Source organism: Channa argus, chromosome 14, assembly GCF_033026475.1.
Source record: "Channa argus isolate prfri chromosome 14, Channa argus male v1.0, whole genome shotgun sequence".
NCBI classification, from domain to species: Eukaryota; Metazoa; Chordata; class Actinopteri; order Anabantiformes; family Channidae; genus Channa; species Channa argus.
Window position 1 is genome coordinate 16,210,327 of NC_090210.1, and position 144,179 is coordinate 16,354,505.

The following is a 144,179-nucleotide window of genomic DNA, read 5'->3' on the forward strand; positions in this document are numbered from 1 at the left end:
GCCTGAGAGACAGAACAAATCTGGTCAAATCAACAGAACTTGAATGAAGTACTACTTTGCAGATTATGGTCCGTCAGCTGATCATTTCACAATACTAACAGTCTACAAGGTACTATCATAGCCCAAAATATTTTAAAGACAAATCATCAACACTCACCCATGCCTGGGAAGCCCTCAAAGGGGTTATAATATAAGGGCATGGGCCACTGATATTGCAGAATATGTGGTGGAGGTGGTGGTGCATGGACATAGAAATAAGGACGGCCAGGGCCAGTCCGTGGCAGATGGGATGAAGGTCCTGGCTCTTGACTGGTGCTGTGGAGTCCTGGATCCTGCTGCCCAGAGTTCAGTCCACCATTGTTAGCGTGTAGGTTTCCTCCGTTTGATAGTGGATGATTCATGTTAAACCTGCACACAGGTGGAGGAAAGGGCCACTGTTAGTTGTCCTCCTTGCTGTGGATGCAAAAACACTGAGAACACTGCACATTACTGTTCCACACATAGTAAAGAGAGCAGGAGACAGCATTTACAATTTAACTACAGAAATTACTGCAAAACTCTGATGAATGAACAGTGTGACAATCATAATTTCACATTTTGGAACCAAGCACATTTGATATCTAGGTTTGTGGGCGGGCCCCCCCATACTAGGAAACAGAAACAGCACTGTCGCTGTGTGTTTTCGTAGTTCTTGGACAATAGTCTTCCTCAATGAGTGAGGGCTAAGATTTCTCAGGTTTTTATGGAAAATTCCATGTTGAATTGGACCTAAAGTTGATTTATATTGAAGATCGGATTGCCAGACAGCTTTGAGTCAGCTCAGCCACGTGAGTCACTAAGGTATAAATAATTAACAATTTAAAAAATATATACTTGGTGATATAAAAGCTTAACATTTCTTCAGAAAAATAACAGCAAAAAAAAAAAAAAAACAGATCAAAGACTGAGCAAAATAATTCAAATTAATTACTTTGAATTTAAGAAAGTTCAGAGTTACTGCTACAGCCCAATAACCACACTTCCAATTGCTTTATGTGCAGTTTCCATGTGGTCTTTTGTAAAGTCTAGAAAAAAAAACACTATTTTTACCTTGTTGGGGGGAGGATGTGAAAACTACAGAGAAACTGGTAAAGAAATGAAAGCTGAACAACAGAAACACCTGAGTTAAAGTAGCTGCTGATCTGACTCACCTGTGCAACATCAGCTGATGTGAAGCCAATCAGCATCTGTGAGGCCTCCTGCAGCCCTGAATGTCACTGAGTCCTCACAACAGTAGATGGAGCCAAATTTCTGTTAGACAACAAGGAGCTCAGCTGCTGCTTGTCACAGCCGCTTCACTGTGGCTTTCAGTCACCTGTCATTTGTCTGCAGAGTTTTTCAGGACTAGAGCTTCACCTTTATTCAGTAAAACCATCTATTCCACAAACTCTCATTTTGTTGCATTGTACTTGTACATCTGACAATAAATAACAATAAAGTCAAATCTAACTTCATCTAAAAACTCTCCTGCCTCCTCCTGTTTGAACGTGCGCACACATTTATGTAACAAACCTCAGTAGCAAACTCGGCTATGGGACAAACTTACAGGAAAATATTAGGGAATTGTGTGCTTTGTTTGGAGTGTTATCTATTAATAAACAGATAATTTTTTAAATCAGAAATTGATTATTTATATTTATTTTGTGTGTTTTACATAAAAAATGTGTTTGCTATGATTCTTATTTTATAATTCTCTCATATTTGTTCTCTTGATTTACTTTTCACAAATCTTCAATGCAGACTACAAACTCTAGGTTGACAATCTTTCACGAATACTTGAAACTGATAGGATCATTAAGGTTAACCTGGACTAGATGGACTTAGATCATCAGCCTTTGGGTCTTATTCTTTGACATTCTTGACGCTGAAATTGCTAATTGCTAATTTTTATTATTTCATCCAACACAAAATAAAGCTAGAGAAAAAGATCAGATCAAATTTTATAACAGCTATATTCAGGAAACCAGGAAATTTCAAACATTGCTATTACCTTTTTTGTTTTTTTGCTACTACATGTTTAGTTCAGTCTTCTCGTGTTAAGTATACTGTACTCGTAAGTCCTGTTCTCTTCTACACTGGTTCCAAAATGTGGTTAAAGTGTTGTTTGACGTGTTCACCTGTCTACTACAGGATTGTATTAGCTGTCTTCAGGCCCCCTGGGTAACAATATTTTCCATAGTCATGATAAATCAAAAGTGAGTGAAATCAAATAATAAAAAATTATGCTTATCAAGTTTCACATGAAATTCACAGTCTACTGAAATCATCTTCTGATTTGATGCATATGTCTCATCAAAGGCCTAAGCAGGTTAATAAAAAGTTAAAAATCTTACACCCACATACAGCTTAACAAGGACAGTAGATACATAATGGATCAGCCCTTGCGTTCTCATATTTCATACTTTAAAAATTGATATGCTTGACTTTCACAGAAGCAAAACGAATTGTGACAGTAATTGGGTGCAAATGACTGCACTGTGTACAGTTCTGAGGAAATTTAACAGCTCAGTAGATGTGTGACCCACAAAATCCCAGACAATATTGCAAGGTTATGATAGTTTATTGCAACAAAAACAATGGCTGGATGCACAAAAGATGAGGTAGTGGAGAGGGGAACCAGGAATGGCAGGGAACAGCTCTAATGACTGAGGCACTACTATTAACTGATAAAGAAGGGTTAGGGGCAGCCACACTAGAGAAAGGATAAATAGGCAGGTGGGTTCAATACATGATATGTTCAAAAGGCACAGGGACAAAGGGCATGGACCATGAGGACAGTGTAGTATCAGTCCAAACAAAGCTTCCATTATCAGACGGTTACAAAATCCACAATCTAAACTCCTTGTCCAAGCAATAATCATATCTTTATCTACCAGTCCACAAACCAAGATCCAGAATCCAAGAACAGTCTCGAACCAGCTTAACAAGCTGGAGAGGCATTAGAAGAACTGTAGACAGGCAGATTAAATAGAGCCTAATACAGGTGATGCTGGACTGTGACCCCATGAGTGCAGCATCACTGTATCCTGTACCCTCAAATCATTCAATGAGATTAATGTTCCCTCTGTAGTCTTCCCTAAAAAACTTTTTTTTATGTTTTTAATAAGCTACCTCATAGCAAGCACAGGTCGAAGTGGAGAAGAGGCAACAATCTTCCATTTAGGCTTAATAATTAACCCTAGACCTAAACATACAAATCATTTGAGAGCCTCAATTTTAGCCTCTCACATCCAAACTGGCAAACTCATAAACCACAGCTATTTTGTTCCTTTTCCCTCTACCTCGACTTACTACAGATAAAGTCATCATAGCGGGTGACTTAAACATTCATGTAGATGCTGACAGTAACTGCCTCAACACTGCATTCACCACATTATTAGATGCAATGGTTTTGTCTGGGGCAGCACAGTGGTGGAGTGGTTAGCGCGGCCGCCTCACAGCGAAAAGGTTGCAGGTTTGCATCGCTGTCTGACCATAGCCTTTCTGCGTGGAGTTCTCTGCATGGGTTTCCTCTGAGTACTTCAGTTTCCTCCAACAGTCCAAAGATATGCATGCTAGCTTAATGGGTGACTCTGAACGGTTGTCTGTCTGTGTGTCTCTCTGTAACAGGATAAGTGGTTACAGTTAATGAATGGATGACATTTTATGATAAGCTATTCAATCTCTTTTAGACAATGAAGATCTTTAATTTTAGGCTACATTATTATTCTGTCACCGTTCTGTCTGTACAGAAATGATGAGACCAAATACGTTATATGTACTGTACATGCAAACCAGAAAACTTCCTGTTTGACACCGATTCACAGGTGTTAGATCAAGGTTTGGTACATCTGAAGATGAGATTTCTGTTTACAAATCAACACATCACCCAGACTAGCCTGCAGACTGGACCAATGCAAAGCTGTCACCACCCCCTTATATCTATATTTTATCATATGAACATGCAGTTACTATGGTTACTGTTGTCATTTAGCTATGAAGAGAGTGGTATTGTATGTTACTATGGAGAGGGGGAAGGGTGGATGTGGTGTAAGGGAGAGGAAGCTAGTGAGGGCGTCCTTCTGTTACATAATATTTGGAGTTAACACAGAGGATTAGTCATGCATCCATCGCTCAAAGCAGAACAGAATGTGTAGAGCAGCAGATTAACAAAAATGATATTTATAATCACAACACAAGCTCCATATTCCTAAATTCCAAAGCATCTTCACTGAGACTTGATTCTCCCTCTGCTCCCTCTGTCTGTGTCTTCCTCTCGAAAAACAGTGGCCTAGTGTGTGAAGCAGAGAGCCCATTCAGATTCAACAAAGCCCTTTTCATATCCTGACAGTACACATGAATAAACACACAAACACACACACACACACACACACAGAGTAAACCTCTCTAATGTGCCTTTGAAGTGGACATAGCATTGTTATTTTGCAGCTTTCCAGTGCTCCTGCCAATTCTCATTTATATCCCTTCCAAATTTCATCAGTCATCAAAGGACAGGGACATGAGAGGCAAGGACAGAGGCTAGATCATAAACAGTATTATTTTTTCTCTTTTGCTTAAATACTTATTTCCATATTTTAAACCTGCTACATTTTGTCTCAATTCCTTATATGCGTTTGATGAAACTGGGATCCATTTGATCTTCATCACCACCTCTTCAGCCCAGCAGATGTCTTTCTTGCAGATGTGTTCACACTTTTTCGTGGGTTTCACATCACTTTTCAGAGCACTTAACGCAGCGTTTTTAGGTAATCAAAAGAAAGCAAAACACCTACTGACAGCTCATAGAAAATTATGACCTTCTGATGCACCTCTGTAGAAAACCCACTGCACAACATTCTTCAGTGAGTAATCTGTCCTTCTATAAAAGATGCTGCTCCGTGTTGCTGTTTGTTAGCGTGCAAGAAAAGACTTCAAGAAGATGATCAAATGTATCCAAGTTTTATTAAATGTATTTATCAAGAGAAACTGTAAAAGGGAAATTTAGAGTATTTTAAATTTTCGTTGTGTTTCTTAAATATTTTCACCACATAAGTTGTTTTGTTGTTTACTTGGGATTGTTGGTAGGTTTTTTTTTTTTTTTTTGTTTATTTACAGTGTTCGGTGTTTGCAACGAGTTCTCATCTGACAGCATAAGACAATGACACTTCCCAAGATGTCAGATATTGCAGCTTATTATTTCTTTCGTGTCACATTTGCACATGCCAGGAGCACCACTATTTGACACCCCGGGAACAGTGGTACCTACATATTAGACCTCCCATCATGACCATCTCATCAGCTCTGTCACAGTTTTGGTTTAACACAACTGGGTTGGGATTAGGCACAAAAACTTAAACTATATTATACATGCAGTCAAAACATTATGCAGTACATATACTTCCCTGCTGTGATAAAAGTAATGGAATTATTATCATTAAAGCATTAGTGTGATTGTCTCAGACTGGAGTTGATCCCCACGGTCCTTGTACCATCTAACCACTCTCCAGCCAAGTGGACTTATTTATCACACCCTTGCTTTAGACATAAAATATTGACAACCTAGGGTTTCTATTCTACTTGACTGACAGCCCCATGCCTCTGATATGTCTCTCATCACACAAAGGGTCACTGTACCTTTAGTGTCAACATGTGCATCCATTTTTTATGCCTTTGAAACGAGAACAGGCTGTTTTTTTTCTGAGTTTAAACACCATGGAAAAAAACAAGAAACAACAGTTTCTGACTTGATGGCTTTGTTTTTTTTTATGACAAAAAGAACATGGTGCAAACACTGTGCAAAATAGAATGTCCAAACCTGTCTAGTCTAGATGCTCACTGCAGGTGTTGAATGTCAGTGATAGTTAAAGATGTTTTTTTGGGTTGAGTTGTTTGGCTGAAATATTTGTTTAGCTGTTTTTTTTTTGCAAATAAAAAATGACGCATTTTTGGCCAGTGATCTTCTGTTTCGGCTTGTAGATTAGCTGTTTTGAAAATGTGATGTTGACGACAAAAGTCTGTAAGAAAAAAAAAAATCTGGTGAGGGCCCATGAGGATGATCACATATACCCCCCTTGAAAACAAATAACATAAGTAAGGTTTCATAGAAATACAATAGCATAGCTAAGAAAAAGTAAGTTATTGACAGGTGTTATTTTATTGACAGGTGTTAGTTTAATGACAGGTGTTAGTTTATTGACAGGTGTTAGTTTAATGATTTATTTTTCATGGCAGTGGTGTCTGTGAATAAGAGAAACTTTAAATTATTCATCCAAGCTGAATCAATTACTTAGTTTGCTTATTTTTTAAATATGGTCTGCACTAATATAGATTTTATTTTTTACCTGTTGGTGCTCAAAGTGATTTACACTGTTTCTTATTTCGGTGTCTTTGACATGTGACCCGAGGAGCCGGGGATTCAAAACTCAGCGCTGGCTTCCCTGAGTTATTTACATATTAGAAATCGAATTTAAAAAATGTTTATTATAAAATTAAGTGAGTACTGAAACAACTGATGGCTTAAACAACAGAAAACATCTCACTCTTATTGGAACTGCAGAGGCTTCTGATTTATGAAAGTCTGCTCAATGGTCAGAACCCCGTCTCAATTTACACACTGTTCTACAATACGTTACAAATAAAATAAAGTTTTCACACAGAACTGCGTTCTGATTCTACAGCACTTCAGCTGTGTGCTGTTGTAGACTGGACCACAATGCCCACAACAGAGTTGGAGCGTGAAATAAAATTGTAATTAAATCTACATTCTCAACAAAAATGAAACAAAAATGTATTGTTTGAAATCCAGTTAAAACTAATTGAAATAGAACAGTAATAGTAATAGAAATGAAACATTAAAAAGAACACACACACACACACACACACACACACACACACACACACACACACACACACAAAAGTAATCTGGAGGGCAGGACCGCACATTTAAGTTAAATCATAGTTGAAGTTTAATGGATGATTTTTTAGTTTGACTTTTACTGCTTGTGTCTTCTACAGAATGTGTACTGATGCACTGAGTTGAGTCTGTGTGTCTATGTCCGATAACAGCTCTGAGTAAAGTAGTTCTGAGAAATTATCACTTCTCCGTGGCTCCATTTTCTGGCTATAGATTGATAACAGACAGCAGGCCTCACTGCGCAGGCACTCCCTTATAATCACACACACATATTGTACAAGTAGACAGATAACAAACAGGCTATTAATGGGATATTTTACCAGCATGGTGGCTCCAATAAGCGTGAAAGTCCTGGCCTCTGATAGTCACCACAACAATATACTGAGACATAAAACTACTCTATCTCAAATATGAGCTGTTTCAATTGGTTAAGCAGGTATAAAAAAAAACTTGGTTATGTTACAGCTGAGCAAGTGAATTTTTACAAAGTTTGTGAAATAGGTTCAGTCAAAAGTCAAAACTGAAGTCACAGAAACTAAATTTTGACAGTAAATTTTCTAAAATAAAATCAGTCTCTGTTGAAATTGTAACTCTTTTGATGGCAGATCACACCTCTCACAATGAATATAAGACAGTGGCTGGTGGTTGAACTTTTGTTCTTATTTCTTGCTCCAAACTGTCATATGCTTAACTACAACTGTGCAAACATGGCGGTTGGGTTGGGTTCAGGCCCAAACACATTATGCTTAGATTTAGGTAAAAAAATAAATAGTTAAAAATCTGGGCTTCACCACCTTTATCTTGTGACTGGTTGTAATAAGCAACTGAAAGATGTTCCGGACTGGACTGTAACTCCTTCCCCCTCGGGAAAGGTTGTTGATCATCACTCCGACACTAACCTCTTTACACATGTTCACTAAATCTGCTACACTTCACCCAACAGTTTGAACAGTGTTTTGAAGGAAAGTTCGGATCTTTGCTGAGAGAATTTTATAAATAACTTGGCTCAGTTTGCCTAGTCATCTCATCTACAACTGCAGCTGAGTCAGAGAGACAGTTGGAGACAGTGGTTGTTTACACCGTCCAGCTAATGGTGTGTGATGAGGAGGATTCTAACAAAGGAGAATTGGTAGAGACACCAACAAACAGCAAAACAGTGTTACATAAGGCCATCAGTGGTCAACTTCACATCCCCTACCAAATTCAGCAGCACTGTTTTACAATGCTTTTGTAATACAATTTGCATTTTCATTCAGTTTATGTGAAAGTCTGTGTCCCATCCTCCCTCATTTAAAGTTTGTAGACAATGTTTGGTTGGAGACAATGAAAACAGTTTTTTAGCGGCTCTGTAAATCTTTGAGTTTAATCCGATGATGGGTCTAGATGGAAAGCACCAAAGTAAACACAATGCATCCTCTGGGAATCAGGGCAATCCATCCACCAGTTTTTGAGCCATTCAGTCAAAAGCACACAACTCATTGCTACAAAGAGTTGGAAGATAACCCTTATTAGATGGATTCTTTGACTCCTAGCTATGAATCTGTGACTAATGAATGCTTGTGCGACATTCCATTGTATAGGTTTTAATATTAGACCAGCTGAGAGGGTATGGACCTGAAAAGTGAGCAAGTGAGCACTTTATGAAACTATGTTTGTTTGTATCACATTTCATGGAAAGACAACAAATATCAACGACAAATATCCAGCTCATAGTTGCACCAGTAAGTAGAACTGATGAGAACTGATCCATTAATTAAACTCCAGTGGGTTGTAAGAAAAAGGAAAATGAGACATCTGTAAATTGCTTCAAAACGTGTTTTATTGATACAATTATTTTCTGTGTTTAATATGACAGAAGTATTTTTCTGTAATGTAACAGAAGATTGAAGTTTTTATAGCATTTCTATAACATCAGAAGAAAGTAATATTGCTCTAGTCTCTTATCATTGTCACTAATCTGTTAGATACTACTGTATATCGACACCATATCTTATGTTAATATATAGTTTAAAAAATGATCCATTATATTCCTTCAAGAAACAGCTCTGTCTCTTACACTCTTAGACAATGAGGTTAAAAGACAATGTTTAATGCACTGTGGTAACAGGTAGTTCAGTTGTCATAGCTCTTGGAAAAAATCAACTGGCACTTGTCTTGTAAGGATTCTGATAAAACGTGCCAGCGGAAGCCGAGTCCAAACAATGTTCTATGATGTGAAAGCTCCACATAGAAAGATGCTCATCACACAGAGATAACCAAGTTATCATTTCTCTACATGCATCCATTTGGACGTGGCACTGAGCTGTTCCATCAATTACACCCTTCGCAACATATTGCAGCATTCCAGAGCTTGATTATCACAAGGTGATCATTGACTAAAAATCTATTTGCATTGAAACCTTAGCAGGTGGTGGTCACAGTGCACAGCTGCATATTCATTGCTGACAAATGTTATGTCCAAAATCAGTCCGTTCATGTCTTTGCTGGTTGATATGATCACTTTGTGATGAGTCCTTAATAAAACTTTAGCTTTAACAATATGAGCAGTTGCCTGCAGCAAAATTCACAACACAATCAAATGCATAGAAAGAGCTTTAGGAAGCTGATAAAGACCTAGTCTGAAGCTTAACAGTTAAGTTCATTTTAAATGGAGGAATTGATTTTGTTAGGCACTGGGCAAGGTGTACTTTTCATCTGTAGCATATGTGTGCGCACATGCATCCATATTATAGAGCTGCCTATGCATTGTCTTCTTTTATTGCATTGATACAAAATAAATATATGCATATATTGTTTGAGTGTTATTTTCTGGCAAGTCCTTATAAATATTTTAATTAACTTTAATACCACAAACAGAACTACTACTTATAGAATATTTGGATGGATTTCTATTTATCTACCTACATTTTGATGAAGACTGTCTTGTCACACATCAGCGTTATACTACAAATAGATTTTTGTAGGTTATTAGTTGTAGTGAAAATACGATGAACAAAATGAGAATTTCAAGGACCAATTCTTATCCAATCAAAGTCTCTTAGCACCAGATAAAAACTCATTAGCAAAGTTTCTCTGCAAAGTTCTCGTTCTACTTTCCACATTAATTTCATCAGGGCTAAATAAGAGAGAGGAAGAGGAGAGAAGACAAGAGAAGAAAAGAGAGGGGAGGAGCATAGAAATAACGACTGCACGTTGAGAGCAATGGGAGTAAGAAGACATGTTAAGTAAAGGGGTGAGGAAGTTTTAAATCAGGGCCTATTTGAAGGAGGCACGGACCTGACGACCCTTCAGAAGCTGAGGAGGCCGATAATTGTCGACCATGTTGCATGAATCTTCTTCTTCTGCAGAGAAGAGGAGGCAGCGGAACTTGCTCATCTAATGAGAATGGAGAGACAAGAAGGACAATGAAAGGAGAAAGTTAGTTAAGGTTTAAACTGCCAACACCAGTGGCTCTGTGACAGGTTCAGTACCTCAGCATTTGTCCGTGTCTGCACCTTCACTAACAGAAAGACAGGTCCCTGTCCATCATTCTTTCTAATAACAAAAAAGGTTTTTACCAGAAACTTGCAAGACATTTCTGGACTGTTCTTGCTAGCTCAGATCCTGTTTTTAAAAGAAATACATTATGTGGGTAACATAATTGCAATGTAGAAATAAAAGTAGCTGTGATTCCTACACACGTTATCTAATGTTTAGACTGTCAGAAAGATACAGTTGTTCTGAAACCAGAGCTAAACAAGCAAAGGTCATGTTCACTAGCAGGATGTTGGGTTTCATTATGACAATGACCTAACTCTAATTAGGACAAGTAAATGCAACCACTTTATCCTGCACCTTGATTCTCTACAATTTAAAGGCACAATTCATATCTGAATTTGGATCAGTCACTTGAGAGCAAGACAGCTCTCAAGTGACTGTGCTCTTCTAGATTGTTTGTTAAGGGCTTAAACAGTTGCAGTTCTATACAGTATAGCCTGTGTATAACAATTTCGAAATTAACAGTATACATTTAATAAGAAATTCATTGATTAATTGCAATTATTCAAAAATTATAAATAAATTCCTAATTTATCCAGCTAGAGTAGTTTTTATGATTGAAAACTTACATTATGACATAATGTGCATTTTAGTACAGTGTGTGTATATGTGTGCACATAGTTGTAACCCTGCTGATCATTGAAAATATTATACCTGTTTATCAGCTCTGAATATTTTCATAAGTTATTAGTATTGCAGGTGGGTTCTTAGCAGCTATGTGTGAGAAGTACACCCTGGGCCTACTATCAGCCATTACTATCATGCATTTCTCCAATCTAAAGTCACATTTTTAAAACTGTTCACGCCATCAGCAAAACAGAAGTGCATGTGGACAAAACACTATATTCTATTGACATTTGCTGCAAACCTTTTAAATGCAAACGTACTGTTGTCAAAACTCTCGAAACTGAATGATGGCAAATCATGTGCATTTCTGCATTAAATTAAATATTAAAATATCTAGGGAACCATGGCAGAATGTTTACAATAATGGGAAATAATAATCACACAAACTTTAACATTAGCTAAAAGCCTGCTCGAAGTCTTTTTTGTTTTTTAAAAGCGTATGTATTCAGTATAATTTGTAAAAAAAAAAATAGAGTGGTTTAATTCCTGGCTCCATCTGTCACATGTCGACGTGTCCTTGAGCAAGACACTGAACCCCAACTTAGTTGCCCCTGGTGAATGTAAGCTAGCTGCATAGCAGCTCCCCCATAGGTGCGATTGTGAGTGTGAATGGGTTAATAAGAAGCAGCCTAAAGCGCTTTGGTTACCAAATGCAGGAGACGGGGAGGAGCTGTAGATACAGTAAGAGTGATTATACCTTACATGATTTTTTTGCAGTATGAGCCCTGTAAGTCTTTGCATCCCTGAAATTTCATGAATTTGACATGTTGTTTCAACATTTTGTAACGATATAGAAATAAGTATATTAATGCAAATTGCTGACTTTCTAATTTATTCTTGTTACATGTACCATCAACAAAGTGGAAATGTGTTAATTTTATTCTACAATTACAACTACTTTATGTGGAAAATGATCAAAGCTGCAAAGATAAAAGTTCTTTTAGGTCAGTATAGTAGGAATGTCAAAGTAAGCTTACCGAGTTAGAACTGTTGCTATGTGGTGGTTTGAATAAGTTTTGGTGGTGAGATTAGCGGTTTGGCCAAAGTGCATGTTGGTAATGCAGTCTGCATCATAACCACATATTAAAAAGTGGCTTCATAATTTAAACATGCTTCTTAGCAACGGAAAACAGCTGTGCCAGAAAGAATCTGTGATTATCTACAGTGCAACATGTGCAGTTTAGCCAATTAAGAGTTAGAACTTCATCCTATACCTGCAAGCCAATCAGAAGCAAAAATTTCCTGTGGATGCAGAATCATTTCTCTGATGCAAATTGGAGACAAAATGTGTGTGGCATAAAAACAAATGATTAACCGTTCCCTTAGGATTCATATTCTTAATTGAAAAGAGGCCTAAAGAAAACAGTCTACTGGAATCAACCCAAGTACATGACCGTCGGAATAGTGTGTGTGTTAGTGTGTGTGTGTGTGTGAGAAGTAACTAAAGCAACGTCTCTTCTGGGAGCCATGTAGCCTTTAACAAGCTTGTAAGCTTGAATAATTTCCCTTAGCAGGCTCAGTCAGCAATGTTTGCAGTTCTCTGTCATGGCAAAGTAGATGTACTGCGAAATGAAAATATGTCTCTACAGAGCTTCTTTTTATTGTATGTCCAAGTTTTATCGTGGGAGCATTAAAACTTGTCCATTAAAACTATATGAAGTTTGTAGAGTACCATATATGTATGTAAGGATAGAATCAACCTGCCCCCTGAAGATAGAGGCACTCAGTTTAATCTCAGTGAAACACAAGGCTCAGACCCACCCTGCCAAAAAGTATGAAAAAGGTTCTTAAACTCTTGATAGTGCTTGAACCCTGAAAACTAACTCTGAGGGTTTTCTTTATAATTTATGACAGGTATATTATAATAAAATGTATTTCATTTGGTATGTGATACTCTCAACACCATTTGTCAGTTTTGTTGGGAGTTCCAAATATTCATTTACATGAATAGTCTTGTTCAACGGGGATCTGCAGTGTACGTGGTGCAGACCATAGAATGAATGAATAATTTACTCTGAACAAACACTCATGTCCTCCCAGTTATCTCATTGATTATTAGCAGCAGAAAGCTGGAAGCTCATCTTTGTGACTAAACACCATCTCAGATCTGTCCACAAGGGGTTTGCCTGGTTTTAAATTGATGCACAAAACATTGGATGATGGTTTTCCGAGCTCAGCTACTGGTACCTTCACTACCACAACATTCGACCAAGGCCATTCTCTACTTTGGTGGGATCAACCTTTTGGATAAAGATGATCTTTGTGCATTAGCGTCAGGGATGATTACATTAACCATTAGTGAAAAATATCTATAGATCATTTGTACGCAGCACTCTCTGAACATTTTCACGGGAAAAGAAAGAATCTGGGAGCCTTTGGAAAGTCACGCATTAGAGCGTGATCTTTTTCTGCATATATTCAACTAACATTTTGAAAGATTGGGGTTGTATAGTGAAAACTACTTTACATTATATGCTCCAAAACATATTATATTTGGCCCCGAGTTAGACTGGAGACCTGTCCAGAGTGTACCCGGTCTGTCGCCCTGTGATAGCTGCAATAGGCTGCAGCCCCCCCACAACCCTACACAGGATCAGCAGTTACAGATAATGGATGGATGGATGATTTCCTGAAGGGCTGTGCAAAGTGTAGTGGAGCATAAAGAGCGAAGGAGGGATTTTTAACAACAGGAAGAGGGAAGGTCTCAGCTGAGCAAGGTGGATTGATTTCAAGTTACATGCTACCACTGAGTAAGTTCCATATTGTAGCTTTGAGGTACAACTAAAATGACTTATTAGGACGTCTCTAATGTATTAAAATACAAAAAAGTATTTTTAGTGCTCTCTACAATGAACATAAAAAAAAGCATTTTCTACAAACACTGTAGTACATGAACTGCGGCAGCAGTGGCTCTAGTGACCAGACGTCTGGCAGTTCTGAGAAGAAGAGACATGTAAAGTGTCCACAGAAATACATATCAGGATGATCTCTCTCCTTTCTGAAAGCTCCAGTATTAGCTGAAACAACTACAAGAAACCTGTCACAAATATGTAGGACAACAAAATTATGGCTATTAAAACAAATATTTTTAGTTTTTTCAAATTAATCACTTTATGGGGGTTTTTTTTGTGTGGGATGGTTTGTTCATTTTATATGTGGTAATAATCACTTTGACTAGGCGAGTATTTGCGTTCAAAAAAGCAGATTCCAGATATCATTTGGTGAGAAGCGAGGGAACACCCTGGCTCACGGGTCTCACAGTGCTACACACAGAGGCAGACACACTTTCACACTCGCATTCACACCTACAGGCAATAGAGTCACAAATGAACCTAACATGTGAGGTTGGCAGTGATAACCACTCCCCCACTGTGCTGCCGAAAAATATTTGATGTGTTTATTTTTATTTACTACTTTAAATATAATTGAAACAGCTAATATACAGAAACATGAGAGACCAATAAAAACTGACTGATTTAACATTGATCTTGAGCTGAGATTTCACTGTTTTCAACACATTGAGACGAAGTTATGATTCTACCATCCATTATATTTTGGACTTAGATGTACCTATTACAGCCTAATGCTTAATGCCAGCATTAAGGCCAATGCAGTTTCTATGCAGTTGAGCACAGTTTTTTTTTTTGGACAAGAGCATGTGTCAGCTGAGCAACAGCATTAGTATTAAAGGGTAAGTTATTTTTTTCTGTCCCCTCTTTTTTCTGGTCTGTGGTGGTGGAATAGCAATGCTCACAACAGTGAGTGATAATCAGTAATGATCATATTATTAATAAAAAGTATGTAAGTAAAAAGTAAAATATAAGGAATTGAGCATTTTGTCAGATATGTGATTTGTTCCAAATGACTGCTTACAAAAACAGTTTCAGACTAAGGTTCCGCAGTAAAATAGTTGGATTGTAGTTGAAGTTATTGAAATGTTGTGTTATCACAAAAGTCCCCATGAACATCTTTAAAAATCCATTGAATTATCTAAAATGATCGCTGCTTCTCACTATGAAGCTGCAGAACCTCTGTTTTCTGTACATTAGGTGTTGACTCAGTTTTTTTCCGTTCTCATTATGATCTGATATAGAGGGAGTAAACAAGTATGTGAAGCAAGTTCATTACTTGTGAAGAGCTGACACTGATTGGCTCCTTGAGGACTATCCAGGTGACACTCTCGAACAGAGGGGGGGTGGTCAGGGAGCCCTCATAGGTCCAGTAATCCAGAGAGCCAGGAAGAAGAGTCTTTGGGTCAAAGTTGGAGAAGGTGGTCTGCTTTCCCTGCAAGTATCAGGGAAGGAAGAACAGTTGTCACTTTCACAGTTTGAGCACGATTATATTCAGCAATGCTGGATTCATAAATTGTAGGGCAGCTGTATCTTACCTTTGTTTTAATAGCATCCAGGTTATCCAGAACTTTTTGAAGTCGGGGGTTGGCCGCACCAATCTGGAGCACAACACACACACACGCTTGAATTTTAAAATTCAATTTTCAAATACATTGTTTTCTATTACAAACCATTCCACCCCGAGTCTGCGGTTTGTCGGTGATAAATCACTGATCACTCACCTTGAGAAAGACCCCAATCACAGCAAGTCCATCAGGCTGGGAGACTGCATCTCCAAAGCTGGGGTACTTGGTGTTCCAGTGCACCAGGTGAAGCTAGAACAGAACAAAGAGTCGAAGTATGTTTGAATTTAATGATCCTTTCAGTGACTTTCTTCAAATTTTCCCTGCAGAAGTTTCATCATAGAATATATAGTTTTTACATGCAGGCCTCTCGCCAAACACAGTATAATGCAGATGGGTCTAGTAATTGTCTTTCATGTAACTCTCGAAGCTCCTGTAGCTTGAGTACCTCACAGGGGAACTTGACTCCGTTGACAGTGTGCTCAGAGCCACAGTCATCACCGGCGCCCCAGTGGAAATGAAACTGCTTCAGACGGTACTTTCCAGAAACAGGGCCTCCAGCCAAGACTTGTTAAAATGGAAAAACTAAATCATTAGAAATGCATTAAGGAAAAGATTTATCTTAAATAAAAGATTTGATATGATCTACAAATCCCTCGTCAATTCTTTCATCTGTTTCATTTCTTTTCTGTTTTTGTAAAAATGGCGTCAGACATGTTCAAATCATAACATGATGTTGCTGATAAATTAAGAACGAGTGCTTAGCCTCATTTAACCATCAGAGTAAAACCATATTTGTCAGATTCAACTACTTCAACTTCAAGTAATATTGAGAGCAAAGTGAATTATTGAAGTGACCTTCACCCCTCGGAGGGGAGCAGAAGGGTTAATGACACAATATGTGGTGAAACTCTAACAAAATGTAATTTAGCACCATGTCCATGGTTCTGCTTGATACTATTCGATATGTCATAACTGTAATTTGTGTTAGTGTCAGCTTCAGGCTTGTCTGTACATTGGTCTTTACATCTCTATTTCAATTAACATTTGTGAATTAAAAAAAAAAATCTTGGATTCTTGAATATTAATTATTTTTACTGGTTTAAATTGTTCTCTTGCTGCACTGAGTGCTGAACAGAAACGCACATGTTCTTTTTAAATAAACTAGTCACTAAATGCATTACTTATAACTTCATAGTAACCTTGGAATAACCTTCTGTTTCTTGTTGGTTCCCAACATGATGGTAACACAGTGATGAATGTGATATACTGTTATATCTGTGCAGTTGGATTTTCACTGTTCATGCTGCTCCTCCCACTCCTTACAATAGTAAGGTGTGCATAGCATTTTGTTCTATAAGTAATATCAGAGCCTACATTTTAAACATTTGCATTGCTTCATAAATAATAATTCATTAGTTATTAATTAAGTGCTATTGCTATGTATTGGTGATTTGTACTGCTTAGTGAATGCTGAATGTGTGGGGTGCAGCAGGGTGGGGTGGTGCAGATGTACTGTTAACCTCCAGATAATGACACAAGTTTGAACAGGGTAAACTGAGCTCTGATGTCGTCACATGATCACAGCAAAGGTGGTTGCATAAACACACGAAGAGGAAATATAATGACACATGGAATATAATAAGGATGGAAATCTTTGGCAAACTCACTAATGGCCATGTCTGTTTCATGTTTCTGTCTGTTAACATGTTTCTCCATTGTGGAGAAACATGTAACATTACATCAGCAGTGGAGACCAGTGTCTTTGCTGCTCATTTGTCAGTGACAGAGTCTGCTAACATTTGCTAACACCACCACCATGCAAAAATAATTATCAAGCCACTTAAATGCTCGCAAGTTAGTTAGCTCTGAAGGTGAAAAGGATCTCAGCTAAGCAAAGCATGTGCTTGTTGTATGTTGACTATGATGTATGTCAGAAGCTGAACAGTGCTTACTGGAACTGTCTGTGTCGTCCACATAGTCCACCTGGAAGGAGTGTCCATTGTTGAGAATGCCCTTGGCGTTGGAGGGGTCATACCTGACTTTGAGAGGCTTCAGAGAGGGGTCATACTTAGCCTCCTTGGGCACAATGTTGATGGGAGACTGCCTGGGCCCATTAGCTACAGGAAACTCCTCTGCCCATTTGTCAGGTCCTATACATATATAAATTCAAAAAATAAATGTGAATTTGTTCATACCAAAACCAGAATTTTCTGCCCACTTATTTGTCACTAAAATGTCATCTAGACCATTCTGCTGCTTTAAGATCCTTTCAGATCCTTTAAATTCAGTGGGGTCCCACTTTTTACCTAGCAAAGCAAAACTATTACTACTAATTGAAAGTAAGTAGAAGTATTATTGGTTAAAGTATCTGAAATGTACAATGATTGTATTCAAGTGAAGCATTTGTACCTCCTAAAATATGGTAATTGTTTTTTAAGTGGTTTAAATAATACATGTAATGGTTTTTACGTATAAATGTGTTGTAGCCTTTGCTTTATTGCTATTTCCAGATCCATTATCCTTTTATTGAATAATTTGAATCGATAATAATGTTCCACATACAAAAACGTCCTTCTTTTACTTAGCACAGCCAATATTGAAGGATCACAGCTTCAGTGCTTATTTCAAAGATCTGTAGGCTCATCAATAGTCCGCTTTTTTAAGTATATCATGTATTTAAAGCTGCTAAAACACATTTTAAAAAGTTTTTAAAATCTATATTTCCCTGTCTAAGGGAAATGGTTCAGTTATACTCTTCTATAAAGTTGTAATTAAATTACTAAAGTAATGAAATAGTTAAGGTGAGATGAGTGATTCCAGTATAGGCTGAAGTTTGAACTAATGACAGCTGAGTGCGGTAGCATGTTCTTAACCTGTTAGACAAAACCCTAAACCCGTGCTGAAAGCCCTGGGATCCTCACCGTTAGCTGGTCCGTATCCCCATCCATGAGACATGGCTGCTCCTTTTGTGTGTTATCCGAAAGAGGGATCAAACCAAGTCGGCTTGCAGGTCGCAGAAGGGACGTGCGATGATGATTTGGTGACAACACCTACTGACCCACCGCTGCCGGGCTCTTTATAGCCTCCGTCAGCCCTCACACCGGTGGGTTTGGTCTGCCGGTGTTGTAATCAGCAGAACGCAGCCATAGAAAGATGCGATGGTGGCGCCCTTCATGCCTGGACCGCTCCTATGCTCAGCTCTTCATATTTCAGCCAGACTGTTGGAAAAACGCAATTGATATTTTATCCCTGAGGTGGTTGCGATGCGCGCACATCAGCCGCTCGCATCCATCATCCTGACACCGCGCGCTGCTCTTCCTCTGGTTATGGGATCAGTGTGTGGAGCAGCGCTGTGTGCGGCCCAACGGATTTGTAGTATCTCAGAGTCAACATTTCTGTGTAAACCTTGGCAGCCTTCGTCAGTATAGTGAGTTGCTTTACATGGTATATGTTCCATGGAATATGCACGTCTGAACCTCCTTATTTCCTTACTGGTATTATTCACTTTTCCCTTCAAAAATGTGACAAGCGGGCACAATAGTGTATCACTTGTCTTCACTCTCCTTTTACCAACGTGGAGTTCGAAGTCAAAGTGGCCAAGCGGCAGGAGCCATAAATCCTACACATTAAATGGCCTTAGGGCATTTGCAAATCAAGATGAAGGATGTTGCTGCTAAGAAAAGGATTGCAATCACTCTTCCACAGTAAGACATATAGAATGCAATAAGATTCATAAAATGTAATAAAATCGTAAAGAAAAAAGATTTGATTGTACTTGTAACTCTTACCTTTTTATTAGAAACATCTAAATTAAAATCATGTCTTTAGTATTCAGTGATCCATATGTTTGGATCCGTGGTAAAATAACAGGAAGGACACACGGCTGTGACATTGGTGTTGCCAACAGATTAGGTTTATTTGACATTAAACATACAGCTATCCAGTCGTGCCACACTGTTACATAAGCTGTGGAAGATAAAAAACACATTGTGGTCCTCTCAAGGGTGAAGGAAGAGAGAGAGAGATGATGAATGGTCTACATTTATATATCACTGCTCCCCCATTTCCTCACCCAGAGCACTTTGCTTCTCATTCACACTTCCACACACAAACAGAGAAGAGAGCTTCTACATAGCTGACCTGACCCACAAGGAGCAACTAAGTTGGGATCCAGTGTCTTACTCAAGGACACTTTAACATGTGACAGGAGAAACCAGAAGGCAAACTGTCCCAGAGACATTTAGCAGGGTATGAAAAAGTGAAAGGGACAAAGATTGTACTTGCATGAAGCAAAAAAAGCCTCCAAAAGTCACTAAATCTATCCGTCATTATCTGTAACCACTTATCCTGTTTAGGGTTGTTTAAGGCTGGAGCCTATTCCATCTGTCATTGGGCAGGATTTGAAGTACATCATGGACAGGTCTCTAGTCTGTCTCAGGGCCAACACAGAGAGACATACACAGACAGACAGCCATTCACACCTACAGTCAATTTAGAGTCACCAATTGACCGAACATGCACGTGTTTGGACTGTAGGAGGGAACCAGAGTACCCAGAGGAAACTCCACACAAACTGCTGCCGCCGGTCAGGGATTCAAAGTGGGGACCTCCTAGCTGTGAGGAAGCAGTGCCAACCGCTCGACCACTGTGCTGCCCCTAAATCTATAAAACTACAATTTATTTAATCATCTACTAATACGATATTTAACAGTATTGCATGACTTTGTTCAGAGGCCTGTGGTGGTTGTGCAGCTCAGAGCAGTCTCTGTTTGCTTTAGTCTGGCTGTAGCTGTGTTACTCCGACAGAAAATAAAGGCCCTTAACAAACTGTGAACATTTCTTGGTCACTTCCCAAGGTGGCAGAGAGCATATAGAGGACATCCCAAAGCCACTTAGTGGCAGCCTCTGAATGTGAAGAGCTCAGTCCTTCAGTGCCATTAACTCAGCAAGCTTATAGTTTATAGACCTGACTGTTTCTCTTGTCTGTACAACACAGGTGGAGACAGTTAGGCATCTTTGAATTCACAAATTCACACAAATCAAACGTAGAGAAGCAGTTTTTATTTTTTATGCATTACATACAAGAAGAAAACGGAAACCTGCAGGTTGTCTCAGGCTCTGCTGACGTCCATGCACCAGTTATGTGCTGCCATCTTGTGGCTCAATAAGAGATAGCTGTGACACTCACAGCTCCTTCTTTTCCTTTCAGCTGTTCCCTCTCAGGAGTCGCCACAGCGAGTCATGTTCCTCCATCGAACCCTGTCCTCTGCATCTTCTTCTCTTACACCAACTAAATTCATCAACTCTCTCACTACATTTTGTATTATTTATATTCACTTTGTTCAAAAAACAGTTAGTGGTAGTTTTAGCACTGTGAACAGGTGCTAAGTCCCACTGGAAAAAGAAAGCATGACGTTCTCTGGTTGTGTTGACTTCAGTTGTGATAAAACACAGTGAATCAAAACCAGCAGATGTCCTAACACCCCAAAGCTATCAATGAGTCTGGAAACTTTACACTAGACTTAAGCAACTTGGATTCTGAGCCTCTTCACTCTTCATTCAGAATCTGGGATGTTGATTTTCAAATGAAATGCAATACTTTCACGTGAACAAATGACTTTGGGCCACTCGTGTCACTTCATGTGTAACGAATCTTGAATGAGTTTCACTGAATTAAAAAGTTAGTTAGTTGCTTCCAGTGAGCTGCATGGCAGCTCCCCCACCGTTGTGTGTGTGTATGATTAGGAGTGTAAATCCTCACTTCAAGCACTTTGATGAGGGTGTGAGTATGCATTTGTCTTAATTAAAGTGCATTTCTTAAATGTGATTTGAGATTTTTTGCCCATTCCAACATTGATCACAACAATTAGGACTCAAGACCTCAAATAATAAGTGCTACAATATTATGGATGGATACGGACCAGTTTTTCTCACAGAAAGATAGAGTTCAGAAGTTAACTTGTATGTCATCACAGAGAACACACGCAAACAGAAAGGCCACAGCCCAGAACCTTGCTGCTGTAAGCCGATCATGCTAACCCCTGTGGCACTGTGGGTATTTTCCAAAGATTCTTTATTCTTTTTTTGTTTAAATGAACGTTTTATCTCCTCATGCCACAGAGTTTTAACTCCTCCAGTGACTCCTCATGCCTGCCAGCTCATGCTCTCTCATGGTGAAAGAAAAAAAGAAAAGATTTTCACCCACATTCATTTCTCCCAGATGGTGTAAGGCTTATGCAGCAAATACGGCAAATCTCGGTAAAACTCATTTGATGCCTTGCTGGATGAGTGTAATTCCGAGCATGATGTGAAAATGTTTTACAAGCACAAAACATTGACAAGCTAAATGCATGCATGTTTGTACAGGTGAACATTCATATGCATGCGCTTTGCTATGACGTGCTGCCAAGTGACGAAGTGACATTTATATTGGAGAATGAGCAATGTAAAAATACAGGGACTCCCAATGTAAATGAACACACAGTACTATTTAAATGATGTTAATACTTGAATAAAATTTAAATATAAACTCATTAAATGCTATTTTATCCTCCATTCTTTCACGAAAGCAAAACTAACTGCTGGTTGTTTATATTTCATTCCATCACACGTAACACTGTGTTTGGTAAAAATGATTGAATTAAAGTGACAATTTGACAAATCATTGAAGAATTGACTTGTGAAATAGATCATTCACAGAAAGAATGGCTCAATAAATAGTTTTAGAATATATATGTCGGATTTTGTTTTCTTTTTTTAACTATATATTTAACTCATTCTTGTCTTGGTTATTTCATTTGAAATCATTCAAGTTGCTTTTTGTAACTCTGCTTGTGCTACTGTTGAGTTAGTAAAACCAAAATAGCCTATGAGCAGTTTATGAAATGGTGTCATGTCAGAAAGTGAAATCTAAACGACCTCATCCACCACGAAATACAGATTTAAAATGTAATAGTTTTGTGAAATAAAGTGTAGACAAAGTCTACAACTCAAGTCTGTGCTGTCTGATTGGAGTTGTATGTGCTGTATGTTAGCACATTTTTAGAACAGAATTCATTGTTTGTCTATAACGTTAGGGGGGAGCTGAAGATGGTAATGTAAGAAGAAGTGGTATTTCTACCTGCCATGAAGAAAATTATAAACTGGCGACTTTGTGGGGCTCAGTCATCTCATTTGGTGAGGGGGGTACAGGTTTAGTCTCGTCTCCAGCCCCTGTGAAGCTCTAAGTCCTAATCTGAGAGCCCTCTCCCACTTTATTGTAGCACGTCTGCAGTTCTAGAGCCTTCACAGTCTTAGATCAGGTTATTCCTGCAGCTGCTTTACATAATGAAAGGTTGATTAGTATGTTAACGGTTTAATCATTTGCACTTGCAGCTCTAAATACACCCCCACATCTTCCAACTGTGCTGTCATCGTAGGACAGACACTATCTGCTTTCGGTGTGAATGTACCATAACTGCAAAGTGGAATTAGATAAGGGAATGCTGTGTGTTTAGGAAAGTGTTGGGGATTTGTAGGTTTTTGGGTTTTTTTTGTAAAAAATGAAGTCAAATGGAAGTTTGAGGCCTAAGCCACACACAAAGCACAGACTTAAGAAACGCACAAATGACAAACTGTAGCACACCATCCACACATAGGTGAAAGGAAATAAACATATTGAAGAGGAAAAAGACCAGGAAGCCACTCCTGGCACATGAAGATCCAACTCCAAACATGTGCAGTGAAGCTGTAGCAGAAGAGAGAGAGAGGCCCCAGGAATTCAGGTAGTCACAAGTATTTAAGGTTAATGGACCGATGTGTTGAGTGGTTACTGCAGTTGCACTAATGTTAAAGAGACAAGCTGATGCAGCTTCACATTTGATAGGAATAAGACGGGATCTGACCTAACTGATGGGTGTAACAGATCAGAAAGCACTATCTCACAGGGTGGAATCAAGTCAGGTGTGTGACCACTTCAGTGAGTAGGCCCATGTGCAAACCTAAAACCTTTGCTGAAAGGATCAGAAGACTTATTTACATGAATAAGGAATAAAGAAGACACCTAAAATTAAAACGTAATCTAAATCTTAATATAAATTCTCAAAATTGTGAGTAAAGGTCACTGTAGTGCTCAAGCAACTTGGTGTGGAAAGAGATTTTTACTGTACAGTTACTAACACATGATGTTTTTTTTGCTCCTTTCGGCTTATTCAGTGACTTCAGGGTCGCCACAGCGGATCATTGTCTGCATTTTGATTTGGCACAGTTTTTATGCCGGACGCAACCCTCCCAAATTTCTATCGGGCTTGGACCGGCACTGCACAGCTGGTGATGGGAATGGGCGGTTGGGGGTTCAGTGTCTTGCCCAGAGACACCTCGACATATAGCCGGGACCGGGGATCGAACCAATGACCATGTGGTCCGTGGGCGACTGCCTTACCAACTTAAAATTAATTTATAAATATAAATAAGTCAAAATAGGCTCTTGAGATTTTGGAAAGATCACATCTGATTTTGTCTGAAGACAGAGGTGCCTGAACACAACGTTTTTTGCACCATTTCTTGGAATAAGGATGAAAAAAAAAAAAAGGATAACGTTGCCCCTGGATATCTCAATGTCTGTTGTCTGTAGAAAATACTAATTTGGGAAATGAAAACAAATTTATGCAAACAAACAGTAGCATCAAACAAACAAATGGTTGTGGTTATTTAGCCAACGTTTGTGATGAAATTAACCTAATAAAGACAATGTCCTTATTAGGATTTCCTACATGAATACATGAATTGAAATGCAATTCCATTTCTGGTCTATGGTGCGTTCAAGAAACGTTCCTTCTTTCTCCCTTGGTTATAGACATCAGCCGGAGTTAAGTGCTCTGCAATAACAGAATTGTATTTCCGTTTTGCTTCAAAATAAAGTCTTCATTCCCTAATAACGCATTGTGCACAAGTGTTGGAAACGACTGTGATTTGGACACAGATTCCCTTTCTCAAAAATAAATAACACAACAAACCTGGAGCAGGAAATTTTATTGTACACAATACAGTGAGATCTAATGAATGCTCTGTAGGTTGGGTAAGGTTTAGTAAAAATGATGATAAGTACTCAGAGTTTGCACGCTTTCAATGTCTTCTCTCTGCTTTGTTTCCACCAGTCTATTTTAGCCCCAAGTACACACCTCACATGACTCACTTAGCACTGAAACGTTTTTCCAAAGCTTTTATTCACACATTAGGAGGAACTTACCAACTACACGACAGCAGCGCCGAATTTAATGTGATATCATACTCTCACAGGGGGGATTTAGGATAAGTGTATTTCTTTTATGCATGAACTGAGTCAACGTTTGTCTTCAGACCAAGAAACCCCTCTGTGCTCTTACTTTTAGCAGCACCATCGTCTGTTTTCCGGTGTCGTACTGACTAACTGCGGCTAACTTGCTGCAGGTCACGGACCGCAGGCTTGCGCTACTTGATGCCCCCACATTCGTTCACGCACACACACACATTCCAGCAGTAACTGTCTGTAGTCATCGTGGCGCTCTCCGAAACGGACCTGCTTTTGGATTTAGCTCACGGTGCCTTCGTTCAGCGATGGTGTGAAGAGACGCTCCAGGTAAGCCGGGCTTCAAACCGGGGACTCATTGCATTCAGGTTCGAGCGCGACACAGGTAAAGGGATTCAACAGTATCTAATGCGACCGCTGCCTGTTGACGAAAGACTCACGGCGGTAAGAAGGACCCCCCCTCACCACCACCACCGTCAGTGATGAAAAATGCGAGGAAGCGCCGGGTTTTGTGACATCCACCCATGTAGCTCTCAGCTGCATTGGCGTGAATGGAAGCTGCCACAGCAGCTCGGAGACGTGCCGTCCTCGCGCGTGGGGAGATTCACGCTGCTGTCGCATTTCAAATTTTCAGTTGCAATTACCCTGCTAATTTTCCAGATGTAACGCAACTTACTGCCTCGTGAAAAAAAAAGTGATTTGCCAGAAAACTGTCAAAGATTCGGCTGTTAACGTTACACAACGCGCCAATAATTTGAATACAAGCCAAAGTTTCTGCATTGATTGAGGCTGTGACAGCTTGCTACAGACAAGCTAACAGTTAGCAAACGTTTTACAAGGTTGAGTGGGGTTGTGTGTGACAAAACTGAGAGTTTTTTCTCTCTCTCCAATAATCACCCACTATACATGCTTTGTTCCACAAAAGCCACGGCGTAAATGGTCGCAAATGTGATGTATGACATTGGCTCCATGTCACCCAGAGAGCAAACAGGGATTTCCTACACATGCTGTAATACCCCCTCGATGCTGTCAGCTTGAATGTGCATATGCAGACGGCAGTAGCACACCTGGATGGAGGGTTGCTATGGAGGAAGGTTGCTAGTGTGGCCCATACTTTGCCTAGTCTGTGATGCTGTGCCAAGTGGAGTGTGGTGCAGTCATTGTCGCTGATCTTGTGTACGCTGCATCTTCAGCGTCAGTGAGAAGTTGTGAGCTCAGAGGAACTAGCGTCAGTTGTCGCCTCCAGCTGAGACTAGGAGGACGAGCAGATCCTGCATGTTTCTAATTCAAGAAGACCAACTGGTAACAGTGTGGGCAGAGTGTCAGCTCTAAAAGGATGCGTTTTTTTTAGTATTCTATTCCCACTCAACATAGAGAGCTGAACATCACTTCAACAGTTTTTTTTCTTGTAGGTTGGTCTTTATGTATTTAAGATAATGGCTAATAATAGTTAGCAATACCTTTTTTAAAATATTAATGCATTTTCTATTAGAATCCAAATCTGTTAAGTGTCTATTGGTGTTTGCTTTCCAAATACAACATAAAAGATCAAGAATAAAACAGAGTGAATATTTAAAAATAATATTTATAGAGAAGCAATAAGAATAAGAAAACTAATTTCCTGTATTGTTAAATCATCTGATAAACTATCAATCATCTGATAACTGATAAAACCACTCTGATAAAGCCTCACTTCATGAAGGTTACTATATGTGCTGAATCACCTGTATGATCATCTTGGAGGGTGTAGTGTTTGATGCTGTTGAGTTGTGTTCTACTAACAGCGGTTTCTGGGCAACTGTGGCGCAGGAAGGTAGAGCGGTTTTCCACCAATCTCACAGTTGTTGGTTCAATCGCCGGCTCCTCTGATCACATGTCGAAATGTCCTTGAGCAAGACACTGAACCCCAACTTAGTTGCTCCCGGTGAGTGTTGGCCAGCTGCATAGCAGCTCCCCCACGGGTGTATGAGTGTGTGTGTTTGATTGTGAGTGTGAATGGGTGAATAAGAAGCAGTGTAACGCGCTTTGAGTGCCAATAGATAGAAAAGCGCTATATAAGTGCAGAGCATATTATTTATATTACCGTGTTTGTATCAAGTGAAACTAATACAGTATCATCTCTCTGTATATCTTCTACATGGATCTTACAGCACCTGAATCGACTATTTTAAAACAGTACTGTTTCACTATATACTTAATATCTACATTCAAAATAAACCTGACATTAATCACTGTGTCAAGTTTAAAAAGAAAATATAGAAATCAGTTACTATCGCTGATCCTCTGTCCTCCTGTGTCATGTGACTCTGCTGAGCAGGCAGTCTACTTCTGACAGAGGAAGGGGAAGGTTTGGGAGCGTTGGCTGCTGTCAAACAGAAAGTCCTGCTCAGTTTTAAGATGTGTAGTAAACTGGCCTAAATAATTACACTACAGTAGCCTACCTATAGTCACATTCATAGTAATTAAAGTCTTGTCCAGTAGGTTTGAACCCATGATATTGACCCTAAGTTGAGATTGACCAATCTGCCACTTTCAGGGGACTTTGATGGAAAGCAACAGGCTTGCATCTCTTTATTTGATGACGTAGTGTCGATTCACTTTATTAAGGCTGCGTGAAGTTTAAAAATAGGAACAGGATGACGTAACAAAAAAACAAAACTTAATTGTTAATAAAGCGTGGGATCAGGTAAATACACCTAGACCTCACTGTATTGGGTCAGAATTATCTCTTTTTATGAAATCATTTTGTACATTTTGTAAATTGTCATAAATAAATAGTTTATACCATCCTAAAAAAAGTTAACTCAAAAGATCTGGTCCAGTTGCTTTTTCCTCAGATCCACTCACAAACAAAACAATCCAGGAAAAAAAAAAGTCAAACCCACAGCATCTATTATCACTTCAGTATATTTACATGTATTTATGTTTACATCTTACTCTTAGTGCACCTTAAAAACATTAATGGAGAAGGGTCAGCGTGGCCATTCTGAGCAGTCTGCAGCTACACAGCCCCATACACAGCAAAATGTGATACACTGTGCACAAACTCAGTACTTAAGTAAAACTACTCATTGTACACCAAAGAAAAGAAAACAATTCTAATTCTCTTCTACATGATATTTATGAATCCTTCTGCTAATAGATTATTCCAAATTTTACACAATGCACTTTTAAATAGGCTAAATGACTGATTACTTGATTAAAGACATGTGATGCTAATTATGGGACAGTTATAAACAAAATAAACAAACAAACAAAAAACTGTACACTCTAATTACAATCTAATTATCTATGACCTTTCTAACAAGTCTGCCTGGGCCAATTTTATTTTTTTGTTTCTGTTAAATCAAATCATAGTCAGATTTTTTCTAAATTTCTTCAAGTGTACAATATTTTTCACCTGTCTTTTAAATGGAAATATTTTCCAACACTTACCCTAATGTGGAGAGGCACATTGGAAGCCACTGGTGACAAAGACTCGCTCAACAGCACTGGTCCTATTAAAGAGATTCCCATCTCGTGTTTAGAGTAACGCCCGGCCTTGTCAGTTTCAAGTTGTTTCAGAAACAATTGTGAGTTTGTTCAACAACAATTTTGTCAGGGAAGCTAGCAGGGGTTTCCCTACCTTTTTTAAAACGTTTATGCTGTACGTCTTATGCCAAATGAATGTACAATATAAGGAACAGAGCAAGATTTAAGCAAAAACAATGAAGAGATTTTTATGTGCTGTCAAAAAATAAAAACAAGGGGCTTAATGTCAAGCAGAAAGGTAGGAGGGCAAAAGGAATTACCTGACAAGGGGCAATAACAAGTGTAAAAAAAAAAACAAAACAGCAACAGTGTGTGAGGCGTTTAGGGACACTATAACGTGTGAATCATAAGTAAATGTGAAAAAAGTTTTAAAATAAAACAAACGGTAACTACGTGTCTGTACAATTCCCAAACATCTCCTGTCATGTAACACCCTCAGTCCTCTCCCTTGAGTTTTGTGATGTAACAACACTTGCTCCACTGTTAGTCTTCAGTCTGAATGATCTGTGCAACGAGTGAGGGGTGAATTTATTATAGCGCTCACACTGGATAGTAATCTTGAAGTAAAGGTGCAATGTTAAAAATAAAAAGTGATCTCAGACTGTGTAAAAAAATTAATAATAAAAAAAAATTAAAGTGCGTGAGTTTTGGTTTTGCACCCACTGTCTGGGTAAACAATTTCTTTTTGAGAGGTGGTGTGCAAACAGTGCAGGTTGCTGCAGTTACAATATTTTTTTTTTTTGTGAGTATGCATGAACCACCTAGTTGCACCTGTGGTGTTATTTAAAGAAAAGCTCCATGTTTGTTCCAAAAATTGGTATCCAAATATTACATGCTAGAATTAAAATTTTACAGTTTTTAATGATTCTTTTGAACTTTGTAGTTGATTCAGGGGTCGCCTGTTGCCCCACGGGACACGTTTTATCAAGTAGAGAGACTGTAGACTGTTTGGCTGCTTTTTGCTGCTTGTTGAGTGCAGTTGAGAGAACAGTTTGTCTCAGATGTCCTTTCAACTTTTTCTGTACATGAGCTAGTTGATGAGTCACTCATGGTGTCAGAGAGAATTCCTATTGGTGCTTTCACAACTTTTGGTTTTGATGTGCTGCTCAGACAACACATCTTCTGTGAACAAGAGTGGCTTGACACTTAAAATATAATGTGACAAATTCTGGTTACCCCTCCGCTGTTGGTTAGTGTGTGAATATCATGCACTCAGTGAATAATTTTGTGATGGAATATTTGTTTCTGGCTTGATATTTCTATTACCATCTCTGTAGGAGCCATTTGCATAACATCAGTGTTGATTATGTGTGGGTCACCATTAGGTCCAGTGAGTGTCACTACTTGTGCCTGGCTTCAGTCATAGTGTACAGTAGGTAGGAATCTGCAGCTAGGATTGTTACCACAACCAGGAAGTCTGATTATATTACACAAATCCTTGCATAACTCAATTGCCTTCATATACAGGTTAGATCTGATTTTAAGGTTCTTCTAATAACCTACAAATTTTTAGATGGCATGGCACCAGCATATCTGCCATGTCATTGAATCCCAATGTTCCATCTAGACTTCTCCGCTCTCAGTCATCAGGACTATAATGATTTCCAAGGACAAGAAAAGATCAGCTAGTGGAAGGGTCTTTTTTACCAGGTTTTATTGCCTCAGTGGGCATTGTTTTTTTTGTTTGCAGCACTTGACGCTTGTGCATGAAAATGGCTGAAGAAATAAAGCTTCTTCTTGATCTTCTTCTTCTTCAGGCAGCAGGTGTTATCAGATGGAGTAAGCATGCAGCAATGAGAATTACACTATGCTGGACTATGCTTTGGCCTGCCATGTCATGCTGTGTTTGTTTGTATAGTTTTTAAATATGTATATAAGATAATGTATTGCTGTTTTGGAATCTTGCATGAGAAAAAACTGCCAGTAACTGAAGGGGCCCTGTTTATTAAAAGATGAGGCTCAAATGATGTTTTCCTTATATTTGATATTTAAAGCTATATTTATATGAACCTAGTGTACAATACCTATTAGATAATAGATAGAAGATGCTTCTTCCCTCCTTTTTTTTCTGTGACATGTCTCTTAGTAGAGTGACATTGCAGGGAGAGAAAAGGCAAAGCTGCACAATGCAAACTGTCTGAATTTAAATAAATGCAGCAGAAAGCAACATATTTAGACTTCGGCAGGAGACTTTGTGTTGAGTCAGGCTTTGGGCAGACTTTGATTCTAAAAACAAGGAACTAACTAACATATTGTGGTGTCTCATTGACCGTTTGCCCTTTCTGTGGACATTTATCATTTTGTAAAAACAAGATTAAAATCCAAGTTATGCAGATGGGTGTTGTGTAGACGAGATGTAGTGTACATGGCGACATAAGTTGTGGAGAACTTGTAACTGATGGGGCTCCATGCAGAGAGGGGAGGGTGTTGTGGTGTGTTACGAGAAGTGTGAGAGAGGAGAGGGCGGCAATGGAATGCATGAAAGTATGAAAATTTAATTTGTTGAATGTGTTCATGTCGCAGCACAATGACAGTGCAGGAACTGAGAAAGTAAAAAAAGGGAGACATATATGTGATCCACAACAGGAACTGTCTGAATTTTAAAAATCTACGTGGGAGTGTGATTCCTTTAGACATCCACCAGGCACTTTGTGTTATAGTTTTGGTCTGACTTTAGCCGGACTTTGTTTTAAAAATGAGGCAGCATCTTCTCATTAATCAAATCTCCTTTCATTGATGCTTTAACTCAGATGATTGTTCCCATCTGCAGACTTTTATTATACACATGCACAGTTGGAGAAAACTAATTAGAAGCCAGGTTAGGAATATACATAGCAAAGGAACTCCATTAGAAATCTACAGTACCTTGGGAAACAGGGTTTCCCTAATCCCCTAACCCGATTTTTGGAAACCAGCTTTCTCAAGAAAGCAGACTGTGACCCGGTTACTTAAGTCCATGTAAACGCACTCAGTGTAGCCAACACTTTTAAAACGTAAGACTCGTTTATCGACTTAAAAAAATTAGATTAAGAAAAAGTTAAATTTCAAAGAATTACATTTTTGTAAGGTTAGGGTTAATTAAATACTGGTTATCGTTAAAGCGCGACTTCACCAAATTTAGGGTGTAAATGTACATTAATGCTTTAAAACCTCCCTCTGACTTCCCTATATTAAAATATTTCTCCAATCCTAGCTGGAAACACTACTCTAGATGACATCACCCAAAGGAGTTTTTCATCAATAGGAGTTCAGATGATGTCATCTGGGGAGCTCTGGAAAAGCAGGCTGACCATGATTAGAAACTCCATAGTGTGAGCAACAAGATGACATAAATGAACTGAAGGTTCCTCCGAGTGATGTCATCTTTAGGCATCATCTAAAAGTAGAGAGATATTTTGATATAGGGATGTCAATGGGAAGTTTAATGGCATTTATGTAGATGTAAAACCCAGACAAGAACCTTAGGAAGCACGTTCAAAATCAGTAAAGGTTAAGGAAAAACCCCAAAAAAGTAAGTCAATGAAAAGTCCCCACACGGTAATTTAAAAAGTGTGTGTGTGTGTGTGTGTGTGTGAGGGAAAGAGAAATAGTAATGAAGATAATTAGTATTGAAACTCAGATATTTAGGGTCAACAAGAGTAGTTACAAATAATGCATTCATAGTTATTTGTTTTAATATGATCTTTTTATGTACTCTACCACTCTGTTTCCAACCCTGTGGAAGTATAACAAAACAAGTATTATTCAGGTCATGTTCCCATTGACTGGGGTTGAATGTAGAAGCCACACTTCCAGAAAATCAGAGTTGAGGCTTATAAATAGCACAGATATTACGTTAATACCATCTGAATTAGTCTTCTTCAGATTAATCTGAATCCAAATAATTTATTAATGGCCACATAAAAAGTTGATGGAATTTTTCTTTCGGTACAGCGTGTCAAAGCTCACATCGACTGTGTCAGGGAAACAAACAAAGCCACAAGAAATATCACATACAAACAATTCAGGCAATAAGACATTCAGGCACAGACACATATACAAAGTACATACAAACATAGTTAATGGCAGGTTGTTTTCAGTTCATGAACCAGTTTATTGTCCTTATTGCAGAGGGAATGAAACTATTCTTGAGACTTATATCTTGTGTGACCTGTAGCGCCTACCGGGGGCATCGGTGTGAACAGATGATGAGCAGAATGGGAGAGGGGTCAAAGGTGATTTTTATTGCCCGTTGTGCTATGTCTCTGAAGTATAGTGTTTCTATATGGGAGTGTGTGACTAGTGATTTTAGATGATTTGTCTAATATGCGCTGTAGTTTTTTTATGTGAATGAGAGTCTAAATTACCGTACCAGATGGTTTTTAAAAAGGTGAGTATACTTTAAATTATGGCTGTGTAAATTTATTTAGGAGAATATTATGTTTAACTTTTAATTTTTTGAGTTGTCCAAGAAAAAGCTTTTATTGGCTTTTTTTGTAGATCAGCGTGCAATTTCCATTTGAGATTATTAGTGATGTGTGTGCCTAAGAATTTAAATGAGTCTGTGAAAGTCACTGGTTCAGAGAAAATGTATAAGGGAGGTTTGTAAGTAGGATGGCAGGAGAAGTCAATGGGAAGTTCCTGTCTTTTTGATGTGTCAAGGTGTAGGTTGTTGTTGTGGCACCAAGTAACTGCCTGCCTGTGGTAGTGTAGTACATTATTGTCATTGATGAGTCCAATTATTGTAGTGTCATCTGCGCACTTGAGGATGGAGACTGATGTGTGAGATGCGAGGTTCTTATTGTATAGTGAGGAGAGCCAGGGAGAAAGAAAACATCCCTGGGGGGCACCTGTGAGCATCAGCGGACATGATGAGAGGTTCCCCATCCTGATTCTCTGTTGTCTCTCCGTCAGGAGGCTCCAGATCCAGTAGCAGAGGGAGATGTCAATGTCCATGTCCATAAGTCTGTTGAAAAGGTTTACAGAGTTAAGTGTTGGCAAAACTGAAATCAATAAACAGTATCTGGGCCCAGGTGATCAAGAATTCCAGATACTGTAAGATGTTGTGATGGGCCAGATTTTTAGCATCCTCCACCAATCTATTGGTTCGGTATGCAAACTGGTGACTGTCCATTAGAGAGGTGGCCAGTTTTTTCAGGTGAAGGAGAATGATACGCTCAAAAGATTTAATGAGTACAGATCAGTACTGTAATCATTAACGTAGGAACATTTATTTGTTTTTGGAACAGGTGTCCTTGAAGTATTTATGTACTAAGCACTGAGTTAGAGACCTGTTCAAAATGTAGGTAAAAATTGAGCTATTTGAGCTGCACATAGTTTGAGAATAGCTGGGTTGACCCTGTCCAGCTGCTTTCCTCTATTTGTTGTTCAGAAGGATGTAAAATTCAGGTGCCTGAGGGGGTATAAAGGTGAAAAAGAAGCAGGGAGCTGCTCAAACCTAGTATAGAAATTAGTGATGATTTTTAGTTTTTCACAAATAAATTTACTGTCATTAGACGCTGTTCTGTTCTGTTGCTTTAACTTTTTTGCATATGCTGATTTAGCTTTCCTGATCGCTGACCTTCGTATTTGGCCACGCTATACTGTTCCATGTTGTCCTTGATAAAAGCAGTTTTTTTTTCTTACGTAGAAGTTGAATTTTTTTGGTCAACCATGGCTTGTTATTGCAGTGTGTTTTCACTGTTTTGATGGGAATGCAAATGTATACACAAACGGTGACATATGAAGTCACGTTATCAGTCAGCTCGTCCAGACTGCCTGCAACATCACTGAGGATCCCCAACCTATACATTCGAAGGAACCCTTCACAGTGTCATTGTCTGCGCTTGGCCAACACTTGGTTTTCATTTGGTCTTCAAGCTGGTGGATTTTGGTTTCTGTCTGTATTTTGGAATGGGCAACAACACGGCATGGTCCGTCAGACCCACCCAGCGGGGCTATTGGGAAAGACTGCTTGGGCAGATAACTAGCTGGGTTTAGTTGGGGAGGTCCGCAAACGGTTAAAAGGGTTAGGGTCTTTAAAATGGAAGGAGACTATTGGAAATGGGCAACATTTCATTTCACATATGCAGCTTGGTGTAGCTGTCAATAATTAAAATAGAGTTTTGGTTGTTTAGTCATTAAAGGGCTACAGCCATCCTCTGCGGCCACAAGGTTTACACTACACACACAATTTACATGTTGGAATAATATGCTTATCAACTTTTTTCCTGTTAAAATCTAAATAATGGGAATATTTCCAGCCATTGATTGTGGGCAGTTTCATCTTTCATCTTCTGCTACTGGTGCAATCGTGATGACTAGGAATAATAATGTCAGATATCAATTTTTGATGTGATGAAAACAAAAGTAACATTGTAATTTTTTTACTGGGAGAAATTGCAATATCATTACAGCGATCAATACTAGGAAAAGTAATGTCATTACAGTAATGTGTTACCGTGTGAGTTCATGGTCTGTTATAAATTAAATATCTTATTACATTAATAAAGTTATACAGTTAAGAGAAACAATTCCTAAATGTGTTTGTAATTGGAGTTAAAAAAGTCAGACTCAGTATCTGTATGTGTGTTAATGTGTGTCCATTAGTCTGAGATTTATTGCTCTTTTCTCCACACATACCTGGCGAAATAGCGCTGTTTTCCTCATTCAAGTAAAGCTCTCGTAGAGGAAACATCCCACATCACTTTCATACTAATCTCAAATTCAGTTTTAAGAGAACATCTTTGCAGTATTCTGAGTAAGTTAAACCGAAGTTTTGCCGAGTATGGTGACGAGTGTGTGTTGGTGGATTTCCCACTCAGTAGTGTACAGAGATTCGTGCCCACGTTGAGTGCAGCTATCATTTCACTGTGATTTCAACTTTTTATGTATATGATTTGATATACTTTTTACTGTGTTGGCAGTATGTTTTGTGCTCTTTAGTAAAGTTTAATGAGCATTTTTGGCGTTAAATGGCATTTAATTGAAAGAAGTAACTTTAAATTGTAACGCTCTCAAATGTAGCATATCTTGTTGTGACTAAAATAGAACATTTGTTCTCCTAATACTCCTGTAAATGTATGCTCTTGTCAATTGTTATTGTTTTGAAAATTATTTCGAGTAAAGCTCTCATAGAGGAAACATCCCACGTCACACTCGTGATTATTTCTCCCCATTTTTAGGGGTGTAACATTTTGAAGTCACTGCTTGGATTGCTGATTTACAGAGTCCATAGCCTGGTTAATGAAATCTGAGCCAGCTAAATCCCCCGATTACAACCCAGGCAGCCTGTGGTAAGGGGCGTGTTCGTGTTTAATGAAAACTGGAGGCTGATGGTTAAGTACTTCACCTGAGGCCAAGCAGAGATCATCAAGAAAAGTAAAACCAAGCGCTTAAAAGTATACACTGAATAAAGACGATTTACTGGAAATCTAGGATTTTTTTTCCCATCATATCAGGAGCTGATGTTAATAGGAAATTCCGCATGTCAACAATATCCAGCTGCAAAGGCGGATATAAATACATTCTCATTATTGTACTTTGAAAGAGAACAGGTGGCAGAGTTGGAACATGAGGGCATGTCAGAATGGTTGCTACTGAGAGATAAAATTGCAGTTAATGCCAGTGGTATTGATAATGGGACACACCGTGAGCTGTAGTAAAAAAGAAAGACGTGTGGACTAAGAACTGAATATGAAAAAGAAGTGAGGATTGAGCAATTCCTCTGAACCCCTACGTCGACCCCACACTACTATTGGACCTGAAATAGGCACACGGGCAACACCCAACATGCAGCTAGAGCAGCCAAGCCCATATTGGTGCAAAGATTTTGAAATCTCTGGTCAAATAGGTGAACCAGGCCAAAATAAATTGACATTTTCTTGCCTTTCTCACCCGATTGAAAATAGACTATGTAGGGGTTATCTTGAAGTAGAAATTGTGGATGCTGTCGTCAGAGCTACAGTATCTCTCCAGTTACATAGCTTCTTAGGGGGAAACCACAACTAATCCTCCCCACGCTCAGACACTACTGCACTCACTTCCAAGAAAAGAGCACCACAGAATTTTACCAACGGCTTGCTTCAGAAGCACAGCATAGCAACGAGACTCCTCAAAGCCTTCTAATGTGGGTCCTGGATTAAAGACAGAAAGTGTTGTTTTCTTCCCAGGAATCATAATCAGAATAAAGTACAACCCAGCTTGTGTCCATCGCATGTGTCTTCACACAATACTGACTGGTCTGCAGAATGACAGCATCAGAATTGACATGCAGCCTTTCCTGTTAGCCCTTAATACTTCAGATGAGCTTTTGTTTGAGAAGTTAAATATTGCATGTGATTTCACAGCCCTTTGAACTTATATGCACCGATTTCCTCCATCTTGACCGACGCAAAGGTGGATACGAATACATTCTGGTTATTGCTGACTATTTCACGTGTTTTGCTCAAGCATATGCCACCATATCCAAGTCAGGGAAAATGGCTACAAACCTCATGTTCAATGAAGCATTGAATTTTGGGTTCCCCAACTGCATCCACCATGATCAAGGGGGGTAATTTAAAAACTGCTGTTTACTCAAAAAACTTAGTGGAGTTCAGTACTACAGACAGTTAAGCGGGTCCTGATCAAAAACCTGGCACCAAGAGGGAGGGTCAGGTAAACTTTGCAACTATTGGGAAAACACAATTCACGGGCTTGACCTTCTATTTTATGAAGACCAGAAAATGGTAGGATACGCTCCAGAGTACTACACAGAAACTTGCTAATGTCATCTGAATGCTTAGCTTTTGAAACACAACCAGGAACAACTAGATATGTTAAAAACAAAGAAAGAAATTGCCTGTAACACAGCCTAGAGAGTCTTATGAGGATGGTGGGGATAAATATAACCTTTATTATGAGCCACCTATGCCCCCCCACATTGCTAGAAGTAAGTAATAAACAGGCTGCATTAGAGATGGAGTTTGAGAACAGGGAAACATTTCAGGGAGTTGAAACCTCAACATGGGTGGCACCACCAACACAACCTTCTAGTGGAGATGAGTGAGAGGATCTCAACACACCTACTGAAAATCTGACCGATGAAGACATAGAAGAATTTGTTGTTGGACAGCGTGAACAGTCACCTCCTGCCTCTCCTTAAATTGCTGCTGCTGAACCTGAGGAGCAACTTTATAAGCTGCCACAAAGAGAAAGGCATCCACCCAGACGCATGACCTATGATGAGCTAGGGTTTCTTCCTGCTACAGCATCCAGCCAGCACCCCAGCTTTTGCCTGTCTGCCCTACACTGGGAATGACCCCATGGATTCCAGCCCTACAGTGTACCTATCGTCAGACCCCTTTATGTATGGACCTAAAAAAGAGACCGTTTTCAAGGACCAGTTGTAGACTGTTTTTTTTTTTTTTACAGAATGTTCCCATGGACAAGTTGTAAACCACAGTTTCAGATCATTGGATTGTAAAATAACTTATTCCAAAGATATAAAATGCATTTTGATGTCAGGATGACATTTATTTCCTAGTGGAGAGTGTGACGAGTTAAAGACAATCTTCATAGTCTCTTAAAAATTATAAATGCATTGTGGCTTCATAGTCTGTCAATTTAGTCTGTCAAGTTTAAGATCATACAGTTAAAAGACACTTCATAAATATGTTTGTAATTGGGGTTAAAAAAGTCAGACTCAGTATCTGTACGTATGAATGCTAAAGTGCCTTATTTTTAAATTATTAATTTTGCTCTTTATGGTTTAGCTGAAGTTGTGATGAGCGTTTTTCAGATATTTGCAAAGTAGTCTTAATCCGTTAGTCTGGGATTGATTGCTCTTGTCTCTGCACATACCTGAGGCAGTGCATTCAACTAAAGCTCTCGTAGAGGGAACATCCCGCATCACTCTCGTGAGTATTTCTCCCCATTTTCAGGGCCGTGGCATTACAAGTAATGCAGCCCTAAGAATAAACTAAGTTTATATGTACAACCATATAATGCCAGCTGCAATAAATACTGTAGTTTAGAAGGAAAATTTAAGGATTTCATTTCTGTTAGTAATTATTGTTTATACATTCATGGAATTAGAAGTGGTGGATATTTTAGGCATATGTAAAGAGTACCAATGTGTCATGTTTGGGGTTAAATGAGTTCCACTGCACCCGAGTGAAGAGAATTGGAATCTGTTGGTCTCACAAACTGAGCCAGAAGCATAAATCTCACCTTGCGGTTGTCTGTGAGTCTCCAACCTGGATTAAGCTGTTCATCTGTCCTTGGTTGTTATCCACAAACCATTAAGTAGAGCTGTCCTGTTACAAATACACTTTATTTAGACATTGACCCAAGTTACGCTTTATCTTGCTGTATACTGTGATCCTAACTCAATGGAACACAGAAGGGGTGTTAAGTAGGGATGAACAATTCATTAGTTTCCAGTCAGTACCACAATTTAACAGAGCACAGTTGCACACTTGCAAAAGCTGCAATTTAAAAGTTTTTTTTTTTTAAACTGTTTTTGGAAATGCTTTCAATTTAAAAGACCTGAAGCATCTTCACAGACTTAATGTGCAGACACTCCACCCTCCCCCACCTGCAGTGTACTGTATAAGAGTGTAGGAAGAATGTTCAAGACACAAACAAGTTTACCTGTGACGTTGCTTATCGTAATGAAAATTGCCTCAGCTGATCCCAACATTGACGAGTAAAAAGTTGCATAGTGTCAAAGTGAAACAGGTCCTTGGTTGTTTGGATCTGTTTTATTGTTAAAGGAGGATACAAACAGGTGTTGGTGGTGTGCTCAATATGTCTGGCTAAAGCAGCAACCAGCATTTAAAAGAGCATCACTTCGCTATGTGTGGTGATTAAATAATTTAAAATGTGTGTATTAAATCAACCACCAGCACTGCTTGAATCAGCTAGGCCAGGTACTCTATCAGCTGACAGGCATCACTTCATATGACGCTGGGTCAAAACACTGAGTTAATTTACTTGATTCATGATCTAGGCTCGCAGCATGTGCTCTGGAGAACATTGCTGTCAGGGGGAAACAGGAGCTAGTCATGTGGGACGTAGATGATGGTTATTGTCTTGCTGTTGATGCATTTTTATGTGTGTGTGCGATTAAGTGAGAGTTGCAGGTGAAGTGCGACAACCAGAGTAATGAGAGGAACACTGATGCAGAGTGCTACTTTTACTTTGCAACTTTAAGGATACAAAGAACAGAAAATTAAAGGATTTATATTTTAATAAATAAAAATGATGAATTGAAAAGGGGAACCATTACCTACGTTGGAAAAATGATCTATAAACACAGCAGTCACTGGGCAAGGGGCAAATCAAAACATGGACAGTGTCTGTCTTCAATCTGTCGAGACATGAACTGAAATATTGGGAATTTTGGTAGACTTTGTCTGCTGTGTGGACATGATCCATTTTGCCTCTGATGAAGATCCCATGTAGGTGTAGGTGTGTTATCTATATATTTAGGCATCTAACCTTCTGAAAAATATACAATGATCTTTCTGATCAATAACACACATAAATGTCCATGTGTGTGCCACGTATGACAATAATCACAGCTACAATAGCATGATACAGTTTGTATTACTACAGGCTCCATATAGTCTGTGTTTAACATATTAGAATTGTATATATTAGGATGTTTTGGGGTTTGAACAGGAAAGAAATGTTTATTTCAGCCCTAACATTTAATATGATTTCACCTCTAACCATCAATCCTATATATATGTACACATGTAGTCTCATCAGAATTTCATATCTAAAGTTAGACATGAGCAGCATATAAACGCTAATGAATCAACTTTGCATTCAGACAACACAGACTCTGACTTGTGCTCAGATGCTGTGTAGTCAGAACTTCGGTCTGTCTATCTTAAAGCAAGACAGAGTAATAGTAGCCAGAAAAACTGTCTTCGTGCTCACTGACAGCACAAATGTACTGGACAGATATAGTTCTCGTGGAGGCTCAGCAGAATAAACAATGCTCAAGTGAATGCTTCAGAACATATCTACACATGCTTATTTTGTGAATGGCCTGAAAGCCTTTAGGATATCAGTTTGGGCTAGGGACCAGTACCACTATTATCCAGCCTTAGTAGCACTACATACTTGTATTTGTGTATTTGCCAATACTTGGTATGCATGTTATTCAGTAATCGTGCAATATTTCTAATATTACAACATCTACATATGCAGAGATTGTTATTTAATCAAACCAATGACAAAAATGGGTCAATGTCTCTTACAATAAATGGGCTGTGCATCATCCTCTCCTCTGTTCCTTCTGAGAATATCCTCTGCTAGATAACCTCTGTCAGTCTCAGTTTCAGAGTTGACAACAATCTAACTAATTTTCCTATAAACAGCTCAATAGACTTAACTGTTACATAAAAGTAGCATTTGTTTTCTTCTCGATCCCAACTATTCCCAACATTTAGCATAGACAGTACTGTGTGGGTTTAGTGGATGAAAAGAAGACCAGGCAAATTAATCGCAGGGAAATTGAAAACCTCATGTGCATGTTTACTATCTGCTTCTTCAATGTGTGTTTGGTTATTAACTCATACTCGCTTCAGAGATACTGTTCTTGAGAAAATTACACAATCTTGACCATGAACTTGTCTCTGCTGCTTATCATGAGTGTATCTTTGTAAATGCCCCTCCATCTTTTTCCTCTCTCTCTCTTATACAGAGAGCAAGGATGCAGAGCTTTGCAGTCACATTTTGTTACTGTGATTTATCTTAAAATGTCTCCAAACCACCTTGTGTGAGTGAGTTTCTCCTCACATCCACTACCAGTTTACAAGGTTTTGGTAATTTTGCAGTATAAGTGGTACTGGTGGGCTGCATTCGGCAACTTTGACAAATATTAGTGGAGTATATAAGGGCAGCATTGACATTTCAGTGTATACTGTCTGAAGATGCTCAGTCTTTCAGGTTATTGGCTATTCCAAAGGTGCTGTTCAGTGGCAACAAGACTTCAAGAGTTGTTGAAGACATTTCATCTTTTATCTGAAAGGCTTCTCGGTTCTCACCAACTGCCTCAGAAAGGGCAGGCCTATGAACTCTTTGGAGTTGTTAAGTTGTTGTCATTTTGATGGTCATCTAGGGGTTTGCACAAGCTGCCAAACATGGTGCTACCCTCTGCCTTCAGTATTATCCAGTGTTCCGAGTTGGGACTTAAAACTCAAATCTCTAAATTATGTAAAAAAGCTAAGTTCTTTGTACTTTCTTTTAGGCATTGTGGAATCAAAAAGAGGCATAACAACCAAAATGTATAAGCACATTGTGGTGTCGAAATCCTTTCAAGTAAATACTGTCACACTTTTACACACCTTTAGGCATTTAACCTGTGATTAAGGTTTCTGCAGGTTAGTCGACATTGGAGCAAGTTAGCACTCTACTAAGAAGATCAGTGCATAGCCCTAATTTAAATGGAATCATCAGTGCAAAATTGTGTACAAAAGTCAAAGCAGTGGGACTGTAACTAACTATACGTGCAGACTGTTGTACCCCAAAATGGCTACAACAAACTACTGTGTGTTATATTCACTGTATGCAGTATTATGTTTGTCTTTCAGCCAGGAATTTATAATTCCTGCATAAGCTACAGGATACTGTAAGTCATTCTCATGCTGTGCTGTGCAGCCTTCAATTGTCTACTCAGTGATGACCTCTTCAAAGTTAAAGTACTCCTTTGGGGTTTACTGTGTCTCAGTGGGTTGATGTTTTTTTGGGCATTTCTGTGATTATGTTTTGGTCAAGGACAGGGATTAAAATTCTTTAATGGATTATCATGTTAAACCATTAAGATGCTTACCTCCCTAAAGTGCAGCAGCCCCCTACCCCCTTATATTGTAAATAACACAACCCCCCTGTTCACTGACTCCTGTGCAATACACAATAAATATACCTCAAACACCTAACTGTATCTGGTGCCAAGATGACAGCAAGTCTGACACTGAGAACTTTTGAAGAGCACTAGGGATTGGACAATGTGGTTTTGTGTTGATACATTGTATGATGTTCATGATTTGATGCAATAATATATATAATTAAAAGTTCAATGAGTAGTCTTAAACATGGAAATTTCAAAAAATAACTGAGTAAAATACTAGAATAATGTGTAGAATAAAGTAATTAAAATAAATTCAACTGAACAAATTAAGTTGAAGACATCTGAATGTGGAAATAGAACAGAAACCTAAAATGACAAATAGTCTAAACCGTATCTTAGAACACAGCTGGCAGTTGTAAACCGATCCAATGTGCTAAACACTTGAGCAGTCATTTACATAAAAAAGGTTGAGGGTGTGGGAGTGTGACTCAACATATCTGCTCAATTAAGATTTCCAAATCTATGAAATTAAATAGTCTGCGCTTATATTACGCTTTTTGTATCTATTGGTACTGAAAGTTTTTCTCATTCACCCATTCACACTCACAGACACACTCACAAACTGATGAGGGAGCTGCTATGCAGCTGACCAATGTTTCCCAGGAGCAACTAAGCTGGGGTTCAGTGTCTTGCTCGAGGACACTTCGACATGTGACCAAAGGAGCTAGGGTTTGAACCAGCAATCTGGGGGATTGGTGGACAAACGCTCTACCTTCTGCACCACAATCACCCCATAAATTAAGGGTTGTTTCATCTGTAGTTTTACTGTTAGGTTATTAAACAGTTCATCAGTGATGTCAGCAGTTTCAGGGTAGCACAGCATACTAGCGTTTATTGCTATATAAATTTAAAAACTAAACGTCAGCACTTAATTTAGCTTAACAATGCCCAGTAGCACTACTGCGACCTTATTATAAAATTATCACCTTTCTGATAGATTTAACCTAAAAACCGACTTCATGTCTGAGCCACTGTATTGAAATGCATTCAATTGCTCAGGTGTACTTATTGTTGTGGCTGATCAGTGTAAATACTCCACTCATTCGCAAGTTCAACACGGAGGTTCCCTAGTAGATTTTGTTTGGAGAACACTGATTTCTTTGCTGATTTCTCTGACCAGGCTTCTTTTTGGCAGAGCAAGCAGCAGACTAAAGGGCTAAATGAAGATATCACAGTGCGATGCTACCTCATTTTTCATCAGCTTAACCTGTTGCCTGCCTGATGGATCTCCTTAAATAAACCAGTGACATCTTTGATAGCACAAAATAGTTGCTAAACAAAGGTGCGTTAGTCAGACACTAACATTGCACCATCTTCCTTATAATAAAGGTTGAAAAATGCATCCAGATGACATCACATGAGGACCCTTCGGTTGAGATTATTTCATCTCGTTGCTCACACCTCCTTTTCCCCAGCTACCCCAGATGATATATCTGAACTCCTAATGATGCAAAACTTCTCATTTCGTCTGGAGCCATTTTTCAGAATATTTCTAAACCGAATATTTCTTAAAAAAATAAACAATTCTACCTTTTGTTTTTTAATCCATCTGCAAGACATTTTCTCTGTAGTGTTGTGGAGTGTCAAAGTGCTCTTCGACAAACTTCGGGAATGCTGCAACTTTTCTGTGGTTAGTAATAGAGTACACAGTCCACTCACATGAAATGATCCGTGTATGAATTGTGTGTCAACTTAAGGTGTCCTGAAAGATGGCTGTCTTTGTACTGCCTACAGTGGAAGAATCACAAGGGGACATGCTTCTTGTTACAAATGTAGTCATTTTTGTTGATTTAAGCGCCTTAATAGTGTCCTGTGCATCTGATATATGCCAGGCATAAATTGTGTTGATGAGATCAATGGTGGAAAGTAAAATACAAGTAATTCATTAATGCACTTAAGTACATTTTCATGTATCTGTCCTTTACTCAAGTAGATATAATTCTGGGTCATTTGACTCAACGCTATCTAAGAGCAAATATCTATTCCTCATTACAGTTCTAATCAAAATTGGGTTACACGTTACACTCACATTACTTACAACATTACATAATATGCCAGTATTTTTTTAAATTATTTTTTTTTTTTATGAAAAGTAATTGCTTTACTAAACCAGGCACAGGCAGGTATAGCAATAGCCCCATCTTCCATGGCCTTAAATAAAAGATTTATTTTACAAATTAGCAGTGCTCAAGGTGGGCTGGTGCACAGTAATTGTATTCTTTATCATACTGTCATTTCTCACACGATGCCAGTGTTGTGCTGATTTAGCCTGCCTGCTGAGATTTGCATTCACTACGCAGGAGCACACACAGCGGAAGCCCTGGACTAATTTTCTATTTTCAGACAAAAGGCATACTGATTTCATGGAAAAATGTCGCTTTAAATGGGGGATCACTAAAATAACTCAAATCAAAGCCAAATCAAAGTGGATCAAACAATATAACAACTAGTGCTTGAAGCGTTTTCTGAACACCGCTTCTTTTTGTGCCATGCACGCAGAGAGAATGAGAGTTGATAATAAGCCCTCCCTTTGCAGCGCAAAGGTTCTTAGTGTTACTGCACCGAAACTCAGGCAACGTTGCTACTCTATAGTCATGTTTTCTACTTATTCTGAGATTTGTGTGGCTCATTAATTTTGTGTTTCCTGACCTATTTGCCAGCTTGCTTGCTTTTATCAGTGATTTGTATTTTATTCTTTAAATTACATAGCATATACTGCCGTAGGCTGTTACTTCACTATGGGATGTTACAACATGAGGAGTGTGAAATAAAACTGAGATAGCATCAGATCATATAGCAAATACAGCCTCAACCCTTCATTTATTTCTTTTATGTCATAAGAGCAAACATTTGCAAGTCATGTATTGCCTCAAGCACACCTAATGCAACTAATCACCAGCTGTGGTAGTTGCACGAGGAGCGCTTTAGAGAGAACACGCCAAATACCTGAATTGGCTAGGCGATTGTTGAGTGTCATGCATCACATGTTAGTCAAACAGTAGTCAAGTTCATGTGAACTAAGATAAATAATGTCATATTTTGAATTTTACCAAAACTTAAGTATTTAAACCCCTTGGTTATGTTAGCATTTTAATTATTATGCACAAATAAAAGTAGTTTTGCTTCTCTGCAATGTAAAAATATACATCTAATCATGCTTAATAATTAACAGTGTGTTATCCTTTACCTGCAGAAGCCTGCTGCTACAGTGTTTAACAGAATTTAATTTACTAAACATGACAGTTTAATGAACAGCTTACCTGAGAATAACAAAAAGTCAGTATTGAACAAAAATAACAGTGGTACAGATGCATCAGGGTTACACTCAACCAGAATTAGAATGGTTAACTAAAGACTGTCTGTTCTATTAGCCTGCAGTGTAAACACATGCTCAGAAAACTTAGAGTTTCAGCATCATGATACTTTAAAACAGACATCACATATACTTGGTCTAGAATCGAGTACATAATTAGGATCAACTTTTACTACTATGAAAATTTTAAGAGTATTGCAAAGAAATAAGTTATTTAAGGTAAAAAGTTCCACTGTGGTAAATTTAGATGGACAAAATGCTCCATGAGACATGCTATTAGCTACAACTTTCTGTAGATTTAGCCTTTGCCTTAATACATGAAATAAATTTCACCAGGGATTAGTCACTGTTAATTTTGGTTTAATTCTGCTTTGTGCATGCTAATGATCGACATCGTCAGCTACTGATCGACATCATCAGCTACTGATCGACATCATCAGCTCCACGCAGACGTGTCCCATACACTCTGCCTGGTGACAGTACAGGGCTGTATGAAAGGTGCACGTTATGAGGGGGAATTATGATTCCAAGCGAAAAGCCAGGTCAGCAAACCTAGGATAGATGTCGCTCCCCCAGGTTTTGAACGGCCTTTAATGGAATAGTGGCCCATCAGTAATACCTGTCATTAAACTTTTTTATTAGATTGTAATTAAATACTTTATATTTAGCATGAGATTTTATAGGGAAAATATATAATCTCTTTTCTGATCTTTATACTTGTGTGAGCCTAGTTAGACAGGGTTTTAACTATGTGAGAGAAACTGGATGCAGCTCACAGGATTTACTCAGAAGTGTGTGTGTGTGTGTGTGTGTGTGTGTCTTCCTAGACTTCTTCCAGTTAATGTGAGGCCAGTTATATGGAGATGTCAATTCCTTCCAGTTAGCGACAACTTCAGAGCGATGGGGATCTAGAAGAGGTAAGTGAGCATGGACCTTTTCTCACTAAGGTTGTGTCTACACAGAAGGCATGTGAGCTGTGTTTTTCAGTCTCATTCAACACATACAATACTATTTTAATCGGTCCAGCTGTCTACACATCCTGCATATTAGCTCTTGTTATACTTGTCTAACTGCAGCCTAAAGCATATTATTACACTTAAATCTATTTTCCTATGTTCCTGTGCACTTAACTATAGTGGTTTTGGATTAGAGTTTGAGCACTTCCAAGATGCTGTTGACCTATACTTTCCATTGTGCAGGGACAGAAGTATTTCCCATACATTGCTAATGTACTGCTCATGCTACACTTTCTGTGTAGACTTTGCTAGATTTAATTTAGCCTCCACTAATGTTTTAGTTAATGCACAGAAAAAAACACTTGGAAAAAAACCCATGTTTTACTGTGTGCGTCATTGTAACTCCTACAACAAGTTGTTTTGGTGAATGGATCAATGCCACAGCGATGCAGCCTTAACCCTCAAGCCTAATAGAAAAGTGGCTCTTGTTAAGAAAACAGGTAGCAGTAGCTTTCAGAGCTGATAACTTCCCTGGGCAAAGGCAGTAACAGTAGCTACAATCTAATGTTATTTCATTCACAAAGACATGCACCTGTCAAATGATGCAAGCTCTGGAACAATAAGTCAAAAGCTTTTCAACGAAAATGCATCTTAGCACTGTATGATAAGGTGGCACAGTAGGTTGACACATTACACCATTGTAGAAGGGAGACTTTGGTTGTTTGAGATATTTTGTTTTTGCTGGTTTAAATAAACTCAGAAGTGGTTTTAACTTCGATCTTCGAGTTCGATCTTATATTTAAGTAGAGGTATCATTACCACAGTGTGGATGTACTCTGTTACAAGTGAAAAACCCACAGTGGAAACTTTACTTAAGGAAAAGTACAAAAGTATTAGCATCCAAATATACTTGCAGTACTTCAAAAGCACTCCATGTTACGTGTTACTGTCGAATAGTTCATTTCAGAATGTAAATGAAAGAATATTTCATTATTGGAATATAATTCTTTCTGCATTAATGTGTAAAGAACATTATTCCAGCTGGTAAATGTAGAGCGAATTTTCTTCACATACTGCTAAATCATTCATCTAATTGAGTTTGTATTTTGTATTAAAAAACTGGATTTCATACAAACCAAACTGCCATTTAAATGTAGTGGAGATGAACATATACTATTTTTCTCTGAACTGTAGTTGGAGGAAATACAAATACTAATAGTATTTTAAAAGATGGAGTACTTGATTAATTGTTTAACATATTTTGCATTCTAAAATAAGTGCTAAATTAAAATTGAACTTTGGTGAATTAAATTAAATCAATCTGCATTATACTTTCATACTATTTTGTTGCAAATTTTGTTTTTGTTGTTTTAGTTTTACCATCTTTTCCCCCAAATATATAAAAGGCACCTCATAGTAGCACCAGTAATAAAACATCTGTTTGTTGTACTAAACTTAAATGCTGTATATACAATAGTTGCATAGATATGTGTTTTAATATAGTTTTATTACTGGTACTACTGCTGGTACTATATTTTTCATGTCTTTAGACTTCATTCACACTCCTAGCCCAGACTCCAGGCTTTATTTAGGCTTGCATTTTGTGACTCACGATGATCCCTGTGAGGCTGTAACATCATAATCTGTTAACATGCAAAAAGTAGACTATTTGGGAGGTCACTGTTAACTTGATAAACTATTGATGGCCAAAGTCAGGCAATGCTGGCTAATCAACTCATATTCATACACTAAATCTGATTTAGGGCTGAAGCACCATTCAAAACCATGATAGCAGCCAAACACCCATTTGCATGTTGGGTACATTCAATGTTCTTTTCAGTGATCTTTGTTAGCTATTTTGCATTCTTTGTTTTGACAATCTGTTACCACAAAGACCACAGTCAGCTTGTAGTTGGTTCTCAATAATTCAGTCATTGGTTAACTCCTTAATTTATTCCAGAAATATAACTTACAGTAGTAGTGTGAATTATCTATTGATGTAGAAACTCTGTAAAAATAAACTATGCAGTTTAAAGTAATAAGTGAAATATGACAGGAGAAGATAGGTGTTAAGGACATGATTCACACTTCTTTCACAGTCAGCTGGTCGTTTTGGTCCCCACCTCCTTCACACATCCCACTACTGAGCTGTTCCCTTCTAACTGTCTGTCTATTGTAGGCTTCATAGGTATGCATAAACCTAGGATTTCATTTCTGAGTAAAAGAGAGCCGCTCAGTGCAGGGAATCAGGTACTGTGATAGAAAGAGACACAGGGAGAAGCAGGTTTAGCCCACGCTCTTCTCTTCTCAACCCTGCTCTAAAGGCTGAGTTGAATCATAACAGTCAGTGGGCGAAAAAGAAAGACGAAAAATCATTTCAAACAGGTTCTGACGTACATCTCTAGTCAATTAGGGGTCAAACTGATGGGATGATGGGAGAACAGGCAAGAGAGAGAAGGACAGAAAGGCAGATTGTTGACAGCAGTTCTAAGGCTGGATGAAATTCTCACAACTTTAATTTAGTACTCAAGTCAGAAATACTTACATTAATTAAATGAACTATTCCAGCATAGTTCTGCCGTTAGATTTGACAATAAAATTTTACTAGGGTGGAACTGTGAAATTATCGAACCAGAAGCAACTTTATTGTTGTTCCCCTATGACCATGTAGCTCATAAATGCTGATCTGGAGCAGTTAGTTGACAGTTAATCATAACAACATGTAACTTAAGTGTGAAAATTGATTACACATCATAAGCACAGGAGTCTTTCCCATCACCACCATCCCATCCCATTTGACATGAACACGTGTATCACCCAAAAAAGATCAAGGTATTTTACAGATATCAGTAAAAACCAGAAGCAGTTGTTTTTGCCAATTTTGATTTTCATATGGGTGGCCACACGCCCAGACCATTAAAACAAGTCAGTTTCTTGTCTTTTTGGTAGCACATAATTAATGCATAATACATAAAGCTACCTAGGGTCTACATGAAAAGCACACCTTTCCTGTCTCAAACACAGTATTTTAAAACTGACAATAACTTAACATTAAAGAATTAAAAAAATATTTATTTATTTATCATTTCTTTGTTTGTCCTTTCGACTTATATCTTGAGTTCAGGGTTGCCACAGCGGATCATTTATCTGCATGTTGATTTGGCACAGTTTTTATGCCGTATGGCCTTCCTGACGCAACCCTCCCCAATTTCTACCTGGCTTGGGACCGGCACTGCATGGCTGCGGATGGGGATTGGCTGTAGGGGGATCAGTGTCTTGCCCAGTGTCTTGCTCCCCCATCGGTGTCGGATTCTGAGTGCGATGTATGAATTAGAAGCAGTGTAAAGCACTTTGAGTACCAATTGGTAGAAAAGCGCTATATAAATGCAGACCACCTCTAAATTAAAAAAGTGTTGTTTTTTTTTTACCTCTGCTTCTTTGGCCTGTTTTCTTTTGGGTTTGCTTTCAATGTGTCATAACTCCTGGGATATAAGACCACAATGAATGCATTTACATGCACATAAGTAACTTTCATACTGGAATCCATGTATACATGCGGTAATGTGATTTCACCTCCACCTGGGATTTACAGCCCATTTACAACGTTTTCAGAAGCCCTTCACTGTTTTCAATTTTGTTATGTTGCAGCCTGATAATACAGTTGTTTAAATTATACATTTCTATCTAATCTACATTCCATAATGAGAGAGTGCAAACAGAATTTGAGAAATGTTGCAAACAAAAATCTGACCCTTTGCTCAGTACTTTGTTGAAGAATCTTTGGGAGCAATTACAGCCTTGAGTCTTTTTGGCTATTATACAGCAATCTTTGCACACCTGCCATTTATGATTGCAAATCCATTAAGTCAGGTTGGATGGGGACCATCTGTCTGACATTATTATTAGACTTATTCAGTCTCTCCAGAGATGTTCTATAGGGTTCAATTCAGGGCTTTGGTTGGGCCACTAGGACATTCACAGAGTTGTCCTAAGCCACTCCTGTGTTGTCTTGTCTAGGGTGTTTGCTTAAGGTTGATGTCATGTTGAAGGTGACTCTTTGGCCCAGTCTGGGTCGTGAGCTCTGTGGAACAGTTTTTCCTTGAGGAAATCTTTGTACTTTTTTTCTGTTCAGCTTTCCCTCAACCCTGACCAGTCTCCCAGTCCCTGCTGCTAAAAAACACCACCACAGCATGATACTGCCTCCACCAAGCTGCACTGTAGGGATGGTATTGGGCAGGTGATGAGTGGTGCCTGATTTCCTCCAGTCATAACATTTAGAATTGATGCCAAACAGTTCAGTCTTGGTTTCATTAGACCAGAGAGTACTTCAGGTGCTTTTTTGCAAATTCTAAGCAGGCTTTCATGTGTCATATGTGACTGAGGGGAGACTTCTTTCTAATATGAGATAAGATAAACCTTTATTCATCCCGCAGCGGGGAAACTTTCATATTACAACAGCAAAATGTGCAAATGCGAGACAAAAATTTTGTGCAGAATGGGGGGAAAAAAGGTCTATATAAATAAACAAAAATAGATCACAATACAACAAAATATTTAGTCATAAAAAAATAATTGCTCTAGGGTTCATGTTATTGCACTGTTTTACAATCAGTAGTAGCAATGTGAATTTTGGTGAGTATTGGTTCACTGGGAGCAGCTCTGGTTGTAATGTCTGACAGCAGCAGGGGGAAGGGAAAAGACCTATGATATTGCTCCTTCAGGCACTTAGGATGTAACAGTCTGTCACTGAACGAGTTAGTCAGAGATGTCACTGTGTCATACGGGGGGTGGGAGTTGTTCTCCAGCAGGGATGATAGCTTGTCTACCATCCTCCTTTTTCCCACCTCCTGTACTATGTCCAATGGCATCTCCAGGACTGATCTGGCCTTCCTGATTTACTTAGTCTGCCATAGAGGCGCTGCTGCAACAGCAGACCACTCCATATAAGATGGCTGAGGCCAGTAAGTCCAATAAGGTCTTCAGTAGTGCTTCCTCCACTCCAAAAGACGTTAATCTCCTCAGCAGAAACAGTCTGCTCTGGCCTTTCACTGATGGTAAAATGAGTAGCCTTTATTGTTTTCATTTTGTTTGTACTCACCTGCTGCAGCTGCCATTACTCCAGCTTGTTGACTAGCAAAGCCAGGACATTTGTTGGGTTCTCCAAGGAAATGGTGATGGATGACATTACTGTCATGACTCTAGAGAGCTGCTGGTGCTGCCTTTTAAGTGAGAGGAGAGGAAGTGCTAATCTTAATTTTATGATTTTTAGGCATTTTTTGCATCTGTCAAAAACAAGAAAATGAATGAATTTGGTGTATTGCAGAGCCCCACAACACATTAGCTTATTTCATTCAACTGGACCCCCTAATTAATTTTCCTTCCTTTCTCCTTTGAATCTTTAATTTAATAATTCTGAAAATAACATCCTTTTAAAACGGATCCTGAAGACAGGATTTACTACATAGGTAAACTATTGTTTACTACTTAAGTAACGTTACATTTCCATCAATCCATTCTATTGTGTTTAGGGTTGTGGGGTGCTGGAGCCTATACCAGGTGCCATTGGGCAAGAGGCACGGTCCACCCTGGACAGGTCTCCACCATATCTTAGTGCCAACCCAGAGAGTCATACACAGATAAACAACCATTCACACTCACATTCACATCTACAGGCAGGTAAGATTCACAATATAACCTAACATCTATGTCTTTGGAATCTGGGAGGAAACCTGCATAAGCACAGGGGGAACATGCAAACTCCACACAGAAAGGCCGCAGAGACTTTTTTTTGATTTGTTTTGTTAGCACAAATAGAAACTCTTAATGCAGAAACACTTATACAGCACTTTTCTACCTATTGGTACTCAAATCACTTTACACTGCTTCTCATTTACCCATTCACACAATCACATACACACACTCACACACCAATGGGGGAGCTGCTATGCAGCTGGCCCACACTCACCTGGAGCAACTAAGTTGGGGTTCAGTGTCTTGCTCAAGGACACTTCAACATCGGAACGGAAGAGCTGGGGATCAAACCAACAATTGTGGGGTTCTTGGACAATCGCTCTACCTCCTGCACCACAGTAAAAATAATAAAAATGGAATATTTAAATAGTTTGACAAAAACAAATTTAATCATTGATTAGTTGAGTCTAGCTATGCTGCTGGGTGAGAGCATCACAGAAACACATCAAAATATTTGAAAACTTTCAATAGCAGTAGGCAAACAAAAACAGAATCTAGAGAAGTATTACCATCTCTCTCTCTCTCTCTCTCTCTCTCTCTCTCTCTCTCTCTCTCTCTCTCTATATATATATATATATATATATATATATATATATATATATATATATATATATATATATATATATATATATATATATATATATATATATATATATATATATATATATATATAAAAAATGCCTTCAATAGAAGTACTTATAGAAAATGCCAAGTAATAGCTATATGTTATAAATTTTCATGTGATTGTATTACAGAAAAAAAAAATGCAAATTAGCATAATTTATGTTATAGGGAAATGATTATTAAAATAACCTTTAGTTATAGCCCTATTAGAAAAGGGTACATTTGTATACTGCATTTTGCTATACAGTATTATTAGTGTGCAGTATGTAAAGACAGTAATATGTATTTGATCTAATAGTTGTATAACATAAGAAAAGAATTTGCATCGCTAAAAAAGGTTATATTTAAATTGCATCTGAAAAGCAGTATTGTTGGCAGTGGTAAACGCTACACACTGAAAATATACACTATAACAGGTAAATTCTGAAGGGCCACAAATTCAGTACTTGTGGGTCCATGTGGGTGTGACTGAAGGGATTGTGCTTAATGATAATAACACAAAGTACAGTATATTGAGTGTTATCCATTTCAAATGCTGTTCAATTCAACTTTTTTTTATATCGTCCCAATTCACATCAAAGTCATCTTAAGGCACTTTACATAATAAAGTCTATAAAAATATATAGAGAAAACAACAATTCCCCCTTGACCAAGCCTTAGGCAACAGTGGAGAGGAAAAACTCCCCCTAACGGAAACCTCCAGCAGAACCAGGCTCAGGGTGGGCAGCCATCTGCCTTGACCGGTTGGGTTGAGTGGATAGTGGAGAAAGAGAGAAAAGAACAACCGAAAGCAACAAAACATTGGGCAGGTTGGCAGGAAGGAACTGCACTCTGGAAAATACACAGCTCCAAATTGAGGGACACCTGCAGAAAGGGACAGAGAGAGGGAGACAGAGAGGGAGAAAGACGACTACGGGAAAAAATACACAAAGTTAATGTAATACGGGGGGGACAAATAAATCTGAGGAGAAAGGAGAAAGAGAGAAGAGGGGAGGAAAGTAGATCATTGTATCGAGGGGTTGGTTTATACATACATACATACATACATACATACATACATACATACATACATGCAAAAAAAGGGGCTTGGTTGTTAATAGGTAGAGCAATGGGTTGGGATGCAGAATCCCACCCCACCAGACGTGAGGCCCCGCCCAGCTACCAAGGGCCTCCTTAGTGCTGGTCCTTAGCCCGGACAAAATGGGAGGGATACGGCCTAAAGGTCATCCAGCGTAAAACCCATGCCAAATCAACGTGTGGAACATGTTCCGAAAAGCCGTTGATTGATTGATATAACTATATATATTTTCTTTTCACATCAAATGTAATTCTCTTCACAAGTATCCATAGTGCTTCCTGATTGGACCTAGTTTAGAGAGCTACACACATAGAGAGTAACACACATCAGGACATAACCAAGACCAAGCATTATGTTCATGTTTGTTTGGTAGAAGAAATTGGTATTTTTTTCCTTTGCAAAGTAAAAGCAGTAAATTGTAAAAAAGAGTGAAGGGCATTAGACTGGTCAAACACAAACAAAGGAGTGTGTCCCAGAGAAAAACTTTCATTGTGTGCCATATGTGCTCAATGACAATAAAGGTTGTTGTTCTTCAAACACAAAACTAACAACAAAAAAAAGCACATCAACAAAGAAATCCAGTGATGAGTGTTAAATGAAATGGTTGAGATTAGAGAGAAATAGTAAACTTGCCTCCCAAAACTAGTGGGTATGGTGAAAATTTGGAATTGTTGGTGAATGCCAATTGCATTAAAAGCATTGGGCTAGCAGTAAATGAAGCATGTCCAAAAAGGGTGCACATCTTGTCTGTTGTGCTGCTGAAGAGGGGCCTGCTCTGGTAGGTCAGATAGACACTTCGACTGAGTTGTGTGGACTGAAGGTTTGGATTAATGACATTTTACAGATTAAGACAAGACCAATTATTGGACAGTTCATTTTAACATAAATATTTATAAGACCAGACATGCAATAAAGATATGGTTAAATAATAACATTCGTATGAAAACAGTAACTACAGGAAATATCATTCCTGAGCTCCTATACAATATTCTTTCAAGGTTACATGTAAAATTAAATTAATAGTTCCAAAAATATATGCCATGTAATTTAATTTGAATCATTATGCATGTCTACTTATGCTTTTACATTGGACAGAGACAGAAAGGAATGCAGCTGTTTATCTGCAAGAGGGATCGGGGCAAGTTGTGAGTGTACTGGTCGTAAGTGCAAAGGTCCATTGCGGACACTCGACCATGTTATGACTAAATAATAGTCTGTAGTTTGACTCCATGTGGGCTTATTTTCATTGGTTTCAGGTTTGATAATTGAAAGAAAGATTCCATGTTATTTCTAAAGAGTGGTGTGAGGATAAGGTCATGCAAGCATCAGCAGGATGGTGCTTATTCCAGCTTTGTTTTTTTAAAATATGTCTATGTCCAAGCTCTGTGGCATCAAAAAAAGCCTTTTGGGTACTCTTCTCATCTCACTCCAGTTGAAACATGTGGTAAAAAAAAAAGTGATCGTGAGAAGTTTTAGAATTGGAACAGTTCTTTAGCAATTAGTTTATGAAAAGAACTGATACATTTGAATTAAGGCGGTAGACAAGGATGTATGTAGGAAAAGTCTAGGGAGTGTGTACAGTTTGCTAAACTTCGGTGTGGGATGAGGCATAGCCAGCATGGCACACAAAAGGCCAGAAACTTGTTTTCTGAAATTTAATGATCTCAATTGAGTTAAAGGTTGTTCTTTTGTCTTCATTGGTAACTTCAGCCTGAGTTAGCTCACATTTTGTAATGCATTAGGGGAACTTAAGTTTCTAAGTTTGAGCTTGAAAATATGTTCATTGTAGATACAGCCAGCTAAACATCAGTAGCAATAAAATTTGTTTTTTTTGTTTTTCACAGACATGATTTGGAAAGTACTGTCATTCAGTAGGCATCATCAATTATAATTACTCCTGTAGCTATGTCTAAGTAGGTGCATATTGTCAGTACTTTCTGTGTGTCACTCTTCACAATGTCCTCCCAGCGAAGCTTATAGCTCTAGCTCCTTCCTTTTAGATGGCAACATGCCAGAGTGCACATCTATCTGCTGCAGCATCACATTATTGGTGCCGTCACACTTTCATCTTAAATACCACAGCTTCCAGGCAGTGTCTTACTGTCTGACAAACAAGTTGTAGCTCCTCTACCTTTACTTCTATCTGTGGAAGTCACAAAGCAGCGAGGTGAATATCTGCGTCTCCACAAATAGAAAGGTGCGTTGCACAATTACCGATTGGCACAGCAGCCTTAGCTTTTTATAAGTCTATGGTAGATTTCTTCTTTTCTGCACAGCAAACAGATAATCTGGGATTAGTCCAACAGCATTAAAACTGTTTCATTTTTATTTTCAGCAAAATTAAAATATTGTTTACTCTGTATAATTTGTGTAATTGTTTTTTTACCTCGTAAATTGGTTCACTTTTCAGTTTTGTCTTAACAAATGCAATCATGTGCAGTACTGACATTGCTGCAAGCACAGACCTGAACTACAAAGACTGTTGTTTGAAATTCACTGTTTAGTTCAAAACTTTTGCAGCTTATTTGGCATCATTCTTATTTATTTGAGATGAAGTGCAGGGTGTTTAATTTGCAGTCACATTATCACCAAATAAATCAGATGAAATGGATAGTTAGGTTTAATTTTAAGTATATGAGATATAAGATCTCAGCAATTATGAAGGAAAGACAAGTTCAAATTTGCATTCTTCAATATTCACACGAAGGTGGCCCTTGGTGGCTGGGCGGGGCCACAGCTGGTGGGTTGGGATGCTCTACACATTGAGCCACCAGCCCCCCTTGCTTTGCTCATAAAACTAAAAAGTTTAATAAAACCAAAGAATATAACCTAGTCTAAAGCTACTCTGAACAATTAAAGTTGTTTCAGCTAATTAGTTATTTTTAATTTCCAATTAGATTTTGTACAGTCGCTCCAAAACTTATGTCAGAGTGAATACTGACTATTGCAGTGGTCTAGGATCTGCACTAAACCTCTGCAGTATTTTTAATGTGTAAGGGAAATTGTTAAATAACGATTATTTTTACATCTGTGAGAAAGTATAAATACAAAAGTTGAACTTTTTTATTTCTAGTAGTTGGATATGCAGATGTGATGATTTTATTCCATCTACAAAATGAGCTGTACAATAACAAACCTGACAGAAATACTCTATTGTATGCAAGAATATTTATCTTGTGATGTGATTTTGTGAGGAGGTCTGTTTTTAATTGACTGTAGCTGTAAATTAACTAGACTGTATTGCCTGATTTCTCAAATCAGCACATGGAAATTAATCTGATAAGCTGGGGTGCTTGATTTTGTTTTTTTCAACTAATCCATTAACTATAAGCCTCGACCAGAAAATTTAAAGAGGGGGCTAGTGGCAATTTTTCTGTTAGTCAAAACAGACAGTCTGCACGTGTATTGTTGGTTTTTTGCTTGTTTGTTTTTTTTTTTCCAAATCAACCAGATGTATTTTTTCTTTCCACTTTGTTATTTGATTCTGTTTTGATACAGAAAAGTCTGAGCTCTTAATGGAGGTGTATAGCTCCCGCAGACTTAATAATTAATAAATACATAGTAAGCACAATCAAAATGAATACTTTACTAAATAGTTTTAGATTTGATATATAGGTGCATCCCTTGTTCCAGTATGGAAATACATGCCCATCAGGCTATATCCTGTCTGCATTGCTGATATCCACCCTCAGAGGGTGACTCAAAGGCTTTTTGTTCTCCAGCTTCTATTTAGCCCAAAATAACTCGATCTCAGCCCTATTTTCATTTCTCCTTCCGCCTACACACACAGCATCAACCCAGCCTGCCTGGCACATATGACTCTTTGAAAAATGCAGCAGGAGGTGGTGGTAAAAGATTGATGGGGGTTCAACTGTCAATCTCTCCTCTGTTTTTTATCCTTTTTAAATAATCGTGCAGTTTGTTTCCATCCTTTCCTTTACCTCATTTCTCACATAACTCCTCTTTTCTTGCATTATTTCCTAGAAATCATGTGTCAGATGGATACATAGCTAATCTGAAGAGAAGGATGTGTTCTTGTTTCTGGTGTAGCTTGATTATAGGTAACCATATGGAGAGCTCTCTATGTAATCAATAGAATAATAATCAGGTTTTGATGACACCACTTCTTATTAGTGGCTCTGGTTGTCTTCTCTCTGCAGGTTTTTGGTTTATCTTTAGGTTGGTCTTTAAAACATTGCTCTCCACCTGCCCTCTCTGATACGTATGCTAATAATTAAACATGGGTTTCTTTGGACAACCCCGTGATGTTTTTTTTTTTTTTTTTTTTTTAAATACAAATCTTTATTGGAAGTGGAAAAAAAATAGCTGGAGTTCGGATTTGTATATGTGGGTTTATTGAAACAGTTAGGTTCGTAAATATTAGAACGGCGTTAAGTTGTTTGGCGTTTGGCCTCTTTAAAGCACCGCATCGAATTCAAAGTGAAACACTCAAGATGGGAGTGAAGCCAACATGTTCAGCTTTAGTTCAAGGGCGGTTGGCAAACGTGTGGCATTAACCATCAAGGTTTTACAAACATCAGCAATTTGAGAAAATACATGCAAATAGACAAAAACACAACCAAATATTCAAAAACAACTTCACCGATTTGACAACACAGGTGCAGCTATGCTTGCCTATCTTAATTCAAGAGCATAATTGAGAGCATACTTAAATGATTTTTATGTTCTGATTTTTTGCCCTCGCACTCAAAATGCCCGGACAAAAATGGGAGGGTCCCAGCACATGGCCAAACTGTGTGCTCTCGGATTTCCTGTGCTTCACCTCAAACCCTGCTCCTCGTACTCAGCTGATGCTATGTGCTTACGGAACTTATGCTCTTGAAATTCTGCGCTCGCACTTGAATTTTTGTTGTTGACAAACTGTGACAACACTATCAAAATGTGTGTGTGTGTGTGTGTATATATATATATATATATATATATATATATATATATATATATATATATATATATATATATATATATATATATATATATATATATAAAAAATTTGTCTGTGGGCAGTGTTGGAATCGACAGTGCTACTATGCTACTACATATTTTAAATAGAATATTGTTACATCCAGCCAATGTATGATGAAAATATAACTTACCTAATTTTGTTTAACTAATTTTTAATATAGGGGTTAAAAAAAAGAAAAACTAATGCAACCAATGACAGTCAAATGTTTTTGTCATTTATTTAAAAAAATGTTTGACCTACCATGTTTACTATGGTTTTAGAGTGAAATCACAGATTGCAGACTACACCTATGGGTGTCGGTATGTTGAAATACAGTTTGTGTTGATTCATTTGCACTCTCAGAACTACACTCAGATGGCAGATACATGTAGTTAATGCATTCAAATCAGTTCTGCAGCAAATATTTCCCCTTGAAGGTGATCATTTACAGATTTTCAAACATCTAAATGTCCGTCGCTTTTTAGTTTGCTCCAGACACATTGCTGTGACAGTTGTCTACAATGGTTCTGGGGGACTCTAAAGAATGATTGATATTTTGATTTGTAAATATATTTTAGTTGCTCTGTTGAGTTGTGGCTTTTGCAGCGTTTTTCTCAATTTGGTTGTGTTGGGGCTTTTGCAGCACATTTCTTAATGCTGCGCCTGTGTTATCAAATCAGTGAAGTTGTTTTTGTGTATTTTCTCAAATTGCAGTGCTTTTAGCTTTCAGGGCCACTGTATAAACCACTTGAATTAAAGCTGAAAGACTTGACTTGAGTCTTCAATTAATGGTTGTTCATTTCAATGTCAGTGTGGTGGTGTACAGAGTCCATATCCGAAAAAAACTATTATTGTTGAAATATTTATAAAACTAGTATTTATGTAGTCAGAAGATAAAGAAATCATAGATTGAGATGAATGCAATTATTTGACTTATGGTCACTTTACTCCCCAAATCCCTGAGTATTTAAGCTTTGTGATATTAGATCAGCATTAAGAGTGGGATGAATCTAGAAAACACTAAGGAAGTGTAGTGCTGCCACTCTAAGAAAAATAAAATCCTCTTTCCCTATTGTAATAACCATTAGCTGCGTACTGGAAAACACACAGCTCCAAAGTTGGGGACACCTGCAGAAAGGGACAGAGAGAGGGAGACAGAAGGAGAAAGACAACTACAAGAGAAAGAGACACGACATTAATGTCATACAGTGGTGAAAAATAATTGCGGGCTGAGAAGAGAGGGAAAACGGGAGGAAAGGAGCTCTACATCAGGGGGGTGGGTCCTCCAGCAGTCTAAGACTATAGCAGCATGACTATAACTAAGTATAAGCTTTATCAAAGAGGAAGGTTTTAAGCCTTAGACTTAAAAGTAGAGAGGGTAGAGAGGGTTTCTGCTTCCTGAATCTGAACTGGGAGCTGGTTCTACTGGAGAGGAGCTTGATAACTAAAGGCTCTGTCTCCCATTCTACCTTTGGAATTTCTGGGAACCACAAGTAGGCCTGCATTCTGAGATCAAAGTGGTCTATTGGGATGATATGGTGCTATGAGGTCTTCTATATATGATGGAGCTTAACCGTTTTTGGAGCTTTATATGTAAGAAGCAGGGTTTTAAACTCTATTCTAGATTTTATGGGAAGCCAATGGAGAGAAGCTAGTGAAGGTGAAATATGATTTCTCTTGCTAATCCCAAATTCCACCTTCTGAATAACCCCTGGGGATTGTGGAAAATCCAAATCCAAAAAAAAGGAAATGAATTGAAAGTAGAAAAAAAATGCTCCAGTCCTATAAGTTGTGGTTGTAGCTCAGATCTTTCTTAAATTTTAAGTAGGTAAGGTTTAGTGCTCAGTAAAAAATTTTAGTATTTGCTCCATTTGTTTTTTTTCTGATGTAACCAGATATTTATTACATTACATTTCTAGCAGAAAAAGTGGGTAAATCTGGCTTTTTAAGCCCCTGTTATTTGGGTTCTTATACAGTAATGTCTTTCTTTGCAAACGCATCATTTGAAGTGAATCACTTCCTCTCTGGATATAGTGGAGTTTTATTTTTAGACACAGTGTTGTGACTACATTGTCTTTCTACTGATTAATTCAAGACTTCCCACCCCTAATTATCCATAAAGCAGACACCCAGTGTTCAGTGCGGAGTATTTTCAAAACTAAGAACAGTGAGGATAAACTACTGACTGTTAATTTACACTGTTCATAGCTTAAGTCTGGTGAAAGAGAGATATCTATTGGCCAATTTCTTCTGTACGTATTGTATATACATGTTATACTCATTTAATTCAATGACAGCAGAAAATAATTGTGCATGTGTTTAAACACTATAAGTGATGATGACAATAGGAAAACCTGCTTTTCAAACCAACAGATTAGGTGTGACAGCACAGAGATTAGTAGTGGTAAAGCATGCTTGCAGCGTTATTTAATATTTACAAAGTAATTAACCTCGTCACCAGACAAGAATGTGAACATACCAGAATTAAACAAAACCATTATAAACAATTTTATCTACATGTTTTATATGGGTGGAATGTCAATGAGGAGTTAGAAACCTCATCCACCAATTGACGGATTGATTCTCCCTCCTGTCTATATGTCATTGTCCTTGCGCAAGACCGTAAACCCCAAGTTGTTCTTGGTCAGGTGAGCACGTTGCAGCTGCCATTATTGGTGTGTGAGAATAACCGAGCAAAAAGCAACTCAAAAAGCACTTTCTAATAACTGCAGAACATGTACCGGTTTTCTACTGATCGCTGTGTTTGCAAGTGTGTGTGGCTTATCCAAGTTCACTGGGAGTTACTCTAGCTTGTTAGCAGCCCTTCCACCAGTGGAGCTGTCAGGTTGTGTTATACAGTTTTGTCACGGGCCAAGTAGGACCGAGGAAAATCACACACACACACACACACACACACACACACACACACACACACACACACACACACACACACACGACTCAAACACTGCAAGCGCACACAGCCATGCATGCAGCCTATACGCCAACATTCTAACCCTGCATGGCTGTACAACTGTAATGAAACTGTCTTGCAAGCAGTCTGATCTTTTTCTTATAGCCTTCTTAGATGTGAACTCGTGGTTATATAAGGTCAGAAACAAGGGATTTATTTATTTATTTTTTACACTTCTGTTACCTGCACTAATAACTTTTGTCTAAATGGACGTTTTTGCCAAGTCAGTGAGTAGAAACAAAAGAGACAGCTCTTGAACTGGATAAAGTACTTTCACTTTGAATCCCATTCTGAAAGACAACAGAGTAGATTATTTGTACCGACTGCCAAAATCGACCAAAATATACTTATTGCAATTTGGTGACATCTAGTGGCTGTAAGACCGTAACATGGTGTTTACACACTAAAAACTTTGTCCGGAGAAGGTAGGGATGTTGCACGGGTCACAAAACACAGGTCTGGTAGAAAAGTGCTACAAAAGTGTAGACCATTTACCATTTACTTTTACAGAGACCACAGTTTGAATCAAGTGTGAAACAATGTTGCCACCAGTCTCATGATGTTCGTCCTGTGACAAGTGGCATGCTTTTGAGGAAGTACGGATTTTTAAGGCAAACTGGACTTTTTAATAAGCCTCTAGTAAATTAGTACATTACGTAAATTACTGCCTGACCCAAACCTACACCTGATGTTTTTGTGCCTAACCCTAACTAAACCACTCTGTTCTTACATTTTAAATTCTGGGATTTGGAACGTTTGGGGCAATAAAGAAAATGAAACTGGCCACCATTTTCTATCCATTGTAAGCAACAGTATCTGCCCTTTTTGTTGACTTGGGGCCATAATAGGCACCTACCTCTTTCTACATTGTGGTACTATTTCAACAACCAAAAAATCTGTTTGGATGGAAGAGCTTAAACTTTCAACTTTAGCACAAATGTACAACAGATCTTATGGATAACCTGATTACATTTTGGAGGTCAAAGGTCACAGTTACCTCACATTGTTCCCTTGGATATTACATGTGGCATAAGCGTCCACTTGGACTTGTGGATAAACTGCTTTAAATCTGATTCTAGAAAGATATTTAAAGTGCAAGTATGCTGCTTTGCAATTATGTACACTGCACTGTGATAATTCCAGTTTTACTTTGCTTCATCTGAATACAATTATTAAATAAATACCTAAATCTCCCCTAGTGTATAACAAACTTAATGATAAATATTTTTTTCTGTAGCAATATCATCATCATCATCATGATCTTCCTGGCTGTCAATTTACTCAGAGGTATTTTCGATTTTAGTATTCAAATTATATATATATATATATATATATATATATATATATATATATATATATATATATATATATATATATATATATATACATATATATATATATATATATACATATATATATATATATATATATATATATATATATATATATATATATATATATATATATATATATATATATATATATATATATATATAATTATTCGAGTATTAATCGTTGGCATACAGTATTTGTCCATAACACCTTTTTACATTTTAAATGTCTCAATGTCTCTTTATTCAGGTCTGTGTCAAGTATCATCGTCTGTTATAGCACCGACAGAGTAACATCACCTAATATGTCCCTTATCTATTCACATATTAGTCATGGACTACAGTTGTGCAAAAGTTAGTACCCCCTCTTATAATCCTAAACACATGCTTACTCATGCTGACCAAATAAATGCTGAATTACTTTAAGATGACTCTAATAAAGATTTGTGTTAATCACACAGCTGAAAGAAAGCCATTGTTTTTGCATAGCAAAGAAGTTGGATTACACAGATCTACAGTTTATGCAATAAAATCATACTGTGAGCAGTATTTTTGATGTTATCAGTCTCTCAAAACATTGTAGTGCTATTCTGGCACATTCTTCATATAACTTTACCTCAGTTCATTTAGGTTCTTTGGCATTCGCTTAGCACAGCACTCGTAGTGTCTCGCCACAGAATTTTAATTGGGGTTGGGGTCTTGACTTTGACTAGGCCATTTCAAAATCTTGATTATTTAGTTTTTCAGCCATTTTGGTTTTGATTTACTGGTGTGTTTTGCATTGCTGTTCTGTTGCATTACCAAATTTCGACCAAGCTTTAGCTGTCTGACACGTGACCTTACATTTCCCTCTAGAATACTACAGTGTAGAGAGGAGTTCATGATTGTCTCAATGACTGCAAGCTTCCCAGATCCTTTGGCTGCAAAACGAGCCCAAATCATCACCCTTTCACTGTTGTGCTTGATTATGGGTATAAGTGAAATTATGAAATAGGTGAAATGCTGTATTTGGTTTTCACCAAACATGGTAATGGGGATTAAGGCCAAACAACTTTACTTTGGTCTTGTCCTCGAAGAAGGACATTTTCCAGAAGTTCTGTGGTTTCTTTAGATGCAGTTTTGTGAACCTCAGTCGTGCTTTCATGTTTTTTTGTTGTTATTTTTTACACAGATGAGGCTTTCTCCTGGCAACCCTTCCAAACAAACCATACTTGTTCAGTTGTCTTCTAATTTTGGTTTCATGGACTTTAACATGCTCAATGAGGCCTTAAGGGTGTCAGATGTAGCTCTTGGGAGGGTTTTTTTTTTTTTTGTATTTCTCTGAGCATTGCACTGCCTGACCTTGGGGTAAATGTGCTGGGACATCCACTCCTGGGAAGATTAACAACTGTCTTGAATGCTTTTGACTTGTGAATAATCTTTCAACGCTGTACAGCGTTGAACTCCAAATTGTGTTGAAGTGGTTTTATACCCCTTCCAGAGTTATGTGCAGCCACAATTGCTTCTCTAACTTCATTGCTTATTAGTTTTACTCTTTGCATTGTGTTAACACCTGAATGTTCCAGACCAGTAAACCTATTATAAATCTTCTTAAAGTCATTCAGAATATTTTTAAGACAAACAAGAGAAGGTTTCCAGCCCTGTGATACTTAAGAAGAAAGGATGCCTTTCAGTTTAACCCCTTGAATAATTATGTTGCACTGAAGATATGGTGGCTCAAGGATTAGCACAGATTCTGTGTCTGAAACCTCAAGGGATTCTGTGAGAAGTCTGCATGTTCTCCTTTGGTTTCTGTGCGGGTTTAGAGCTCTCTTGTTTTCGTCTACACCTCAAATAAAAGCAGGCTAGGTGAACTGGAGAATATACAATGTCAGTAGATGTATTCAGTGTATCCTGAGAGTGACTTTATGGATTGAGCCAATTCACAAGAAAGTCATCTCAGGTCATCTTGACTTACATAATAAAGTCAAGACTATGAAAATATATAGAGCAAACCCAACAAATCCCCCTTGAGCAAGCCCAAGGTAACAGTGGAGAGGAAACAACCCCTTTAATTTAAAAAACCTCCAGCAGAACCAGGCTTAGGGTGGGTGGCCATCTGCTTTGTCCCTGCAGAGAGGGACACAGAGAGGGAGAAAGACAACTACAGGAGAAAGAAGAAACAAAGTTAATGTCATACAGTGGTGACAAATAAATGTGGGGTGAGAACAGAGAGAAGAGGGGAAGAAAGGAGCTCAGTGCATCAGGGGGGTGGGTCCTCCAGCAGTCTAAGCCTATAGCAGCATGACTATAACTACCTATAAGCTTTATCAAAGAGGAAGGTTTTAAGCCTTAGACTTAAAAGTAGAGAGGGTAGAGAGGGTTTCTGCTTCCTGAATCTGAACTGGGAGCTTGATAGCAAAAAGCTCTGCCTACAATTCTACCTTTGGAAACTCTGGGAACCACAAGTAGGCCTGCATTCTGAGATCAAAGTGGTCTATTGGGATAGATATGATTGAACTTGACTGTTTACAGCTTTACAACGTAAGAAGCAGGGTTTTAAAATTAATTTTAGATTTTATGGGAAGCCAATGGAAAGAAGCTATTGAAGGCAAAATATGATCTCTCTGGATAATTGGGAAAGTAGGGAATTACCTAGAAATAACAAATGCATGTACTACCTTTTGGCATCACTTTGAGACAGAATGCTCCTAATTTTGGCAATGTTCTGTAAGTGAAAGAAGGCTGTTCTAGAGATTTGTTTTATATGTAAGTTAAAGGACAAATCCTGGTCCTAACACAGAGCCTTGTGGAACTCCATTAATAACTCTTGTGTTTGTGGAAGATAAATCATTATCATGAACAAATTGGAATCTATCTGATAAATAAGATCTAGTGTGGTTCCTTTTATCCCAATTACATGTTCCACTCTCTGTGATAAAATGTCGGGATGAATGGTGTCAAATGCAGCACTAAGATCTAACAGAACAAGTATAGAAAGGAGTCCATTATCTGAAGCCAATAGAAGATCGTAGGTGACTTTTACCAGTGTTGTTTCCGTACTATGATGAACTCAACATCCTGACTGAAAGTCTTCAAACAAGTTATTCCTGTACAGGCGGATGCATAATTGCTTTGTACCTACTTTTATTTTTTTTAAGGATTGTAGAACGAAAGGGGAGGGTATTGAATATTGGTCTGTAATTGGTTAATTGGCTTTTTCAGAGGGGCAACAGGAAAAATGTTAAGGTGGCTAGTCTCCATTGTACTGATAGATGTTGAAGTAAATCATTTATTGTTATTTTTTTTTTTATTTGTTCACAGCAACAGACTACTAATACTAGGTACCTACTGTAGTGTGATAGTTGATGGGAGGCATGTTTTTATCTCTTGTGTTTTACTTTGGGAAAGTAAAAGTGCATATACAATTTCTCCCTAGAACCAAATGTCATCATCTTGTTTGGATAGTTTTCACTTTTGGAACAAAGAGGATGTTCAAGCTCTGAATTAAGACACGGGACAAGATTTTCTTATTAAAGCAGGACTGAGGAGCATATGGGAATAAAGGTCAAAATATTAAAAGTTGAAAGGACTTGTCAGCTAAAACACTAATATAATTTAACTGAACCTAGTGGGTTATATCTGTCCATTTAATTGGATCTTATGTCATCAGCATTGCATATTTTGCTTTATGTTAGACTTGTTACTTTGAATTAACTATTTGTTTTGTTGCTCCTTTCTCTCTCTGTCTTCCAGAGTCTGCAGCTCTCCTCTCAGGGACAGTGTTCTGCAGTCCTTTGCTGATCCTTTGCTGGCATCTCTCATCCATATCATTCCTTTTTCCATTCACCTATCCTTCCCCTGTCATGAAAGGCCTGTCCAGTAGTCGGGGTCACCATCATGTGGTCTCCTATGAGCCATCATATGATCCACTGGGTCACCATGTTGACCGCAAGCCATATTTAATCAGTCATATGGACATGCCTGTGCCCATTCCCATGCCACATCCAGCAGAGCTGCCATACTATAATGCTCAGCGTACCTCATACCCCACTGACAGCAACAGCATCGTCCCCTATGGAACCTTCCCAAGGAGGTGCCACTCCACTTCCTCATCTCACCATCCTGAGGTAAAGGATGAGTGTATGGCCATGGTACCATATGTAGGAGGAGGCGGGGGAGGAGGAGGAGGAGGAGGAGGATGTGGAGGAGGAGGCTATGGGGGTAAAACGCCCACCCGGGTACCAGCAAACTTTGCTGACCCGTTTGAGCGTCAACCCTCATTTTCCAGAGATGGCTACCATACACTGCAGTACAAACGAGGAGTGCTGGCCCAAAGTGGGGGGATGGGGGCCAACAACAACAACGACAGCCCAGGGAGAATTCGTCACCTGGTCCACTCAGTCCAGAAACTCTTCACCAAGTCACATTCATTGGAGGGCCCACATCACACACAGTCCTCCAAGGGGGCCAATAATGGGAGCGTTAATGGTGGTGGTGGTGGTGGAGGAGGTGGTGGTGGTGGTTCAAGGGCCAGCCCAGAAGGTGAAACTCCACCAGTGGGAGCGCGCCACCGGAAGCGCAGCAAGAGCCGTGAGCGCTGTCGATCAGCGGAGCCCAAGCATCGAAGCCACCATCATCACCACCACCAGCTCCACGGCTCAGCATCTGCTCCAGGCTCTGGATATTGGAGCTCAGATGACAACCTGGAACGGGAGCTGTGTCTCTACCACCCTCACCACCACCAACCTCCACCCTCACCCTCACCCTCCATTTCCCCTTCTCCCATCGCCATGACAATGGGCCGGTACACCAACAACAACCCTGAAAAGTTTCCCCAGACTCCCCTCCCCAATCTCTCTTCCTCGCAGCCTCAGCAGTATTTCATGATGGACCCTTACGGCACACTCAACAAACACACACACGTCCATGCACACCATGGCCACACACACCACCATTCAGCACTCAAAGTCTCCCGGAGCAACAACGATGAGAAGTATGCAGCGTCGTCGGCAGGTGTGCCAGTTAGTGGTAGCAGCAATAACAGCGGTGGCGGTATCGGTGGAGGAAGTGGCCCCTTGCTGCCGCTGAGTCTTGTGGACGGGCCCCTCGTGAAGAAAGGGGCATGGTCATCAAGTCTAACGGTGAGCAGGGCCCGAGAGGTCTACACCAACAACAGCTGCCACAACCAGCTACGAGCCAGCGCAGGATCCGGTAACCTAAACCTAGATAGAGCTCTAGTCAAATCTAAGGGCAGTCAGCAGCAGGAGCGCTCTTGCCATTTCTTACAGGTAAATAATTCCTCCCCAACTCCCATTCGAAACAAGTTGATTCACCCTTCTCCCCTCTGTACACTCCCTTTCTTCCACGACTCACTTTCCTCACTAATGTTTCCTCTAAGTCAGTGGTATTCAGTCTACTGAGACATCACATATTTCGTCACACCAAACACGATTCTCTCAGATTTTACTAAAGTTCTCGTTCAGACGAGCTCGAACCAGGGAGTCATATGCATTAGTGCAAAGTACATTCTAAACTTTCAGAGAATCCAGCCACAAGTCCTAAGACATGCACAGCTGCTGCCTTGGCCTATGCTGTTATTTTTGAGAAGCAGGTAATGAAGTCCTAGTTTATCAGTAATCATTTGTCAGAGTTTTACTTTATACCTGTTGCAAAATTATTTTGATGCACTAGACATTATCTCTTTTCCAGAATTTCCCAGGATGATCTGTAATATTCAGTAAGAATCATTGCTCTTTATTCATACAATCTTTGGGAAAAATTCATATTTTTACAACCTGCTAGTGTCATGACTCATGATCTACCAACAGTAGTATATAATGAAGCGCACAGTATAAGGCAAGATGCACTGGGTAATGGGAGAATACATAAAATATACAAAATAGATATATTTTCCATCTGTCCATATCAATGTGGCTACTCAAAGAATTGAGCATTGAGCTCTGGAGGCTATGGTTGAGGCAGATCTTTTTTATTTAAATGTTTTTTCAAGACACCCATGCCTGCCTGTCTTTAGTTGGTGGATTGTTTTATATGAAATTACAGTTTTTTCAAACTCCTTTCTTTGGTTGTGATGTTATTTGGAGATTGATGGCTGGTATTTATGACTGGATATCACTGACTAAGGCTGGGGTCTCAAAAGAAGCTTTAAGGATTTTGGGTATGATTCATTTTAAAACTTAGCCTAAAGATATTCAATGTACAATCATATCAGATACAAAAAATAGCAAATGCAGTAAATAGCTTTTTACTTGTGTCTTGTAGTATGTAAAAGTTAACCATACCCCAAACTGTGTGGAGTCTGCTAGTGCAGGTACTGAAGCCAACCTCCTTCACTCCACTGTGTTTGATGATGTTTCTGTCTGTGGGGTTCAAATTTTCAACTGGCACCATTTATGTAACCGCCAGGACGATGGACATTTGATTTGAGCTTTTATGTACTGAACAATGATTTTGAACTGGTTTGTTCCCCTGGTTATTTTACACTCTCAATTCTCATCTTAGTTATCTGTTGTAGCTAAGATTCTATTATTAGACCGTTTTTGATTTGGTTAGTGCAGATTTTTGAAACTGTAGAGCTTTGTTATTCTGTCATAAGGAAGATTGACATGAAGCATGTGAAACTTTTGTTAAAAATTATATATAAATAGAAATTATTAATAGTTTTGTTATTTAATAGTCAAAAACTGTTCACATTATGTGCATCTAATATGCAGCATGTGCATCTAATATGCAATAGACCCTATATCTGTTTAATGGATTTGAATCAATTGAATTTTTTAATGGGCAATATAGGACAAAGCTATGCATATATATGTGGAGTTGCTAACACTGATAATGAATGAATATTTTTCTGGTATTTGGGCTCGGGTATGCTCAGCAATTCCTTGATACAAGTAGGGGTTGGATCCATGGAAAAAAGTTTGGGAACCACTGATAGTTTTACTTAGTCCATTTTTGCTTGTCCAGATGAAAAGCTCTTTATATAGTATACAGACTAATTAGATGGAAATTACTCCTACTCTTTCATATCACTGTATGTATTAACATACTAACTTTGCACTAAAGACCAGTAAAAGCAGATAACTAGTATGGTGTTTTGCTTTAACAGCCATAATGAGGCTGTACACAGATTTAAAGCTGGGGATTGGTTACCTTTGCATAAAATGACACGACGGAAGGCAATCTGCATGGGTGTAAAACAGGGCAATGATTTAATAATCAAAATCTTAAATCATCCTAAGCTCACTTGTTTTTGAACCGAGTCTACTTTGCGAAAATTACCTGTGCAATATGTGCTCAGAGAAAAGGAATATATAATTACTGTATTGGGTCCACAGCTTTAGAGGGAACATTGCACCCTGTCACCAGTCTATTTCACTCCCAAGAACCCCACTGCCACCTTCTCCCTTCACCACTCCTACCCACCTACTTTTCCTCCACTCGCCCAACTCACCCTCACGCTTCTTATCTACCTAACCCCCTGCCACCCACCAACCCACCTCCACCTCCTTTACTTCCTCTTAGTTCGGAGTGCCTCCCTCTTCCTTCTCCTCTTCCTCCTCTTTCCTCCTTTTGAGTTGAAGAGAGAAGTAAGTGCAGAGCCAGTAGCAGCCTTACTCTCTGATTGTTAGGTAACAACATGACCTCATGAAGAATGGCATCCTTTGCTGTTTTTAGAAATCATTTTTAATTTAGTAGTGTTTACCTTCCTGCTTCTCTACCCGTTATCTTGCCTTGTCCTACAGTATTTGTGTAGATGGCTTGTTCTGTTCATTGAAGTGCTGTGTTGGGGAGGTTTTATAGGAGTTTGAATACATTTGGCATTTTGCCAAATCCGCTCAATTAAATTTTGAATTGGTTTTCTGTTCCACCAAATTAGTGGTTATGCACAGTAATACTACTCTCTACATTCTCTACTGCTTACACTTATGAGTTGCCATAATCTGTGAGTGATAGTTATAGATTCTAACTTCACAACAATCTTTTATCCTTTAATTTCCATGGTAACCATGTAGCAGATTTACATGAATTCTAACACAGCTCTTTTTGTGGCAAAGTATTATTAAATGAATATCTAAAACAAGCACAAGCATCTTTGAGCTTCTCTCATTATTGGCAGTACAAGGAACAGCAAAGAACAGCTTTTCCAACTAAATAAATTCTATATCCGAGAGAACAGCTGAAAGAAGAAGTTTGATAGGATCCAAGTTGTGTTGCTAAAAGTTGCATGGCCTCCCCAGCACTTGCTGCTATTGTTTTTCATATCTATGCTGTGTATGGTTTTCTTGGACTTGAATAGTGTGTGTGTGTGTGTGTGTGTGTGTGTGTGTGTGTGTGTGTGTGTGTGTGCCATACACTAGAATTGCTAACACAAGAGTGAACATACAAATTACTATGTTTATCATGAATTCAGAAATAGTGGCTGCAGCAGGTTTCTATTAGAGACAGACTATTAGCAGATTTTCTGCTTACAACCCCAGTTTAGTAGTATGTTAGGCAAATGATATTGACAGATTGCACTGGTTAAAAGAAAATTTAAACATCACCAGATATGAGTCATTTCACATTAGCTGAATGTGCTGGGAGTATTGTGGCAATATTCACAAAATAACAAGCCATTAAACCAAATGACAAAACACATCATGGGTCAGTGTTTTCCATGCTTTTTCATATTGTAGGAACATCTTAATACAGCTTTTTTTTTTGTTTGTTTGTTTTTTGTTTTTTTAAATGAAAACCGTTGCCCAGTTGGTACGGCATTCACCACGGACCACAGGGTCAGTGGTTCAATATGCAGGCCCTCCTGGCTATGTGTCAAAGTGTCCTTGAGCAAGACACTGAACCCTAAGTTGCTCCTAGTCGGTCAGGTGAGCACCTTGCATGGCAGTCTTGGGTGTGTGTGTGTGTGTGTGTGTGTGTGAGAGAGAGAGAGAGAGAGAGAGATAGAATGGGTGAATGAGTAGCAACATTGTAAATTGCTGTAGATAAAAGCACTACATAGTTGCCATTTACCATTAAAAACAGAAAATACTCTTAGGGTCATGTACATTTGACGAAAACCTGATTTCCACAAGCATAATTTCTGATAATAGCAAATAGCTGTAAGACTCCCCATTCCCTTAGGCTGTAGTGTTCTGGCTGCACAGTCACAGTACCTGTTATTTCTTATGCTGATGCCGTAAGCTATCAAAACAGCCAAGTGTTGCCAAGGAAACAGTATACAGGTAGTGATATAAAATACAAAGTAAATGTTCTGGACATACTGTACACACAGTGAGTCACTGTGAATATCTGTGAATGCGCACTAACTTCTTCAAACACGAGCAGATAAAGGGCTGGTTGTCAGAAATGCATCAGATGTTGCCATAGAAACGAGTATTTCACTGTTCCTCATATTACAGCACAGTGAGTTGAGCTGCAGTGGAAGTGAGGCCTGTGCGTGGGTGAACGGCGCTGCTGATGCTACTGCAGCTGGTCCTTTCCCCGCATTTTCTTTTTATAGACAAACTGCTCATTTGTGTCTCTTTGACGTCACACACACACACACGCGCACGCACAAAGCAACAGACATTTAGCCTAGCAGATCAGTTCAGCTTCTTTCTCTTGGTGATTCATATATAATTAGTCAGAGTAATGGTGCAGTCCTTTTGCTGGCTGTCTCTGTTACCTGTCAAATCTCACACTCTTCAGTCTGAAGGCAGTAAGTATGATACACAGTGCTGGAATTGGTAAAGCTGTCCCAGAGACTATAAAAACTGTGTGTCTAATAAAAGATAAGTAATTGTTGTGGATTGTGTACACTTATATCAACCATAAACTATACTGAATGCACAGCTTAACATGCTGATATCGATCGATCGATAGATATATATGATATAGATATAGCTATCTATATCATATATATAGATATCTATCTATCTATATAGTAATCTTTGTGGTGTTAGATCAATGTGTTATTACAATATGTCAAAGTGAAAAAATAACTGTCAGGCACTTGAGATGCTGAAGACAATTACACAAGTTAATTGGCATAGTAACAGTTTTAAGGTGAAATATAAAGGTGAAATAAAAAAGTATTCAAAAATGACCAGATATACCCTAGACTCAGGAGGGTTAAAAAAAGTAAGAGCATGTACTTATGTGGTAAAGGGAACGTACAGATGTAAGCATTCAAAGTACATTACTTTTTCACTGTAGTATGATAGTGTTGTCTTTGTGGTGGCATTGCATCACTAGTGCAGTGTGCTTTGGCCTTAAATCAGGCTCAAAAAACTTCAACATGCAGTTTCACCCACCAGGCCTTGTAAATTGGTCAACCCCAGTTCAAGTCCTACTGTCTGTGGATGCACGAACAGCTTCTTGGTGAACACTGGTTTTAAATCTGATATATCACACCGCTGCTGTTGTTCTCATGTTCTTGTTCATGACAAAAGGATATCATAATGGCAGCATAGAAAGCCTGCATAGTCAAGACTCAGGTTTGACCATTCATATTGGGCCAAAAAGCACTCTGAAGTATTCCCCTACAAAGCAACAACAAGCGATCATTCAGCTTTCAAGTGTTCTTTACGTTGGATTAGTATAGTTACCCCTGTAACTCTAACCATTCAGGTTCTCAATGTCTTGTTGGACTAAATACCCTAAAGCTCATGGGAGGAAATTCTGTGAACCAGAGCACATATATAAATACTGCATTGATAAATGTTAACTGCCAGTGTAAAAACATGACGGTGACAGAGCTACAGGGTGTGCGATAAATTAATACATCACACTGGTGGTATTATTCTTATCGTAGAGTCTGTCTCATTTCATCCATGAAAACTACACAATATTCTTCCTTTTTCAACTTCCACCACTTCGTCTTCTGCTCTCCCTTTGTCCTCTTCATCTGTCCTTCTGCATTCTTGTCCTGAAGACCAAACCTGCTCATCACATTCTCATCAACTCTGTTCCCTTCACCTACATCCCCATTGAAATCTGCACCAATGACCACTCTCTCACCTCTGGGGATGCTCTGCATCACTTAATCTAACTCACTCCAGAATTTCTCCTTCTCCTCTAACTCACATCCTAGAATGCAATTTAAATTCACAACGTCATCAGAGAATGCACATTCAGGAACACAATCGACAAACAGAGCTATTGTATGTCTAGCAAATTTTAACCCTAACCCAGCCAGGAAGTTGAGGGTTGTGCGGAATTGGGTCTTCCAAATGGACAATGAACCTAAGAATACTGCCAAATTAGTGGCTTAAGGACAACAAAGCCAATGTTTTGGAGTGGGCATCACAAAGCCCTGATTTTAATCCTATAGAAGATTTGTGTGCAGAGCTGAAATGTCGTGTGCGAGCAAGGCTGCCTACAAACCTGACTCAGTTACACATGTTCTGTCAAGGGGAATGGGCAAAAAATTTCAGCAAACCATTTTGAGAAGCTTGTGGAGGGTTATCCAATACGTTTGACCCAAGTCCCACAGTTCAAAAGCATTGCAACCACATACTAAGGAAGTGTATGTAAACTTCTGCCTTTGAAGAAAGTAATAAAAAATGTTCTACTGTACCATTATAATTACTGTAGCCCACAGACTGTATTACAGCAGTGTAGGAGCTGTGTATGGATGCATGGTTGTGAGAGAGTGGTGGATTAAGAAAAATTGTTAACATCTTTTCCGTTGGATGCTCTGTGCTGTGTTTATCATTGCACTGAATGTTAGCTGTTTGTTTTCCATGTACCATCAAAACAATGTTTTGAGCCAGTGTGGTGGCTGGGACTCAAACAGAAGTGGGGTAGCTCCTCCTGACACCAATTCTCTGTCTTGTCTTTCTGGTCATAAGGTGCCTCAGGATGAGTGGAGTGGCTTCTCTCCTCTGGGGAAGGAGGACGACATCCCATGTCGGAGGATGAGAAGTGGCAGCTATGTCAAAGCCATGGCTGAGGACGACAGCGGAGACTCTGATGGGAGTCCCAAACCCTCGCCCAAGGTGCAGGCACGCCGGGCCAGCTACCTAAAAGCCACACAGCCATCACTGACTGAGATGACCACTCTACAGTAAGTAAAAAGGCACAAATGTTTTGGATTTGTACCATTTTTACATACATGAGTAAATAATACATATGGATAGGACTGTTATTTTTAGTTTTTAAATAAACTTTAATTCAACCAAATTCAAGGATGTTCCGATGTAGTAGGAAAAAACTTTCTTGAAGGGGCCGAGAACAGTAAAGTCCTGCTTTGCAGCCAGACAAATGCAGGCAAAGCCCATGCTCATTATTTATCCTACAAAACATCAGGATATCCAGGTCATCCAGGTCATGTGGAGGTATTGTTCAGTGGCAACTGGATTTGCTATATGATTTATGAAGTTAGCATAGTAACTACATTTCATATAATTAGCACCATCAACTGCTGTAAACCTGTAAATCAGTGATCAATTCTTTTATACTGGGTTGTACGTAACCCTGTTACAACCCAATTTTATTTAAAAAGTTATATTATTTCTTCCTTTTTTTTTATAATGATTTTTTTGTGTTATAATGTTGGTGATGCTAAGAGTTACAGTGAAACTGCATTGCAATGTTATGTTATAGTTTCAGCAACAAGAATATGTATCATTATGGATCTTTACTTTTGTGTTTATTAATATCCAGGTTAGGCTCCACACAAAACAAGCTATTTACAAACTTATTTCAGCTTTTACGAATAAAGTGCCAGGATTATTCTTGATATACAACACAGTGGCTAGCGTTGTTAGTATGAGTTCTAGCAGTTTAATTTTGTGGTGATCTTATGTGTTTACAGTTAGGAGAAAATATTTATAGGATGGTAGATTTTATGGATTAAAACAAGCTTCTAAAGTATTTGTTTTGTTATTTTTGACCGTTTTTAAAAAAAAAAAACAATTTAGAACAAAATCTAAAGTATGAACAATCTTCTTCTTTATCGTCCCTCTGTCAGGATTTCGACAGAGCACTCTCCCAAACTACAGATCAGGAGCCACAGTTACCTGCGTGCAGTCAGTGAGGTTTCTATCAATAGAAGCCTGGATACCCTGGATCCCAAAACCCTCCTTGACCCCAAATCGCTGCTGTCCTCCCCCCAATATCGTTCACGCAATGAAAGCTACATGAGGGCCATGAGCACCATCAGTCAGGTTGGTTGTCAACACTTATGCATTTATGTTTCTAGTATGTCCCAATTGATCATTTTAGATCAAATACAGTAAAAAGTAGGACACCTTAAATACCACTGTATATACTACAAAGTAAAATTTACCACTTTCTTTTATTTTTGACAAACCTTGCGTTGGCGCCACGGACGGCCGCCTCTGTCTAATGCTCTCTAGGGTTTTGTATATTTTTATGCATTATCTGTGTATTAGGCTACTATAAAACCAATTATATACACCAGAGATGACCTGCTTAATATCAGACCATCCACTCCAGATAATGTTTCACCAGCCATCATACATCCAGAAACTCTTTCTTGGTTGGGGGAGCAACAGCTGTCTATGGATCTTGGAGGCGACACAGACGGGGGAAGCGCACTGGCAAGATTGTGAGGATGCGGCAGAGTGGATTTTGCACGTCGCTCCGATTAGTTCACCTGGCCAATCCCCACTCTCTGCACAATAACATGGATGAGCTGCTACTTCTAAATTGAGTAAATATTGACTTTGCACGTTCTGATGCTTCACTCTGCTTCACTCAAACCTGGCTCAGTGCATCCATTCTGGATTACGCACTGCAGCTGCCAGGCTTTTACCTGCACAGAGTGCACTGTGTAACAGAGCTTTTGGGGAAAACGAGAAGAGGTTGAAGAGGTTGCTTTTATATCAGTGAAAGTTGGTGTACCGATGTCACGGTGTTAAGTAGATCCTGTAGCCTGAACCTAGAAACTCTATTTGTAAACTGTAAACCCTTTTATTCTCCTCGAGAGTTTTCCTCATTTGCACTGGTTGGTTTTTACATCTCACCGCAGACATACGTAAATGACACACTGCAGCATTTAGCAGAGAAAATAACCAGTTTTGGGTGAAAACACCCACTCTATTGTCATTGTACGTGGGGATTTTAATAATGCAAAACTGAACCATGAACCACTAGAGACACTGGATCACTGCTACAGTGTACTGAAAGACGCATATCGCTCTGTTCCCAGGGCAGCTCTGGGTCACTCAGAACACTGCATGGTTCATCTCCTGCTAACTTATAAGCAAAAGGTAAAATCTGCAAAGCCTTTAGTTAAAACTGTAAAGAGCAGAGAGGCAAAGGAGCAGGTGCAGGACTGCTTTGACTGCACAGACTGGAGTGTTTTTGAGGCTACAGCTAAAATGATGGATGAAATGATTGACACTGTGACATCATATGTCAGTTTTTGTGAAGATGTGTGTACCAACGAAGACCTATCGCACATATAGCTACAGCAAGCTATGGTTCACAGCTAAACTCACACAGCTTCACAGGATTATAGAGGCCAGAAATTCACTGACCAAGGAGATCAAAGTGGCAAACAGAAGCTATGCTGAAAACCTGAAAAAACAGCTTTTCTGCCAGTGATGCCACAACAGTGTGGAGACTCTTGCAGGGCATTACAAATTATAGTCCTTCCCCACCTGGTGTCAGTCTGAATGCATTTTATTGCATGTTTGAAAGAAACACCCCCCACTCAGCGATCACTACCACCTCACCTGTATCCACCGCAGTACTTTCTACTCAAGACACACAAGGTGTACTCCATCCCCTACCTCCCGCTCCAGATACCATGACTGCATACACACCCCTTCACCCCCCTCTAGACACCCAGACTGTATTCACCCCACCACCTCCCCCCCGAGAGACCCTGGATGCCCTCAGGATATCTGACGAGGAGGTGAGCAGACACAAAACTAGGAAGTCTCCAGGAACCGTTAGGGTCCACCCCTCCTTTCTGAATGCCCATGTTGACCAACTGGCCCCAATCTCCACCGGAATCTTCATCAAATCATTGGAGCTTGGTAAAGACACATCAACCTTTGAACATTCAATCATAATTCCAGCCCCTAAGACAGCTACTATCACAGGACTAAGGGACCAGAGGCCAATCGCTTTGACTGCTGTGGTTATGAAATCCTCTGAAAAACTAGTGTGGAACCACCTAAAAAACATCACAGGGCCCAAGCTGGACCCCCTGCAGTTTGCCTACTGGGCAAACAGGTCAGTAGACAATGCAGTTAACATAAGACTGCATTACATCCTGAACCACCTTGACAGCCCTGGTACAAACGGACACATTTTGTTGGTGGATTTCAGCTCAGCACAAACTCTTGCAGCTTCTCCCTTCTGACAGGTGCAACAGAGCTCTTTATGTCAAAGACACCAGAACAGTTTCTTTCCTCAGGCCATCACACTCATTAACAGCAAACCTCACACTTACTAATACATTGCAGGATTAAAATACAAGTAATTATGTTGGAACTGTCTCACACACACTTCGCCAGGGTCTGCCTTCTTTAGACCATTCTAACATTGTCCATATTTCTCACTTTCATATTGTCTGTAATGTTATTCCTTGAACGTGTCCTTGAGCAATGACTGAATCAAATTTCTGTATGTGTTAGCATACTTGGCTAATAAATCTGATTCTGATTATGTGACTTTATAGAAATATAGAATGCTGCTTGCTGAAAATTTCTTTTTAGTGTATGTGTGTGTTTGTAGAAGTGGGAAATGCAGGCTGATTGACAATATAAAAAAAAACTGCCCTTTTTGTTCTGGATGTACAAATGTACTAAACAAAGTTAATAACAGCTGTTGTAGCCCAGAGGAGAAAATGTACAGTTAGGTTCATAAATATTGGAAGAATGATCAAATTAAATTAAATGAAAGCTTTTTGGAATTTGGCCTCTGGACACAACACAGTGAATTTACAAGGAAAAAAACTTTTAGCTTTACTTCAAGGGGTTTGAAGTGTGGCATTTAGATTTTTTGTGGATCATAAATAATGGAAGAAATGGCTACTAAGCAATTGCATGCTGTTACCTTGATACTTCAACTGATTGCTTTTTATATGTTAAAGGCTTAAACCAAGCTGATTAGACACAAGCATGTATACTAGGAGTTTGAAGCACAGTTTTAAAAACAGGTATCCAATTATAAACTGACCAACCCACATTGTGTACGTGGCACCAAACAATATGTTGCACAAAGTCGTAATTCCTCCCATGGACAGCAAAATCATGTCCTTAATATATGCTAATTGACTGATATTATCCACACAACTAAACATGCCATCTTACACATCCAGAAGGAAGAAAGCAACATCTAATTTCATATCTACTTTGAGGCATCTGAGATTTGAGCATTCTGCATCATGTCTTACAGAACAGATACACTCCTATTTTAATCTGTCTTTAAATGATTAAATGAGTTTTAAAAATGCTCACTGTACCTTGTATGTTGTTTCCCCTTTCTGTCTCCTCTCCTGCCTTTTCTCCCCCTCATGTCATCTCATCCTGCAGCTGAGTGAGGTGGAGGTGAATGGGCAGATTGAGCAGGTATGTGAGCAGGTCTACAGTGAGATGCAGTCCCAGGCCATGGGGCCTGCCATGGACAGCATGGACACCATGGACACACTCCCTATGCCAGGATGCTTTCGAATGCGGAGCCACAGCTATGTGAGGGCGATTGATCAAGGCTGTGCTGGAGAGGAGGAAGGAGAGGGAGGAAGACCACTGCTTTTGTTGCCATCTTCCCCACCACGCACATCTGCCACCACTGTCAGGACCATCCAGAGCAGCACAGGTTGGGCAATACTAGGCAGACATGGATGTTTAGTCTGAATGTACAGTATATGTGTTTTTTCCTTTAACACAGGTGTGTTTCTAAGAGACACAAGGTAAAAGGGTTTTAATTTTAGGGAATATGTTTATAAGAAGGCTTTTAGCACTTGCTGTAGACTTTATTCTAGAGTAAGACACAAAAACACAAAACACATTTGAACGGCATTTGAATGTTACATGCAGCAAATATTCTACAATGTTAGGCAGTCTAGGTGTCTGCACTGCCTTGAATGTGCTTGCATGTTATGCAGCACATGGGTAAACTGAACCTGAAGTGTATTTTTATGATTCAAGTTAATTTTTTTGTTCTTTGTGCATAAAAAGTTCCACAGAGATCCATCAAACCAAAATATTTCTACAGGAATCAGAATTACACGTGAAAGTTGCATCTAATAAAAGGGATAAATAACCATAAGTGTTGATACAGCTTCAGTAAATCCGATCAGTAAATCCAGCAGAATGATAACTCCATTTATCTAGTTATTCTTTAATTTGTATTAATAATTTTGATAATAGCTGTCTTTAAAACAACATGTCAAAATAATAGACCAAATCTACGGTCTCAGTAGTCTCCGTCCCCCAGAGGCACCTTAGAAATTCTCTCCATCAAAATCATAAACAGGATTAGTGACAAGGGACAACCCTGATGAAGGCCAACACCTACTGGGAAAGTATTTTGCGTTTTACTGAGAATATGGACACAACTCTCACTTTGGTTATACAGGGACTTCTGCAATACCCCTCGTAAAACTCCCTGAGGGACATGGTCATAAACCTTCTACAGGTCCACAAAACACAAGTAGACTGGATTGGACATACTCCCATGACTCCTACAATAGTCTTGCAAGGTCCACTAGTGTATGGATAGGGTGGAATCCGCATTGTTCCTCCTTGATCTGAGGTCTGACAATTGGTCAAAAACTATTTTCCTGTATCCCAGCATAGGGTTTTCCAGGGAGGCTGAAGAGTGTGACACCCGGATAATTGGAATTCATCCTCCCGTCCACTTTTTTAAATATGGAAACTCCCACTCCAATGTGCTAGTCCACAGGTATTGTACCTGTCCTCCATAAGAGCGGCCGTGTCACCAAAGACAGCCCAACAATGTCCAACAGTTATGCACTGCTGCATAACTGTTGCACTGCTGAGTATAGTCTGGTCCAAGCCCTGCCTTCTGCTCTGGAGCCCTATGTTAGTTTGCCAGAAAGTCCTTGAGGCAAACTCAAAGTCTTTCTCCATAGCCCTTCCAAACTCCAACCACACCTGAGTTTTTGTGGTTTTCCATCTGCAACTGCCTAAGCTGCCCTTATTGCCTGCTGGTACATATCTGCTGCTTCAAGAGATCCCTAGGCCAACCATGCTCATATGGCCTCCTTCTTCAGCTGACACCCTCCTTAAATGCTGGTGGCCACCAGCAGGTCCTCAGGATACCACCAAGATGGCACCATTATCTACCTGGCCACAACTGAGAGTGGCAGTTTCTACAATGGAGAATTTAATCATGGGCCATTCGGATTCCATGTACCTGGCCTTCCCCAGAAAACAGGACAAATTCTTTCGGAGGTGGGAGGTAGCCTCAGCCAGGCATTCCCAGCACACCCTCACTACGTGTTTGGGTTTACCACGTATTTCCGGCAGTCTCCCCCACCAACTAATCCAGCTCACACCAGGTGTGTTCAGTTGACAGCTCTGCTCCTCTCTTCACTCGAGATATGACCACAAATCAAAAAATACTAATAATCAATAATCTGAGGCCTGAGATTTTCACTTATGAATAGCGTGTGCTTGATCAAGATATTGTTATCGTCAATCCATGACTAGAACAGAAGTCCATTAACCAAGCACCACCCGGGTTCAGATCAGGTAGCCTGTTCCTCCCAGTCACTCCCATCCGGGTTACTCCTCTCCATCGTTGCCCACATGAGCATTGGAGTTCCCCAGCAGAACTAGGAAGTCCCCTGGTGGTACCTTGTGATGTAAAATCAAGTATGATTAAATTATTAAATTTCAATCTTATTGTTTTGTAGTTTTGTAGTTGTAACTTGTACTCAGTGTGCTTTTGAAAATTTTTTAAAATGTTGTTCAAACTATGTCTCATATACGTTATATGTTTTATCTTGAAGTGTTTGCAGAACTGATCTAAGGTCAGTTATTGTCTAACAGCAGACTATCCCACACTGTCGTGACCCAGATTCACTCCATGCTCACATGTATTTATCAAAGTGCTGAAAAGAGAAAAGGTTACCATAAAAGGAGAAAAGGCCCGGGGGCAGTAGCCTGAGGGTGGAGAATGTTCTGCCCAGCAACAGAAGGTTATAAAACTAATGTGTGATGTATGAAGTTTAGAACTGCATAGGATGGAGAATTGAAACTCTGTCGATGTACTTCTCTCTTGCAAGATAATAAAACCCTAAAAGACATCCTGGATGTTAAAGCTTCTTTATTGATTACAATTGAAGACCAGATATTGTCATTTTTGCCGTGACATACCTTCTAGAGTCCGCACCCATAGTCTCCAAGAAGGCCAGATACTCTGAACTGCTATTTGGCAATTAGAGCCTTCCTCTCAGAGGTGATCCTCTCGTTCTCTGGATTGAAGTCAAACACAGCATCGCTCAGCATCTAGAATTTTGGTTCCAAAATTGTGCCACCTTCAGAAGTTTTCTGGTGACTCTGCCATAGTTGGATGTATCAGTAGGGCTGACAATTCTGAATACAGGGCTTTGGTGTATACACATGTTGTGAGAAGAACCATCTGCAGCTCAATGTGGCAAACACAAAGAAAGTGGTTGTGGATATGAGGAGGGCCAAGGTACTAGTGGCTCCAGTTTTTATTCAGGCTCACAGTGTGGAAGTTGTGGAGGATTATAAATACCTGGGAATGTTTGAAAATAAACTGGACTGGGGTAAGAACACTGAAGCCCTCTACAAGAAACGGCCAGAGCCGTCTCAATTTTTTGAGGAGGCATACACAAGGCATACTTAAGAGAAAAACAGAATCAATTACATGTGAAATTAATTTTAAACAGCACTTTTTCAGTTTATCTTTAGTCCTAGTTAAATGCTAATGTTGTGGCTGATCGGAGTAAAAATAGGAGAATGAATCTTCAAAAGCAAACAATTAATTTTCAAGTAAATCTGTTTAGTGTGCAGGATGTGTCTAATTGGTTAGAGAAAGACTGAGGCTTCTTCTTAAAACAAATGAAGGTCACTGGTTTGAAAGGGACAAGGTCAAACCTGATTTAGTTACTTTCTTGTTTTTATTCTGCACTGGAGTTGGGCACAGCAGTCCTGTACATTAATGAGTAGAGAATTGCTCTAGGGAAACTCCCTTGGAGGGAGAAAAAATGAATTGCCGTTCCATTTGTGGGTTCACAGCTGTTCCAAATAAGACGATGGTACTTTATAGGGTTTCCTGCTGCACTAACTGTAACAATGAACCTGACATTTCACACAGATGGCCCTTTCTGCGTCATCAAAGGTTGTCTTCGTGTGTTGTACACATGGAGTAAACATGTCAGTTTGCTTATCTGTTTCTATGCTGTGGTGGTGATGCAAGCTCTATATGACTGTAAAGTCGGATGAATTTTTAAACCTGTCCACTTTGAAAACCTGGGATCTATGCAAAATCATTTTCATTTTTTGTCTTAAATTTCTGCAATTGCTCATATGCTTATATGGATACCTGCTTATATATATGCATATTCTTATATGCATATATGCTTATATATATGCATATATGCATATGCTTATATGCATATCCATATGTATGAGTGTAACACATTAGATTCACCAAACCTTCCGTACTGCACAAATTTATCATGTTTTGCTTTTTTTAGACTGATTAGTGACATATCCATGATATTTGATTATTAACATCAGTAAGGCCTCTAAAACAGCCATATTAGACCCCAATTCTGCTTGTGATTAAATTTAATTCACAAAAATGTCAAATGACTATACAAAGAAGAATTCCACACAGCAAAGCTTCAAGTCTGCTGCCAGAAATCCTCACTCACAAAAAATGACAAATTTGACAATTTGAAAGTCTGCAGATCAGAATAAAGACCTCAAAACTATTAGAAATTATTATTTGTTCGTCTGTCAGTTACGTGATCAAAGCAGCACTTATGTCACAGAAATAAAGAGGGAATCCTTGATACTTCAAGAAATTAGATTCTAAAATATCTTTAAGATGTAAATGACCTCTCAGTAAGTATGCCTCATGATACTATTATGAACAGGATATTTATTTAACAATATGTTTTTTCTATATAGGCAGAATTGCATGTTAATGAAATCAATTTCTGTATAACCTTTAAGCTCCAATTTTATTCAGTCAAACAATAAACAACTGTTTATTGGAAGATGTAAAATTTGCTGGATTAAACTTTTACTAGTAAAATTTAAATGGTACATTTTTTTGTAGTTTTCATAGAGAGATGGATGTAGCAGAGCAGCTGACCGTGATCTGACATTGATGCAGTCCACTGGAGTCATGGGCACTTGGCCAAGATAAATGCATCTAAGCTATGGAGGGGCCAGGAAGGGCCACTGTTACAGATGTCCACTATTAAAGGTTGTGTCCCATAGTGAGATTTGGGAGATGCAAGAAAAGTAAAGTGTTTTACATAGCTCACCATAAACATAATCCTTCTCGTGCATCTGAACATTTGAGCTGAATCATTTGAGGTGTGTATCCTGATGTCAAAGGACCAGCATTTTGACTCAAATAAACTACCTTTGTTTAATATCAGTATATCATGCTAATAGTTCTCAATTTAACAGTTGTTCCAAGTTCCTGGGGTCACCTTTACACAGTATGCTGATCTCTGATAGTCAAAAGTAGCCAGACGTAGAACTGATAATTTAAGCAGCTGCAATGGCCAGACATCACATTAACATGCATGGATGCTTTTCTAGACATTCCATGTATTCTACTCCATAGATTTGTCTGCCACCAAATGATAACTGATGGATAGACTCACTAATTGTTTTGCCTTGAGTTATTGTGCTTCCAGTGTGTGAAACTGTTCTTTGAAGTTTTATTCCTCAATTCTTTATGTACCAAGGCACTGATTACTGTTTGGGATTGTCTCTGTGTAAAGATTCTTTCTGGATTTCAGACAGAAGTGTAGTATTTACATACAGATGTGTTTAACTGACAAAGCAAAGGACCCATAGTAAACACACAGACAAACCCCAGGGCAGAGTTCCAACCTTTATTTGTCTAACTAAGACTGCTCAAGGCTCAATTTAGCTTTATTCATACAGTATTAGAAATTTAGATTCTTTACACAACACATTTTGTCCTCCCTGTCCTGTGTTGGAATGCAGCTGAGCAGGGTATTAATCCACAGCCCCTCAAGAGATGAAGAATAATTACAGTAACTAATAAGTCTGTGTGCTATGTGAGTATGTTTTTATGGAAACAGCATTGCATCTCTGTAACAACGCAAACATTTCTGGTGGATTAATTGAGAACATGAATGACATATTTCTGCTTGTTAGAGCCTAAGCGAGATTTATCTGTATTTGTTGTTTGGTTTTGGTTTTTTTTTTGTTAATTGTGTCTGTAGAGGTTGGATAGATTAAGAAACGTAATTATAAGCGTACTGATGACGTCTTCAATTACATCACATGGCTGCCTCTGAAGTGTTTGTGCTTGAAGTTTGAGTTTGCCTGACGAGTTAAGGAAACCATGTTTGTTTCCAGTTACTTGAGCAAAGTAATGGACTACTACAATAAGCCTGCTTCTAACACTGCTGTTTACCAGAAGAGTAAACTTCTGGTAAAGAGAAAACAAATTATGCTTAGAAAACTTTCCAGAGTAGAATTGTGTATTTTAAATTGCTGTGCTTTGTTTTAGGAAGTGCTGATAATGTGAATTGAGAACAGAATTGTAGTACAGTGTGGACAAGACTCACAGTAACAACATTATACGAATAAAAAGTTGTTCTTGCAGGAGGACCAGTTACCTTTTCTTTACCCATACAGTGCAACTTGACCACCGTACCTTGTTTGCTTGGCCTATACTCATTCTCACTCAGCTTCAGTCATTCTAACACGAACATATTTTGTATTGATTACTATTTAAGGTTGTTCTTCACTTCACTCTTTGCTGGCTCTTTGCTTCATCTTCATTGTTGTTTCATGCCTGTCTATTAGAGCAATCTTTAGAGAACTTCATCCTGAGTACATTTTTGGAAGGAGCTTTGGTCCCTGTTTGTTTCTTGCTGTTGAGTGGACTTAAGTTGTTCTTAGAATCACGGTCAGTATTAGTTTAGTCTGCTCGCATTTACTAAATAAACAGTGAAAATGTACCTGTTCCTACTCATATTAAAATCCATTTCATGACACTACGACAGTTTTGGTGTGTTATGTCAGTAACTGCTAATGTGGAGCTGCAGCAGAGTGATGTTAGACGATTGACGTTACCTCTCAGTCAGAGGAGCTTACTTCTAGGAGCAAGAGGCTAAACTTCCCCAGCGGCCTTTTTGCATTTTGCAAATGCATCAAAATCCAAGTGATGAGCTGCCCTGACCCTGTCCAAAAGCAACCTGAATATTCTGCTGAAACACTGGAATTACGACAAGCCAGCTCAGTCAGCTCCAATATGAGCAGAGGGACAGGAGGTGGGTTCAACTCTGTGGAAGACTGATTTAACAAAGACCGGAATGAGGAGGAAGACTGCAACTAATTTAAATGGATACGTCCCTCTATGAGCATTATCCTCATGTTCCATGTTTAGCCCTGAGGTACCCTTACAGCTAATACTCTAAGTTTGTTTTTAAGTCTGAATATTACAACTACAGAGGAGGTTGAAGACAGACGTGGGCCTTGACATCTGGTTTATCTCAGCTGGTGATTACAAGGATTACGATTAACAAACTGTCTCTTAACTTAGAGAAATGTTTCCGTTATCAAATCTGACTTCTAGTGACAGCAACTCTATGAAACTTTGGTTCTGATTAGAGCTTTTATTAGGTTTAGGCTCTGTTCACATTATTACTATTATTATTGCTATTATCAGGAACCATGTGCTATCTGCAGTTTCTCTTAGTGATAATGGAGCACAATATCAGGAATGGTTTGCACATATCCCACATCATGTTAGTGTCCCATTTTAGTGACATGCTCATACTATTTCACACCTGAATTCTAGTTTCTTTACAGGGACTTTGTTGTCTGTTTATAGATTGAAGCTGCTATTACTATTGTTATGATGATGAGAATGATGATGAGGGTGAGGAGGGTGATTGTGGTTATGGTTGTTTCTTAGTAGCTTTGTTTTCTGCCTGTCTCAGCCAGGACCAACTTGAAGAACAGATATTTGGTCTCAATCAGAGAAGAGCAAAGTAGCACTTGTGACTGTTAAATATCAAAACTGCACTTAATAAAACACTAACTATACTATGAACTATTTAGGAAAAAATCTAGTTTTAATTAATCAATTCAATAATATCAATCCACTTGCAGATTCAGATCGACATTGTGGCAAAACCTGTGGCACCTTGTAGATGCAAGCAAGGCATCCTTTTCACGTCAGCATGTGGGGCTTCGGGCTTGCGATTCTCTAATCAGAAGAGTGAACCTTGCATAAAAACCTTTAGTGGGGTATATCTAAGTTTTGCTGCTACTGCTGTTCTGTCAGTCTGTGTCACTGGTGGCAGTTACAGCATTTCTCCACAATAAATTTTGAAGCATATCTCTACTATAAATATTAAAAAAAAAGTTAAATACTTTATCTTTCATATGACTGTTATAAGGGGAATGTTGTCACTGAAAATGTAGAAATAGGCCGACTGAAACATGATTTGGGATGATCCAACATTATATCAGCCATCTGAAAATCTTTGTGTTGTTTTAAAACAAACTTTAAATGAAGGTGACATGATATCAGTCTCATGTCTGTGGGTACACAACAATGGCCTTAATTGTATCTATGTTTCCCTCTCTCGTTTTGTTTCCTTGCAACTTAATGCCTGCCATTAAATATGCATTAAGAGATTCAAGGAAGAGACACAAGGGGGAGATGAAACAAGGAAGTGAGACATTAGACATCCTTTCCTCTGAAGCCATCTTTTGCAGTGGCATCTGTTTCTGATGACAAAGGCTTAGTTAGTCCATCTGTCGGTCGGACTATCTGTGGTCAGTTCTTTTGCACTGGAGTCTGTATTAGTCCAAAAACAATATATAACACGATATTCTGAATGCAGTTTGGACTTTCTGCACAGCATGTTTTTTCTTGTTAGTCTCCACATTTAAATATAAACATGCTCATTTATTTTACAGAAAAATGTATGATAAACAACTTTAACAGTTTGATGCTGAAGCACATCAAATTCTTTTCACGTCAGTGATGTTATACATAGTATAAATAAAATATTTTTAGTCTAGAAGTACAGTAGTTTATAACTTTTTGTCACTGAGATCTACTGTTAAAACATCCATGTTTTACAGATGTTGGATCTTAAACAAAATAAAATAAAAAAGTGGATCTTACATTGCTTTTGTTAAGAAATAGGTGGGATCCCATCTTTCTGAATTGAGTCAGTATGGTTTATTCTATAATTCCATGTGGGCTTTGTTGTCAGAAATATTTTACTACTTCCTTGAGGATCACATGTATGTAAATCTCTTAACATTTGCAAACTATGCATTTTTGTTTTATTTGACTACTGTTGGCCACAGCCTTGATCTTTTCAGGATATCTAGGGGGTCATGAAATTCGAACTGATATTGAACTGATATTTGTTATTGTGCCTTATACTGTATGTTTTTGGTGAACAGTATATGACGCATCCTGGTCATTTTGATGCCTAGCGATTTCTTAAATATGTATGGTTGAGTGGATTAAATAAAAGTGGAATGATTCTTCTGGGTAATATAATGGAGCTGAAGAAGAACACATCAGAGAATACCCAGAATTTTAATCAAGCTTGTGATTGCATTGTTATTATGGGCATGTGTCCTGTGGGATGACAGCAAATCTCATACAGTAACAGCATGTTTGATCTTTCTCTTTTATTAAATATAAGAGAAAAAGACAAACAAGTTGAAGTATATGTTTCCTCTAATGCTCCCTCTTCGAAATTAAACAGTCTGGCTGAAAAAAATTGTGACCATGACATAAAACAATAGAGAATGTGTGGCTGGAATCAGATCAACTTGTCGAAGTAGCTAGATGTCTATGCACTTCAAGTGTCCTTTTCTTGCATCTTTAATAAAATAAAATCGTAAATATCTTGATCTTGTGTAATAACATATGTAGAATTAAATGCGATTTTGATGCTTGCAGGAACGGTAATACTGAACGGCGCTGATGTTCTGAGTGCAGAGTCTGCAAGTTCAACTATACTCTTAAGAATTGTAAAGAACTTTTAACAACTCATCTTCTCTCTTTTTAATTTACTTTTGCTTTTTTTTTTACTTTTTTCATTCTTTGTAGTTTCATCTTGCATCACCACCTATAAGAAAACCCCTCCACCAGTGCCACCCCGAAACTCCACCTGCTCCACGGCCTCCAAGCCCTATATCTCCATCACAGCCCAGAGCAGCACTGAGTCTGCACAGGTACTGCACAGAGATCATGTTAATCGACACCACACACTTGCTCCAAAGTCCCTTCTATGAAGAAGGTGGTAGCACTATACTACTACTACAGTACATAAACATTTCACTTCGAATGAAAGTGAATGAATGTGTATTTATTCAGTGTTTCCTTTATAGCACAATCTTTACTTAATCTTTAGATTTTCTGGCTGTGGTGACTATGTTTATTAGATGCCCTTATAACAATTAAAGCACACGTTGTATTTCACAATGTAGCGCACATGGTTACTATAGTAAGGATGTACGTGTCTGCTATTATAACTTTTTGTAGCATATTGTTTTAATGTAATTTGTCTTCTAACTTAACCTCACGATGAAGTTTTTGTGCCTAACATTAACCGTTGTTTTTTCTTAAAGTAACGTTGCCCTGAAGTTGTTTTCCAGAATTCTAATGTAGTTTTTTGCATGTATTTAAAGTCTCTCCTGTGGCGTCAAAAGTTGACGTTCCTGAAGTTAAAATCATGCTATTGTGTCATTTAACCCTTATGAAGTTCTTTAAAAAACATTTCATCCTAATGACAAAAAAAATCACCTTTTCCAAAAACTGCTGTAAAAATGTCATATATTAATATTTATTCCACTTTAAAAAACACAGTCTTTTAAAGCCACTTCAGCTTGAAATATACATATCAAATATTAATCGTATTTTGGGATTTTTAACCCTATAAAAGCCATAATGTTTGCATAACACACCCCCATAACATTTTTTTAAAATCAAAACAAAGTGTGGCCTACTGAGAGAAAACACTTGAATTTGGATTTAGGTACACGCACTATACACACACACACACCATCAGTCTAACATCAGGAATCATGTGTCATTTCATTAGCAAGGCACCCTTGCAGAAAATCGTAAAAAGTGGGAAATGTTTCTGCATGCTTTTAATTGGAAAACGTAGCGCCATCTGGTGGACAAATATAAACATTTTAAATAAAAGTCCAGTGGTCCAAAATGAAATCTTTACCTAAAGGAATGCATTAGTTTAAGTTAACACAAATGTGGGATCAAATTTCAATGGTTTTAAATGAGACATTTATTGTCATTAGGATCAAATGTGTCAGTTTTTGTGCAGCTTAACATTTCATTTTACTCTACTGAAAGACTGATTTTCCATAATTGTTACAGAGTGATGCCTCCAGCCTCATAATGAAACCATGAGTGTTGTCGGCTTCATCACTGACTGAGAGCAAACACACACATTATGTTTCATATCGATCTTGCATTTATTTGATATTCAGTAAATTAGCGTTACCTAGTGACAGCTTAACGGCAACTGCAACAAAATTGCAAACTGCTAGCGAGTTATAAGTTAAGCTTGTAATATAAAATATCAAATGAACACGTTATCTTAAAAGCAATGTCCCATGTCCTCTCTAACCAACCAGGATGCATACATGGAAGAGGAAGGACCGAGAGGTGACATGACCATCCAATCAGGGCTCAGTAACTCAACAGAAAGCATTGACAGTATGAAGGCTTTGACAGCCGCCATAGAAGCTGCTAATGCACAGGTGGGTGCTTTTGGGTTGGTTTTAATTGAACAACTTTTGAAACTGTTGCTTTGTGAAAATAAACAGAATGTAACTTTGGAATAGCCACCAATATGAGAATTATTGGACCTAGACATATTTTTGTGAATAGAAAGATCTATTCACACTGTACTTGATGTTATGTGTAGGTCCATGGACCAGCCAGTCAGCATGTCAGTAACAGCACCATGACAGTCAGCACACCCATCCCCTCAGTCCTCAGCAGGGGGACAGTTATCGAAGACCACCGGGATGAATACAGGAAAGAAGCACTCAGGAAAGGCAAATGTCTCTCCATAGGCATCCAGGTATTTATGAGACAGCAAAGCACATGGAGAGACAGATGAGGAAATAATAGTTAGACTTAAGTCACATTATGTAGACCCTCATATACATTTTGGTCAATTTCCCTTTTAAAAATTATAAAATCCAAACATAAATAAGTCCAAGCAGTTTAATGCTTTATTTAAACTGGGGATTGATCATGTCTGTTTCCTGTAGGTGGATGGACCTGAGGAGATTCTAGATCCAGATGACTCATCTAGGTTCACTTCTGTTGGGGTGCAAGTGGAAGATGACAGAGGGTGAGACACACATCTGCAGTGCATGTAAACATGGATGAACATTTGATTTCAGAGCATGCAAGGAAAGGTAATCTGTTTATAAATGTAGTCTTTCCTACTGATATCTAGCCCTTGGCCACGACTCTGATGATAAATTCCCAAATACCTTATCAGGGATACGTAGTTCTAGTTTGCTCAAATACATTTACAGTATAAACCCATCTATGCTTGAAACTGATGGTGAGGCTGTGGCTCCATGTCCATGCCACTCAGATCGGACTATTCCTCCCACTCACCCGGCTCCTCCAAGTTTCCTCATCCTCCAGCTTCTCGAACTTTAGAGTCCTTATTTGGTAACCATTTCCAGGATCACAACTTATTTGTAGCTACTTTCATTTATTGTCTGTGTTAGTCTAATGTTTTCGTCTGTTATTGTTCTTTATCTTGTCTACATCGTTTAATATGTCATTCAAAGTTATCAACGACCAAAGAAAATTCCTTGTATGTGTTTGTATAGATTGCCAATAAAGCTGATTCTGATTTTACTTGTTTGTTTAAAATTTGGAAGAAAAGAGCCTTGTCCTTATGGAATCTTTGCTCTGCTCTGGTGGTCAGGTACCGTCGTTTCCAGCGGTCCAACAGTGTGACAGCAGCTGTACAGGTAGGCTTCTATAAGTGCTGTTTTGTTTTCAACTGAGCTTAGATCAAATTATTACCTTCTCCCACACAGTATTGCATTCTTCTAAATTTCCTGTACATAAAAGACCATTGACTTTTTTGATATACCAGCCTATCAGTGGCTGAGAGTGCTAAAAGTTTAATTTGTTCAGAATCTTTAATCTTATGCGTACACTACCATGTTTTGGCTTCCTTCCTCTGTTCTGAAGTTGTAGGACAGGAACTTTAAAAAACTAAGCCTCTGTGATTGCAATGATAGATCTTAATAGCTTCTTACAAAAATGCAACTCTGCTCCATAATGATTGTACCACCTTATCAGCATAAAAGCACCCTTTGCCTTGTCTCTCCTTCTACACCAGCATAAACACATTTATTTGGTCCTGGGAATGTCAGAGATGCCAAAAAATTGACTTCTGCTCAAGAAAAATATCCTAACAAAGAAAAAGATCCTATCCTGTTTCCTAAAACAGGAAATGAGAGCCCATAAATACAGACCTTGACCACAATAATACACGAGTTCTGTCCAACCCCCATCTTACTGAAAATAGTTAGGAGAGCAGATAGACCTCTAGTGGTCAACATAGACTTATATTACTAAAAGAACCTTTTTTCAGTCAGTTATTGGGATTTATTTGCAATCCTATTTAGGCAGATCTGGACATGCCTGACCTGCTGGATACCCCTCTGGACTCCCCAGACACTGACATAGAACTCTTGTCATCTGGTGCCATCTCTCGACAATACTCCCATGATGCGACCCCCTCTACTGTCAGCATCCAGGGCTCAGGGAATCATTACCACGCCTGTGCCTCTGATGAATATGAGGACGTGGGCTTTGACCCATCCATCCTCCCCCCTCCAGATCCGTGGATAGATAGTGTAACAGATGACACGCTTGATGTCAACTTCAACAGCTCTGCTTTACTGGAGGTATGTACAATTTTATTCATTGACATAAGAACAGGTTTATTGATGTTCAATTCTTCAGTTTAGATGGAGCTCATTGTTTTAATTTTAAATTTGACAAAGTTTTTGCGTCCTCAGCATCAGAGAAAAGGCTCTGGTGAACACACTACACTACCTGCTCAGCACCGAGCAGCAGGTAGACACAGGGTAGCTGTTAGGGAACACTATTTGCTTCTGCAATGGTTAAGAAAGAGCAGAGCCACCATTTTAACATTTTCACTTCTTTTTCTTTTGGCCGCTCCCTAAATAAAATAAGATAGGATCAAACTTTATTGATCCCGCAAGGGTGAAATTCCCTTGTTAAGCAGCTCACAGAAACAATATAAAATGCAAAAAACATTCAAAGTATTTAATTTATGTGGAATATACAATGTCAATAATCAACAAACACAAAAACTAAGATGATAAAACACAAATAGTCTTGATCTTCTCTGTTTTAACTGTACACACCCATTAAACTTACAGAGTGATGGTGGAAAAGGTAGTGGAAACACTAGTCAGCTAATGTCAACTGGAGTCAGATGTTAACAAACCTGAAGTCCACTTATAGAAAATGAATGGAGGTGTGGTTTAGAACTGCCTTGACTTTTTAAACCACTCACAAATTGTTAGTGTGCTGTACACAAGCATCAGCCGAAGTAAGTAATGCCTCTGAAAATGAGTTCAGGGTCGCCACAGCGTATTATTGTCCGCATGTTGATTTGGCACAGTTTTTACGCTGGATGCCCTTCCTGACGCAACCCTCCCCAAGGTCATTATGGTCATTGCTACCAAAGGTTCAACCAGTCATTAAAACAATGTTCCCATTATCTTTTCCACCATTGCTTTGTATATTTAATGTGTGTTCATTAGAGACATGAAATACTGTATCATCACTGTTTCTTGGATTTTTGGATAGATCTGACATTTGTGTTCACAATTACATCTAATCTATAACAGCTGCTGTTATAACCCTATGTCTACTTTTTGAGATGATGTGATAGATGTGTCTCTGTCTCTCTAAAGTGGGTTGTGATGAGATTACGTTACTTTTTCATATATGATCCATTACCCTGTCTCCTAAACGTTACCAAGCAACTAAACTACAAAGGTAAAAACAGTTGGTAGGGAACAATAATTTTTGGATTATAGCACACTGCAACTTCATTTTGGAATCAATGAAGCGACACATTTAGCACGTAGTCCCTTAATACCAGAGATTTTAGTTCAACTCTGTTGTTTCACAAGGCACTATAAGTTTTTTGCTAATAAGCCATAACAAGATATTCTTCATCTCTAAAGACAGGTACCCTTTCTGACCTTTTTAGAGCACATTGGTATTGCGTTGTTTCTTTAAACCACTTAAACATGTATGCACATAAGTTGAACTGGATGTGCATTATGTGTGAATAAGTCTTTACACTGCTCCAAGTTTGTCTCTGTGATACAGGCACACAGTTGTTAAACCTTTACCAGGGGAGAAAATGACAAATACAGGATTTGTCTTGTTTTATTTTTCATAAAACATCTAAAATGTGGCTTCCTGACCAAGTATTGTCTTTAATCCAATTACCACTACACTCAACTGTTTGGTGATTCAAACAAGACATGATTTGTCATCTGTTTTCTCATTACGTTTGTCCTTGCTCGTGATGAATATAATGAGTGCAAAACAGCAGTAAAAGAGTTCGCAATTTTAAATGAAATTTGCTTTTGTTATATTTTTTTGTTTGTTTTTCTTTTTTTGTTATGTTTTGTTTTCAATGGGTCTATCCTTATGATCTGTCAGTGCAATCTTATACATCAGAAATGATTCTTCACATACCAGTGTGTTGTGTTTCTAAAACATCACATATTTTCTGTTCACAGTTTTAGAGTGATTACAGTAGGCTAGTGTAGTGGCAGTATAACTGACTGTAAACCTGACAGTTGTCAACAAATTTGCAGTGTTAGAAAGATGGAGAGAGTAAGGATTTAATTCTGTGGAGGATAAATGCCTGCTGTTTAACACAGGTTGTACAGGGAGATACAAAAAATACCAGTTAACACCAGTATCGTTTAACAAATTCCTATTGTACTGTCTAAATTGGGTTTCAGTGTTGTTGTGACCCTGCAGGGCAGGGGTAGACAAAGGGAAACTCCAGATTTGTTGACGAAAACCTGCCAATGAGCAGGTTAGGTTATCCAATGAGTCACTGCAGTGACTGACTCAGAGTGAACGAAGTGATCTTGGTTTCTGAAAGTGAAAACACAGCTTTCTTCAACTCAGAAGGAAAGAAATGTCACTTACAATAGGGGTCCGCAAAATATTAGACAACATTAAGATCCCATGTTGTCAGAGCAGAGCTCCACTGTGACAGAAATAATGAGAGAATGGTTTGACATGATCATAGTTGTATCTACCAAAAAGCCAATGAGTTGGATAGAAAGCAAAGCAGAGATGCAGTAGGGCATGTTACATTGACACTAGCACAAACAAAAAGAAAGAGCCAACCAGCATGTACCACTGCATATCCTGCACAGAGATAGAGGATGACCTGGGCCATGCAAACTGTAAACAAAGCGCTGTTAGCTTACTCTTTTCATACAGCTCTAACTCACCACTAAATGACTTTCACAGACTGTTTATAACTACTTTTACTCGATGACTTATCTTATAAAAACTTACAAAAACAGCACAAATTGTACTGACGTTAACATCTTGGTCTTTTCATGTGCACTGATTCGCTAACCAATCTCTGGGGTTTCAAATGGTGTCGTATCGACCAACAAGCTGCTTGCGGGGATTCGACAAACACCAAAGGTTTGTGATACACTGCAAAGTCTGGGTCGGCGAATTCTGGCTAACGATTGGTCCGGTGTGTCGAACCCCTAGCACGACACAGTCCCCATCCCCATCCCCATCCCCAGCCATGCAGTGCCGGTCCCAAGCCCGGTAGAAATTTGGGAGGGTTGTGTCAGGAAGGGCATCCAGCGTAAAAACTGTGCCAAATCCACATGCAGACAAAACTATCTGCTGTGGTGACCCTGAACTCACAGGATAGGCTGAAAGGACAAAAAAATAAATAAATTGCAAAAGATAAAAAGCAGGGAAACTTCAAGTAGTCAAGCAAATATTATTGAAATTCTTTGGTTAAATACAAGCAAAAATGTATAGAACATTTACATTTAGTCATTTAGCAGACGCTTTTATCCAAAGCGACTTACAAGTGAGGTACAATGGAAGAGAATATCTGTTCCATAAGTCTAACTTCACAGGAGGCTTCAACTACTTCTGTCTACATTATATCGGTTTTTGACAATATTTCTACAAAAATGTTTGCAAAAACTCACCGAATAGCTTTAACTGGGTTCTAGAAATGTTTTAGGCGTTGATCAGGATTTTTTTTTTTTTTGCAAATTCATGTAAAATGAATCTATGTAAGTGACCAAAAATAAACTCTTAACACAAATATGACATTTATGATATTACCATGTTGTTGGCTTTGTTCACTTAATAGTGAATATACAGAGTTTATGTACACGTGTTGTGAAAGCCTCTGTGTTTGAATGGCAGGTAGTACATCGCTCAGTGTGTCAGAGAGATGGACGCTGGTTTCTGAAGCTGCTGCAGGCGGAGACCGACCGCATGGAGGGTTGGTGTCAACAGATAGAACACGACCAGCAGGAGAACAACCTGCCTGAAGACAGTATGTCTTTGTCTGTTTCTTCATGTTAATATCATTATATATCCGACATCTTTAGTACTGTTAGCATTTTTAATCAAGATAACCTTTGTCAATTTCTGTTTGAGAAAAAAAATAAAATAAAGTTCTTCACTGTTAAATTTAATCACATAGAGCTATGCTTCCCTAATATTTTTGTTTGTGACTCCTCAACCCCATTTTAGGGTTTGCGTACATAGTGAACACTCAGAGTAATAGAATGTTTTATTGTCCTTAAATTTTAAAAGACTACTACAAAATGAAAACAGTAATTTACGTTGTTTCCTAATACAATATTAATTCCTTGACCTTGTGCTAAGTGTATTGAGAATCCATTTAGATTTAAAGAATAAGAAATTTTAAATAAAATGATGCAGTCCTGACCAAAATTTTAATCAGAATCAGGAGCTAGAACAGTCGTCCACCAATTGTCCTTGAGCAAGACACTGAACCCCAGCTTAGTTGTTCCTGGTCAGTGTAGGCTAGCATCATCGCAGCTCCTCCATTGGTGTGTGTGTGTGTGTGTGTGTGTGTGTGTGTGTGTGTGTGATTGTCAGTGCGATTAGCTGAATTTGAAGCAGTGTAAAGCTCTTTGGGTACCAATAGGTAGAAAAGTACTTTATAAGTGCAGATTATTTACTTTATTTCAGCACATGATGATGCAGATGCAATGCGTTTAGAAGAACAAGTTGTACATTTTCCCAACAGATGGTTATGTTAGTCTCCTTAGAAACTCTTTCTGTGCTCACAGTCCTTGGGAAGATGAGAAGTGCAGCAGGAAGTGCTCAGCTTCTGATGTCCCAGAAGTTTCAACAGTTTAGGGAGCTGTGTGAGGAGAACCTGGTGAGTGTGAAACTTCTTCACTCACATTGGAAAATGTAGTCACCTTTCACTTCTGTGGAATTATTTTTTGAACAAACTAGATTTTTGAATGTTTTTTATTTATTTGTTTTTTCACTTTAAATTTGCCCAAATTTGCTAAACCCAGTTTTTCCCATTTGATTGTTCAGTTATACTTTTGTGATTTATTTGTCCTTTTTCTCCATCCTGTCGTCTTTGTTAAATTCCCACTGGTCTGATGTTTCCTAGATTCAGTTGACGGCCTCTAGCTATTAAACAATTGATCTCTAAATGTTTGCTTGTGTGATAGCTCTAGACTCTAGAGAAAGCAATCACAAGGAGATTTAATATGTGAATTCATGTAGGATGTTGGTGGTGGTGCTTAAACTTGTGGGATTAAATGTTATCAGAAGCATTATTACAGGTAGCCACTTGATACTCACATTGGTGATGTTGTTTGATACATTACAAGGATTCAACTATGAAACACGTGTTAAGTGTGATGTTCTTTACATTTACTGCTGTAGAACCCCAGTGCCCACCCTCGTCCTGTGGCCTCAGACCTTGCTGGTTTTTGGGATATGCTTCAGCTGTCAATTGAGAACATAAGCCTCAAGTTTGATGAGCTTCACCAGCTCAGAGCCAACAACTGGAGACCTTTGGATCCCCCTGAGAGAAAGGTACACACACGGTACAGAAAGCACCCTACACGTCACCAAGCTGAGGTTTAATTTGTTATAGTTCTTTCACTCAATGTCTGTTATTAATGTGATTCATTACATGAATGTCTTATTCTTATTCATTGCTCTGTTAGTTTTATATCAAGGATTCTCCAGTTGTCTTCCACCAATCTCGACTCTAAAGCAGATTCAGTCGAACACATTTATTATGCAGTGCACTATGTTTACTTAGCATAACCTTAATAGATGAGTGATCTTCAATAACAGTAAAAGTAAATCATGGCTGCAAAATATTTACAACGGGGAAATTTCACAGACTTCCAACAAGCTCACATTTTGATTTTATCGATTAAAAAACACTGTGTCCATGCAATTTCAGTATCAATAGTAAATTGTGGAATATCCCTCTAACATGTCAGTGTCATACTCTTGGTTGTCATGTTGCCAGTAGTCTCACAGTACCAAATATTGATCCTGTTACATCTGGAACTGGCTTCATATCTGGTTTAGAATTTTAACTGTTAAACCAAAATGAAAACAAAACTATATAAATATAATGTGTACAGGGCTCAGTGAGACTACATATTCTGTCATGCTTTGTGAAAAGGCTTATAAATGTTACCATTATAGCAAATGTGTTTGCATTCTGCTGAATGTACTGTGTATATATCTGAGTATATATGCTGACTGTCAAATGGTCGCTGAGACTACAACTGTCGGTAGGTCTGAGGTCCAGGTGCACGTTGATGTCATGTCTGGTGAACAATAATTTATATTGATATACCATAAAATGATTACAAAATTTTGCTATACAGATTTTGTCTATATTGTCTTATCTGGTTCACATTTACTAGACGTTCTGCAGGAAATAAATGACATTTTATTTACCACCCACTTAATAACTGGCATTATAAACACATGTTTTTAAGTCAACTACTCATAAAGATTAAGTTGCTGTTGTGAGTTTTTTTTCCAGTTTTTATACTCTCTTAACTTTATTCTCTTCATTTTTGCACATTAAAATAAAAAAAAATGCTTTAAAATGCAATCTTCAAAAGGTTCCTCTTCTTCCCGCCAAGGTACAGTATAAGGCTGCGTATAACGGCTTCCCGTCCCATGTCAGTGCTTTGCTTCTGTGAACAGAATAATATTTTGTCTGAGCCATTATTCATACATAAAGAAGAATGATTTGAGGAGAATAAAGGTACATAGAAGCCACCAAGTGCAAGAATTTGTGCTGTATTTAAGCATGGATGAGGCAGTGTTTGTGTGTGTGAGAGAGACAGTAGTTTCACCTCCTTGATTTAAAAAAAAAAAAAAAACTTGTTCAATTACTCCTGCATGAGCCGTCATGGTTTTTGACAGCTAATTTCTCTGTTGTCTGTCTTTAAAATCAGTAAAACCTGTTCAGTGCATTGAGTGTTATACCTATGTTTGACCAAGGTAAAGCTAACGTTAGCTTGCGTTCAGTTGTCAGTATGTTGCTCTACAGCAGGAAACAATAAGGTCACTTAAACATAAAAACACTGCAAGAAAACCCAATTAGACAATTCCATTCTTAAACAAACTTGCGTGTTCGGGTTTCACAAATAGATACACAGAGACCACCGAGACGCGCTCTTTAGGCAGGGTTTGGTTTGTCCACTGTTGACTAATGTTATATGTGCTAACATGGCAGGACGCCTCCTAATGTTAACGTTAGATGTGAAGGGCTATAGAAAATGTCATTTTTAGATGAATAATTCACAGATTAAAACATGATTATTATTAATATTATATTTATTTCTGTTAATAAATCCTCCGTACTTTCTAGGCCATTTGGGGTCCTTAATGTAAATAGTTTTTCTAATACCTTGTCGGACCTTCCCAGTGTAGAAACACAAGGGCCTACATATTAAAACAAATGTAAGGTAGAAAGGCAATGACTTCACTTACTTGTACAGAGGAGATAATCCAGACATGCAGCACCTCTTTCACATTTCCAACCGTCTCTGATTAAAATTGCTGGAATATTGTTTTGTTCAAAGACGCATGCAAAGATTCTATGCTACCTTTTCCTTAAAATATAATTCTTGGTTAATATGCATTGATTATAAAAAAAAATTAAATAGTACAAGTAAGTCCCTAATAAAACTCTCCCCAAACAGATAATTTATTACATAAAAAATATTTGTAAATATTTACAAATTTACATAAGAAATTCCATTTCTCTCTGAATCTTAATATTACAATGTAAAAATTATGACAGTTACTTTAATATATTTTACTATACAACAGAGTTTGTTTTTTTTAGTTATCTGAGCTTCATTCCATGCTTGTTTGATGTGCAGTCACAGTAAAGTAAAGAAAGCGGATAGTGTTACCCAGGTTTTTGTCAAGGTGCAGTGCTTGTGCACAGTTCTCTGACTTGATCTCTGTGGTGATACATACCTTTCATTTTCTTATTCTTTTAAAATGTCTCTAAATCTTTCTTCACCTGTGGTCTGCCTTGTCTGTTGCTCTCTTTCAGCTGTTACTGTTGTGATTTAGCATCACTGTGAATATTGACTCTACTGGCTTCCTCATTTTCTCTCATTGCTGTCTTTTTCTTTCTTGTGCTTCTTTGTGTTGACAGTGAAGGCGCTTGCAAACAGCCATGCATCAATCAGCAGAACTGCAATGCCAACAACACCACAGGGTCTTGACCTCTGGGCCTCCGTAGATTCATCATGTCTGTTTTTTCCATCTACCTGTCCATGCTTCCTTCTGCCCTTCCTTTCGTCCTTCTGCCACCTGCAGCTGCTTCATTTTCTGTTGCTTTTTGTATTGTGTGTGTGTGTGTGTGTGTGTGTGTGTGTGTGTGTGTGTGTGTGTGTGTGTGTGTGTGTGTGTGTGTGTGTGTGTGTGTGTGTTTAGCTGCCAGTGACACCATAGATGTACAGGAGAGCCTGGGGCACAAATACTATACATGTCGACACTGTTGATTCATATGACACCCAGATAGAAAGATGTACATAAACAAAAATGGCTAGACAACAAGAAAGGATTGAATTAATATTTAAAGTTATTTAGAAGTAAAATTGTGAATGGTAAAATGATATTCATAACTGGGTTTCATAAACACCCATCACACTTTAAAGACCTACTTCCTCGTTTAAATTTCCCACCATACTTAGCTGTTTTGAAGTTTACAACTCTACCAAAATTCAAATTTCCTAATCTGCCGTAACTGTTGTTTTATTGGTTACTTGGCTGATCATTTCTTCCCATCTGATTGTTGCCATGAATTCTCAAATCTCATAAGCATAATACCTATAAATATCCATAATAACCAAGTGCCATGTCTATGCACAGTGTGTATAGAAAAAATCACTGCACTTAAACGTTTTCACCTCTTATTTTTTTACAGTGTCTCCCGTCTCAACTGTTGAAGCTTTTAGCTCCTTCAGATGAGTCATAGTTGTCTTGAAGGCCTCTCTTACTAGTCTACTTTTTTGCATGGTGAATCTGTCTTTGGGGCTGACCTGCTCTAGGCAGATTTACACATTTGCTGTATTTCTTCCGTGTCTGGATAAATTTAACTGTTGTCAAAGACATTTTTACTGTTTTGGAAATGCTCTTGTATCCATCCCATGCCTTCCACTTTTTAATAATCTTTTCACAGAGTTGACTGGAGGGTTCTATTGTCTTCATAGTGTAGATTTTGACCAGAATACTGATTCACCATTTATTGGACCTTCCAGACAGAGGTGTATTTACAACATTTTCTCATCCTACCGTGTCAGATAAAGATGCTCTTCAAGGCATCATCATTTGCGCCACTTTTTTTTACACCTTTTGGTTTCTCATACTGATGTCACAGGTACCAGCTGGATGCTTTAGGAAACCCACATCTGGTCACTTTATACTACTCATTGCTTTAGATATTGAATGTTGAAGCATCTGGGTTTCCATTGTATTTCACAAAAAGCTCTGTGTGTTGATGATTGATGCAAATGGGTACCTTAAGCATCAGCATGTAATACAAAAGGACTGGACAAAGTGGCCCTTTGTTTCACCCTAACCAGCTGCTGTAACTGCCTAAAACTATAAATTGCAAGACTGCATATTCTGGCATAAAACAAAGCACAATATTTTACTGCTTGATTGGATATTTTAGCATACCTGTTATTCTGTTATTTGCTCACATTTTATTTTGATATGTTTAGTACCAACAAATTTGCGACTCGCTGATTATGTAACATGTCAACATATTGTCAATATGTTAATCGAAAACTTAATCTAGTAGTAATTACTATGTAAATGTAGTTACATTGTAAATGTAATTACATTAGAAAAGTAATTGCGCTTGCAGTTTAGTTGCACAGGAATATAATTTTTTGTAGACAGGGTGCCAAATCAACATCCGAACAATGATCTGACGTGGCGACCCTGAACTCACGGGATAAGCTGAAAGGACAAAAAAAAAAGGGTTGCATTAAACACATTCACTTTGCTCAACTGATCTCCATTTATGTAACTGATTATATGACCTTGGAAACCAACTAGCCACACTATGGACGATTTATGTGAACCATTTTAAAACTGGCTCGGGGTAGAGCAGTCCTTCACCAAACCCAGGGTTGTTGGTTAAGTTCCCCGCTCCTCCTGCAATATGTTGAAGTGTTCTTGAGCATGACACTGAACCCCAAGCTGCTCCCACTAGGGGCACTGGCTACATAGCATCTCCATCTGTGAGAGTAAATGAGTGAAAGAAAAACTGTGTAAAGTACGTCAGCTATCGATAAGATAGAAAAGTGACTATGCAATTTTTTCATTTATTATTTTTAATTAATTTTAAAATTTAATTTGTACGAGTATTTATTTAAAATCTTTGTCAAAAAAAGCCAAACATTTATCAACCGTGACTCAATGTTGTCAAACATTAAAAGGTTTTTGAGGAGATTATTTATTTTTATATTGACTGTATGTGCAGTAAAAAAATTTCCACAAGATAGACAGGTATATATATTACCCGGCTGATCATCATTGAAAACCACTCTTTACACCGCCACTACTTTCTCATACATGAGAGCAAAGTTTAAACATGTCAAGGTGTTGCTGAAAGGCTTGGATTAGATTAAGGAAGTCAAAGTCACCCAGCACCAGGGAAGAGGGCAAAGAGCAGCAGTAGATTTAAGACCGTAGCTCCCAATTATGCCAGTACCAACACTATTCATGTTTCACGGCATTACCAGACAGCAAGAAGCTAAGTCAGTGTAGTAAGATAATATACAGCTTAACTTCTGCTCTAGTTTAGTTTGAGTCATTACCACAGAAACAATTAGTGAAGGAAAAGGAAGCTTTCGTTTCCACTAGAAGTTATTGGATTGTATACAAATGCCAATTTTTGACGAACTATATAGATGTAAACTATTTATTAATTAAAAAAATTAATATGTGTTAGTTTATGTGTAAGTGCCACTGCCACCCTATAGAACTGCCCTTGTTTCCCACTGTGCCCAGTTTGCATGCAGTGAATATTATAACTAATATGACTACCCATAGGTTGTCACACTGAAGTATGCCTACTAAGACATATTGTTGTAAAACTAACAGCGATGGCAAAAGTAAATCCAAGTCAAAAAATTATTGTGTTCATACCAATTTTTGGCAGGACTTGACATTAAACTTTTTCCACCACCAGTAGGCGAAATGTTTTAAAAGATAAATTGAATAAATGGTGATTTGAAAAATTATTATATTTAATTCATTTTAAAAAATAAAAATGAAAGTTAATAATAATATATGTCTACTTTTTATTATTTCACAATAAATTTCAAATATGGGGCAAATGTGGCTCAGCTGATAGAAAATGTTATCATGGTGGATGTTATAAGATGTTATTAACATTCATACTTAGCCTAAACCCCCAACTCTATCTAAAAAAAACAAATGCCTCAAATATATCACTATTTTTTTAGAAAGAGTTGGTTTTCTGTCCAATATACTTATGTGAAGTTGATCATACCAGCAGGCTGATAGTTCTATAATATTTAACCTGAACTGACATATGTATTGTTTTCTTCATAATATCACTGTTTTTACAATTCTACTATATAAATTAGTTGAAATTGTAATATATAGTTACAACAAGAAGTAAAGCTAATGAGTGAATACATTAATGGCAGGTTGCACAACAGCATGTATTCTGAACCTGTTCACATTTTTGCTTGAACCATGCTGATTTAGGGCTGAGAAAACAAGACCCAAGGGTCTCAACAAATATGTTTTTGCACATCTGAAGCAGTACACAACAGCTGTCCTGGGCTACATTGTGTTCTACAGTGACAGTGGACACTGTGGAAAAGTGCATCTACAGGGGGCAACTGTGGCGCAGAAGGTAGAGCAGTCGTCCACCAATCCCACAGTCCATGGCTCCTCCAGTCACATATCGACGTGTCCTTGAGCAAGACACTCAACCCTAAATTAGTTGCTCCCGGAGAGTGTAGGCCGGCTTCACAGCAGCTCCCCCATTGATGTGTGAGTGTGTGTGTGATTGTGAGTGCAAGTGTGTGAATGAGAAGCAGTGTAAAGCACTTTTAGTACCAATAGGTAGAAATGCGCTTTATAAGTTCACACCATTTATCTAGGTCTAGCCCGACACAAATGACAAAAAAAAGGTCAGTACTTGCTCAGGGAGAGGAACATTGCATTCAGGTCTGGTGATGGCGCACTACACAGTGATGCCAGAACCAACCTGAAAATGGTAAATGGTCTGCACTTTTCTACTTTATTGGTACCCAAAGCGCTTTACACTGCTTCTCATTCACCCATTCGCACACACAGATGGGTGAGCTGCTAGGCCTACATTCATCAGGAGCAACTAAGTAGGGGTTCAGTGTTTTGCTCAAGGACCAACAACCCTGGGGTTAGTGGATGACTGCTCTACCTCCTGAGCCACAGTCGCCCGGCCTGAAAAGACCTATCAGAGAAGCCAAAGCTGCCTTTAGGAGGAGTCTGCTTCCAGACAACTCAAGGTAGGGGGTCCAGCATATCAACAGCAACAGGCCCAGCACACTTCCGCCCCATGATAGTGAAACCTCGCTTGCTGAGAACTTAAACCATTTCTTGAGCACTTAGCCATGTATGATGAGCCACACTGAATCCACCAGCCCACAGCAGCCACATCCTTCAAAGCTGCAGGACCTGATAGCGTCTCTGGGCAAGTGCTGAGTAAATCTGAAGATGAGCTGACTGATGTCGGCATCAAGTTCTTAAACAATTCTCTGTCCCAGGATGTCGAGCCATCCTGCCTAAAATCATCTGGTTTCCCATTGGTTGAGAATACAGTAGGCCCTCATGTTTCCTCAGCCCTTAGCCTTAGAGCCCCTCACCCGAAACTAAATGAAAGTAAACTCTGCAAAACCTGCAGGATGTGAAAATACCTTGTATGTATAGTATGTTTTTTTTTTTTTTTTAAACCTTTCCTTAGACTTATTTATTTCATATTTTTTTAAGTTCTTTGGCTACTTAATAATTGCATTTCAATTTTGTTGTTCCCAGTAACGGCATTGTCTTCTATTCTAATACAATAACGTGATATATAAAATGCTTATCTTTCATTACCTAACATAATCCAAGTTAGCTTAACTTACTGTCAGCAAAGTAACATTTTGGTAGCTTAAAATGAGTATTAATTATGGCCATATATTAGATCAATCATGTTCAAAATCGTAAAATATTGTAAAATAATTTCATATCTACTGTGTCAAATATTATTCACTGTTGCTTCATTTTTACCCTTCAAAATTCAAAATCAACAAAAAAGTCAGACCTTTTTTACTATTTGAACAGAACAAAACCTTTGTGCATACGGCAGCAGCTGAGTCTCATCTCACAGTCCCCAACACGCATCAACAGTATTTATCTCCGCTTAGACCGTTAATCACCTAATGCTAGCTACCTAACCAGCAGCAATTCATCATGCCAAGCATCTCACCAACTCACTGAACTAGTACGTTTTCATTCACAATCCTAAAGCTTTTGGCTGTTCGCTGGTAAATGCTGTCGTTCACACAGTTTGGATGTGCACTGAATGAAACACTTGGTTGCGCTGGGGTCAATCCCACCCGTGAGTGGGCGGGACAAAACACACAACCTCAAACAGCCTAAATAACAGTGTTAGTGCAGACAGACTGATGTGAAGTGATCAGGTGCAGAGATACCTGCAGTTAGCGTCTGTTTTAGATGGTTATTCGTAGAAAATTAGCCTACTTCATAGTACATTTTTACCAGTCGCAAGATTTTTAGCAATGTGCTAAAGTTGACACAGATCAGTTTATGTAGACCTGCAGTGCTTTGGTCATTAGTTCTCACGTCGAGACTTATGTTTATAAGCAGACACGTAATTACTGTAGTTACTCAATACAGCTGAGCTGATGTTAGACTACAGATAAACTTTTGAGGGTGAGGCATTGTACAAAGCTGCTTGTGAATATCAACTGTTCTGTTTTCTGTTTAAAATATAGGGAGTAAAAGTAAAAAGTTGACAAAAAAACAAACACACAAAGTACAGACGCTTGAAACTTCTATTTAAGTGCAGTTAAAGTGTCCCTGAGCAAGACACTGAACCCCCTAGAGCCCATCTCCAGCCATTCAGTTCTGGTCCCAAGCCCGGTAAAAATTGGGGAAGGTTGAGCCAGGAAGGGCATCCGGCGTAAAAACAAAACCCCATCCTGTGGTGTGCATGAACTCATGGGATAAGCTGTAAGGAGAAAAAAAAATTAATCAAGTAATAATAGTTTGTTACCTCCTAGTTTTGATGACTAAGTATAGATATAAACTGAAACAATTTGGAGAATTAACTGGCACTGTCAATGTCAACGATATAACAAGGCATTAACACAAATTCCATTTCGAAGCCTTTAACGCAGGTTGTTATATAACAGAACCCTTAGATAAAGACTCTTTGCTTCAACAACTCCAAAAGCAGCATGTAAAGTACCTGTGTGTAGTGACATATGTAGAAAATGTGGAGGATCATCCATCATGTGTGTATTAATGGTTTTCACACACACATACATCTGTCCTTCTCCTGAAATGTTCTGCCCTCCTTCCCACCATGCTCTGCCACCAGGAGAGGCGTCTCCCACCGCCAGTGCCAAAAAAGCCACCCAAGGGCCCCCACCACCACCCTCCTCTGGCCAGGGACCGCTCACTGGAGAGCTCAGAGAAACAGCGGCAAGAGGCCAGGAAGCGCCTGATGGCCGCCAAGAGAGCAGCATCTGTGAGGCAGAACTCAGCAACAGAGAGCGCTGACAGCATCGAGATCTACATCCCAGAGGCTCAGACAAGGCTATGAGGACACACCAGGGACATACAGAGGGTTGTCATGCAGTAAACTCGCAATGCACAACACAAACGAAAAAAAAGATTAGTTGTCCACATCACGTTACAGGGCTGCAATATGAATATATCATGCATATATGCAGAGATAATGTGCCCGGAACAGTCATAATCTCCCCCCAACAGTCTCCTGACCAGTGGCCTGATTGTTTACCATGAACATAACAAAGCCCCTTTTGAGTCATCACCCTGCTCTCACAGTACAGTCAAGATCTCTGATGGAAATTTAAAGATTAAATGTAAAAAATGATATATTAATTCTTTATGACTAATTTAAAGTCTACTCCACTCTTTAAACAAAATGAAGCTTCATGGTACACTAACCTGCCATCGGATTAACAGTTACACTGCTGTCAATAGGATTCTGTTTAGAGTTTTTTTCTTTAATTGGAGGAGAAATCCAATTACAAATCATGCTCATATGGTAATATTTAGGTATTTAGGATTTCATATATACTTTTGGTGGCAGGTAAATTTAAAACTACAGTATGTAACTTCTGAATATTTTTAACACATATATATTTGTATATGAACAAACAAGTGAGAAGTCTGTCCAAGTAGGTGCACATTTAGAAACAGACATCCAGAAATCACAGATTTGTTATAGAAAGTTCAGAGCTGTGGTGGATGCAGCTAAGACAAGGCCATGGTGACTGGTCACCCTGCCCTCCAGTGCACAAGAGAAAGAGCACTTTGATTTCATACATTGTTGGTTGACATGTCACACAAGCTAGTGTTAGCTTGACCAAGATGAGGGTAAAAAAACCATTATGTATACTAAACAGGCCACCTTTACATGTTGGCAGTGTGTTTCAAGCCTTACAAATTAAGTCAGATTGTACAGAGGGTAGATGTTGAAGGTGTTCTGTGTGGTTCTTAACACGTTAAAAAGACATGTCTATGGAGATGATGGACAATCTTTCACACGCACACACACAATCATACATCACCTTTGGACATTTGGAAACATTGGTTTATATACTGCACACAGAAGTACTAACAGGTCACTCTGTCTTGTGGCTGTAAGAACACTGCAGGCTGTGTAATATAAAAACAGTGTGTGTCTCTTTCCTCTGAAGAAGAGAACACCATGACCACTTTTTCTCTTTCATCTTGCCCTCTCAACACCACATCAGTTCTTTATAGAACTTGTAAAGTATGAAATGATCATCTGGTATTTTCCCCTTATTCTATGCTGAGCCTGCTTACAAATGAGAACACGTGAAGGAAGGTTTAGTTATTTTACAACTTATAGCATTGTATTTTTATGCACCATGATGATGCAGGTTGTAATGCAGAGACTTGACAATCGGGAACCATCAGACAGGTTTTAAACGGGTTTTCTAAAACAATTTAGATGGAAAACAGGGATTTGTTTCTTTCTATTTCTTTCACCCTGCCTTTAATTTAGCAATTCAGCCACTGATATACAAAACTACAACATAAACATTAAGCTGTAAATGCACAGAATTTTCTTTAAACCCCCTCTCTGTAACTCGAAGAGCCATGAAAGGAGTTGTAAGTACTTATAGTGATAGAGTAGACTAGAGTATGCTATGGGGATAATAACTTAGCAAATGAAGAGATTTGGTTGTCTGTATGATCACCACCTGTGCACAGCAATCTTTTTCCTCTTTGCCATGATATTTATATTCATTCTCCCTGGATTTAGGGGAATATTGGTTTTTTACAGGGTAAATTTACACTTGAGCAATATTTAGTAGAGATGGAGGACATTTACCATCTAACACAAAATCCCTATAATTAGTATAAGAATAAGAACAAGTAGAAAATGCAGTGTAGTATTATATTACGATTTAATCTCTCCAATGTGAAGAAACTGAAATGTCAAATCTGTATGTTACTTTGTATAGGTCAACATCAGACAGTTTGTGATATAAAGGGCTATAAACCATTAGTAGTAATCCTCTGACTGCCAAACAAGAGTCTCCTGGGACCTTTTGTTAATTCCCAAGACCTTAAATAAATGGCCTGTAGTTGATATTTGTTTAATTACTAAACACTAAATGAATGAGTTTAGTGCTGATTCGTAGTTTTTTGTCAACCAATAGGCATTAGGGACCTGATTAATCTACACTGCATATTTAAAATCTAACAGGAAGGGGTGATGGATTACGTCTGAGATGGCCAGAAATTACTGCTTAGTGTATACCTACATTTTCTACACTGATGTGATAAGTGTGGCTGCAGGAGGCATTTTTGCATGTGATACAAGGCTTCACATGTTACAGAGATGTCCATGTAAACTGTGCTGACTGACAGTCTGGTTACAAGATTAAAATCAGCAGGTTGATACTGGCAGAGGTTCCCAGTCAATTAAAAAAGCACACTTGATGTCTTACTAGCTAATGTCGGCCATGTAGAAATATATACAACATAGTGAGCTAAAATATGGCCTCATTTGTTTTAGACACTGCAGCAACCTCTGTGTGTCTTTGCTGCTGGTTTAGGGAGCAAGGCTCCATATTACTATTGAATGTGTAAACTATGAAGCAGTACATTTAGTGTCTGCTGTGTTCGGATGGTTTCCCATTACTGTTTTCTTTATGTTATAGTCCCTTCCACAATTATAGGAACGGAAAGGTCAATAATTTGTTTTTTGTATTTACATCTATATGTATTTAACAACAGAGGACAGAATATAGCACCTTTGTATCAGATCACCCAAATTTTAAATGAGCAAAAGAATTTGAATAGCTTTAAAGCAAATAAAACTTAATATTTGGTTGCAAATTTGTAAATGCATCAAGCCTGAGACATTGGCCATGTGTTGGTTTCTTTTGATGGTTTTCCAGGCTTCTGTTGCAGCCTCCTTCAGTTATTGTTTGTTCTAGCAGAGTTCTATCTGTTTATGAGCTTTTATGCCATTTTGCCATTAATTTCATAGAGATGTTTCTTGGTCTCAGCAGTCTTTTAAATCTTTAAGTGGATTTTTGTGGATCATCTCTGTACCTTTTAGCAGATTCTACCAACCTGGTTTTGTGGTTCTTAACTGCTGATGAGGGGTTTAAATCTTGTGGTAGGGCCTCTGTGTTTCTGCTCATGAAGTTTTCTTCATATTGTGGAATGTGATATCTTCACCCCTGCTTTGTGGTGATTGTTGGTGATGTCACTGACTAGTTTTTAGGTTGGGTTTTGAGGCCTTTGCTGACCTGTTTTGTGTTCAGTGGTTCTCTTTCAAGATATTCAATATTTTTGTCATTTTGTGGTATTTTTGCACACTTAAACGTATCGTGATCTGATACAAAAGCCAGTGTTCTATGATATTGATATATGTAGATGTAAATACCAGCAAATAAATGCGGAAATTTTGAACGTTCCTTTTCAGATTCCTCTTTTGATCTTAAAGCTACAGTGTGCTTTATGCCTGCCCTGAATGGGCTTTGCTTAACTTTCTGTGCTCTGCCACACTGTGCACAGCCCTAAAAGTGCACAGCCCTTAAAGTAGTTGTACTACTGTAACTTGACCAAAACTGTTCATATATTATTTGTCTAATTTACTTGTCTTGCATCATGACAGGAACAGAGATGACAATACAGCCAGATGACAAAAGTACAATGTGAACTATTCTAGTTTCGCTTATAGTCACAACAATTCTCCTTTGCATAAATCGCAGATAGGAAGCCAGTTTGTTGTACACTATGCAACCAAAGATAGAAATTGATACATTTTTTTAAAGATATCCTGTTCATAATTTGTGCTATGGTTATTTTTGAGGAGTGCTCCAGCAATACATGTGAAATTAAGGTATGTCAAATAGGTTTCTGTCAAGTCTCAGAAAGAGAAGAGTGGATTTTATGCAGTAAGAAAAAAGAAAAGATTCAGGTTTTATTACAAAAATGAAGGATCCAGCATTTTTGCTGCTTGACAACAAACTCTGAATCTGGCTTTTGACACATCTCCCAACTTTATACTAGTGCAATACTAAATTGCTGGAGTACTGCTTTGATTGAAAAACAGAAGAAGAAGAAAAAAAAAACAGGTGATTGAAAAGCACACTAGTAGTTTTTCTTTAGTTTGAGCTTTCAGTTTGGAATGTATGGAGACATTAACACTGAAAACAACAACAGCAAAGGTGAACCAACACTCAGTCCCACATACTGGTTGCTACTGCTGCACTTTTAGGGACTTCCATGCAAGGCATCCAAAATCCAAATCCACCTGGCTTTCGTATTCCACAGCTGAAACAGGACTGGTTTGAGTAGTGACAAAGAAGACATCTTTTGGGGCCAAGATGGTTTTCATAAAGTCACTTCCATGTTATTTATCTGTGATAATGCCATTTCTACTACTACTACTACTACTAATACTACTAATACTAGTACTACTACAACTACTTGTGCCAACATTTATTATATAACTGCCATTCATTTCTCCAGAGCAACAATCTGGAAATCAGTCAGGATTCTACAGATGATGATGATGATGATGATGTGATAATGATGATTGTGTTGTTGATAAAAGTATTCTGTATTTATTTTCCAAAAGTTAGGTGTGTGTGTGTGTGTATATGTGTGTGTGTTTGTGAAAGAGAGAATGTGTGTTCGTGTGTGTTGGGGGGGGTGTAATTTTGTATAGGATTTAATTACCTCTGTGTTTAAATGATGATGACAGTGAGCCATATTCAATGTGAAACACCCTTATCAAGAGGAAAGGGCCATACAGATGCTAAATGAGTTCCTTTTTTACCATTTACTGAATTATTTATTTAGTTTTCTAGTAGCAAGCTTACTATCTGTGTGCTTGGGAGGAACAGTGAAGTTGTAATATGACAATAGTGTAAACTGGGGAAAGAGGCAGATCGGCACATGATTAATCGTCTATTTTAGAAGCTTCTCAAATGAGAATGTCGATGACTCCTCAGACACAGTGGCTCATATCAGAATAGAATCACAGACGGAGATGCACAATCGCTTCTAGAGAAAGGTCAAATTTGACAAATGTTAAACATTCTCACAGAAATCCAAGGATGATCAGGACTACCAGTACTGAAACCAAATAAATTTATGTTTTTATTATATGTGAATTAAACAGGACTTCATGCTTAAAAAATCATAGTTACTGCCAAAGTCAAATGTTGAATTATAGTTCGGCTTATAATCATATTGTAGCAGCAACAAATGACGATGAGGATGCCAGAGAGACCTTTAAAAACAGCTAATGTGAAAAATCAAGAATCAAGATTGTACAAATTAAATATACAGTACTCTGCAAAAGGCTTTGTTGTTGTTTTAGCAATGCTACAATGCCTCTATGTTTTAATTTCACATCGTTTGAATACAACTAGAAAATATTTACACAGTTAGGTTTAAGAAGCTTTATAAGGTATGAGCTTTGTGGAAGCATAGCAGACAAAAAGAGGGGGACAGGGTGAAAAAGCTGATATATGTAAAAGTTCAAAAATATTGGAGTCATGATCAATGACGCGATGAATCAAATCTTAAATTTTTGTGGTTCAATTGTTGACAATATAAAGAGTTGAAGAATGAGTGCTTGCAGCCATCAGTAAGACATGGTGGAGAGTCAGTCATGGTTTGGGGCTGCATTTCTGCCAGTTGAGTTGGTGTAATCATTGATGGGATCATGAATTCTGAAATGTACAGACTGGTTTTTATTTCATCACCCTATTCCTTTTGGAAGGTAGGTTTGGGAGCTGTTTCCCAAGCACACTGCAGTTAAATGACATTTGGGGGCGGGGAATTATAAACAGACATGGACTGGCCTCACCAGAGTCCAGACGTTAATATAACAAAAGCAGTGTGGGATCACCTGGGCATAGAGACAGCTTAAGTCTAATGAAGAACTCTGGGAAGTACTGAGGAGCCATAAAAGCCTGGTACCAAATTACACATTATTTACTGGTTCCTGCCCCTGACGTAGGCTAGCAACCTGTTTAGGGTGGACCCTGCCTCTTCCCCAAGGTTAGCTGGGAGAGGGTCCAGCCCCAACAACCCTAAACAGGATAAGCGGTTAAAGATAATAGATGGATGGATGGAGGACGGTCTCCTTAAAAGAATTTGAGATATGCAAAAAGAGGACATACTAAATACTTAGGCCCGTAGACAATATTAAATAGACCTAGAAATATACATTGATTGTCCCTGCAACATTGCTGAAACAGTAAAGCTGACGGAGGCCTTTTCCACTGTACTGTATCTTAAAATTAAAAAATTTGATCGATAGCTTAGGCAAACTAACTTAAGCATAGTTTGCAACAAAACCTGAAATAAGTTCATTTGTAATGAAAATGAAAGTCGTGTTATTGTGTTTGTAATTGCCTTATTTCAAATGTTAAAATGTTCAGGTTACTGTAATTTTTTTAATTGTATTAACAATCTGGAATTTAGTAAAACGTATACGAATTCAAAATGTCAAATTTCCACTCAGTGGAACATGAAACACAACATTCGTGTGTAGATTAAATTCATTTACACGTGACGTGTATGCAAATTTCTTTCTTTTTCTTTCATTTTTGGCAGTCACACTGGCAGTCCTGGGCCTTCATAGAGGACAACTTTGGATGTAATACTGCTGAAAACACAAATCCAAGCCAAGTGTGCTTGAGCTGGCTCTGCGTCTTTTTTTCCTCAGGAAGAGGTGGGAAATGTAGTCTATAAAATCAGGGTCTCCCAGACACGGTGGTCTGTCACTCAGAGCGTGTTTGTGTGTGTGTAAGTGAGAATTTCTATGTTGAAACTTTTTTATGCGTTTCATTTGTATATATTACCACAATGGAAGATGAAGTGTGTGTGTGTGTGTGTGAGGTCTCTATAAAGTGCTTCCTGAGTCCTTGTTTTCTATGTCGGGCCTTTCCTCGGTATGGTCTAGTAGCCTCATTGAGCCATTCTGTATAATAACTCTTCACTTGTACCTGCCACCAATCTCTTGTGTTTGTACAGAAAATGGTTGAGGCTGTTTCATGACGCATGCAAACACAATATTAGTACTTATGAATCTATATCTAAGTTGAGAACATGTATTTGATTTATTTATGCTCTTATTTATTGATTTCTTTTTTAACTATGAAATTCCGTTGAAGTGATCTGTCATGCTCTTTTGATCTTATGTTGTAATGAAAAGAGATGATTATACTGTGTGTCCATAACTATTGATAAACTCATAATAAAAAATAGCTATTTACTCTTCTTCAATGGCTTAGGTCTATACTTTTTTGCAGGTAGTAATCCAATGGATCTGTTTTTTGGCAGTGAAGTGAAGCAGTTATTTCCTGTACACGGGGTGGTTGAAATATCAAGGTGGTTTTATTAGTACAATAAATTCAAACACAGAACCAAATCAGCCTGCTGTGCATAGCACAAAAAAAGACACAGAAGTAGATTATAAAAATAAAATCACTCCACCTGCATGACAGATAATGGACGTATTAGCTCACCTACCGTATTATTTAAAGAATATGGTATAAATACACTTTTAATATATGTGTACAAAGGAAAAATGACAGTTTAATTTTGTTGCATTGTCTGAAAATGTAAGTGCATTAGTTTTTACTGCATATCAAAGTTGGTCAGTTTGGTCAGTTCATTATTTAGATTTAAATTTTATCCTTAAACGAATAAAATCATACAGCAAATGGGAAGCATTTATTTCTACTGGTTAGTCATTTTGTTTGTTTATTGGTCAATATGCATTTTCAGTGTGAAGGTATCCTGTCTTTCACCACATGATGGCGATAGTGCCCCGAGGAGGAAACAACCTGCGTCTTCTGTGTCTGTCTGTTTTGCGGTGGGATCACTTCGCCAAACACACGCAATACATGGCCACATTTTTTTTTTTAAACTGGAGATTCCCGAAAGTCTGTGTAGTTGGCTGTGACCAGAGTGAAACTGTCCTAAATCAGTTTAAAAGTTTCCTTCATTTTTATGGTGAAATCTGTATTTGTCTTAATGTATTGCAACCAATATGTTTTCTATATAAAGAAATTAGATATATAAGGAAAACTTGCTATGCAGAGTGTCTGAAATAACCTATCCTCTATTTTTAAGCCCAATAAAGACACACGTCTGTGATGAGGGGCTTCTACTGCATCCATTTATTTCAAAATGAGCATTTTTCTAATACACAATGAAAATATATTTTTTTTATTAATTAAGAATCAAACACTATCATTTTTTTACAAGTAGTAAATATACCCTTTGTTCTAGTAGTCCAAATTGTGTTCAAGTGCATTCGGTTTGCTTTTATTTTTTAGGAGATGAGCGTAGAACCTGCAGTTGACTTCTGGCAAAATAAACTGAGTTCATTTCAATGACAAAGTTCTGAAAAGCAAAATTCACACTGCATGTGTGGGGAAAAAGTAAGATGGAACAAGTGTGGAATTACCAGCTGTCTTTTTAGATTTGGTTGTCCAACTAAACTTAGTAACTAGATGGAGGATGTTGGTGAGGGAGGTGACCAAGGACTTAGCAGTCAGTCTAACTGTGTGAGTGACTGTGAGTGAAATGTAAGGCTGGAATGGCTTCAGGACAAGTCCAACCAAAGACCAGAATTAAACTCTACAGAACATCTGTAGAAAGACTCGAAGATGGCAAATCACAGACACTTTCCATCTAATCTGATGTACTTTGAACGGGTCTTTCCAAGGGAATGGGATAGTCCCCAAATGAAGGCTTCACTTGACATGGTGGTGAAGTAAAGGTTTGCAGAAGAGGAAAAGACTAATTACATTGTAAACAACAGAAATGCTTATGTTGTTTTTAAATAGTAACAAACACAGGAACAATAGTTTACAGTACTTTTCCACAGTTTCTACAGCTAGACACACATGGTCAAGCAAAAGGAGAGATTGATTACACTGATTCTGTGTGCAGACTAAGACTTTATTGATCCCACGATAGGGAAATTCCAGTGTTCCAGCAACGAGAACACAAGCACCAGATATTGCACCACGATTAAATCAAAGACATTTTCCCTCGAAAACGGCACAAAAAGTTACATAACAGACACAAACGTTTCTCCTATAATAACCATACACATACCAAATGCTCCTTCAAACACTGGGGGTCTAACAGTCTTGCTCTGAAGGAGCTGCTCAGAGCCTCCACAGTGTGGTGCAGGGGGTGGGAGGTGTTCTCCATGATTGATGTCAGTTTGGCCAACAACCTTCTGTCTGCCAACTCCTCGACGGACTCGAGTGGGCAGTCCAGGAAAGAGCCGGCTGCCTTAACCAGCTCATTGAATCTCTTCCTGTCTCCGTCCGTGCTGCCACACCCTCAGCACACAACGGGGTAAAAAACTGCAGAGGCCACCATATTGTCATAGGATGTTCGGAGAAGAGCCCTGCTCGCACCAAAGGACCTCAGTCTCCTCAGCAGGTGGAGGCGAATCTGGCCCTTCCTGTACAGGGCATCAGTGTTGTTGAACCAGTTCAGCTTATTCTGCAGGTTTTCACCAACTTCAGGTCTGTACTGTACTATGTGCCCATTGTGCAGTTACTGGCTCCACCAAACTGTCAGGTCATTTCACACATCCACCAAGGCAGCCACACACTAACAGTCGCCTCCTAGAAGGATGAAGGGTGTCAGGAGTTGCCATCATTGCATCCCTTTGACTCTGCCCTATTCTCACACCTCCCCTAACATCCAGCTATGGAGCCCATTAAAGCCCACCCTGGAGGATATATCTGGGTCCCCTAGCCAACTTCCTTCAGCCTAAAGAAGCTGCTTGGATGAAAAGCAACTGTTTCCAACCATAGTGTCTTTGCCATCATCATTGCCATCATGTTTTACAGTAAGCATGTGAAACGTATCCATGTCTGCATCCCAAACTGTAGCATGCACTGGAGCTCATAGACATCCCCTGTCCATGTCCTTTCAAGAAATCATTAGGCGGCTTAGAATGCAACAATCCAAAGTAGACTGTCTTCACTGAAACAAATACTTTTATTCAAACATTGTAGTGTGATGTGCTGTTTTCATCTAAATAAGATAAAATGAAACTTCGGGCATTTGCTTTAAGCTGACTGAGTTATTGTAATGGATTTTAGTAAAAAAAAAATAAATGCAGTAACTGCTGCTGACACAGACTGCTGCTGAAGTACTGATTAACACCAAGAAAGTGAAACACATTGCAGCTCCTCGCCTGAAATCTAATGAAGAACCAAACTAAGTACTAAAACCAGATGAAGACACTGAGGTCATGAGTCCACATTCCCTCTTAACACCCTAACCTAAACATTTAATCAGCTACAAACCATTTGCTTATTCTATGTGTGTTTTAAAATTGCAAAGGTTGTTTATTCAGTTATCTGCTCAATTAATTCTTGATTCATTCGTGGACTCACAATATTGTTTAAGGATTATTTAAAGCATTGTCCACATTGCCAATTATGAATACCAAGCACTTTCAATTATTTTATTTTTATTTTATTCAGTCCAATAAAAAACACACACATTGTTTTATATTTAGTTTCAAAATGCCAGAATCAGTTATTAAAAAGTCTTTTGTGGCTGCAAACCTGACAACAAACTCAAAGAGAAGACAAATATTTGCTAAATTTGTAAAAAAAAAAAAAAAAAGTAAAGTTTAGATTAACAAGTGTAAAGTCAGACAGACATGCAGATACAATGAAAGATAACCCCACATTTTTAGCAAATTATTCAAAATAATTCTGAAATGTCTAAGCCAAGTCATTGAAATCCAGCTGCCTCCAAGTGGCCAACAAGCAAAGGTCTAAAGACACATCTAATCAAGTTGTTAAAGTATTGTTCAGTAAATCCCTTTAATTTGTTTCAGTCATCCAGATGGATAATCCCCTGTAGACAGAGATTAACGGGATTACTATTGAATCACTCTTTGGGAGGATTAGCTGCAGCTCTAATTCCACACATTTGTCTGCCTTGGTTCACTTTCTGGTTTTCCTTTCCCAGTCCCTGATAGCAGAGGTGCTCATGGGCACTGTAGCAGCAGCCTCGAGATTCGGAGAATGTGAATACTACTCAGATAAAGAATTTCCACTGCCAATCGAGCTACGCGTTTTTTCTGACAGACTATGATAGAAGTACTGAAACTAATTGGTTTAGTCAAATTTAAATCTCAACACTAGCTCATCATTATTAATTATGAGTGACGCTGACTGACCTCGTCATAAAATATGATCATCATCTCATGATCTCAAAAAGATGATCTCATGATCATCTTTTTATTTTGAATGTATTGGCAGGCGTTTCATCTTTTTATTAATTCATTTCTAACGCACTTTAAAAGCAGACAACTGTGTGCGTGTGATATTATGCGTGTGTGAGTGCCTGCTCGGGTGTGTTGTCCCCTTTTACGCCACCGCCACCCCTGGTGCGCACAGTGGACGCCGTGCTCGATTTTTAATGCACCGTCCAGCCTGCTGCATGCTGCAAAGCGAGGGGCTGCATGGGAACTGAAACACTTGCTCCGCTCGCGCAGGTCGGCCCGTTCAGAGCGACAGCACGTTCATCAATGAGACGACGTGGAGCGCGCGGTCACGGCGCATTTAAAAACCTGCACGGTTCGAATTATCATCTGGTTTTCAGCAAGGGGAGGGTACACACACACTTTTGAGTGAATCATCGAGATACAAGCACAGACTACACGCACACACACACACACACACACACTGTTGTCTTAGTGAATAGGCTTTAATTACAGACAGTTCAGCTTGAGAATCATGCAAAATAGAGTTTTGGGGGAAGTGGTTGTTACCGTGGGCGGATGTTTGATTGTTGTTTGGGTGTCAAACAAAAACCAGCAGGGACTGCTCCTCTAACTCCAGAGCCTCAGATGATGAGAGACAGTAACAGGCAGAAGAAAACCCGTGTGTGCATATAGAAATGAGCCCCAGACTCTCACAGCTGTTGCTGTTAAGCCATTTTGCAGAACACAGAAATGTCCTGATTGTTTTACTAACTTTTACAACTTTCATGTTTTGTGTAGTGAAAGCAAAGAGAAAAAGGCGACTCGCAGGAATTTAAAGGGGGGGAAATGGAATTAAAATAAAATTACCAGTAGTGGATGTGATAGTGCAGGGACTCAAAACCTAACGTAAAAATACAAATAAACAAATAAAACTGTACTCTGGTAAAACTCCAAATACCACGCTGACAGTAAGTACACGATTGATTGATTGAAGTATTAAAGTAAGAATACTTGACTGTTTTTCCACCCTGTACCTTCCTGTGGATCAGTGCTACTTTATGTTTGTTGCGTCTAAATGGTTAAAAATGCAAATTGTTGCGCTGTTTGAAAGATTCCAGACCCAGTGCTGACTATTAGACTAACACAGCAGAATCCGATTTACTGGCCAAGTAACAGACAAGGAATTCTCTTCGGTCATACAGTGACACTTGAACTAGTTTATGGCAGCAGACATCAATTAAAGGGTTGATTGAAGTTGTTTAGGCTATTTAATGATTTTTTTCAATAAGTTAACATCGTCACTATATGTAACATCACATCACAGTAGTGATAATATACAACAGTATTTACACTGTAGTTTAAGGAGGAAAACATGAACCACTCCTAAAATGTCAACAAAGCTGGGAATAAGGTCAGGAAGCACAGAATGGATCAGTCACAGAAACTTTAGTGTAAAGGCCTGTTGTTCTTATTGCTTTGCTATTTGCTCCCAATTAAAACCATGTAAACACAGAAGATGGTCGCTCATAATTCTGTACACTATTTCACGTGCCCTGCTGCACATGCACGAATCGTGTAGTATTCACGAATCGGTCATATTATTGTGTCTCAGCTCTCTGAGCAGTAACAACAAGAAGTGGCTTTGCACTGGATCGTATCATGTCCGTCTCCCTGCGCGCATGGCACAGAGGGAAAAGGAGGCGAGTCGGGGGAATTTCAAGTTCAGTAAATATTTGGAGCCGTGGTCGTTACTTGTTTGTTGACTTGACGTGGATCCACATTTAACGCCATATCTTACAATTTTATGTCTCACAATTTCTTTATGTCACACTTTAGCTGTGTGTGCTGATGCGCGTTGAATGCAACGCCACCAAACTGGGAGAAGTACCAGTAAACCGAAGAGTAAAATTACTGCGTACCAGTCCACTTTGAGCACTGCAATTATGTCAAATAAGTCTTTGAAATCAGGTCGTGAATGGCGGAACCTAACCTGCCTGCCTGAAGGGTTCAGTATTTGTTTGTTCTCAAGAACATTATTATTATGAAATGTTCTAAGTAATGAGATTGTAATATGTACCTCATCTTCGATTAGAAATGTAGCGAACTACAAGTATAGATTTTTGCTCTTGGGAATTAAATCTACCTAAGGAAAGTCCAGAGGCCCAGGCTGGTGCAGTTGGTGCAGGCTGAAGAAGATGGACGCGGTGTAAGGTGAAGTCCTGCAGCAGGCTCCTGTCTGCGTTTGGTGGTGTGTTCAGCACCTGGTTGGTGCCGGGGTGTGTGTGTGAGTGTATTGTGTGTGTGTCTTGAGGCATGCTACAGCTTCATTATGTGCACAGCAATACAAGCGTCATTTATAACACGACATGTTGCGCTGCCGGGCGATAGGGACGCAAGTGTCCTTCTTCCCACGGCCACGGCCCCTGTTGCATCTTTCTATCGCGCGCACGCAGCCTGCTCCCGCAAACGCTCCATTTAGTCTAGAACAAAGTGGGCCCTTTACTGAATAGACTGAATAGATGCGCACTTACAGACTTCAGACCGGTGGGCAGTCTGCTTTCGATATACAGGGGAGTGTTAATTTGTCGCGTGAGATGTCAGAGAGGCGCGCGCCCCCGGGGCCTACCACTGGGCCTTTATTTGTCAACCAGTTCTCCCAGTCAAAACCGTACTGACTGGCACTACTGGTGCATGTATTTATGGCGGCAGCGCTGCCCACTTACTGCTAAATAAATGACCGAGCTCAGGGCTCTTCACACGGATCAGACTTCATAAAGAAACAGACACAGACTGACAAGCTCCACATTCTGCGCAGGTTCACGTGTGATCCGCTGCGATCACTGCATCTACTGTGTACATATATATGATACATATATTATATATATATATATATATATTTTTTTTTTTATTTATTTACTTATTTTTTTTAAATCGGTGATTTTGTACATTAGTTTCTTGATCCAAATTGTTTATTTTTATCGTTTCTTATAACACAACCTCACTATTACAAATTGTATGAGCCAACAAAAGTTTTCTCTGCATTTATTCTACTTTCTCTTATAGTCACACTGGTTATTGAAAAGTTAGGTAAATTAATACGTGTGTGTACAAGTGTGTGGATGGAATCTTCAATGTGATGTCTTTAAAGTTTGCCAAACCGGTATATAAGGAGGTGACTTTGCGTCTAAGCTTTTTCAGCGAACGGACGGTAGTGGGCAAAAAGGTAGTAGTTGAAAAATGTGTGTAGCCGCGGTGGTATTTTGTCATCAGCTCAATTGTGGAACGTACAATTCAAGAAATGTTCAATGTTTTATCATACAACTACTTGTGAATAATCGTTGGAGCCCCAGAGACGATTAAACCTGCCTCTACACAAACCATGCAATATATCTTAGTAATACCATATATAGATAGATAGATATAGCTCTATATATATATATATATATATGTGTGTGTGTGTGTTTGTGTGTGTGTGTGTGTGTGTGTGTTTGTGTGTGTTTTAAACTAGGTTACAAGTTAGTTTTAAACTAGAACCAAGCGCCTGCTCAGAGAAGTACTTTTGATTAAAAAATGGCTCATTCGCAATAAAAAAAAAGGTTTGTGTCCGCAAACAGACCTACGTGACAAAGTTCTTCTCAATTCCTCGACGTACAATATTTTAAAACCTAAAAAAATGCATTTATTTATTTATCCTGTTGGCATTTAACTGTACACAGCGAGACTTTCAGGTGGCAACGTTAGATCACATTAGGGTTTGACAGATCTGTGGAGATGCTTATTGTGCCAGAGTGGACTATGATGGACTATAATCCTCCCTGCTCAGAAAGGAAACACTTCAGCTGGACTGGTTTTAAACTGGTTTGGTGTCAGGACCCAGTTAAGATGTCACGTCCAGAACAGTAGAGGGCAGGGGGTGTGGATTCTGGGGGGATTATCGAGAGGTGCGCCTCGCGGATCGAGCTGTGATTGGCTGGCCGTCCTGGCAAACGGCACGCGACTATGGATGTCGCTATAAAGGTCCCTCGCGTGCCGATTCTTTAAAAGTTAAGTGTTGGCGGTGAGCAGCGAGCACAGAGCAGTGAGTTGCTAAAAGAACAAACAAGGTGCGATTGTTCCCCTAACAACAGGAGCCCGAAGCAGCAAACAGAGATGGACAGTGTGCTGGATCCTTTCTCCGGACTCGAATCTTTTTCCTCCCCCCCGTATTTTGACGATGACGAGTTCTTCACTGACCAGTCCTCAAGAGACGGAGGACACTTGGACACTGATGACTTTTTGGATGACGACGTTGACTTCCTCGCTAGTCATTTCCAAGACTACTACAGCAAGGACGTCGGCGGCAGAGCAGCGCCTCGCGATGGCGACATCGACATCGGCAATTTGTCCTTCTCCTCCTCATCCTCCACCTTCTCCTACGGCTGCGCTGACAGCACCGGCCTGTCCCCTCACATGAGCCATCACAGCGGGCCCTTTGTGAAGCGGAGGAGACGGATGAGGTCTGAGATGGAGATGCAGCAGCTGAGACAAGCGGCCAACGTTCGGGAACGACGCAGGATGCAGTCCATCAATGACGCGTTCGAAGGGCTTCGTTCCCACATCCCGACACTACCCTACGAAAAACGACTGTCCAAGGTGGACACCCTGAGACTGGCCATCGGCTACATAAACTTCCTCGCCGAGCTTGTACAGTCTGATCTGCCTATTAGAAACTCCTGCAGCGATACGCACGCACAGCCCAAGAAAGTCATAATCTGTCACAGAGGAACAAGTAGGTTCATTAAAATAATTTGATTATTATTTTAAAGTGCGACATGGGTGGCGACTTAAATGTACAGGATATGAAAGCACCCCATCTTTCTATTTAATCATGTTTTTGCATTGTATTTGTAAGAATTTAGTGTTAGGAACAGAAGAACAGTCACATTAATAAAATATAATTTTCATATAAATTCAATGATTCATCTTTTTAATGCCGTATCCTTTTGTCTTCCCAGGGTCTCCATCACCCAGCGATCCAGACTATGGCCTGCCTCCACTGGCCGGTCACTCTCTGTCATGGTCGGATGAAAAGCAACTTCGAGAGCAGAACATTATTCGCACAGCCAAGGTCTGGACACCGGAAGATCCCCGCAAACTGCACAACAAACCGGGCCACGCTGACATTGAAAACGAGCCGCCTTTCGGCCTTGTGGCCTGAACAAAAACTCACGGGTCCTCCGGACGTTTCCTGTCAAACCCAAAGTCCAAATTTGAAGTGGACTAATGTAATGTCTGTAAATGTGCAATTGAATGCGCATTGTAAAATGTGAACACCATGTGAGCTTTACTGTCCAGTTCCTCCTTTCTTTTCTATGTTTTATCACGTTGATAATTTTATTTTTGTAATTCAGGCAACTGGCAATCATGTATTTATTTTTTTTACAAGTGATAATATATGTTTTAATTTAACGAATTAGAGCAAAAATATTTTTATATTGTTGTACAATGATTTATATTTATATTGAATCTGCAAATAAAAGCAAATAAAAACAACACACTAAAAGCAATTTCTTTCTTACAGATATATAGTTAGATAGATAGATAGATAGATAGATAGATAGATAGATAGATAGATAGATAGATAGATAGATAGATAAATAGACAGACAGACAGACAGGTATTATTGTTATGTTGTGAAATATAAAATACTATAAGAACTTTGTATTTATTTTTCTTGTTCTTACATTATTCTAGCAACATATATTAGCTTATAAGCTTATTTAGCTTTGAAAAAGCAGCTTGACAGACAGAGAGAACTTCCTGCTGGGGACGCATAAATTAAAACTTTGACATTTGAGGGTAGAGCTCTCCATTCTGAACCCGGGGATCATTTTAGCTAACACCCAGCTTCCTTCGGATCCTTCTGATAGGTTAACGTGATCACATCAAACACTGACTTTTCCAAAACAAAAATATTCCCACCTTTGACTAATAACTCAAACATCTCCATCAGCTTCATGCTAACTCAGTCACTCTTGTGTGCGTGAGGTGCAACCCCCTAGAGTGATAAATACCAGGGGTCTGACAGTTCGCCCGATATTGTAACGCATATATGAAAATGACATGCTAATGTAAAGTCAGCACAGCTAACGGTGGACAGGGCGCAGGGGAGCGCGCAGCCCTGTGCTGGGAGGCTGTTGAATGCTGCTCTGTGCTGCCAGGTGCTGCCAGGACAGATTTTCCCGTGGTAGCGGCATCTATCCAACATGTGTCCCCATGGCCTCCTCTGGGCCGCCCCCACAACACCAACTCACAGCCGCATATATGAACCATGTGGGTCCAAAAGATGCAAACACAAGACTGCGAGGAGCAACAAAGCACTGCTGCTCTTAGGATTCTCAGAGTCAGGATTTAAAAAGACCTCACGCAACACAGGTGAGTTGGCCTTTTTCTCTCTTATCATAACTATGTAGGTTAAGTCACCTAAGATTTAACTTGTTGTAGTCATATGTAACGTCCAGGTATTTCATTTTCTTAGGATGGCACATTATCAAGCTTTTTAACTTCTTCGATGGTTAAAAAACAAACAAACAAACGAACAAACAAACAAAAACAAAAAAACACTTTCCCTTTCATTTTCTTCCTCTCTCTGTCTTCAGCAAACTCTCCGGGTCCTCAGTGAGTCCGTCCGCTTTCCATTACCAGCGCGACAGGAGCATGTAATCCTATTACAGCCATTAGAAAGTCAAATGTTAGGGAGTCAATGCTGGGCAACTTCGTCACTATGGCAGGAGGGCTTGTTCCACGGTGGGGCAGCGGAGCCGGGGGTTAAAACAGTGGTAGCATTGTAGTTTCTCGCACCTTAACGTCTTTGTGCCGTTGATGTGTTAGCGGAGCGCAGAGCGCCTCTCGTCATCTTTGGTGCAGTCGCAACCAAGCGGAAGGGACAGGCTGAACTGCTCCAAGCTATCTTGTCACTCCGGCTCCGGGCTTGGCAGAGCTTAAAAAGACACACGCATTTACTGTCTGACAGGTTTTATTTCCTTTTCGTCCTCTGCAGGCCTGGACACTATAGGCCACGCCGAGCGGTAATTTGGTTGAGAAAGGCTCGGCGCTGAGCTGAAAGGCCCCCGATTTACCACAGAGCGTCGGCGCGCATTCACACACATACAGTATGGTGTACAGGGCTGCTCCTGTGCCAGAGGACGGAGCATGTTGTCCTGAGAATATTCTGCAAAGACGTGACAGTTGTGAGAAACCTCTCTGAAAATCTAAACACACTGGTGTTTAAAACACACACACACACACACACACACACACACACACACAAACATGCAATGCATGAAACTGGCAGAGTCAAAGTCACCTCATGAAGTAATGTCTCAGAGTTCATCTTTACTGTGGATCATAAAATGTTAATATTGCTGACGACATGAATTTAACAAAAAGTTCCCCAACTGTGAAGATGTTGATACACTGAGAATACTGTTTACTCTTTGTTTATTATAATATTAAAACCCCAATAACAATATCTCTATAGTCTGGACCTTGTCATGTAAAGTGCCTTGAGATGACTTTGTTGTGAGTTGGAGCGATAAAAAAATTGGAATTGAATTGAATAATATTATAAAAGATGCGAATAATACTGAGCTTGGCGCTTGTTCACCCTGTCAAATACTTGTATTGAGAAATGATGGTACTTTAAAGCAGGTTTTTTATGGTCTGTTCAATTTTTAAATATATTTAAAAATAATAAATTTATTCTTGAATGAATGTGTTATTAAATGAGTTTTTTTAAGGACACCTCCAGAACGAGTACATTTAAGACTGACTGTAGTATTTTCCACTGCATACGTTCCCTGGTGTTACATGTAATTTATATCGTACATAATGAGGACAGTAATGTGTGCACAGTATCCGATAAGTGCTTTGTGCTGTAAAGGCTTTTCGTGGCGATTTGGTAGAGACGACTACTGGGAGTAATCTGACATCTTAATAGACTGCAACGATTGGCACTTTTACGCATCAGTGGCAGGGAATACAACAGTGGTCTGCGTCCATGGCAGTAAAACGGACTGAAGAAGTAATAATCGCATTGTAAAACATCCGACTGCATGTGTGAAGCTTTTAGTTGTGCACCGCTCTGACTGACACATTGGTGAAAAGAAAGTATTATGCAACTAATGCTGTCAAATCCGCTTTGCGCCGTATGTTGGCAAACTGGAAGCGACGCTTGGCGCTCCAAATCGGCTTGATTTAAAGATTATCTTAAATCATCATTAATTCCTTTTACTCCCGTCTTTTTGTGCCCACCATGGCATCAGTGTGTTCTCTCGGAGGCTGACCTGGCCAGACCGAGCGGTGCTCCGCAGGTTGTCTGGGCCGCTGGTAGCAACAGGTGTTTGACAGAAGAGAGAGCTGGGAGAGATATGTGGACTCTGGGATGGTTCTTTCTCCCCCCCCCCCCGTGTGCTCTTTTTTTAGACTTGACCTTCTCATCTAAATGACATCTTTATGAGCGCTGCCTTTTCTTGCCGAAACAGATCGGTCTCCGCCGTGTTCTCCGGGATGCACCTGGTAGCTCAAACTTTGTCTCCTTTCATTTACTTGCGCCTGCGTCCCTGGACAGCAGCTGCCTAAAAGCAAGCAAAGAGAGAGCCTTTGCAGTGTCTTCGAAACTGGTTGGCACCGTTTTCCACGTCTTTAATGTTGCATCAGCCTTTGTCAAGGACACAATATAGCAACTATAAAGCACGGCGTTTTGCAATAATGCAACACACTTTCAATGATTTGACAACAGGCTGAAATCGTGGCGCGGGCCAGCCAGGCTGAACGTGTCTCTGAGTTTGTTTTGTGCGCCCCCATCCAATTAACAGCGAGGTCTTTTCGCCACCCCTTGATAAGCCAATTAAATTTATGGGTTCTATTTTTTTTTTTCAAGGAGAGAAGGGGGGTGGACTTGGTGTGTTCTCGGAATGACGATTTTCTTGCCATCACCTGGCGTTTTCTCCTAAACAGAGTAAACTGTCCAGTGTGCCCCTGGAAACATACGGCGCTCACCATCCTGCACCATTGTTTCTCGTGTTGATCACTCATCACTGGGATTTAACAAGTCCCCTGTTAGCTATGTTTTGTGTCATATTTTCATCCGCAAGATTAAGCAGATGCTGCGATTGTACAGTCCAAACTGTAGGGCTACTCAAGGCTGAAAGAGAGACTGGCTCTCGGTTGCGAACGAGGGAGAGAAAAAAAGCTTTGGGCACATCTTCAGAGGAATTAAACGTTTAGTAGCCATAAACAGACTTCAACCTGCTCTATTTCAGCCTTTGTGTTGTTTGTGAATAATTAATGTTAATAGGGACAGGTTTGTATACTTTGAATGCGGGACCACAGGTGCGGAGTGACAGGATGAATAACCGGCCCTGATTTTTGCCAAAGCTCGAGGGCTCTTGTTCAGGGTCTTCAAGCTGATGGAAAATATTGTCATCTCTTTGATTCACAGCATTACTTTCACCGAGAACAAAGCCGGGTGATGAAAAGCTTATGTTGGAGTGAAACGGGCGATGACGGTGCCGCCTCAGACTCCTGAAAGAAAAAGAAAGGGGGCGAGTCAATGGCAATGCGCGCTTCTGGTTTTGTGCGCAAGTGCTCCATCTAACTCAAATAAAGGGGCCTTTCCAACTTTTAAAGGACCACTTTTTCCTTTAATAAAGGCTGGACGGCTGTAGCCATCAAGCATATGGTGCTAAGGCGCTGTTCCTTTGTCCCTGGGAAGCCCTTGAGATACTAACTTGTGTTCTTTCCGGGATATTTAACTTCTCAAAAGCTCCAACTTTATGCGCCTTCAACAAGTGGTTCAGGGGCGCACGAACAGCTTTCCCCATTGAAATAATCAGGGTGGCTAAGAGAAGAATTAGTGGGTTAATAATTAAAGGAGGGTTTTGTTTCTTTGTGGCACACACCGTTGTACGATTCAGGAAGCTACACGAGGAGCGATGCGTTACCATCCATTTGTGCAGAAACACTGTGGATTTGGCACATAAATGTCCACGGCGACGCACGGATAGACTGGGTATGAAAATAGTGAACAAGGAGTGAATTTAACTCCTGTAGACTGCTAAAATAAAGCATGCTGATTTCCTCAACCATTTGACTTTTGCAGTTTCCTTCTTATAAATCGCGTTGTAAAAAAAAAAAAAAGTTTGTCATTGACTCTGTACAAGTGAAATTTTACTTTCAGCGAGAGGACATGTCCTGAAAATATGTCAAATTACTGTTTAACATACCTACGATAAGGACCTTCTAATACAAGGGACAATCTCTATAGTACATCTGATTTGGGGTGCGGAACATTCATGCGTAAAAGCTCGCGTCTTTGCTATTTCACCTTATTCTTGTGCATCTGCCGCGCGATGTAATTAAGCATTTGCTCTTGGCTGCTCTCACTCCTCCATACGTGCAACACGGACATGTGAAGTGCCGTGTCAACATAAAGGACACGTTTCTTCGTTCTTTTAAGGGGTGGCGGTGGGTGAGTGGTGGTGGTGGTGCGCGCGCGGGTGGGAGGGGGGGTGCTATCCTACCGTTAGCTGTTCTGACAGATTTAAAATTGAAATCCAACATTCTAACAATCGTTTATCAAATGATACAGCATGTGGGTGTGACCAGAAACCACATGGAACATGTTTCTCGATTATTGAATTAGGACGGTGCACATTAAAGGGGAAGGTGGGGGGGACACACACCGTTGTACAATTCAGGGAAATATACTTTCTACTTTTCAAATCATATCAGCAGTAAATATGCATGAATTAAGGCAGGCAGATACCATTAAAACAGTGGGAGATCACACTAGACGTTTACAGACGTAACACACGTGCAGATGATTACACTGATGCACGAAGACCAGCTACAATAAATGGTAAACGCATAAAGTCAGTATTGGTCAAAAGGCCTCAGAGAACAAGCAGCAATGAAACAGAGATTTAACGAGTCATTTAACTCAAAGAAAATTTTTGAGGATTGTTTTCACAATTCCTAACATGAGTTATGTCACTGTATCAATCGCAACAGGTTCGTGTGTTTATTGTGACACAATTGTCAAATTAATTGAAATCAAAAATACTTTAAAAAAAATATATTTAATAGTTTTACTGGAATGTTTACGCGTGTCTGGTACGTCTTTTAACTTAAACAGGCATCTTTTTATAGCACCTGAAGGGCCACATTACTTTAAATGTTTAAATTATGCAGCTCAGAGACATTTTTGAATTTCACTTTGGACTACACCTCTGTTGTCTCCAAACTCAGACCACAAATCTATACCGAGAGCATTGTGGCCTTATTGAAATAATCGAATGTTCATTTCGTTAAAATGAAAGGTTGTGTTTGTGTGCTATGGAGCCAGCTGGTTGCCTCTGCACTCTGAAAACCCCCCTGGTGGACAGAACACGGCGGGTTGACCTCGCCCGCTGGAGGACGGGAGATGCACCACGGCCTTTGACTGAATTAGCCATAAAGACGTCTTGCTATGATCATTGTTGCGGCTGAAAGCAATGTGGATATGAGAGGCATTGTGCACAGCTTTTGCGTGCCCCATCATGAAATATTACAGTCTATTCACGAGGAAGCCCTTTTGAAAAGATATGGAAATTAAGCAGTCAGCTGATTTCAAGGTTGATTTCCAGGCAGAAGACAAAAAGTCACAAATACATACTAAAAAACTAGGCAACTACTTAGTGCACGTTGAAGCGAGCACAAATGAATAAATGCACCTTTCCAGCGATGATTCATGCTCTGCTCAATATTGTGCAGAGAAGCTCGACTTCAGCGAGCAACCTGAGTGAAGCAGTGAAAAACCATCGATTTTCTTTCTTTCTTTTTTAACTATTTAAAAATCCCTAAGTAACTCAACAAAAAAGTGATAAATTACTAATATGCTAATTTAAGTCACGGCCATTTGTACGTGTGCGTGTCCATCCATCTCCTACATTCTGGGCTGCTGATCCCCGTCGTGCGCTAGAGGACACTCAACCCGTTTAGACCCGGGCCCTATTGTTTGCCTCCAACACTGACTTCAGCCTCCAGGGAAGGGACCGTATTTTTTAGTGTGTACCCCTCACCCCATCCCTTGCTTGTCAGTTGCCAGGATTCAGAGGTGTAAAAGCATGCATCATTTTTCACCAGCTCTACGTTTTGATATCGACAAAAGCGGCTGCTATGAACAGCCTCTCCGCTTGTTCGCTGGCTTGAACTTCACTGATGTCCGACTGCTCTCTTTTCCTCGTCTGAGCGCGGCGCAGCGGGGATGGATTTGCAAGACAAATGCAGCTGTGTGTGTGAGACAGAGTCAAGTGGCACAAAAAGGCCGTTTCAGTCAGCCGATGGGATGGAGAAAGTCAGCATTATGCGGACGTCAAATCAATCAAAAACAAAAGCCCGCATGCAGAAAATACAGAGTTTATAGTGTTGAAATAGCAGCTTTTTTTTCTTCTTCCGACTGGAAAGACCAATACAGACTTATTTGCTTGATACGTTGGAAATAACGGGTGAAATTAAGGTTGGAAATAGTTTAGTGTGCTAATACATCATCAGGATTGTTTCTGATTTTGTCATTTGTCAGCAGACTAATTAGTGACGTGGCAGTAACGAGATGATTGCAAAATATAACCATGACGCAGCTCGAAGTGATTGGTTCATTGATTCAGTGAAAACAGACAAACGGAGTTGTGTTGTGTTGCATTCTGTTGCAGGGTTTCTCAGGTTCATTGTCTCAGGCAAAATTACTTGGAGAACGGGGCTTAAACCCTAGGATAGGAGAATCCCCCCCTCCCCCATCCCTCACCTGAGGCACAGCACTCTGTGTACTTTAAGGCGTTTACACTGATTATCTCTCCCAATATTAACTAAGTTTATTAAGTAATAACACTTCAAGAATATTAATATTATTTTAAAATGAATACAGAATGAACCACGTTTCTAGACAATTCTTTGTTTAGAAAGTGGGAAGGAAATACTGGTGTAAGTTAAAAACATATATTAAGACACAGGCATGTGCATAAATTCTGCCTACATCTGCATATAAGAGGTGTCATCATCACTTGGATAAGAAAATAGGCATCTAACAGATCTGTTCTGTTCCTCTGCCAGAGCTGAATCCCAGCCTGCTGTGCTGAAAGTTGGAGCTTCCAGTGGCTGGTGGCCAGTACTGACTGGGAAATCTTCCAGCCTTAGAGGGACGGTGATTAACCCAGGAGTGGTCAAACTCGGCAGGAAGCCCTCCACAACCAGCCACTGCTATTTATCCACTTTCCAATGAAACCAATTACTTTTACAGCGAGGCTCGGCGCTGACACTGTATGTGTTGTTCTAGCACACCAATAGAGTAAGGCTGTGAAAAGAGAGGCAGACGCAAAGTGGGAAACCCTCCTGAGCCGCTTCAACAGGCTGTAAAATATACCTAAAGTCAGTATCCATGGAGACTCTGTGGTGTGTGGGAGCAGCCCAAATGACTCACAAAGCTTTTCATGAAACTAAATCTTACTATTATTAATACCATTTCGAAATGTATCTCCTACCCCTGAAGATATACCCATAAAGAAACAGCTTGTGTTTGTTGACATTGTGCTCACTGTTCTGAAACTGCCGAGCAGTAAAAGGAGCTCAACCTGTAATAAAAAGTGGGTAGTTAAAGCATTTTATCACTGTTAATTCATCTTTGAACCCTTTTTGCAAATTGTAGGAAATGGGTTGAAGCAAACATGCTGCTGTCAGAAACAGTCATGTAGAACATTTATTCCCTAGATTGCATTTGATTCATTTATTTTGTCATTTCAAGCGACTTCCATGTAAATCCTGCATGAATGTTGTTAGTGTAGCACTGTTGCAGCGTTTTACTGAGATATTTTACAATTTCATTAGGGCACACAGTTTAAAAAAGAGTGAAGATGTCGAAGCTGTGGCATGCTGACTTCCCTCCCTGGCTGGGAAAAATGAAAACAACCCAAGTTTGTTATTGAAGCTTCTTGTTTGAATTTGTCCACACCGCATGTAAAAGTTGGATGCTGTGGAATATGCAATCAAAATGAAAATGCAGCGATTTAATAATCATTGAAACTTATTTTTGCTGGTAAATAGTACAAAGACAACATCTGATCAAATTTTTTTAAATTTAAATGTTCGCTCATTTTGAATTTAAGGCCAGCAACAGGTTTTAAGGATCTAAAGAAGGTCTTTAGGAAGTAAGTATTTGGCAAAGTTTCCTACTCTGTGAAAGACTACATGGGCAAATATTTCAACAATATTTTGAATATATGGCAACAGGTCAAAGCTCTAATTCTTCAACACCAGTGGAGAACAAATACAACATTTTCAACATTTTATCATCTTTCATTTATAATATAATTAAACATTCAGAGAATATGAACAAATCTCTGTACACAAGGGACAAAGTCAAAAACCAATATTGAATGGTCGTGACCTTCAGGCCCTCAGATGACACTGTCAGTATACACACAGTATGTGCTTCTTTGCCTTATTGCCAATGTCAAGAAATACATTAAGACATAAATAAGTGGCTTTTTAATTGTAGGAAAGCTGCATGTGACTATAATACCTTAGAAACCTGATTGTGAGAAACAGTGTAAACTTGGTGAACTTTAGTAAGTGAATAAATGCATTACCAAACAAATTAATGATGTGGCCAAGGCTGTTGCCATCACACACATTATGAACTACATAATATGAAAAAAGGGGACAAACTGTTGAGCAGCTTAAATTCGATATCCAGCATAAATGAGCAAGAAAATACAAAATTGAAAAAATTTGTCTCCTCAGTTTCCAAACTCTCAGAAAAAGAGATAATGCAGCATAAAGTGTCTCCCTGTCTTACTTTTTTTTGATGTGTTGCTGGCCTCAAACTCAAACTGAGAAAACAACTAAAAAAAATTTAATTTCTTAGTTTCAACATCTGATGTGTTTTTATACTATTTACAATAAAAAAGAAGATGCAAGTAATTTTCAAAAGACTGCATTTTAAAAAAAATACTATTATTATTACTGTGTCCAAACATTGTTGGACACAGGATTTGTATTTTCACAGTTTAGATGTTTAAACTCACATTTATACTGAGTCCCTTTTTCTATCCAGCACCAAATCATCATGAATAGTTTTTTTCGATAGGCTCTTATCCACACCCCAAACATGTTTAATGGCAATATTCAAATTTACACATTTCTACACACAGCATAATTTTTCCTTTGCTGCACCATCAAGAACATAAAAGAAAATGTGATGAAGATAAGGTTGACTGTTTAAAGAGGTTAAATTCAATTCAACTTTATTTATGCAGCGCCAATTCACAATAAAGTCACCTCAAGGCACTTTACAGAATGAAGTCAAGACTATACAGATATGTAGAAAAAATGCAATAAATAATAATGGAAGAAACCTCCTGCATAACCAGGCTCAGGGTGGGCGGCCATCTGCCTTGACCAGTTGGGGTGAGTGGAAAGTGGAGAGAGAAATGAAAAGAGCAACAAAAAGCAACAACAAAACATCGGGCAGGTTGGTAGGACCAGTAGCTGCACGCTGGAAGACACACAGCTCCAAAGCCAGGGGACACCTGCAGAGAGGGACAGAGAGAGGGAGAAAGACAACTACTGGAAAAAAAAAAAAAATAAAATTAATGTACAGTGATGAAAAATAAATGTGGGGTGAGAGGAGAGGAGAGAGGGACAAGAGGAGGAAACGAGCTCAGTGCATCAGAGAGGTGTCCAGCAGTCTAAGACTATAGCAGCATGACTATAACTAACTATATACTTTATCAAAGAGGAAGGTTTTAAGCCTTAAAAGTAGAGAGGGTGTCAGAAATTGGAGCTGGTTCCACAGGAGAGGAGCTTGATGGCTAAAAGGTTTGTCGCTCATATGATCTTTGGAAATTCTGGGAACCACGACCTGCATTCTGAGATCAAAGTGGTCTTTTGGGATGATATGAGGTCTTTTATATATGATGGAGCTTGACCGTGTAGAGCTTCATATGCAAGAAACAGGTTTTTAAATTCTATTCTAGATTTTATGGGAAGCTAACGGAGAGAAGCTAGAGTTGGAGCACGAGGCATCTGTCCAATAAATGTCATGTAAAAGTGGTGTTATTAGGTTTCTAGTTGCAAATAATGTATTGAGCAGAAGAGGAGGGCAGCTGGCTAAGCTAATAAACTACTCCTATGCCTGATCACTAACTAAGCTAACTGACAGCGACATGAAGAGACAACAGCTAATTGATTATAGGCTTGTCCTATCCACTCCAGGGAACTGATGGCAAATGGTCTGAGGGGAACTTTGTGGTGAACTGTGAGTGAGTGCATACTTACATTTCTGCTTATAGGAAACACTTTGGTGTATATCTCTTTGGTGTGCAGTGGATTTAGAAAGTTCCCATTTCTTTAAAGCCATAGAGAAACCAAATAGTTAATTGTGTGTCTTGACAGTTTCTTTTTGGAGAAGCCCAAGCACAAAGCAGGGGGTCACCCGGCTTTTAAATACAGTTCCACAGAGGGTCTATCACACTAAAGAGATGGGGGACAGTTCAGTTTAGCTTCTCCTGCTCTAATATGGGTCAAATGTAAAGAAAGGTTTGCATTACACCCTCCTTCCTGTCTCTCACCGTGTGTCTGTGAGCCCTTGAGGAAATTCCTTTGCACAGCCTTGTTGGCATTCTTCTGCACCACAAAGCCATGAGAGGCGATGGGTTAGGGTCCAGTCTACATTTTAAAGACATGCAGCACTAACCAGGAAACAGCTAGGAGATAATTACTGACTATAGTAATAATGAACTGGCTGCAGTAAATAAACAGTGTGTATTAAAGTTTTTATGATGTAAAGGGTGCATCTTGCTGATGTCACGAAAGAGAATCTTTAGTTTAGAAAGGGATGGACATTTGTAAAATGACCATGTGCCAAATGCCTTAAATTGTGTAACAATGAAAGATTTGGAAACAGACTGGACCAAAACCCTATTAGTGGCCCTCATATTATATCAGGTGTAATAAACCTGGATTAACTTGTACCTTTTTGTTTTGCTGCCTAAAGTAAAGATAACGACTCAGTATTTTAAATCTGACACTGAAAGCAGAGTTGTTAAACATCACAAGAAGAACAAACATTTTATGGAGGATGGATGTCCACATGTTATGATTTACGGTCCCTCACATCCTTTTGAAAAATTAATAATCTAATCTATTAATCTAATTAAAAAACAACCTAAAGATGGGAGTTGCCGACATGTTGGGGTTAATCCGCTGTATACCCCATTTTTTTATGGACTAAAGTGTTGGACATATAAACCATTCTATTGATGGATGTAACTGTTCATATCTTCTCATGTTGTCATCATAAATACAACCTGTCTGGAACTCACTTTAAAATTCCCGAGATTGTCTGGACCAGTGGCAACAGGTCAAAGCTCTAATTCTTCAACACCAGTGGAGAACAAATACAAATAATTATGTATTATTTATAGGGATTTTATATAAATTATATATATATATATATATATATATATATATATATATATATATATATATATATATATATATACATATATATATATATATATATATATATATATATATATATATATATATATATATACATATATATATATATATATATATATATATATATATATACATATATATATATATATATATATATATATGTATATATATATATATATATATATATATATATATACACACACAAAGTTTTTGTAAACTTCTCTAAACATATGTGTATTCCTAATTTTTTCTTGATATGATTATGCTGTGTGACTCAAAACCCACATTTTCTGTTTTTGTTCTAAACACATCCTATCAATGCTTGTCGCCTATATGATAAAGAAATAAATCACTGCATTATCCACCTCAAAGTCCTCTGTCACACACTGTTAACGCTCAGCCATGCATTGGCAGTTTAGTGTGGTTAAAAAGAAGCCATTGGTTTGATCCCATCCCAAGTCTTCTATTTTTTTCTTTTTTTTTTTGTTACCTATCAAAGAGAATGTCGGTCCAGCCCATGGGAGGGGCAACATGACATTTCCACGGCAGCTTCTAAACAGGTCAGCCAAGGGAACCATGAAGTCCAAAGCAGTGGGAGGGGGAGACTTTCAACCAGAGCCGTGTAACTAAATCTAAACCAGTGGTTAAACCCATTCAGCAGTGCAGGAATGGGGAAAGCCCTGACAATACAATACTATTCATAGGCTAACACAGCCTGTGGAAAACAGTGGAATGACCAGGGAGGGGTTTTAATCAGGCAGAAAGGCTCACAGCCAGCCAGTCACTCAGTCACTCAGTCACTCAGACTACGGAGGCCCTAGCTTCACATAAAACTCCCCATCTCTACACCTACATCTGTCTCTCTGTGTTTGTTTTGGATTGTGGGATGCTCAGCTCTGTCATTCTTTCAGAGAGCTTGAGCAATAAGAAAAATGTAAAGGCGCTTCAGTTGGCAGAGAGATGTGATGAAGTGAAAGGAGAGAGAGAGGATGGAGAATGGAGAACTGAGAGTCAGTCTGCCCTCAGCCTGACCTGCAGCTTTCAGGGGGCTTGAACACATCAGAAATCCTATTGTGGGAGGTGATTAATTGAGAGTGATAACTTACCATGAACAGAGATTGTTATAGGCTTTAATGTGGTAGGCCTGGCTTTTTAAATGCGGCTTTCACGTAGCTTTGTAGTCCAGCATATGGGCCCAGACGTATTCAGTGACAAAAGACGAACGGAAATTTATCACGCTTGTATGTCCTGCTAACAACGTGTTTGCTCTTTTTATTTCAACCCTAGATCTCTTTTAACCCTTTCTGGCTTTTGATAATTCAACAGCGATGGGAAAACACATTAAAACATACAGTGTCAACAGCGCTGTTTTTTAAAACTGTTGCTAATTTCATAATCAGTTCATCTATTTATTGGTTTTTCAGTGAACTGTTGAGTGTATGCATTGTCAAACACACTTCACGTACAAGCTGCTTGTAGTTTCAGACCAACCTCAATAATACCTCAAGTCATATTTAGTTTACATTTGTTTAAACAAATAGCAAACACTGACCTGTTAAATGCTGGAGTCAGAAAATATTTTAGTATTTTTACCATCTTAAAGAATTGTTTTTCTATTCTCATTGAAAGCAGATGAAAAATATTTAGGAAAAATATTTCTTTTTAATAATTATTCTCCAAATAAAAGAAAATGAAAGTAAGTTACGTATTATAGTTATTGCAAAATATGAATTGAACATGAATTGAATCATGTGTTTGGTCAATTAGCAGAATATTGCTGTAAATTTACATTTCTGTCAGTAATTAGAAAATGTTATTAGTTTTTGAAAGACAATAGTAAGCTGTGGATGGACAAAAAATAGACAACAAGCATCAAAAGAACAGGTTTGACAAAAACACCAACTTTTTTAAAACTTACACACACTACTACAAAACTTACAATAACCTTACATTTTATAGTAAAATTGTGTCTATATTTATTTCTATTAAGACAAAATCAGTGAGAATGAGCCCAACTGCCCAAAGACACGAATGTCCAAATGTTCCAAGCAAAATCCCGACAGGGGGCAGGTGGCTGCAATGATGATGAGTAAGATCAACAGGAAGTGAGCAGCTCTGTTCAATCAACATGTTAGGACTACAGTCTGTGCTAGAAGGTCCACTGTGTCAATGTATTGACAACTGCTACAAGCAACATCATTTTCAGATGCATATAAACATAATCAGGATCAATAGGGGTTAAACTGTAGCATAGAGATAATTACAAACGACGACAGCCAAATGTTGATACTTAGAGTAAAACTGGTGGATCATCAATGAGCTGGAAAGTATTTTTCCTTACTGACTTCACTGCGGATCTGATGTCTCAGCACTGAAGAGGTGACGTGTTAGTCTGGACTGCAGCTCCCACCAAAGTGCTGTCAGGGTTTAAACAGATAAACTGAGCAACTGAAAAGTGGGAGAAATGGGGAAACTAGATGATGTAGAGCCAAACAGTTGTTCTATGGTAACACACAGTGTTTGTTTTTGACTTTTCAACAGAGTCAGGGCCCTGGTGCCTTGTGTGCTGGCCCTTATCTATCCCAGCTCAATTACTGATGTGTCAGCAGTGATCTATGAGCAGAGGGGGTGTAGAGAAGGTTAAGGTGGCCTGGGAGCACATGGTTGGGTCATGGTGGGTCAGTGTGGCTGCGTGTGCATATGAAATGTTGGGCTACCCCAAACTGGTGGTGTTAGTGTTATAGATAGGGTGGGGGGGGTTAAGTTGTGGGCGGCAGGACCATTGGGTCACATTGTATCTTTCAGGGTGTAGGGCAATGATGGCCAGTTGGTTTTTCAAACTTGATTGCCCTCTAGCATGCTCCCTGTCAGCCCTGATGACTTCTTCTTGACTGCAGCACACAGCACAGAGTGGGACGAGCACACACACAGAGTCAATGAGCTCTGTTCACAGGCTGGACGGACGTATTGATAGATGGTCGGATATATGCTGAGCTATTGATAGTTCTTTGTGTGGATGGAGGAGCTCTTTGATGACCAACACAGGATCCAAGGGTTGCTGCCAAATCAATCAGAGTGCTGGGAAACATCGTGCATACTCATACATAAAATATTCAAATGGTTAAGACTGTATCAAAGAAACTGTAAAAAAAATCCATACAGTGACTTCAGAAAGTCTGCAGACCTCTTTACTATTTTGCCAATTATGTTTAAAGAGTTTCATTCCAAATAGTATATATATTACATTACATTATACATTACACCCATTCAAAATTTTTGCCCATTAATATAGAGTCAACAACCGTAATTCGAACCCAATACAAAGTTTTTTTGGATGTGCAAATTTAAAAAAAAAATCCAAAACAGTAAATCTCTTCTGAACAAATGTTTGCAGACCCTTATTATGGCAATCCTCATTGTGAGCAGGTACACCGTGTGACTGGAGTCCACCTCTGCCAAAATCAATAGGTTGGAGATGGTTTATATTTGGTCCCATAATGCACCTTGTGTCAGGACACAAACGAAAAACTGAAGGCAAAAATATTTCCAGTGGCGACTGTGGCGCAGGAAGGTAGAGCGGTTGTCCACCAATCTTGCAGTCATTGGTTTAATCCCCAACATCATGTTGAAGTGTCCTTGAGCAAGACACTGAACCCCAACTTAGTTGCTCCTGGTGAGTGTTGGCCATCTGCATAGCAGCTCCCCCATCAGTGTGTGAGTGTGTGTGTGATTGTGAGTGTGAATGGGTGAATGAGAAGCTGTGCAAAGCGCCTTGAGTGCCAATAGGTAGAAAAGCACTATATAAGTGCAGACCATTTACCATTTAAAAGAACTCTTTACAGACAATAGAATCTGTGCAGTCAAGTGGACAATAAGTGAATTGAAACACAACTTTCTAAATTTCATCATCTTGAATGTTATTTCATTCACCACTGCAATGGCGTCCTCATTAACTTGAACCTGTGTGGGACCTATATAGTCTCATAAAAGCCACATGTCATACAGCAGCATAACATGTTTTACAATTTAAACACTGATAACAACAACATTTAACAGGATGATGTGTTTAGAAGATACACCTCTTATGATGACGAAAATGTGACAAAAATGAATCCTTTGCACTTCACCACTGCTCCATCCTCATTGACGTTATATACAAAAAGTGACTAATAATACTATAATGCTAATTTCATGAGTAACTAAGTAGCCCTCTTGTGCCAGTTGTGCATCCATTCTTAACATTCTACACATGACCTCTTGCTCTGAGGCCTATTCATACCAGGGCATGCTCTTGCAGAAATACATATCTTGTTATAATCTGCTCAGATTAATGGGCCGGCATCTGTGCATCTGATAGCTCACACTATGCTTTGAGCTTCCATATTGACAGAGGAGGGTAGCTTATCAGAGCTAGTCATGTAAGTTAAGCTCATAAGCCCACAGACCAATTATCACTAAGTCAATATCAGACATGCAGATTATTGCAGTTTCCTAAGCTGTTCAGATCAATGAGTCTCAGCATCCTCTTGAGGAGATTGGGAGGAAACAAAGCTGTGATCTTTACCCTTTTGTCTCTTTATCACTACCCCAAGTTAAACACTGTCAGATGTCATGGTGACAGGCGGCATACACAAACACATCCAACAACTATGTCTTATATATGCCAGACCCTGACACTTAACATTCAAACAACTTTTTATATTAATCCCAGCAAAATTTGCCTTGTAACAGCTGCTCTCTGCTCCAAATGAATTGAAAAGAACCACATCAAAACAAAAACAAACCCCCCGAGAAATGTTCACATCTGTCAATAGGAAAAAAGAGAAGTCAAAGATGCATAAAATGAGATTTAAGTGGCACACAGTGCAATAAATGGTGATGACAGAATGACAACAGTTATGATGATGGTAAAAGTTGGATGTGGTTATGTGATGTTGTGATCAGGCATAGTTAATATAAAGATGGAGAAGAGAATGAACTTGGTAGTACTGTATTGCACACTAATATTACATGCATTGTTATTGTGTTAGTGAAATGTTAATCACATCGGCTGTATGTGACATCGTGGTTTAAGAAATTACAGTTATGAAGGAAAAAACATCTTTATGACTGCAAGCCACTAAGACCAACTGAGAATTTCAAGTTTAGTTGTTATGACAACTCAAAGCCCTCTTAATACAGAAAACGCCTTCATGCATGTGCATATTCATGTAGCTGCATGTGCGTGTGAACCATGAATGAATTTGTTTCCCTGTGTCTGTGAAGACAAATTAAAGTCTCAGTGAATCAGTGAGGACCCAGCCGAATGAATATTCATTGGTTGAGTAAAAAGCTGAATGAGATGAGTAGGGCTTAACAGGACCTGCACCTGTTGAACCTTGCTCTGTTTGTATCAAAATGTCCCGCAGTGAAAAACAAGAGGTAGCAACCAATTCACTATAACATGCACGTTTTTGTGAGAAACCGTATATGTGGAATGCAGAGCGTTGAAGAGAATGTAAAGCGCAGTGGCAATCCTACAGTCTGTTGGGGCCCGAGGCAAAAATGTATGTTTCATAAAACCAATATGCTTCAGATATGGAAAATACAATAGAATACACACCACACCACACTGCATATAGCACAATACACCGCCATAACATTAAGGCCACCTGTGCAATTTAATGCAATCCAACACGCTGGCTGTTCCATGAATAAATAAATAAAAATGAATAAATTCTCATTTTTTAGGTTCAAACTGTCAGAAAGGTGATAATTCTACTAAGTGGGTAGTGAAGTAGTACTGGAGTGGATTATTAGAATAAGTGGTTCTAACTAATGTTAAATGTCAAAGTAAACAAAAGAAACAATGTGATTTACATTTACATTTAGTCATTTGGCAGACGCTTTTATCCAAAGAGACTTACAAGTGAGGAACCAGGCAAGAAAAAATCAAGGAGAGAACATCAAAGTAAAGTCGTATCAGAAAAGTGCAAGAAAAAGCAGAAAGGAATTAAAAAAAAAATAGATTTCAGTGCATAGAAAGGTGTGGAATAGTTCTGTTTTCAGCAGTTTTTTGAATATTGGCAGTGAGTTTGCTGCGCGTGCAGAGTTTGGTCACTCGTTCCACTATCGTGGGATCACTGAGATGAAGAGTTTTGCTTGATGTCATCTTTGCAGTGCTGGGACCCCCAGAAGCCGTTTATTGGCAGAGCGCAGTGGACGGGATGGATTGTAGACCTGAATAAGGGAGTTAAGGTGATACCAGAAGTTCCGTCATTTAACTGTATTTTCAGCACATTTACAGCTCCACTAGGAGGATTTTAACGCTATTTAGTATCATATTTAATCATTATTATCTGTTCCACTTACCACTAGCTTTTTTTTCTCCTCTTCCTCTTTTTTCTTCTCTTTCTTGCTCCCAGAAGGATAACTTCACCTTGTTGTTTCATTAGACCTCTTACTTTACACTGAATCATATGCTCCTTGGGGAGGTCTGCGACTGGAGGTGTCATTACCAACTTTGCATGGAGCCAGCGCTGTACATATTTAAACATTTGTCAGCCCTCCGGGGCCCCCGACTGGCCTGGTGCCCCTAGGCCCCCGACTGCCCCCTGCTGACCTGGAGGCCTGCTTGTCATTAGCGATGACGTGTACTACCAGTTGGGGAAACCTAGGCAGGAACAGCTTCCACCCTACTTCAGATGGTGCAGCTCTCTCTCTAAAAATATGAGTTTATAAGACAACCTAAAGCATGAGAACCCAGAGCTGAGCCCAGGACAGGAGATTTAGTCCTACATGACTCTCTGCATTGTCCTTACATCTGTCACCCCCCCCCCCAAAATCTCTAAAAACCCAATAAAGACTGCTACCTACATTATATCAGTCAAAAGTCAGCCCATAAGAATTTACTAAATATTGAATTTCTTCAACCCACCTGCCCACTGCTGATACCATGTCAGCTTAGGCTGGGGTGGGAGAAGACAAAGCTAATTGGTACTGACACAAAGTACATATAACACTGGAAGAACACATGACAACCAGCTCTGACCTTAGAGTTTGCATCATGCCTGGTTTTGATGGTGGATGGTCAACCGAACGTGAGTGGAGACAAACACTGCAACGCTATAATATCCCAACATCTGAATTCATATGGTGTCCTTTTGGTACTGTTGTTAGTCCTTTTAATCCCATGGCATCTTTTCTCTGGTGATCCTCCAGCAACCTCTTGTCAACAAAATAAAATCACCTCTCAAATAGGATTTTTAGGGAGTCTTGTTTTTCCGCCATGCTTGTTATTCGCTATCCACCACAAGTATCTAACTGAATACATAATTCATTATGTTCCAAATAATAAAGATATTTATGCAAAGTTGAAGCATGTTTCAAAACACTGATACTGGCAACTAACTCATGCAAGTATAAGTTAGTTGTAGAGATGTGACTGTGACTACAGGTTAAGTTGCACTCATTATCATTTCTGCACTAGCGACTCCTAAAGCAGATAGATCATTAATGCACATGCTGTTTCATTGCTTTTTCCTGCCTTACAAGGCAAGAAAGAATCTAAGTCAAGGAGATGGGACACCACTGTTTG

The 144,179-nt window shown here is 38.9% G+C and overlaps 3 protein-coding genes and 1 long non-coding RNA gene across 12 annotated transcripts; 3 read left to right on the forward strand and 1 right to left on the reverse strand.

Moving 5' to 3' along the window:
* Positions 1–8,728: 8,728 nt before the first annotated feature.
* cahz (carbonic anhydrase) lies at positions 8,729–18,775 on the reverse strand. The gene is made up of 7 exons (XM_067475013.1): positions 18,434–18,775; positions 17,465–17,662; positions 15,958–16,076; positions 15,669–15,761; positions 15,483–15,545; positions 15,224–15,379; positions 8,729–10,306 (listed from the first exon to the last, which is right to left on the reverse strand). The coding sequence occupies exons 1-7, from the start codon at positions 18,465–18,467 to the stop codon at positions 10,187–10,189; spliced, it is 783 nt and encodes a 260-aa protein (XP_067331114.1). The 5' UTR covers positions 18,468–18,775; the 3' UTR covers positions 8,729–10,186.
* Positions 18,776–24,852: 6,077 nt separating this feature from the next.
* Positions 24,853–115,759, forward strand: dlgap1a (discs, large (Drosophila) homolog-associated protein 1a). Of its 9 annotated transcripts, XM_067474974.1 has the most exons (18): positions 24,861–25,107; positions 46,334–46,423; positions 63,087–63,136; positions 66,916–67,289; positions 75,018–75,232; positions 76,139–76,334; positions 79,680–79,962; positions 89,452–89,576; positions 91,002–91,127; positions 91,295–91,453; positions 91,647–91,729; positions 92,324–92,369; positions 93,036–93,317; positions 96,106–96,135; positions 96,889–97,021; positions 97,788–97,879; positions 98,404–98,556; positions 107,654–114,562. In XM_067474974.1, exons 3-18 carry the CDS (start codon positions 63,106–63,108, stop codon positions 107,876–107,878), a joined length of 2,553 nt encoding a protein of 850 aa, XP_067331075.1. In that variant the 5' UTR covers positions 24,861–25,107; positions 46,334–46,423; positions 63,087–63,105; the 3' UTR covers positions 107,879–114,562. The 9 variants fall into 9 exon arrangements, with proteins under 9 accessions (XP_067331069.1, XP_067331072.1, XP_067331067.1 ...); XM_067474968.1 differs by lacking the exon at positions 96,106–96,135 and having other exon boundaries at positions 24,853–25,107; positions 66,916–68,450; positions 114,424–115,759; XM_067474971.1 differs by lacking the exons at positions 96,106–96,135; positions 107,654–114,562 and adding an exon at positions 101,171–107,647 and having other exon boundaries at positions 24,853–25,107; positions 66,916–68,450.
* Positions 115,760–122,908: 7,149 nt separating this feature from the next.
* On the forward strand, positions 122,909–124,544 carry ptf1a (pancreas associated transcription factor 1a). Its single transcript, XM_067474637.1, has 2 exons — positions 122,909–123,836; positions 124,063–124,544. Exons 1-2 carry the CDS (start codon positions 123,218–123,220, stop codon positions 124,263–124,265), a joined length of 822 nt encoding a protein of 273 aa, XP_067330738.1. The 5' UTR covers positions 122,909–123,217; the 3' UTR covers positions 124,266–124,544.
* A 168-nt stretch (positions 124,545–124,712) lies between these two features.
* LOC137098874 (uncharacterized) lies at positions 124,713–132,745 on the forward strand. Its single transcript, XR_010910662.1, has 2 exons — positions 124,713–125,482; positions 132,197–132,745. It is a non-coding gene; the product is annotated as an uncharacterized lncRNA (long non-coding RNA).
* The last annotated feature ends 11,434 nt before the right edge of the window (positions 132,746–144,179 follow it).

Excerpts from the sequence above, each read along its gene's own strand:
- dlgap1a (XM_067474966.1), top strand. The coding sequence starts at position 63,106 with ATGATCTTCCTGGCTGTCAATTTACTCAGAG. Across the intron at positions 63,137-66,915 it reads GGCTGTCAATTTACTCAGAG|AGTCTGCAGCTCTCCTCTCA; the intron begins GTATTTTCGATT and ends TCTGTCTTCCAG. Across the intron at positions 76,335-79,679 it reads CCATGAGCACCATCAGTCAG|CTGAGTGAGGTGGAGGTGAA; the intron begins GTTGGTTGTCAA and ends CTCATCCTGCAG.
- ptf1a (XM_067474637.1), top strand. The coding sequence starts at position 123,218 with ATGGACAGTGTGCTGGATCCTTTCTCCGGACTCGAATCTTTTTCCTCC. Across the intron at positions 123,837-124,062 it reads AATCTGTCACAGAGGAACAA|GGTCTCCATCACCCAGCGAT; the intron begins GTAGGTTCATTA and ends TTGTCTTCCCAG.
- cahz (XM_067475013.1), bottom strand. The coding sequence starts at position 18,467 with ATGTCTCATGGATGGGGATACGGACCAGCTAACG. Across the intron at positions 15,762-15,957 it reads GAGTCAAGTTCCCCTGTGAG|CTTCACCTGGTGCACTGGAA; the intron begins GTACTCAAGCTA and ends GTTCTGTTCTAG. Across the intron at positions 10,307-15,223 it reads TCAGTGTCAGCTCTTCACAA|ATGAGCAAGTTCCGCTGCCT; the intron begins GTAATGAACTTG and ends CATTCTCATTAG.